The sequence below is a fragment of the Elaeis guineensis genome, chromosome 5, assembly GCF_000442705.2.
Source record: "Elaeis guineensis isolate ETL-2024a chromosome 5, EG11, whole genome shotgun sequence".
In the NCBI taxonomy this organism is placed as follows: Eukaryota; Viridiplantae; Streptophyta; class Magnoliopsida; order Arecales; family Arecaceae; genus Elaeis; species Elaeis guineensis.
The window spans coordinates 7,130,725-7,273,459 of record NC_025997.2 but is presented as its reverse complement, the minus strand read 5'-3'; the positions used below and the strand labels follow the sequence as shown (position 1 = coordinate 7,273,459).

The following is a 142,735-nucleotide window of genomic DNA, read 5'->3' as shown; positions in this document are numbered from 1 at the left end:
TTATGACGATTGTAAGGATGAAAAAGAAAAAGCATAGACACCCAAAAATTCGTAGGAAGGCATAGGATGGTGGTTTATTGTAAACGAGTTCGAAGGGGACATACCACTAGAGACTTTAGATGGCATCCTATTAATGAGAAATACAGCCGTTTCAAAGCATAGTGCAGTACAACATGGGTACAGATGCATGAGTAAGAAGAGACAGATCGATTTTCTTAATATGACAGTGACGACGTTCAATAGCCCTTGCTGCTCATGGGTGTGGGGAGCTGCGATATGATGGGTAATGCCAATTTTACTAAAAAATTGAAGAGAGCGAAACTCTCCTCTCCAGTCAATTTGGATTGATTTAATAGTACGAGAGAAATATCATTCAACCAAAGCTTGAAATTATAAGAAAATATAGAACACATCAGATTTGCGTATTAATGGATAGAACCAAATATATTTACTGTAGTCATCAACAAAAATTACATAGTAGCATGTCCTAACAAAGATGGAGTAGGAGAAGGATCCCAAACATCACTATAAATGAGGTCTAATGAAAATTGACTACGACGATGGGAAAGAGATAAGTGTAACTTACTGGACTTGCCTAACTCACACGAGAGACAAAGAGAAAAAAGATATGTAGACTTGCAGGGAGATTATTGATCTTCACCATGGAGCGAAGTAAGTGATAATGAGGATGGCCCAAATGGTTGTGCCAGCCATCAAGAGTGGTGCTCTTGCCATATAAACAGATGCGGATAAAGAAGAAGGACTGAAATGGAGAGTGTATAATCCTCCTTCACTCGGATCGGATAATACTGTGGTCTTGGTGGTTCGATCCTTCACAAAAAAATGATATGGGTGAAATTCAAAAAAGATATTATTATCTTTTGCAAACTGTTGCACGAAAAGTAAATTTTTAGAAATAGAGGGAACGTGTAAGATGTTAGATAATTGAAAAGAAAGAGAAGAGTGAGGAGGAAAAAAGAGCCATGATCAATATGTGATATATGTAATCCCTTACCATTGCCTATATGCACCTGATCAGGACCAGTGTACTCAGCATAGGAGGACATAGAATGAATGTCAGGAGTAACATGGTGAGATGCTCCTGTATCAGGGTACCAGATGAGGGCGGTGGGTGGGTGAGGGGTAGGGAGAAGTGGTGGATTAGGATAATGGTGAGATGGATTTGGATTGCATACGATGAATATGAAAATTTACATTGGGTTGTGGTGAATATGGATAGGACTGCTGAGGATGATAGAAGTAGTATTAGAGTGGTTGTTACGATTGCAAAAGGAGCACCATTGAGAACCATGACCATCAGGTGAACCAAAATGACCACGATCTCGACCAAACCTGCCACGCCCCCACGACCTCGATTAAAGCTACGGCCAATAGAGGGCCTAAGATCACTAGAAGAATGGGGGGACAGTTGAGCGGTATTGGCGATAGGATTGGTAGGAGTAGTATTAGCAATAGTTAATTTTTTGAATGCCCGTATGCTTTCATGGCTAAGTAATAGCCCATGAAGTTCAGTATATGTCGGAGGAGTATGTCGATTGAGAATACCAAGGACCGCATCTTGTAGATCATCACATAGAGCACGCAGCACATGTAGATTAAATTCAATAGGCTTGAGGGCATTACTAGATGCAACAAGTTCATCAGCCACAGCTTTTGCACGTCGGAGCAGAGAGGTGACGGTCTCATCTAATTTTTGATGAAGATTCTGCAACTCCAGATGCAGAGATATGAGTCGGGTAGGAGATGCTAAACCAAAAGCTGAAGAGTGCTCCAGCACTCAAAACTGATCTCTTTTTCAAGAAGAAGGAGAACCAAATCTTCAGATAATGAAGCAATGAGAAGGCTTATGAGTTGGGCTCTTGTTGTTGCCAGACAGCAACAACAATAGGATCGATGGGCTGTGGGTGAGAACCATCGAGGAACCCAAATAAATCTTGACCTTTCAAGAAGGAAGTAAATTGTTTTCTTCAGATCAAAAAATTAGAGGTATTCAACTTGATGGATAAAAAATGCTATGCAGATGGAAAGGTGAGAGGGGTCGTTATGATTGATGGAGGAGGAAAAGAGAGATTGGAGAAGGTGGAGATAGATGAACTGATAGCCATGAGAGAGCACTGAAGGAGGAGGAAGAAAGAATGCTCGTTGGAGCTTCAGGGCTCTGATACCATGACAATGGTAATTTTTTATTGAGGATAATTTCTAATTTTCATACCTTGATTTCATTGATCTCCAATAGGAGTATTTATAGATTACAAGGCCAGCTATTACAGCAATTACAAGAAAAAGGAATATCTTGATTACATACTCAGTAAGGCCAAAGAATCAAAAGTAGAATTGCTAAATAAAGAGAAATTAAAAATAGATGTACAGGCTAAATATGAATATATATTGACTTACTAAACATAGAGAGAAAATAAATAAGAGTATATGCCAAAAGTAGAGCGATGAGGTGGAATGAATATGTGCTGATACGATAGAGCCATACAATGGTTGGGAAGAGTTTAGGTTGATCACACAGATGGAATCCGGCTTTATACAAGTAGAAATAATCCTATCCCTTTCAATTCTTTTCCTATATAAACCCTCCATCTCTTGGTCGATTTCCCATCATCAAATCCCCCATCACCTCCTCCTTCTCCATCTCCGGTGGCCACCATGCTACCTTGCCGAGCACCGCCACCTCCCTAAAAAATCTTATTTCTCTTTCCTAAAACTAGCAACCCTTGTTCCAAAAATCTTCGAGGGAGATACTATCAGAATCTATCCTACCGGTTGCTGTCATCGTCGCTGCCATCATCTCCAATAAGTTTCCCTCCCTCTTCTTCCTTTTCGGCTCTAAGAATCTTCATCATGGCTTTGAGGCAATGCCCTTTCTTCCTTTATTTTTGGGATCTCTATCATCGTCGGCTGAACCATCGCCTCTGGCCATTGTCGTGCTACCACCGCAGGCCACTTTGGTTGCCTCATCATCGAAACCCCATCCCCGATCGACCCTTATGAAACCCCAAGGGGTCCTGGGTTCAGTTAAAGAAGAAAGAAACAAGAGAGAGAGAGAGAAACTCAATTACCTTTAGTAAACTAACTTATTAAATAGACCCAATCTAATCGAGTTTAGGTCAATCCGATAGATCTAATTTGAAAATTAATCCAAACCTCGACTTAGATCTGGACCAGATTAAGAGTTTCTTTCTATTCATCTCAATTTTTTTGAAATTAAGGGCTAATAAAATTTGTTATCTATTTGTACTAAGGCCTTTTTCATCGGAAGAACACTGGATCTAGAGATTAGGCTAGGAAGATTATAGAATTTTAGATCTGATCCACTATAAATTTTTTCTTATCTCTGAATTTATTATTATATATATTCATGTATTTAAAAATTAAATTTTATATATTAAATATTTAAAAATTGTTAAAGTTTGAAAATATGTATTTATGTATGAAAAATAATTTAAAAATATTGGATCAAGAATAGTGTCTGCATATACAAAATTTAGAAAGAGATGATTTTCTTCTTTTAATATTGCATGATTTCTAAAAAAAATTATACATATTCATCTTTGCATAAATTTTTGAATAAAAAAATATTTTGTTACCCTTTTAGAGAATATAAAAATTTAAGTTGATACTATTATGAAATTAAGTATGACTATTTATCAGAAATTGATTATGGTAAAATTATAAAAAAATTATCTAGTTAGACTATGATTTGAGTCTAGCCAACGGGATTGATCGTTGGCCACACATCAAAAATATGTTTTTTCTGGACCTAGCCAATTAGGACTGATCGCTGATAGAATTAGTCTTGCTGGACCTAACCAGTTGGGACTGATCACTGATATACATTGATGCATTCACGTGTTTATTTTCAGGACTAATCTCTTTGTCTTGTCACGGGATAAATCGTGGCTATATGAACTAGAGCTAGTTTTTCTTCTGGACCTAACTGTGAGATTGATCATTGATATACGTCGATGGATCGGATGTTTTATATTTAGCTCTTAGAGACTTTATTATAGGGTTGATATTGACCGTAGTCATCAAAGATGAGAGAGGATTTTAAATTTTATTGTTACATATGGCATATTTTAAAAATTAAAATTATATTGATTTATATATTTATTAGTATTATATTTGAAAAAAAAATTAATTATGCTTGATCCTTAAGAGATATTGGTAACTTACTGAGCTCATAAAGCTCATTCTCTTTTTTATTTTTTCAGATCCAAAAGATCCTATGAGGCAGGGGACTGATTAGTGAGGAGCATAGAATTTAGAAAGTTATTTACTTAGCTATATTCAAATAGTTATATTTTAAAAATTATTTTAAAATTTTATTGATCTTTGTTTTATTTATTATCAGTCATGAAGTCTTTATCTTTCTATTAAATGAAGATATTAGAGAATTTGCTTTTACCACTGTCTGTATTGAATTGAGGTATTATGTTTTAATGAAAGACAGGCCTTGCATGTTCGAGGATTTAAACCCTAAAGATGTGCGCCATCTCTCGCATGCCCGATTTGGATCATCAGGTTGGGGCATGATAGTTTGGGTCCAACTTTAGGACCTAACCAAAAACAATATCAAGTTGAGGTCACTCATGATCTAGCCTGATCTAACTCATTTGCACCTAGATATATTGATTGTTTGGAATAAGATGGCACTTGTTTTGAAATTCAGTAAGAAATATCATATGAAACTATATTTATTTAATAAGGATAAAATTGAATGGCTTGATGATTATGCAAAGAGCATTTGAACTCTTACCCAAAAAAAAAAAGTGGATTGGAACTAGCCACGTCATGGATTGCCGGTCACGGACTAGATCATGACACTTTAGATCTTTAGTCATGAGCTGAATCATGATACCTTAGTTTGACAACACCGATCGAACATAGATATTTTGATTTGTCACTACGAGCCAAAGCTCGAATATTTTGGTTTGCCATCACAAACTAAAGTATGATATTTTGATTTATCACTACGGGTTGAAGCACAAATATTCTGGTTTGGTATCACAGGATGAAGCATAGATTATGGTTCCTAGTCATGGGCCGAAGCACAACTATAATTAGTTTAAAATCTAAAGATAATTGCTGATTGATCTAAACTTTATTAGTGAGATATAGATGATAAGTCATATGAAAACACTGATAATATTTATGATGGATTTGTGATAAATCATATTAAACCTAAGGATTTCATGATTTATGATTTTACTTTGATATTATTTATTTATTATTTTTAAATTATATTATTATATTGATATGAGTGTGAGATTTTTATCGGGCTGTAAAGCTCGCACTGTCTCTTTTTTTTTTTTGGGGGGGGGCTTAGAGTTTGATGAACGGAATCGTTAGTTAGATGATTTTCTAATACTAGATGTACATTTGAATTTTATAGATTTTATTATTTCATAATGATGGATTTATTTAGTTAGATCAATAGTTAAATTTTATAGTTATATGATTATTGTGGTTTTATTGGAGATTTTGCTTATCTTAAAGGTTTAGGATATCCTTTTATAGTTCATGGGATTGTATTACATAGTTGATTAATATTCAGATGACAGATTGAGAGCAAGACAAATATATCCGATAATAATCATCACATGCCATAGAAATATATTACATAACAAAAGCTAGTATTCCACAATAGTACAGATGGAGCGCTACATTGATGAGCCAAGAGAGAATGGTGCAACTCCCTGCTATTTCGTATTCACGTGTGGAATCACGTGGATCTATGGCTATCAATAAACTTAGCTTAGGGAACAAAGCATTAACAAAAAAAAAAAGGGTAGGATAGAGGTTCTTAGCTATATAAACCTTTCATTAATGAGCATTATCCATACTCAATAACATGCTCATAATTCTTTTAAGATCGATGGACTAAATAATAATAAACAGAAAGTAATGCACAGTTATAGCTGTGATATACAGCTAGAGGAAAATATATCCCTTTTTTTTTTGATGAAAATATGTCTATTATTGCCATACAAAGATGAAAGAATATCAGGATATTTGGAAAATAAATAAGGGTCAGCAACTCGTACCATCTATGCAACCATAATGACCATCTCATGCTATAATAATAAATTCCATAGTACTGTTGTAGCGCAATAGGTTGCATGTCAACGTAAGGTAGCGTTGGAGTGAATTTAGCTGATATGCCACGAGAGAATATAGATTCCAAGGCACGTGCGCGGCGGAGCCGCGACGCCGCTTGCGTCGTGAGATGGTGGTGAGCGGAACGGATTACTTTTCTGGAGCCAGGTTGGAGCGCGCCTGAGGGCCAAGCATTGTGGCCAACGAGCGCACCAGTTTTTTATTTTATTTTATTTTATTTTGAATGTACGGAGGCCACAAAAATTATCCCACCACTGGTGGTAGGCCTTCTGACCTCCGAAAGCTGCAAGATTGGCGGAGAAGCACACCAGGTGAAAACCGAAAGCAGCAAAATTGACGGTCAAATATATTAGGTCTCATAAATTTGAGGTCTCATAAATTATAAACTTAACGTCAAGATGAAAAATTTTTATTTACAGTTTTTTTTAAAAGTGGATTTCCAACTTTCTGCCACTAAATCCTCTTCTCCTGCCCAATCTTGCCTTCAGTCTTATCACTTCCACACAACCACATCAACTCCACGGACTTCCTCGGTCATCCCTCTGTTTCATATCAAACTGTCCCTCTTCTCTGACGACATCCCCATTTCCTTTTTCTTTGGCTCTTCCTTGATTGTCTCTCTGCCAGACGTCGAACTCTAATCATATCACCAGCTTCATCTCCCCTCTCTCTTTCTTATTGCCGACCCTCATTATAAGAAAGAAAAATGCAAACGAATTATGTTTTTTGTTATCAAAATTCTTAAAACAAAGAAATAAAATTTTATTTTTTGGATATTTTAAGATATTTTTTTAAACATGATAATGACATCAATCAGGAATAGATTTTTTTTTTTTTTTTTAAAATGAAAACGATGCCAAATATAGCCTAAGTCATCTAACCATTAACAAAAAAAAAAAAAAAAAAAAAGGGGCCGGTCTGAGATCTCTTATGTTAGAAAAATCCCAGGAGTAGAAGAGCGTCTTTCCTGAACTATTGTTGGTCACACAGTCAACTCCCGCGGGAACAACAATTGCAAACAAACAGAAAGACCTGGTAAATTTTGGAACAATGATAATTTTTTTTCTAATTTCTCAAGAAGTTAATTAATCTTCTGTAAATATTAGAACGGTAAAATTTGAGGGCCTGATGCTTAACTTCAGCCAATGGCGCCTACATTTTCGCAGGAGAGCGTGGGTTCGGTCTCTCGTGAAGACTAATAGCCGATTTCAAACAGTTTGGGCCCATTTATATTTGGAGAGGTCACGACATCTTTTCCACTATTTGTCAAAAAGATGGAATAAAATTTGAGAGCTAAATATGGTGGCACATGCAGGATGCTTGCGTTTTAGATCTATGCTACAACATCAAACTGTATCAAATATAATCAAAAGCACGACTTTTGACTTCAAGAGTTGCACTTCTTTTGAGAGGCAGAGTTGCTTGATGCCCGTGCCATCCGGTTTGCCAGATCTTGCCTCGTATCTTGGGGACGACTTGCCCTTTAAAGCACTCAGTCTAACCATCCAAAGGGCATGGAACCTCTATAATATTTTTCTATGTAACGGGCGGAAGCATGGATTTTTTATCCTATAGGTCAGACTTTATTTGAAGTCAAGACAAGCTCTTATCTGTCTTTGATGCTCATGTAGAGATGAAAGTGGATCGGAAAGATCTCCATGAATCCTTGTGTTTCCTTCGTACACACCAACAGGCCTGGAGGCAAGGATCAGAGGATACTTTATTAGATGACAGGGGGGTTAATGGGCCAATAAACTTGATTCCTGAAAGAATATCTAAACAGACCTTGACCGTTATATATGACTAATAACATTTTTGTGGGAGTCAGATAATGCCAAGGCACGGTACTACTACCGTTTGGTCATTGGCCAACATATTCTTTTATACTGCAACAAAAGCACCATTGATTATTCGGAAATGCCTAATAAGTTTTATACATGCTACCTCCTCCCAACCGATAAGCTGGTCGAAAGCATAGGTCATGGTCTAAATAAGACTACAGTCAAAGAGGTTCAGTCTTCTAACCATAGTCGTTTGTATAATGTGTGATGGTTGTGGTTTGATGAGCCTTGTCATGCTATTAATTTCTGTAAGCCAGTTAGCTGCCATTTGAAGAATGGACGTATCAAACTCATGCCTGAAGTTGAGAGGACCCAACTCATCACTAAGATAGGCTTCAATTGAATCTTGGCGCTCCATGGAATTAGCTACAGTTCCATCCAAACCAGTAGATCAGTGGGCCTTGAATGAGTAAACAATAGACCCATCAAAAGTTCTAACTGTAATTTGAAATTACCTAATGGGAAATTCTTTGTGCACAGATGCGATGTAGAAAATTTCATATGGAGTGCACCGTCTTATCCGATTCATTCACGTAGTCACCGCTTTCATATCTACAGCTTTACTTTTTCTTTTAAAATTTTGAATGATAAAAATATCCTTGTTCTTTAAAAAAATTATAACATTCTGTGTTTACGATATCTTGCATCCAAAAATTATAATTTTTATCCATAAGATGTCATAATATAATACAGAATATTATAATATATACAGGATGTTATAATTTTTTTTAAAGAACATAGATATTTTCGTCATTCAAAATTTTCAAACGAAAAAGTAAAATTACATGTATTAAATACGCATGTTATGACATCGTATTTATGATATCCTGAACTATATTATGACATCGTAGGTCATATTATGATATCTTGCATGTAGAAAATCATAAAGTGACATATGATGTCACAATATATACAGGATGTCATAATTTTCTGTGCCATATTATTACATCCTGCATATAGAAAATCATAATATGTCACAAGATGTCATAATTTTTTTCAAAAGACAGAGATATTTTTGTCATATAAAATTTTTAAATAAAAAAGATAAAATTACAGGTATTAAATATATGTTAAAAAGCGATGGCTATGTGAATCAATTACATAAAGTGACGTGCTCCATGTCAGATTTTATACTCCACCCATGGTACACAAAAAAATTCTCATTATCTCACTAGCAAACTCTTTTGAGGGTACGAAAAATGTTGGGTTCTAATCAAATATCTACCACAAAAGCCGGGCCCGACCGAATCCATCATCAGGTGGACTTTAGGTTACAATTCGAGTCAAAACTCCTTAAGCCTCCAAGAGAGTTGGAAAAGATCCAATTAAAGATTCAAGCAGGCTTAACCCCTTTTAAAAAAGAGAAATGCTTCCAAGCCCCAAATTTGGTATGAAAAAATTTCTTCAATATCCCTAGCATGCTGCATGACATGGGCGGACTATTGCCACATTCACAAATTACAACATTAGAAAATGCAGAATAACATGTCAAAGGAAGGGATATAAAACCAAAATCTTGTAGATTACAGGAAATAAATCTAAAAAATGATCGAGGATGACTACAAGTATAAAACATTCTAATGAGGAGAATGGTTTGCTATCATTTTAAATAAATCCAAGCATGTTGCTGAGGAAAGAAGAGCTCGGTATAGAAGAGCTCGTTCCAAGTATCTTGAACACCAGGCAAACACCAATGGTTGCAGTCAGCGTAGCTTATAGGGTTTGCCTGTTGCTCTTGTGTTAAATTATATGGCTGCTTCTTATAGATCGAGGTGTGTGCATCCTTCCGATATGCTGAGAGCTGGGTGATGTTGAGAATAGTGATGGGTACCTTCGAACTGCCAAATACTTCTCTAACCACCTGCATTATTCTTTTGCTAGACGCGGAGCTCCAATATGTTGGATCAAATATTGGAGTTGTTTCACCATAGCAACTACCACCCAGCTTACCTCCCCACTCGGTACTCCTGCCATCATCCGGGATCAGATATTGAACGGAACATTGTAGCTAGTTTTGTTCTCAAAATTTAACAGACGAGATTAATAATTTGGTCTAACTAAAAGATAATGATTTTTTTTCTTTTGTTTTTTTTTTTTTTGTTTTTTTTATTGCAAGGGAGGTAAAGATACTGAAATTTTACCATATGCAAACATCGCAATAGTTACAGAAAAAAAATGTAGAAAATTAAAAGCCTGTCAGTATGGTCATTCGTCGTAAGATTATGAAACAAATGTGTAATAGTTATATTGAAAAGGCTGTTCCAATGCATGAGGCTCTTGCCGCCCTGCATGCGGGGAGATTTTTCTTTACATCCATATCATATTGGAACAACCTTATATCATTGGGCTAATTAAGAACACTGGTTTCTAGTAGCTACATTATGCTAAAATTTTCAACATCAATCAAAAAAAAAAAAAAAAAAAAAAAAAAAAAATATATATATATATATATATATATATATATATATATATATATTCTGAAAATACCAGTTTTTCTTAAAAAATGACTTTCTTTGTAACGATAAATTAACTAGAAAAATCTTGAAATATCAAAACAGAAGTTATCAGTTTCAGTATTGCTGACTAGAAACTGCAATGCAACCCAGACAAAAAATATAGGACCAAATTCACTGGACCAGAGTGAGTTGAACCCTAATGTGTCTTTATATTGGACCGTACCCTAGGTTCGGCCTATAAAACTAATGGTCCACTCTTCTCCTAACTAAAATCCTAAAAACTAATCGAGGATGGAGCAATGTCTTTACCTATAATGAGCAGATGACATGGTTGTGAAGAAGATCCTGGTCTTGTTGGGATCCATGTTCTTCTCCAACCAGCTCACCATCCTCTTCAACACCAGCTGGTATGCGTCCTCTGTTTCCATCAACTCCGTGTACGTCTTATCCTGATTCCCTCGTCTGTAAATCACCACCATTGATATTGAAAGCAAGTAAAAGCAAATTGCTACGAAGAGATGATAAAAGAGAGTTACACAATTTTCATCTTTTCCCCCGGTTTCCACCACGCATATGTGTTGAAGACCATAACATCAACGTTCTTCCAACGCTCAGCATGCTTCTCAATGGTTCCAGGATACTCGTGAATTATTCTATCCGGCATCCGGTGTAGCCTGGGATGGTCGCAGTTTGAGGTGACGAGAAACGGAGCCCAGTGGAACCTAATGGTGAGGTTGTAATCCTGTGAATATAGATTGGTGATTAGATTTGACAGAGGTCTAGTTATGAATCTGTACTAGGGGACGTTAAACGTTAATTACCGGAACAGTGAAGCGTTTCTTGGATTTGGTGTTTGAGGGAATGAAATCACGTAGGAGACATTTCATGGAGTGGAATTGACCTCTAGTCAATGAATCTCCTACAAAGAGCATTCTTTTCCCTCGAAGTCTTTCGAGCAAAAATGTGGCATTGAAGCTGTAATTTGAGAAGAGATCGAATCAGGATCTGTTTGGCCAAACTATGAAAACCAGCTTGTTTTGAAATGATTTTTTTTCAAATGAAGTTTCAAAAAAAATACTGTCAAAAAAAGTAATTTGTATTGGATAAAATTATTTGATAAGCACTTTTATCAGTATTTGAGAGGCAGTTTATGTTTGACAAATTTTTCAAAAAAAATATTTTTGACTGTCGAATTACGAAAAAGGACATGTATAGATTTACTTTATAATTAATATTATTTAAATAGATAAATAATTTTAAATATTTATTATGATTAATTTTAATTAATTTTTTTATTTTTATTTAATTAAAATATAAAAAATAAAATAACGAAAAATATATTAAAAATTTTAATCAATATAAATACAATTGAATCAAAAATAACAAATATTGAACAAAATAATAGGAGATTATGTGAAAATAAATAGAAATAATTATGGTAAATAATGATTTTGAGTAAGGATATTTTTTTCTTGAAAAAATTAATTTTCTGCTTCTGCTTCTAAAGAGAAGATCTAATTTTCTGCTTCCTTCCTGCAACAGAAAAACTATTTCTACTATCACTCAGAAGTAGATTATTTTTTAAAATAAGCTTGGCCAGACATCTTATTTTTTTAAAATAAATACTTTTTCAAAAAATAAGCAGCTTCTTTCTTCTTTGGCCATGACAGGCCATTTCTCATAAGAGGGAGTGGATGGTGTCACAAGAGCTACTATATTCAAAGTGTGACGGTGGCATTAATTAAAATTGGGATGTTCTTTTGATATGTTGAGCCTCATTATTTAATCATTCTTCAGGTCTATCTGTTAAAAATAATTTACAGATAAGGATAAAGGTTTCATTATCATAATTGGCCAATGACTTGAAATTGAAGTAGTCAATTCAAATGGGAATTTTCAGCTACAAAATATATATAATAAAAAAATGAATTTGATTCAAATGATTTATATATGTAAGAACCAGGATGCTGGTCTTATCTTTTCCCAGTGGAAGGTTGAACGTTTATAAGTGAACGAGATGCCCAGATATCTCAGCCAACAAAAATCCTATTCTAAATCTGAGATTAAGTTTTTGTGTCTAAACGCATTCCTCTTATTCTTCAAAAAACCATAATAAAAGAAAGAAAAGAATAAAATAAATATCAGTCCACATTTTGATACCATACCTCGGCAGGGAACACCCATGAGGCTGCCATCTCCAATGCAAATATGCGGTGTCAGGCCTTCCATAAGCTTGGCAGTTGGTCATGGGGTCGATGGAATGGCATTGTCTCTCGGTGTAGAGAGGCCTCGACGCCTCGTCGTAGACCCATCTGCCGCTGAACACGTCGCACCCCTCCATCCTTCCAACAGCAAACGGGATGCCAGCAGTATTCTTCTCACCTGCCAATTCTTCCCGGTCTCCTTCTTGGGGAATTTTGGCTTGTTCCCTGGTGATGGGGCCGATCACTAGGTATTTTATAAATGAAAGCTTGAGGATGGTGGTGAAGAAGATGAAGGATAGGGCAGCGAGGCAGAGGGAGGAGGAGGGCCGCCTATTGGAGATGGAGGAGAGGAGCTTCATCTGAACTTTTTGGGGGAGGGAAAGACTCTTGGTTTGGGTCTGCTTGTCTGATGGAAATTTGAACCATCGTAGGAGGAAAGTGTATCAAATTGGTATTTAGAATCAGTGTATATATAATTAGCAACAGTTTTGTTTGGTTAGTAAATAGATTTCCAAATTAAGGGAAAAAAATAAATGGTAGGTCTGCATCAGGATGGCAGATTAATGCGCTGTCCCGATTCAAATAAAATTGGCCCATTTTAAAGAAATTCGGATTTCATATACATAGATTTAGACCATAAATGGGTTAACCTATCTAAATCTATTTGGATCATAAATAGGTTAACCTATCTAAATCTATTTATTAGATGGGTTAGGTTCAAGTCTAAATCTACCATCTATTTAATTTATTTTGACTTTTTAATAATTAGGTAGGTCATGATCAGATTCGTTTAATCAGTTTAAGAACTGTTTAATTCTATCTATTTCTATCTTGTGTAACCGACCTATTTTATCTATTTAAATTTATTTAATCTATTTAAATTTTATTTAATTTAATTGAATATATTTAATAGATATATTATGCAGATCAGATTGGATTATTTGTTCAATAAATAAGTCTGTCTGTATTCAAAAAATAAATAAATAAAATTTAAATTGATGAATTTTTGACATAATCAGTATTCAATCGGATATGTATTGGATCCAATCCAATCAGATTATGCCGCGTAAGTTTGCAGGCCAAGGTGCATTTGAGTATTGATATCATCATAAAATTCTTTATGCATCGCGGATAGTACATCATCCATAAAGATTGATTATCGTGCGGAATAAAAAAAAAAATTATATATCATATTTTAATTTCCCGCGTGATTCTGCACCACCCCGGTGCATAGAGAATTTCTCTTGATACCGTTGGTCGGGCCCACCTTTTACGCTTTCTTAGGAAGGGAACGAGGGCAATGCTATCTCGCCTTTTGGGTTGGCCAGGATTGGCTGCCTCCCGTCTGGGCTGATTAAGACGAGAGGGATGTGGTTGTTGGGTCATTAAAGCTAGGCCAGAGGACGTGGTCCGCTTCCCTTGGTGCGTAACATCCAGGTTTGCGTGGAACAATTGAAGCCTCAATCAAATATTTGTTAGCTTTATGATGAAGTTAATTCATTTCTTTTTTTTTTTTTTCTTTTGTTAGCATTTCCCCAAAGCATCTTTCTTTCCAATACGCACTAATAAATTAGGATGCACTTGTGTGGCACATGGAACGATGTGTTTCATGTGCTAAAATGAGATTGATACAATCATGGCCATCAAATATGAATAATTATGATGATAAGATTAGATCTCTTTATTTTAATCCTGGATTAAATAGATATTTTTAAACTAAATAGGATGCTTATTTAAGATCTTTTACGTTAATTCTAAATTCCAATGGTGTTGGAGAGATGCTAGACCGCCCCATCATACTCATGCCTCTAGTGCCCATTGGCCCACCTATTTCGGACTTGCCCCCTACAAATCGCTCAAATCCTTCCATGCACATATAGAGACTAGAGCAGGGAATATTATGGTGCAATGCAACTTTATAATACACACCGGTTCTAATCCCAGGACTCCTGGTATAACGATTTATAAGTGATGCTTTAAATAAATTGACATGAAGAAAATGCAAATATGCAGAACATAGATCTTATTGAAATTTCAAATTCAAAGAGATAAACTAAATGCAACTGAACTACAAACACAAAAGTAAATCAAGGATCATGGAGGAATGGTCTACAAAAAAAATTATAACAGAATAGTTCTCACAGAAAGAAGAGTTTAGTATACAAGAGTTCATTCCAAGTATCCTGAAGGCCAGGCAAGCACCAATGGTTGCAATCAGCATAGCTTCTAGGGTTCGCCACTTGTGCAGGTGTCAAATTGTACCGCAACTCCTTATAAATCGAGGTATGCGCATCCTTGCGATACAACGAGAGCTGAGTGATGTTGACAATAGTAATTGGAACCTTCGACTCCCCTAAAACTTCTCCAACTACTTGCATTATGCTTTTGCTGGCCCCGGAGCCCCAGTATGTTGGATCAAAGATTGGTGTGGTTTCACCATAGCAGGTCCCATGAAGGTCACCTCCCCAATCCATGCCCCTGCAATCCACCCAAAAATTAGATACTGGTCCAGCAGTGGCAGTGGACCCCAAGTCCCAAGCTTTTAGAAATCACTCAAGGGACAGTAAAAAAAAAAAAAAAAAAAAAACCTATATTCATCATATGATATTCCTAATTAACCATCAAAAAAAAATAATAATCTTTTAAGTTGCCACTGATTAGATGTAGCTATCTAGGCCAGGGCCACTAATTAAACAAACTGTTGGGACTATTAAGCAAGGGATTGTCCTGCTCAGGCTTTGTCCACTGTACTGGATTAGCAAGTCCCCTTTGCGTTCTAACCATAGCAATGAAGTCTGAATCCAAAAATAATGAGAACCAAGTAGAAATGGCTTGCCTAAAATGAGTAGGTGACATGGTCATGAAGAAGATCCTGGTTTTATGGGGATCCATGTTCTTCTCCAGCCAGCTCACCATGCTCTTCAACACCATCCGGTACCCATCCTCCGTAGTCATCAATCTGATGTACTTCCTACCCCGATACCTTCGCCTGTAATCCAAAATTATCGCTATTGAAATCTGAATCCGAAGAAATTGCAACAAAGAGATGACATGAAGGTGATGGATCTACTGTGAAAAAGCTAACAAAATCATTACATAATCTTGATCTTGGTTCCTGTAATCCACCATGCATACGTGTTGAAGACCAAAATATCAACTCCCTTCCAATACTGAGCATGCCTTTCGAGGGATCCCATGTATTCATGAACTACTCTATCTGTCACTCGGTGCACCGAGGCATTATCACAATTCGATTCAACAAGAAAGGGGGCCCAAAAGAACTCGAAGCTCGCATTGTATTCCTGCGTGCAAACAGGGATGGTCAGTTCTAGTCATAAGAAATTAATGAATACTCATTTGTTCTCCAAGGAAACGCATAGTTTAGAGTACTGGAAGTTAATAACCGGAGCTCTGAACACGGTATGGGATGCATGGTGGCTGTGAGAGTTGGAAAACTGGGGGATGGCATGCTGTAGGAGACATAGCATCGAGGAGTACTGACCCCGATTCAAGGAGTCTCCAACGAACAGCATTCGCTTCCCTCGGAGCCTTTCAAGCATAAATGTGGCATTGAAGCTGTAATTGGAGAAGAAGCAAAACAGGTCATAAAAGACACTTCTGATTTCTTATGAACCAGAGTTATAATACAATTCCAATTGTAGCAGAATGTTGTCTTATGTTAAGCCATTACGAATTTTAGTAACACAATGAACACTTTTCTGAGAACTACAACAATAATTAGTCCCTTAATTTGATATTAAAAAGCCTCAGTAAGGATGGAAAGAGAGAGAAGACCTTGGAAGAGAACAGCCGTGAGGCTGCCATCTCCAGTGCTGGTACAACATGTCGGGCCTCCCATGAGCTTGGCAAGTAAATTGAGAGCTAATAAAACGGCAGTCTTGCTCACGGTAGTGAGGCCTCGCCTCGTCATAGACCCACTCGCCACGGAACAAATCACACCCCTCCTCCATCTTCCCCACGGCGAACGGCACGCCAAGATCCTTCTCTTCAGCCGGTTCTACTGTATCTCCTTCGTCGGAATTTTTCTTTTCTAAAGAGACTTCATCGGAAGTTTTCTTTTCTGAAGAGACTTCGCCGGAATTTTTCGCTTCCTCAACTTGAGTTCTTGCTTGTTTTATTTCATCTCCTCTTTGCAAACTCTTACCTTCTGTTGCTGTTGGTTCTGCTATAACTTGGTTGAAAATTTTGGCTTCCTCATCTTGTGCTAATATTGTTGGTTCCACTATAATTTGATCAAAAAGTTTAGTTTCCTCGCCATGTATTGGTGTGGGACGGGGTCCTTCTTCTCTTGCAATGAGTGCTTTGGATTCTTTCTGTGTTGAGTACTCTAACTGCTGGTATTTCGAGCATCCTTGCTGGAGAATTGATGTGAAGTCTGCAGCATAGAGGACGGCTACGAAGATGAGGAAAGAGAAGGGGATGAAATAGTAAGGAACGGCGTTCTTCCTATTGCTGATGAAGAAGACGAGCTTCATCTGAGGTTTGGTGAAGGAAAAAAAAAATCCTTTGGTTTGCTTTGAGCACCTGTGCGATGAGAAATTGAGAGAGATAAGGCTATTAGTTGTTAGAGAGCATTATAGCCACTCGACTTTATGCCTCCTCTCTTCCCTTAAAAAAAGAAAAAACTTTGTGCCTCCTCTCTCCCACAAGATACAAGTCCCACATGCTCAAGTGAAACGATTTCTGTCCAAATGAAGCATTTGCCCATTCTAAGATTCCAAAAGCCGAAGGTTTTTTTTTTCTTTGTTGGTGTGGGGGGTTGTTGTGTGTTGGAGAGAGAAGAGTTACTCTGTAGCCTTTGCAGTTTAGGTTCGTTTTGCAGTAGGAATTACATTGACTTCCTGTGTGTGTGTGTGTGAAGTCTATACCCTTTAGCACGCTTAACTTCGGGTTGCGTCGGAGATAAAACCCGCCATGGTGCAAGCTACTACACGTTTCACAAATGAGGGAAAGAGGGACCCATCATTCTTTGTCTCTTATGACTAAAATAGAGAATGGACAGTTAACTGCCTCATTAAGGCAGGTGATTTGCCTCGGTTCTCTCTTTATTTATCAATAGCTTCAATCGCCAGCACATGGACAGGGTTGAAGTTGGTAGATTGACCTAAAGTTGTTCAATAGAGTAATGCTGTGTCTGAAGGACTCAGTCCAAAAAAACCTTAACCTGTTGAATGATTAATCAGATTAATAAATCTTCTAGCATCTCTTAATAAGCCGGTAACAATCTTTCGCATCCAATCTAATGATGCCCTCATCATAAATTACCTCCTGCTCGAGACCTTGATGTCTTCATTGATCCACAAGATCGATAAGTTTGTGACGCACACTAAGCTCGATCTGATACCATTGTTATGGACTCATAATCCAAAAGACTAAAGTTCTTGAGCGGCTATTTAACTTATATGGAATCCGATGTGGAAATATAACATAAGGGAGTCGACCGAATGTTGTGACTTCCCAAAAAAAAACAGTGGGCCATGTCTGTGTAATTGAATGCCAAATAAGGTAGCAGTGGGTGTGCCAAATTTTATTGTGGATTTACAGACTTCCTATGTCTTGTTATATTAAACCTATCCATTTTTTCCGAAGCAATTGTTTGTATGTGAACCGTAAACGCAACAAGTTCTGAAATATTGGCCAAAAGAGCAGACAAGACTGCCGGAGTTTTTGGCCAGGCAAGATGTTGGGGCCATTGCCTAATTAGTTATAACTTATTTAATTCTAGAAGTTGCAATTATGTGGACAAAAAATAGCTTGAATTGTGTCCATTTCGGATAGAATAGTCTCAGTTTCATCCGTTTCGTCAGATAATATCACAAATTGCCATGACATTCTACCTTCCGTTGTTTTTTTTTTAATTTTCTTTTATAAATATTATACGTGTACTACTCAGTTAATATTACACTAAGAATAAAACATAGGTTAGGGACCACATAAAGAATGCGACGTCACAAACGTTGCCAAAGACTTACATGGCTTGGCTCAGATCTTCAAGAATCAATGATGCATGATGGCATATGGCCAACCTCAGACAAGGCCGCTCTCAGATGAGAATGAAGGACAAATATTTGTTATAGAAATAATAAATCGACAGCTTTAAAAGTTTCTCAACATTCATGTATGAAATTTGTGTTTTGCAGTTGTCAGTGTATAGAAAGGACACTGCTTGGTGCTGCAAATTTTTGTTCCATGAGGTCATCCGATTCCCAAGTGATCAATGGCTAGCTGACAAATTTTTTTTCTAAAAAAAAAAAAGAAGTAATCATGACTTCATCCCAGCAACCAGAGGCATAAGTTCATCATTTGAGAATTATAAACAACTCGGCCAGAGGTAAACGTTTGGATTTTGTGAGGAAGCAAAAGCAGGAAATGTAGTAGAACTTCATTAATGATTTGAGTACTTAAAAGTGAAAAATTAAAAAGCCAAGAAACAGTGAACATACAAAACTTAAGTAAGAAAAATCAAGAAACTTTAGCTTTCCAACAAGCACTACTCTTGCTATCGTACGGGTGCTACATCGATGTTGTCTTGTTCAATTGGTGAAGTTTAGATTTGGTGTTCTTTCTTTGTCAACAGTTCAATATATGTATCTAAAATTTTGTGGCTAATGACAAATGTTGTTTCTATCTCCCCGTAATTTTCTGAGATGAGTCTTAATTTCCACTTTTCTCATGAGTCCTTTTTTTGGCATCAAACGTCTGCCAAGCGATTTAGATTGAAGTAGAATGGGTACTAGCAAAAGCATATAGCTGTTGTTGCTATAGAGATGTGATTTGACCTATGGACTGACGGTGTGATCCAATTTTGAAAAATTTGTAATTCACATCAAGATATCTTCATGATAGCATTCCATCACAAAAAGTGCGTGACTCAATATCGATCGACCAATTGATACCTTCATGGTTGATGAATCATCTTTGCATATATAGCTCGAAATTTAAAAGCACATTCATTTTAACTTGATGGATATCTTAATTATTCTACTCATATAAAAGGTGCTCATAAGAGAAGGAGTCTTTGAAAAAACCTAAAAGATGAGGAAGAGAAAAAATATTTAGAAAATGAATTATAATCCCTTTACATAAAGTTAATCTCTTAGGGAAAGAAGAGCTTGGTGTACAAGAGTTCATTCCAAGTATCTTGAAGGCCTGGCAAGCACCAATGTACACAGTCAGCATAGCTTTTAGGGTTCTTCAGTTGTGTGTGGGTCAACTGGTATGGCAGCTGCTTATAAATTGAAGTATGTGCATCTTTGCGATATGCTGATAGTGGGTAATGTTCAGGATGGTGATGGGAACGGTGGCGTTGCTTAAAACTTGTTCCATAACCTTCATCATGCTCTTGCTAGCACCAGATCCCCAATAACTTGGATCATCGATTGGAGTTGTTTGATTGTAACAAGTACCATCTCGTTCGCCTCGCCACTCTATGCTCCTGCCATCTCATCAGGTTAGTTAATTAACTGATTTATTAACATAAGATCAAATCTCTTCTTAAGGTTTTAGAGGGGAATTTTTTTTTTTTAGATTTATATACAGTGATGTATTATTACCAAATCATGCTAGAATGTAGTAACATCAATGAGACAATCATATATTTTAGTGACTGTTCTTACTCCAATCGTTGCTTAGCAAAATCTTGAAAGAGTGTAAGAAGGATTTTTTTTTTTTTTTTTTTGAGTAAAATGTCTGGAAAGACTAAATAGTTTTTACAGTACTGCTAAGTGTTGACTACACATTGCAGTGTAGGACAGACCCAATAGCTTGACAAACTGTCTGGTTTTTGAGTATCCATAACTTAGCCCTTTTTGCCAGCTTGGGTTCTTCTAGGCCCCACACTGTCCAATGAGAACAAAGTTTGCACCCTAATTGCATGGATGGAAAACCGGCTTACCTCCAATGACTAGGTGAAATTCCTGTGAAGAAGACCCTGGTCTTCTGTGGATCCATGTTCTTCTCCAACCACCTCACCATTCTCTTCAGCACCAACCCATACGCATCCTCTGCTTCCATCAACTTGATGAACTCCATTCCCCCTTTGCGAGACCTTCGCCTGTTAGCCAATGAAAGCTTGTGAAAAATAAAAATCATCAAAAGGATATGATGTTGAAGTCATTGTTTAGGGATGATTGTTACAAAATCTTCATTGGCGCCCCTGTTATCCACCACATATATGTATTGAATATCAAAACATCAACTCCCTTCCAATGTTGAGCATGTCTATTAATCGATCCGGAATACGCATGAACTATTCTATCCATCACCCGGTGCACGGTGGCGTTATCACAATTTGATTCAACAAGAAAGGGAGCCCAATAGAACTCGATCGTAACCCTGTATTTCTATGTATACATAAAATGCTGATTAGTTTTTGTATGATAAGTTCTATTAATTTGAAACATTCAGCAAAAGTGTTCATTAGAGTATGGAATGTTAACTACCGGAGCACTGAAGATGGTATGTGATTCATAATGTCTGTGGTATTTGGCATACTTGGGTATTGCACGCTGTAGGAGACATATCATCGACATGAACTGGCTCTTAGTCAAGGAGTCTCCAACAAAAAGTATTCGCTTCCCTCGGAGCCTTCGAAGCATAAATGTGGCATTGAAGCTGCAATTTGAGACTAACCAAGATTATTATAAGGTGTGAATGGTTTCTAAAGGGCTAAGATTTAGCTAATCTAAGTCCTTGTCAGCGAAAGAGTCACTGTACTAAAATGTTCAAATATCATTAGAATAATTAGTGTTAGAAATTCTGTTGATGAAATGAGAAATATGGTGAGAATGACACAATCCATATACAGAGTAAAAAGCTCTCCACAAAGCATCTGCTGACAGGGGTAACCAGCAGCACAAGCCGAGTCTTATTGGCATATAATGATGTTCCTCAATTAAGTAAAAGTAATTGTAGTTATGTAAACTAACCAAATGGAAGGAAAGGTTTCATACCATAATCAATCATTGTATAAATCATAAATAACTAGCATGTAAAAACTTGTTAACATTAATAGTTAATTCTCTAGAGTAATTAAGCATTTTTTTTTTTTTGTGAGGACAATAATTAAGAGTGCTTTATCAATTATCATCCTATTTTTCCTCCTGTAGTGTCTTTGCTGATTGAGCTAATTTTTTTCTCTCTCTCCAGGGAAGAAAAAAAAAAAAAACCTCTGTATCATCCTTACCTAAATATCGATGGTTCAGCGGAAGAAGATCGCTATGGGTTATATCTAGTAACATCTCAATTGAAAGACCAAGGAGTTTTATAAGCTAAAATTTCTATCTTGGATAAGTTGTTTCCCTTGAATGCAAAATTCTCATCTAATAAAATGATAGACACACAACAAACACATTAGGTTCCTCCTCTCAAAAGATCACAGATATATGTTTCTTAGCTCAATCTTGTGAAAGACCTGGTGTACCTTGGCAGAGAGCAGCCATGCGGTTGCCATCTCCAATGCTGGTATGCCTTGTCTGGCCTCCCGAAAGCTTGGCACTTCATCTGAGCGCTGATGAAACGGCACTGCTTCTCAGTGTAATGAGGTCTTGAGACCTCATCGTAGACCCATTTGCCACTGAACACATCGCAACCCTCCTCTGTCCTTCCAACAGCAAATGGCACGCCACCATGGTTCTCTCCTTCCAATTCTTCTGCACCTTCTTCTTCGTCGTCGTCGAAAATAACCCCTTCCTCAACTTGCTTTGACACGGCTTCAAAGTTCACTATAACTTCTTCATCAAGAATTTTGGCTTCATCAGCTTGCGTGAAAGTGGATGATTCTGTGCGTTCTCCCTGGTTTCTGATAAAGGCTGTGGGTTTTTGCCGTTGTGATGAGTATTCAAGCTGCTGGTACCTCAGACATGGATGCTTAAGGATGGAGTTGAAGTCCACAGTATATAGAATGGCTGCAAAGATGATGAAAGATAAGGTAACGAGATAGAAATAGTAAGATCTCTTCCTATTGGATGAGGTAAGGAGCCTCATCTGAGCTTTCGGTGAGGGAGGAAAACCTTTGGTTTGGGCTTCTTACTTCAGTTTTTGATTATCATAGCAAGCTTAATTTTTGTTAAATGGATAGTTATGAAAAGAAAATTGTCGTTTTCTTTTGGTAGAAAAAGATAACTGGCGTTACAGTGTATCAAAGTTGCATCACTAAATAGAAAAAGAATTTGCATGATTAAGTGCTATTTTTTGCATGATAAGCTTTTGTAGAAAGTTAATTATTTGCTGCGACTTCGGATCCTATGATGGGAGAAAATATTCGTGGCAATGGTGATACCACCTTAAACTTATAACAACTCAATCAAAAAACAAAAATTGATAAAAGGTATAAAGTATCATCATAAAAATTAATAAAATACATAACAATCGATAAAATATAAGTATTCTCGTTGGATTGTGATAATTCCGGCATGATATCACCGTTGTAATAAAATTTTTTCCTATCAAGCAAAATTTGGAGGGCTCCACCTGAAAGGCCCATGTTGAAAAAGCGTTGGTGGAGAGCAATAGACTATGATAGAAATCGGAGCAGCTTGATGTCCCCCTCTACGGCGCTCCTAATCCATCAATAAATCCAATCTCCGTCACTTTTGTAATCTGTGAAGACTGATATTTGATTTTTCAAGGTAGTTGGCACAAAACAAAAAAAGTTACCTTTGGAAAATTTACGCTCGACCCTGACACTTTCTTTTTAATGCCTGCGTTGACAAGACATACAAACTCTAGTAGGTCGTGGATGTGAGCGTCTGATTTTGAATCAAAACGTATACTTACTTTTTTGTTTTTTTGGTAGAACGTACGCTTACTTTGTAAACCAAATTTAAATTTACCAAAATCACGATCTGCTGATGCCAAATTCCATCCCTTCTACAAGATTGCTAGCGGTTGATGTACGCATTAACATACGTACCAAAAGGTTAATAGTACAAGATAATGTTTTATATAGCAAATTCTTCGACGAATCTTTCTGTTCAATTGCCAGATATTTTATTTTAACATATCTAAATTTTAGTAGCTTAATTCATCCATTTAAAACTTTAATTCAAAAAAAAATCCTTTTACCAGCTCTCCTCCGAAGGATGCTCCTCCACCACAATATCATCAGGTATCTCCTCTCCACCTGACATAACCTTCTTCTTTTAACGGGAACGCAGTCCCTCAGCACAATCATAGCCTCTGCCTTGGGACTTACGGCCATGTGACAGCGGGGGTGGTTGGTGATGGGTCACATTTCGGTTATGGAAAAGTAAAAGGCATGGATCCCTGTGGTCGGAAACTTCACTTGGTGGTGATCCTAACACGTGGCCCAGCTGTGGTCCGCCTCCATCAGTTTGGGTGACTCCGTGCCATGTATGTCGCAGCGTTGGAGTCCAGGGGACCGCCTTGTCCTTGCCAATAAAAGACTAGAGAAAAAAAAAAAAAAAAAGGACAAGAGAAAAGTTTAATATATTTTATGATTGCCACTCCAATGGCAAGATAGTCGCAAGGTCAACTTTAGGTGAAACAGAGAAAGCAGCATCTTGCTTTTAAAGCAGCATCAACTCCAGTTACCATACACACCTCTTAAATTTTTCAGAGGGACAAGTACCATAATCTTTTGCTTTGATCATGATAGACAGGCCTGTAATTAATATTCCATATAAGTAGTTATGATGTAGAAAATAGTGAAGTTGTTAACGATTAGGTTTACAGCCTGTAGCCTGTTGGCCCTGTACCTTTGTTTGGATTACAATTGTAGTTCATTAATCCAAAAAATGCTATGTACATGCGTCTGCTTGAGCTGCCAGCTTACCACTATTACGGGCCCACTGATCTGCCATGCCATGTTAGTGTGTGATTGATGAATGAAGTATACCTACTTTGCTTGTCGTTTTTAATGGCTGCTGCTGACTTTCTGGTTAGTGGGCAACCACTGAATCACTAGTTTGATGCCATCATAATGCTGCTAACCAACGTCCATTGTGAACTTATGGTAGCAATCATCAGTAGCTGATGGTAGAAGATACCGGTGGCCACCCACCAGAGTTGCCGCTGGCTGTCTAAAGTATGAAGTGAACAAGAGATCTATTTTTGGGTGTCCCGTGCTCTGATGCTTGGCAGATCATAATCCAAAATGGTTCTTATGAGTCCAAAAAAACCTTCTTTAATTACATTTTTTTGACGAAGAAAATCTATCATACATTATGAAACTAATTCCTCCTTGCCTCTCAATCATCGAGATTTAGTGTTTAGAGAATGAGAGAGATGCAACGGACGAGGTTTTCCGTCATCTGTTAAGATGTTCTTTAATTAAAGAGGTATCATGTTTCGATGACAGTTGGCAAGATAGAGAATGCTAGCGGCAAGATAGTGATTTTTTTCCACCAGCAACGCGACAGCAACGACGGGGAAACGTCGTACAGGAGGGAGGAAGGAAAAGAACCAGGGAAAACAGAGGGGGAAGGCCAGGGAACAAAAGAGGAGAGAAAATCTGAGTCAGCGATTGATTAGCTTTTTTTTTTTTTTTTTTTTTTTTGGACCTTGCAGTGCCAAATATTATATATATATATATACACCGAGGTTTTGCCCATCCAGATTTTCTTAGAGGGTAAATATTCACAGAGGCACGGGTGAAAGTGGGACATGTTTTCAGCCAGCGAGGTGGCTGACTACTAACCACGTAAAGAGGAAAAACTAATTACAGCAACAGGTTGTGCATGCGTCCTTGTCGTTTAAGGGAACACGACTCTCTTAGCCTCTGATTTTTGACTCTCTTAGCATATGTTTGATTGGGTACATCAAATAACGAAACAATTTGATAATTTTTAAAAATTATTTATCTAAAAATATGATTGCAGAAGAAAATAATTTTTATTATGTTTGATTAATGAAAAATTTACTTAAAAAAATTATATTGAGAAAAAATTATTATATTAATTAGAGATAAATCTGTATAAAAATATGATCAAATTTATAAATATATTCTTCAATATAATATAAATTTTTTAATAATAAAATAGTATTATCACTTTCAATTAGTTTTTATATAATGACTAAAATCACATAACTTTTTACATAATATCATCTTCATCTTAATTTTTTTACAAAATTTTTTTATTGAATAAATTTGGAAAGATATCAATACAAATTCAATAATTATATTTATAGCTTTATTAAAGATATTTTTGTTAAGTATAAATTACTGTCATTTGAAAATTTATTAAATATCAATCTCTCAGAATATTTATTTAACTTTCTCTCACGAAAAATAAGTATGGAGTCTATCATTTTTTTTATCAATTTTTTTATATCTAATATGATAATTTAATATAAAAATTATTTTTTTATATCATATTATCTCCAATCAAATAGCTCCTTTGCTTCCATTGCTTCTTTACTGTTCTTTCTTCCGGATGCCTTCTTCCCGTTTCTGCGTCTTTTCTTATTCATTCCACGTGCCAATCGCGCTCAGCATTAATTTCAGCCTTTTGAGTAGTGTTTAGCCTCAGCATTTTACGATCAGGTTTCAAGCAACCAAATGCATTTATGAAGCAGTCGAATGTGCGGTTATTCCATATAGCAACGCCAAATATCGTTAAACAAAAAAAACGTGGCAGCACCAAGTTGATATTCCATATATCAATAAGTAAAAAAAAATGCTATCAAAACTCTCTGATTTTAAATATATTTATGGTATATATATATATATAACATAAAAATATTTGTATATTTTATGAGACATGCTAATACTAGCTTTACTTAATTATTGTGATAGAAGATAGGAAAATTACATTACCTTCTTATTCTGATAACCTATATACCGCAAATAGAGATTATAATTGCAAAAAAAAAAAGGACTCCCAAAGAACAATTAACCGATGATGGTTGGGATTCATCAAACAAAAGATACATTTTGTAAGTTTACATTTACCTCAAAAATATTTTAAATCACAGCCACTCGTTTGTGATCCACAGAGAGGGCGAATAGGGATATGATCAAGAAGACGACAACATTGCAGATCGATCGCTATGGGCGATTATTGTGTTCTTCTTCATCTTTTTTTTTTTTTTTTTTTTTTCTCTCTCTCTTTATGCAATATGCAATCTGGCAGTTATCGTGACCGCTTGTGCCTGTGCCAGCAACTTGTTATGGACTACTAAAAATATTTGGCATCTCCTACTCCTCTCAGCCACTCATTTGTGTTTGTTCGAGCTAATAGGACAAGATCTGAGTATATGTACTGCCCTCAGGCTGCCCCGTGAGAGCTTTTGTTGGCACGTTTGCAGCTGTAACTGAACTGCATGTATGGTACAAGGAAATTAAGTGATCCAGAGCAATAAGTTGGGCTATGGTTGTCAAGTAACTGGCTCTTTTGGCCGTTCAATCTAATGGGACATCCTTTCAATACCGTGCAATGGACTCCAATAATAATTTATCAGGTGCTTTGTATTTATCATAGCTGTGTAGTCCTCCAAATTGCCAAGGCACTATTGGAGCACTCTACGTCTGGTATCATGAAAGATTACTCGCCCAAAGGGAAAAAGGAAACCTCGTTACTAAATTAATTACACGAAAGTAGAAGTAGCAGTACAAGTCTTCATGGATCACGTTGTTGTATTTGGTGTCGCATGCTGCTAGAAAAGGGGTTGGATGCAGGCACGTACTGCTGCTCATGACAAAATTATAAGTTTTGGAAGGTAGGGCCCAGATGTGACTCTACACGCAATGCTGTTGAATGAGTGATGAAATATGTCTGCCAACTTGTTAAGGGGTCGTATGTCATGCCATCAATGCAAGATTGGTGTCTTCGATGTTATCCATGTGTTCAAGCCAAATTAGCAAACCCCTTCCGGCAAGCAAGTTTTTGGCTCCGTTTAGCCTATGTAAAAGGGGAGAGATTTTTATCCATATTTTTGATTTTTTTTGTGACTGTTCTAATGGTGTAGTAATTTATACCAAGAAGTTTAAAAATTAGATGCAGGACAAAAAAATTGCTCGCATAAAATGAGCTGAAATGATATTAGAATGATGGTCTGCTATGGAGTGGGAACTCGATTTGAGTTATGGAGAACCCGGCCAATGACACTATAATTCATCTTGCAGTGTTATTTTTTTCAGAAAAAAAAAAAAAAAAAAGAATCATTTTGCCTTATGGGGTGGAGAAATTGACGTGACTCATGAAATTTAATGCAATGCAACCGCATCTTAAACCAAAAAGGTTTTTATAAGCATGATTTCCTTAACATACGTGCTGAGCATGGCAAAGTAGGATACAATTATGGGTGATTGCCATCAAAAAATAGACAGTCATCAAATAAAGAATCTAAGCACAGACTGTGCCATTCACAGCACACATTATTTGATTGGTATCCATTCTCTAATAATGACCCTCCATGCTTATATCTGACTCTACAGAACTTTACATGTACACTATGGACGATCCTGATTGATTTTTTGCATGATTGATCAGCACCATATCCATTTTTCAAGCATAAAATGTAGCATAATTTGAGCATATAAAATTTAGGGAATTTCAAAAGCATCCATCAACCCAAAAAAAAAAGTTTGCACTTAGATTGCCATAGAAATGAGAGGGACATAATTAATTGAATAAAAGAATTCTAACAAAAATAAAAAGAAGAAAAGAAAAGGAGAGCCTTGGCCAAGTTTACCAAGGCTGCTTGTTTTTGTTGCTGGGAGATCCAGGGATTTGCCTGGCAGGCTTTCTACCTCGCTTGTTTGCAACCAAATCCAAGACCCAAGATTGCACCCACCATTGACCACCGTCACTGGGCCACGATGCCATGGACAATATTTTGTTCCAAAATCTTTTTTTCTTTTTTTGCCTCCCTTTATGATAAGGGCGGTAGAAACCACCCGGATATTATTGAAAAGAGTAAAGCAAAGTACAGGAGGATCAGTTACAATCCACCAATTTTCCTTGGTTTCCTGCACTAGTGCAGCGCTGGCAATTTCACTAAAAATTACGGGCATAAAGTGAAAAAACAAGGTAAAGTGAGAGGCTTTTGTTCCCTCTCTGCAAAGTGAAAGCTGAAGGTCTCTGCACCCGCTTTGATGAAGGGGTGGAAAGTAAAGAGTTAACAGGGATCCAGGAAATGGAGGTCTGACTTCAAAAAAAAAGCTCTTTCCACTATCAGTTTGCCATTAAAAAATAAAATAGTAGTAATAATAATAATATTATTATTATTAGTATTTATACTATTTGTTCTTCGAATGTTACCCACCAAGTAAATATTGGTCAGCGTTCTAAGGATGCAGTTTCCTTGCAGATGGTTTCATTAGGCCCGCACTTGTCCATGCAGTGACTGCACGTGATAGCATGCTTGGGCCAGCAAACAACCTCCACAGGCTAATTGGATGGCAGCGAGTTGAAGGTCACCAAACTCTAGCCCATCTTCTCTGTGAATGCCCGACTCCACCCACGAAGAGAAAAGGCCAGATCTATTTAGAACCCATCTAATAGGCCATGCTAACAAGGTTTTTTATATATATATATATTATTCTGGATTCTATGTTCAAGATAAGTCTCCAATAATAATAGCAGTAGGATTTGAATACTGTTATATTGACAAATAAATTCCCCTTCTTATCTTATCCTAACTAAAAATGAGATAGTAAGTATCTTGATGAAATATCTTACAGACTTGGTCCCCAACTCATGATTAGTGAGTGCTCATGAAGGTTTTTTTTTTGTTGCCACTTGTGGAAACATGGAGCGCATCCAATGATCCTGTGTTGAAGCAAGTTTTTGGCATGAGGCATGAAGTAATAATGGCTCTATCTTCCTGTGAGTCAGCTCATTGCTCAATGAGATTCAGCACAAAAGGAACTGGCTGCAAAAGACCTGGAATTGTAAAAATGTAGAAATATTAGCATTTAGACTGCGTGGGAGAAATCCCAGGTGGTGGTGTTTGGTTGGTATTATTTTAGTAGTGAGATGGACAAATTCTGTGCCAGGGCCTTGCTGGAGAAGGAAGAACGGTGGGGATGAAGTTACAGTTACTGCGATTGGTCCAATTTGTATCTATATCCTAATGCTATGGCGTGTGGACCTTCTTGGCTTAGCTCAGGGTTTTGCTAGCCGAGTTCATGACACCTGAAATCAAGAAAATGCTGAAACCATGGATTTGATATACTCATGCATAAGAGTGAAGATACATCAATGCTTTTAATCTCGAAGGAGATCCGACTTGCAGATACTATGCAGTATGTTTCAATGGTGCAAATTGAGAGGTCTAATCCAAAGCCACAAAAACTTTTAGAAGGCCCAAGTAAAGTTCTGCCAGACCTTCCATATAGAGGCCTCGGATCATACAAGATCTAGCTCATCTTTTTTCCTTTTTATTTTTTCTTTTTTGGTAAACATCCGGCTCATCTTGGTTATCAAGCTATCTACTGTTAAACTGAAACTCCCAAATCGCCCTACCCTGCACCTCAATCTCCCTCCCTAGCAGAGTTATATGAGAGAGAGAAGCACAATTTTAGGGCATATTTGATTAAGAGGAGTTATATTCTCAAATAAGAATAGAGATGAGTAACTTTTATTCCAATTATTTAGTAGAGGAGAGTTTCATTCCGATTCTAAGAGGTAATGGGATGCCTAATCCCTCTTCTCCTCTAAGGTTCATATTCCATTCCAATTTCATCGCACTCAAATATATTGGTGAATATGACCATTCTAATTCCTATTTCAATCTATTTAAATTCTAATTCTAGTCATGAACCAGAAACATCTATAACTTTGATATATTAAGAATCTCTTTATGTATAACTATTTATATAGATTCTCTATTTCCTATGGAAAATTCTTCCTCACTACCAAAACCTCCAATATTCAATTCAAAATTTTTTCTTAGGAGATAATTTGACATCTCACAAACCACCTAACTGCCTTATTTGGCACCATTTTTTTTTTTTTGTAAAGTGCCTTATTTGGCACCATTGCTATGCCTCTTCAACTAAATTTAAAACTAATCTATTAATTAAGGCCATGTTTCCAATGCTGAGTAAAAGATGGATAACATAAAGCTATCCTGTTAACCGGTCAATTATCACTCAAAAAACAGCGAAAAACTTATTTTGCCAAATAGAGAAAAAGGTACATAATCTAGATAAATTTAATTCAAGGGAAGATTGAGATTATTTTAACTACCTTGAGCTCTCTTTCTTTGTATACTTTTTCATTTTTTTTATAACTTTATCCCATTAACCATGAGAGCACCAACCTAACTAGGACTAGAGTTCTTCACTGCTTAGTTATAGTTGGTCTGAGGATGAATATGAATAGTTAAAAATTTATTTTTTATTGAATAAATATTATAAAAAAATTGATCAATTTTTTCATCCATATTCTTATATTTCTCTAGATAAATAAAATATTTTTTCATAGATAGCATTTTTCTATGAAATAAAAGAAAATTCTAATCTACTTAGATGGTATGTAAGTCATTTCTCGTAAACTAGAAAATTTATTTTATTCCTAAAATATTTAATCCTATAATAATAATATAATAATATAATAATATGATAACTATGATATGTATATAATAATAGTGAAGCAATACATGGGTATTAGGGGTGGAATTCCGTGTTGATACGTAATATTATAGGATAATCTCCCGCAACACCATATGTCAAGTTTTATTTTTTTTATTTTTAAATAAAAAATAAAAAATTAATAATATGATAAAAAAATAATACTAAATGCAGCAATCTTCAATGGTTCGGGAGACTATTTTTGAAAAGAAGAACTCTCAAAGGTCATTTTGATCTCACCATAAGATTAATTAGTGAAAGTAATATTTAATTTAAAATATTATCATTATTATCAATTAAATTCCTGCAACGCAGAAGTTGAGCACAAGTCATATTGTATTATTATAATATATTATATTTTTTATATTATATTATATTATATTATTATAATAAAAAATAGCATGGAAAATATGAATGGATCTTAACAATTTATTTTAAAAAATAGTAATACAAAAGAATATGGATAATATATTTTAAAACTATTTTTTATATATAAATAAATATAATTAAATTATTTTTTTGTCTAAATATTGTTTAGTAAATATATTTTTAAAAAATTATAAATTTTTAGATAAATTTTTAAATTTTAAAAAATAGATCTTAAAATATATTCAAGAGGCAGTTAGCTATTTGGCATTCAAGTACGGTCTAAATGCTCCACAAATTTTCACCAAGACCTATCTATGAATCAAGATATCCAAGCCAAACTGTATTTAAAGCAATGTGAGTGTATTGGTCTGTTATCTCGAATTAACTTGCCTAACAGCAATGATGAAATTCATCGGGCTACTTGATATAAATACTTGATGATGCATCAATATGAATTTATACTACCACATCAGCAGTTTTAATTGCTGCTGCTTTTTTTTTTTTTTTTCATACAGCTGCTTTTTTTTTTTTTTTCCCGATACAGAAATACTGCTGCTTATTTTTAATTTTTGTCTTCAGGACACCTGTTGGCTCCATTTTGCTAGCACGTCTTTTAAATTTTTTTTTCACAACAATAACAACAATAGTTATTTAAGGGACACATCCCATAATTTTCCTCGCGATAAAATAAAATTAAAAAAAAAAAAAAAAAAAAAAAAAAAAAAAAAAAACTCCAAAAAACTCGGCCACCTGGAGGTGATTTCGAAGACCGTAGGGACCTCTCTCTACTTAGCAACTGTCTAAAAACAACAATGGGGGCGCTTCGTGCACTCCGCCGCCCCTCACCGTCGAGATATGATATAAACGCACATGGGACCGCCCTCGATCTCACCGCGCGCTGCCCTCGCCTCTCGCTCTCCCTCTCCTCTCTCTCCCGTCTATCTAGCCGCCCGCCGTCTCTGCGATCGCGCCCCGATGGCATCCGCTTCTGTCGCTCTCATCCCCTCCGCCCGCCTCCCCAGGATCTCCGTCCATGGCGGCCTGAGGTCGCTCCCCAGGAACCTCTCGAGATCGAGGGTTTCCATGAGCATCTCGGTCGGATCTCGCGTGTCTGCCGCCGAGGATACCCTCTTTCAGGACTACAAGCCTTCCTGCGCCTTTCTTTTCCCCGGTCAGGTATTCCGATTCCAAATCATTGATGTTGATCATTTCTTTGATTTCTTAGCATTCCGATGCTTTTTCGCTTCTCCTTTCTTTTCTTTATGTTTGTTTTTTAATTCTTTTGAGAGAATGAGTGCTGGATTTTGGATTAATTGATGAATATTTCGATTTCTGTTTGACTTTTTTTGTTAGAAATTCTTGAATTGGCCCGAGTGGAATTTATCTTTGAATGTTAGTGTTTCTGGGTCTTTGGGTAAGGAACTAAGGATTGCTGTAAATTTTAGATGATTGTTCTGGAATGTACTATTTATTGGATCGAAGGCAATAGGATTATTTGTCCGGACAACTGGAGAAGGTTTAAAGTTTGATGGAGAGGGGTGAGAAGAGTTTTCTTTCTCCGTTTTCTTTTCTTTTTTCAATATTCTTTAAGCTGAGACAAGTTGCGAATGTGACATTGAACTAGCGAGAAATAGCAAGGATGGAAATGCAATAACGCTCACCAAATTCTGCAAGCGTGTTCAAAGTAAATTTTCATATACTGTTTCATTTATGGGATTGGATTTCTTTTTTCTCGCTTGCTTGCTTTCTCCCCATCCCGTTCATGATAGGGGAAATGTTAATGAGGAGTAATACGTTCAAAATTTTATGCAAGTTTCAATGTCAAACTGATGCTTTAATCCTCATTATGCTTTTCAAATTCCAGATTTTGGTGTGGTGTTGCTTAGTAATTCCTCCACTTTATCTCAGGGTGCACAAACTGTGGGAATGGGGGTGGAAGCTCAGAGTGTGCCAGCAGCTGCTGATTTATTCAAGAAGGCGAATGATTTACTTGGGTATGTCAATTATTCAGCTAGATCTCTTATTCTATACATGTTACATCTTAATGGTCATCCCAATATGCTCAAGTTGATCTTTCTCCTTTGGCTTAGTTTCGACCTCTTGGATGTTTGCACCAATGGACCAAAAGAAAAGCTTGATTCAACAGTTATAAGCCAGGTAACCTGATGCATAATTTTTGATACATGTCCATACTGTTATGGTTCTCAACTTCTAGCATCTGTTAATTGGTGCTTTCTTATGAATGTCAATCTTAGATATGTTGCCATTAGCACATGTTTCTTTAACATTTGTGTCACATAATATCAAGATTATTTTCTGATATTGCAAGTAGTTTCTCTAAAGATATAATGAAAAATTATGACTATTCAAATTAGAGTAGGCAGCTAAAGATGATTTTTAGTGCTAATATTGTCTGGAGGTATGCTTCCATTATGAGTAGACTCTCCATTTACCACTAATTGCCAATTAGATTCTGCCAATTTCATATAGTCTGGCATCTAACATGTCATAAGAAATATAATTTATCTGTAGATCTGGCAGTAAATCCAGTTCTCCTTATCCCATTTTTCTAATGATCATGTTGTATTTTGATATTATTGGAGATAGAAATATACTGAAAATTATATTCATAATAGCAAAATGGTTACAAATTATTTGCAGCCAGCTATCTATGTCACTAGTCTAGCTGCTGTGGAAGTGCTACGTACACGTGATGGGGGGCAGGATATAATTGATTCTGTAGATGTCACTTGTGGTTTGAGTTTGGGTGAATATACATCCCTTGCATTTGCTGGTGCTTTCAGGTATTCAATCCTATCAATATGTTTGAACAAAGCTCAACTGGTTAATCTGCAGTGTCTGCAACAAATCTAAATCTTTCCAGTGGCATATTTTTTACTAAATTAAAAATCTCAGAACTGAAAAATATATCGGAAGATTATGCGCATTTTCTTCTTCTTTTAATATTTCTATCTTACTATTTGCATATTATACTGTTATAACACATTTGCTGGTGTCTGGATCCAACAACTAAGCTTTGAGGATGGTCTCAAGCTTGTCAAGCTAAGAGGAGAGGCCATGCAGGTTAGCAAATAGTCTTATGAGAAGAAGGATGATGAGTAGTTCATTTTTAGATGTCTTATTTGTCAACTTTTAAGCCATAGCTTTTCCTTTTCAGGATGCTGCAGATGCTGCTAGTAGTGCCATGGTTAGTGTAATAGGACTGGATTCAGAAAAGGTACAATTGTTATGTGATGCTGCTAATGAGGAAGTAGACGACAAGGAGAAAGTTCAGATAGCAAATTTCTTATGTCCAGTAAGATTTTCTTGCTTAAACTTTTCCCAGTTTTAATGGGTGCTTAGATACTGATCTTTTGACCTTGAAATGAATCCTTTAATTCAGGGTAATTATGCTGTTTCTGGTGGTGTGAAAGGAGTGGAAGCTGTTGAAGCAAAGGCAAAGTCATTTAAGGCGCGAATGACGGTTAGTGCTTTTTTGCATTTTACCATATTATATTCTGAAATTGTCTTTTTCATTAAATGTTCAAGAAGTGCTTGTTCCATATAATAGTTTTCAATCTTGCTAATTGCTATTGTAATTCTTCTCTTCATATTTGTAGCCGAATTCTAGTCCCAACAGATTTAGTGTCATCTGATTCATAAAATATACAGTTTATACTATTCTCATGTAAGTTCTTATCATGAATTACCTATGTAAACCGTGCGGTTGTCTTTGTGACAGATATGCTCAGAGAGGAGTTTCTGGAAATCGATGACATTCTACTAGCTGCTATATAGTTATCACTTTTTTCATAATTACCTCTTAAGTAATATTGTTCTATATGCAAATTGCCCAACTTAATCTTTTAAGGTAGTCACAATAAATTTAACCAATGATATATGGTTAAGGCCTATGCAGCTTTCTTTCACAAAGAGGAAAAAAATAAAAAATAAGAGTTAGTAGACTGCTTATTTGTTCACTGCACATATATCAGGAGAATGTTTAGATTATTATTATTATTATATATATATATATATATATATTAAACATTTAGGCCTCTTTGGATCTTTACTGGTCCTACCATGGTACCATTGTCAAACAAAAGAAGTTGGCAATTTACTTATGGTTTCTGTTGCCCCCTTAAGTGACTATCTTCCTCTGGCCTTCTGGACATTGAGCTATTTCATGGACCATTCAGAAGAACTTAATGATAGTGAGCTTGTTTTTGTGTGTGTGTGCATGAGTGAGAGAGAGGAAAGATAATGGTATTTTAGGCAAAATAAGAAAGAACACAGGCTTTACCTCATCCTCTCTGGGTTGAGTCACAGTAGATATGTTTCTTCATCACTTCATTACATTCTTTCCTCCTCTTTTCTACTTTTCTGTCTTAATTAACCTTCTGATCCTTCATCTTTACTTTCTTTTTTCCATTCTTTTTATCTTGAGTAAGAGAGGATGCCTTGACAGTTTGCTTCCCATTTTCATCTACTATAGACAAGTTATGATTCATAATTTTGTCAGCTGAATGCTTTTATTTTTGTTGACTTCAGTGATGCCATGTTTTAGATTGAGCAAAAATTTCTTCATTGTTGGTGTATAGGCTAATTATTTAATGCTTCATTATTTAGTTGATAGAATATTGAACTGATATCTTCTTTACATTCATTTTACTTTGAGAACAAGGAATACAGTAGCATGTCAAGTCATAACTGAGATCTAACGAAAATTTTTGATAGTAAAAAATCAACCTGGAAACAAGTCACTTTCTGTAATAAGCAGGACCAAGACACATCTTTCAGACGCTAGAGGTTATTTTGCCTTATGCATAGTTTCCACCAAGATGGAGTAAGAAATCCTTAATTAACAAATTCAAGGAAGAAAATTGAAAGAAACACACAAAACAAACAAACAAACAAACAGGATGCATGATGCAAGAAGATGGCTTTTTTTTTTTTTTTTTCTTTTTCTTTTTTCCTCCTCTTTTGGATAAATCGGATAAATTAAACCATTCGAATATAGATACATCTATGGGAATCAAAAAACAATATGTTCAAATATTAAGTAGGAAGATTTATTGTGGAGTCCCATAATGTAGTCCCAGTATAGTTGGCCACATAAGTAACCATCCAAACAGGTGCACTATTAGCTTCGTTATAGATATGTGATACCTCAAGAGAGAGAAATGTGTACATCATTCACTAGCAATCTTGTAAAAAGAGGTGAGGTCTAGCATTAGAATATAGTGAATTTGTGGGCTATCTGATAACTGTCAAAGAGTCCCTCTCTAAACAAATGTGTGAGGTCCTCAATGCCTATGTAGCATAAGTCAATCCCTTCCATGTAGCATGCAGTTCTGCCATTGGAACTGTAGTATCAAAGATCCTGACACCATCTGTAGCTAATAGAGCACCATTAGCACTCTTGATAACAAAGCCCGCTCCACTATACAACCTCTCTTCTGTACACCACCATCAAAGTTGACTTTGAAAAAGCAAGTGGGCTCCTTATGTTTACTTGTGGATATGCAGAAATTGCATGGGAAGCGCCACAAGTTACCCCTATTGTCAATGGTTTTTCTGGAGTAGTCATGGGTAAACTTTTGAGCCTAGGTGGATGCTCTTAGAAGAATCACTCATCTACTTTGCCTCATACCTTGAAAAATATAGTTGTTCCTGGGTAGTTAGATATGATAAGTAATATAACACATCAAAATTGCTCCAATTCTTCCATCATTACCAGAAGATCTTTTTCTAACAGCCTGAAGGAAGTCATCAAGGGAGAATGAAGGGATGGTAGATGAATTTCGGAGTGGGGTTTGCCTCCATTCGTAGGATGCCAATCTGCATTGTAGTATGATATGAATTGTAAACTCCTTTATATTTGGGCATAAATCACAATATCTTGGTATGTGAAAACCATGCTAGTGTAAAATATTTTGATATGGGAGCTAGTGCCAAGTAACCTTCCACATAAGTGGAGCAATTCTAGGATGCACACATAACCCCCACACCCAGTCAATACCATGAATAAAGGTCTATAAAAGTTCGATACCTTAATTGCCAAACTAAAAGATGGACCCCATCCCAACCTATCAACACTGTCGCCCTTTGGAATAGGAATAGAGCACTTTATCTGCCAACTCCTTTGCAAAGAGCTGGGAAACAAGTGGCTAATAACATTTCCTTTCTCTGACGGCTGAAAGATCCTCTACCATAAGACCTTGTAATGAATTAGTATTAATAGGAGCGGGCCATTAGGCTAGAGAAGTGGATGTTAACCATGGATCATGAATCAAATTAATTGATGCACCATTACCAATACACCATTTAGCGTTAGAATAACTAACTGGAGCATAAGAGCAAATCTTCCTCCACACTAGGGAGCTACTTGGAGGACAAACCGAGGAAGATAGAAGAGACCAAGTAATATATTTCGCCCTAATAAATGAGCTCCAGAAACCATCCTGAACCAAAAGGAATCTCGCTATATGTTTGGCCATTAAGGCTTCATTTCTAGCAACCAAAGAAGGAATTCCTAGACCTCCATCCTGGATAGGCTGACATACACGATCCTAGAAGATCAAATGCACCCTTTTTGAATTATTAAATTGAACCCCATAGAAAATTTCTGATAATGTTCTCCAACTTCAAAAGCACACCCTTGGGGATCCTTGAATTGGTCATCAAATATATAGGGAGCACCAATAGTACAGACTTTATAGGTGTGACTAAGGATGTGCATGGTTTGGATTGGATCGGTTTAGGGGTATTTTTCAAATTGAACTGACTTAAATTGGTTTCTTAAAACTGAAAATGAAACCAAATCGACCTCATGAAAAATTGGTTCAAATCAATCCAAAAATTCGGTTCGAATTATCTGATTGAACACTAGGCCAGCTGCAGCTTCTGTTCTATTAGGAATTCTTACAAACACTTAGAGAGCAGTTGAAAGAAATAGTACATAGAGGAAGAGAGTTTATTGGCTATTTTGAAAGGAATGTGGATCTGTGTCACCCTGAGGAAAATAGAAGAAAAACATCAATGAAATCATCAGGAGAGAAAGGTGGAGGCAGAGGGTTGGAGGTTGTGAGTGGTGAGGGCAATGGCAAAATTGAGGTTTTGGACCTCAAGCACAAAGAAAAACTAGACTTGGGGCCTTGGGAAGGATGAGGGCACGAATGCGTTTGTAACAGCTCCTGTTCTCACCTTCCATGCCTTCTCTCTCTCTCTCTCTCTTCTCTCTCTCACACAGCAGGGGTAAGCATGGGGCTTGGATTGGAAGCAGCAGCAATGTCATCATATGCTGTAACTAAGAGAGGGAGAGTGGAGGAGAATTGGAGACAAGGACGGGCAGAAGCGAGAATCATGAATGAAGGGTGAGAGGCAAGAATCCAAGCATGGTGGGGGAGAGGCGTGAGAATTCAGGCGCAATGTGGGAGAAGAGCATGGATGAGATGAAGGGGGCGGCTAGGGTTGAGATGGTTCAATGCCTCTTATATATACAAGAGGTTGATGATTAATGGCCATTAATCTTGGATTTGAGGGATAGGATGTAAAAGGGCTAAAATGCGATGGTTCCATTAAGTCCCACATTGATTATATATATGAGACTTGGTCACTTTAAAAGAAAATTCCTTCATTAGGTGGAGCAAGCTGAGTGGGCACATGTGACTGACTTGTTCTAGTTGGGTCTATTCATGGGTTCAGTGCAATTGGTGCACGAGCTGGTTCATGCTACTAGGCTGGGTAGTATATATGCAAGTTAGTTCGGATTAAGTTGGGCTAATTTTTTCGGTATCAAAAAATTTCAAACCAAAATCAGATCGAATGTGGAAAAACTCGATCCAAACCAAATCGAAGTGACTGTTCGAGTTGGGTCGTAGTTTGGTCTGTTTTTTGCACACACCTAAGGGTGATTCTATCCATCATAGATGGTGCTTTCTACTTCCATCCCTCCAACCTATCCAAAAACTGAGGTACTAGACCAGTACATCCAGCTGAAGACAGCCTCTGACCAAAGATGGAACCTCTAGGTACTGCCATGTGTTATCAAATTTCTTAATATGTAGGTAATTCTTAATAACATTGCTTGATGAGGTTACTAGCTTTTGGGCTGAATTTTTCTACGGATTTTTCTAAATTCTCTCTGGCCAAATATTCTACAATAATTACTTATGATGGCTGTCAAACCTATTGCATTAGACAAAGTAATCTGGGCAAACAACATACAATCATCAGCAAAGGGAAGGTGGGAAATAGTGATGCCTATTCTGATTGGCTGATACATAGATAAAAAATTAGTCTTCATGGCAGCTTTTAATATCGTCGAGAGCATATCTACACAAATATAAATAAATAGGGCGATAAAGGACAACCTTGTCTTAGACTAATGGAAGAATGAAAAGTCTCATAGTGAGTGCCATTAATTAAAATAGCAAAGGAAGAGGACATAATGCAACCCCAAATCTAATCAATCTAGGCATACCAAAAGTCCAACTGCTGAAGAGAGATGAAAAGAAAATTTCATCGAACTATATCATATGCTCATTCCATGTCCACTTTAATCACCGTACAATTGCATTTGATAGAAGCTTTCTGTAAATCATACATAATTTTCTAGGCCATAAAAAGATTATCATAAATACTCCTATCCTTAATGAAGGCACTCAACTTCGAGTTAATTAGAAAACTACACATGGAGTGTGAAGTGTCTTCAATCTCAACATACGTGATTACGAGTAGAGAAGGTGATAGGAGAAGAGATGGTGGTGGATCTTAGCTAGAGAACCCTAAGCTCTAATACTATGAAACAGAAAATGGGGGAGAATTAATATATCATATTTCATGATTTTGTACTCCTATATATCGGAGTGTATAGAAATAAGATTTCTCTAAAGAGGAAAAGTCTTATAAGAAAAAATGCAATAAGGGAAAGTCTAATTAGGAAAAGATAGAAATGGAAGAACTATAAACATAAAGAAATAATAGAGAATAACATATGTCAAATGATACATGTTAAATATACTCTCTAACAGACCTTAGTAGCTTCTCATTGTCAAAATCAGATAAAGTGATATTAGGTGGTGTAGTGACTAGATCATCCTCCACCATCCATCTGGAACTGAAAAATATGAATAATTCATCTATAATGGAAGCCTCATCTTCTAAATTGTTCCCACTGTTATCTTTAAAGAATTGTAGCTTGTTAGAAAATTTTGGTATTACCATCCTCCTCCCTAAGCCATTTGACTCTTGATTTCTGTCTCCATACAGCCTCATGGCCACAAAAGAGAATGGTGTTGAGCAAGATTGGATCATAGAATGGACAAATCACCATCAGAAAGGCCTCTCTCATCACACTCCATCTACAACTCCATGATGGATGTCTCAATCTCCTCTAACCTTCTGAAAATATTGCCCACCATTGTTTTGTTCCTGAATTTCAACCTCCTTTTGGTAAGCTTCAGTTGTCAGGTCTTGCAGTACATAGCATCACACCTAACTGGAATATTCCAAGCACCACGAACAATATCCCAAGATTGGAGGTAACACAACCAAAACTTTTCAAAACCAAAAGGAGGTTTGCATGTAATTTCTAGTGTAGTCTAAATGAATGTAGGGTAATGATCGTATGCAATACGATGAAGATGACACACTTGGGAATCTAGAAAGCTCTGAATTTGGTCACCAGTTGCAAAAGCTCGATCAATTCTCTCCCATGCCCTTGCTTGGCAACTTCAATTATTACACCAAGTAGGTACTCGAGTAACCTAGGTTGGATAATCCATTGGAAGAGATAAAGGGGTGAAATTCTCTAATACCAATATTTTCAATGGACTTACCACCCATCTCTTCAGAAGGCCCATCAATGCAATTAAAGTCTCCTATGATTAATGTTGGTAATATCTGATCAGTGAGTGTAGATGCTTCGGACCAAGGAATGCATCTCTGTCCATATTCGGTGTCTAGATAAACTGCCATCAAAACCCATGGGCATTTTCCTGATTTTGTAATAGCAAAAATAATTTGCTGTGAGCTATTATTAAAAGCATCAATTTTCACATTGCCCTGTTTCCAGATAGCAATGACATTACCCTTTTATTCCTATGATTCCACAGTGTAGATGCACCAACGAGGCAGGAGATGGAGTCATGCCTGAGATAAACTTCAACCAGACAATCTTTTTTCCTGCTTTTGTGTGTGTGTTTGGAAGGTGTTCTATGTTTCATAGGCGGTAGATGCTATTCAAAGCAAGATAGGCTAAACCAATTTACACCTACAAGGATACTTATAGCAACGAAAAAAGTGTCAGATCATGTGGATATGATAGAACCTATACAAATCATCAAACAGGTTGAGCAACATAGCTGGTACAAATTGCTTTTATATTTTAGAAAGTGATCGAGTACTACTACGTAATTTTATCCAGCCTCAAAGAGCTCATTGACTCCTAGTTAGAAATAGCTGATAAAATTTTGCAGCATGATTAAGGCACAAGAAATACATGAATGCCCCACCCCTGATACATGATAATGTTTGCTGAGATATATGAGTATGAAATATTTAGATTCTTCACTCAGAATTTCCTTTCTCATATGGCCAGTTAAGAATATCATGTCAGTGGTTGGCCTTTTTATATGAAGTCAAATTGGCTTTCTTGTTGCTGGTTTATACCTTTGCTGTACAATTCCTTGCACTGATATATGGTATGACACTTTTTGATTTCAGAATAAGTAATGCAATATTGCAGAGTCTTGAATTCTTGATTCCTCAACCCTTCGCGGATATTCTCCATTAACTGCATCTAACTCTCCGTATCTAACAACTTTAGAAATACCCTCTCAATTTGACATAACCTCATTGTCATTCACCAGTATTCTATGATAGTCATTCTTTAGCGCATGAATAGGCTAGATCCTGCCTTCTCTTGTATTTTCGCTATCCTGCATGGTTCATTTCCATTTCTTTTGAGTTTAACCTAGGACAGTCATCTAATGCATCATATTTCACCAGTTCTTTTGGCTTATCTTTAACTTTCAGACCATGGATTATCCTTTGGATCTTCGAACTGATATCCTCATCTCTCTGTCACATCCAATTCCATGTAAAAATGCATCATAGATTAACAGTGAGTTGTCTTTGCTGCAATTTGTAGTGCAAATGTTATGTCAATTGTTCCGTTCCCAAAGATTAACCACCAAATTAATGGATTTCTAGATTTGAAACAATGTTACATATAAATAGTTAAAACCACACTGGTCATCATTCTGTCCTCTTACATCTCCACGCTAAGATCTTGGCAACTTAACTTATTAATGAACTCCTGATGATTTAAACTGGTTTTAGCCATAAATAATCAATTAGTAAGATGGAATAAAATTATTTCTCAAATGCTTGGAATACTATTATCTTTGAATGAAGCATTGTTGGTAATAGTTGAAATATCACCATGATTTAGATGGTAGTTGTTCACGAACTTTTATTTTTATAATTCAAGATTGTATATCAGAAGAAGGGGCCATGGATGTTGAAACAAGGAATCTGGGTATTTTCTGTCATCAGGTACGTCTTGCTGTTGCTGGTGCTTTTCATACTAGATTCATGGAGCCAGCTGTCTCAAGATTGGAAGCAGCATTGGCAACAACAGAAATTAGAACTCCTAAAATACCAGTTATTTCCAATGTGGATGCACAACCGCACTCAGATCCTGATATGATCAAAAAGATTCTAGCACGTCAGGTGATTATCATGCGATTACAAATATCTTATATTACCTAAAATTGATAATTATTAGCTTCTACCCAACTGGTATCTTTGAATAACAGGTGACTTCACCAGTTCAGTGGGAGTTGACGGTGAAGACTCTCTTGAGCAAAGGGCTGAAGAAAAGCTATGAACTGGGGCCTGGAAAGGTAATTTGCAACTAGTTGAGGAAACCTTTCCTTTTTTTGTTTTTCCAGTAAAATAAATTGAATAAATTGGACCATAAATAAGGATTGTCAAGAGCAACCATCTACCTTAAATTCTTGGAAGCAGAGCTTTTAGCTCTACAATATCAGCTAACGGATAATGTTCACTTTTTTATGGTTCTAACGTCTTCCATAGCATCCATATTTATGCTAAGTATTTGGTGTCGTATCAGGTTATTGCAGGAATCGTGAAGAGAATGAATAAGGGTGCTGACATTGAAAATGTTGGTGCTTGAGAGCTTCCTTAAAATAATGCCTTTCTAGACAATCTTTCTGTAACTGCCTTTCTTTGTCGTTGGTGATGCTCGGACTGCTGCCCAAATTGCTGCTTCAAGTCCAGAGGCCGGCTTGCTGTGCAAAACCCACAAGGCATGCAGGAGCGTAGATCATGAGTTGAGCTGCACCTTTTTAAATTATTAATTTTTAGGCACCGTGATGCTTAGCTTTGGAGCCTACGAAATAGCCCAAGAAGACAGTATGTTTTGTAATAGTGTCTTTTACATTGCAGCTTGACAGCAGCACTTCTTTTAGTTCCAAGCCATCACGTGAGAACGTGTGGTCGGTCCATTCTAATTTTCAAGTCAGTTGGAATAATCAAGATCATGATTAGTGGGCGGCTCCTTGTTGAGGTTTCCATGTTATACTCAGGTCTTTCTCGCCAGTTGTCTAACCATATTCTTTTATCTATATTTGTTGGTCTTGTTGCAATCAAAATATATGCAGATCCGTTTGTTTTTTTGATTATGATGATCTTGGAGATCTATTTCAGATAATGTACTTTTTGGATGAATTCCATCATCATCAATTTGTCCACTTCTTCGTCGGTAGTTTGTTATCGTTTGGGGATAAAGCTTTTCTTTTTTTGTCATACCAATCGATTTTTAGGGATCACATTTTGTTTGGGGATAAAGCTTTTTTTTTTTTGTCATACCAATCGATTTTTAGGGATCGCATTTTATTTATAAACGATAACGATAGAAAGAATACTTGACATATCTAATGCTGATCAGGTGAACATATTCTTGTTAGCCTATAACAATATCAGCAGTTTTGCGGTCAGTCGTCGGTTGAGAATCCATCCAACTTGTTCGGGTTGGATCGTTTTTGAAGGGGATGGTGATAAGCTCTTTTGACCAACTCTCCTAGAGATTTTTTTGACTCTTCTTGATGATCTTCGATTAGCAAGGTCTCCATCGGTTTTTTCCTCTTTATTATGGTGAGGAAGCAATGTCGAGCAAGCATTTGATCTTTTCGGATCTCATCCACTTCACTTTGAGTCGAGAATCAGATGAATAAGTGGTATGTGAATATCATGATTGCTTGGAATACATTGAGTTCATATCGTCCGAGGATTGTATTATAAGCAGAAGTTACACGGATGATGAGGAAGGTCAGCTACATGGTTTGTTGCCAAGGTGTCTTTCTAGCAGTCATCAGTAAAGTAATTTTTTTTTCTACTGTTACAGTCTTCTAAAAATCTAATAAAAGGAGTTTTCACTCATTTTAGTCGATCAGCAAGTGGTTTCATTTGTTGGAAAACATCACAAAACAAAATGTCCGCAGAGTTTTCATTATCAACAAAGATTTTTTTTACATCATAATTTGCTATCGTCATAAAAAAGACAATAAAGAGTTTGAACTCGGACATCATCATCGAAAAAAGAAATAGCGCCATGAGTCCTCTATCTTTTCAGACTTTCGACGTGGTCTTCTACCCTTCTGCTACCTTCGAGGCTCGAAATCATGCTGATAATATCAGTCATTGGTAAATTGTTGTCCTCATCGGACTAATGCTGAAGCAGTTTTTTGAGTGCTCGACCATGCTGTCTCCAGACATATTTGCTAAGATTGTCACGCCCCAAATCCGGGACATAACACGGCCATGCTACCAAGGGATGGACCCACGATAACACGAAGCCAAAATTCATCTTCTTAAATATAATAACAGGTGTATCACAAATAAATGTAATAATAAAGTTCAATTCAAATATTTAATTAAACCAAAACTGGTTCAGAGCATCTAAATCCAAAGATGAAATAATCCAAGTCTTAAAATTCATAATGACTACAATCCATAAACATAAACTGAATTCCTAGTACAAAATTTTCAAGCTTACTTTGCTGATCTCCAAGTCTGGATTCCCTTTCCATCAGTCCTAGCCTTATTTCTCTGTACATGAAAAAGAAAAGAAAAAGAATATGAGCTACACCAGCTCAGTAAGTAGACTTCCGCTTCCCTACCGGATCAAGCATAAGTTTTTTATGATAATGCATCATTTAGCAAATAACAATTATTGTAAAAATAAATATTTCATAGAGCATATAATAAAACAAGTTATAAGCTCATCATGCATGCATAAATCATGTATATTTCACAATTATGAATCGTAAATCATTTTCATCATGTATTCATGTCATGTTTCAAAACATTGCTCACAGACATTCGTGCTAAGGTCACTATTATACCCGTGACAGGGCCATGTTTCTTAATCGACAGAGTTCTTAATTCATGTGCCAACTTTATACCCGCTGGCAGGGTCATGTTTCATGTGGATGCTAGCTCCAGATGTCGATCTTTCCGAAGAAATTCATTCATAGCCATCTGAGAGCCTTTGAAATCATTTTATCTTTTCTTAAAGCATACATATACATAGATGGAAAAATAATGAAATTCATGCTTCATAATCATGCTATTTTCATAAGACATATTCATGAAATCAATGCTCATAATAAAACATGCTTTTTCATATCACATATGTCGATCCTTATTTTATGAAAAATTATGATTTCATCAATAGCAATTTTTTGCATAAAAATATGATCATTTAAAAATAATAAGGAGCATAAGATCTACTTACCTCGTTCATCTTAGATCTTCAGACTTCGTTAAAAGAATCAGCTAATCCTATTTAAAATATCAAATCATCATCAATTTCTATTCTATAAATATAATAAGATTAAATCATAAGGAAAGAGGACTGTTGTCCAGATGTGTCGGTCCATCCAGATACTAGGACAATTCAGGATCTCTGATCTGAGGGTCAGATTCAAGTGACTTGATCAAAAAATCGTGAAGCACAGATTAGATCAAGATCAATCAATAGAGTTCATTAATAATGAATTTGAAAGATCTTTGATACGATCAAATGAGATTGACATACAGCACGGATATCAAAGCAACTTCGGATCATCTTGTTAGAGTCAATATGAGCCTCTAAAATATGAAGGCATGACTCGATACAGGATTCATAGACCTTCTTAGAGAGAGAAAGTCAATCATGAGAGAGAAAATAGAGAGAGAAAGTGGAGAGAGAATCTTCGTATCCTTCAAAAGTGACAATCATGATTGAGATAATTAGAGGTTATATCAGGATGACTTAATATGGATTAACCATAATTAATTTTATCAATTTCGAAGAAAGATCGGATCAGGATCCGATCTACTGCACGAATTTTAGAGCAGTCTCAGATTATCATATTTTCATCTTAAGTTTATCCTAAGGTCTGTGATACAATCAGAGAGAGAGAATGACCCTAGAGAGATAAAATCCATAAAAAGAGATAAAAGATCTAGAGAGAGAAAATAAGAAGAAAATTTAGAGAGAGAAAATGGAGAGAGAAAGTTCAATTCTAGAGAGAGAAAAACTTAAGAGAGAGATGAGAGAAACTTTCTCTCACATGTATTTATTATTATTTTTCTTTTCTTTTCTTTTTCTTTTTCCTTTTTCTTTTCTTTTTCTTTTTCCTTTTTCTTTTCTTTTCACAGGAGCAGAGGACCTGTGTGGTTCTCATCTTCACGGAACAGGGGAGGTCCTTCCTCCCCTTTGTTCCCGAACTAAGGGCCTCCCCCCCAACTGACCACCACTCCGACCGGTGGAGCAGTCCCCAACGATGTCGAGAGATCGGGTCTGGTGACCGACGACGGCAAACAGTGACGGAAAGAAAAAAAACAAAGTAACATGGAGAAAACAGGAGATCTTCTTTGGAATTTATTTTCAGCAAAATCGATGGCCGGCGGTGAGGTCTGGGGTTGTGAGAAGATGAGCAAGAGAGAGAAAAGAAAGGATTAGGACCTTACCTTGGTTCCGGTGGCATCTCCGGTCTTGATTTTCGGTGGGCACGGTGAAGGCAATCAACGACTCCATCGAAAGAAAAGAGGGAGAAAGAAGAGAGAGGAAGCCTGATATTTTCATGGCTTGCTTAAGATAAAGAAGAGGGAATTTATAGATGGGATCTAGGGCTTCTAGAGTCCCAATCCCATTCTTATTCAAAGAGGGAAGACAGACTCTATCAGGAGTCCTCTTCCGTTCACTTCTTTCTTATTATTATTATTTTTTTAAATCTATGTTATTACATTCTCCTCTCCTTAAAATAATTTCGTCTTCGAAATTTAACATACCTTCATTTTCTAATAAGTGTGGATATCTCGTCTTCATATCATCTTCAAGCTCTCATGTAGCTTCTCTCTCTTCATGATTACTCCAATGAATCTTCACATACAGAATGATGCACCATCTTAGAACTTGCTCTTTTCGATCAATAATTCGGAGGAAAAATTTTTCATAGGTTAAATCTTCATGAACTTGCAATGGCTCATACTTTATCGCACTGTTTGGATCAGGTACAAACTTTTTCAGTAGTGAAACATGAAAGACATTGTGCACTTTGGATAGATCTGGTGGTAAGGCTAGTTCGTAAGCAACATCTCTTACTCGATTTAAAATTTCAAAAGGTCCAATATATCACGGACTCAGCTTGCCATGTCTCCCAAACCTCATGACACCCTTAGTAGATGATACTTTTAGAAAAACATGATCACCGACCTGAAATTCTAATTCTCTTCTTTTTTTATCTGCCCAACTCTTCTGTCTATTCTGTACTGCTTTGAGTCTTTCTTTGATCAGATAGATTTTTTTTTTTAGCATCCATTTATTATCAGTAAAATCCTTCCTTATTTACAACTAACGTATTTCATAATATCTTTTGATTTGAAGGATTAATATTTCTAATCAATTCAGACCATCACGCTTTTGCTGCGCACTCTGATCTCAACTTACCAAATTATTTAAGTCTATCAAAAATAAAAATATCTTTGTATATTAAATCAATCAAAGATAGATCCAACTTTCATATTTCATATACAATTTAGGGTAAAATTTAAGATTTCCTTGTTATTACTATCTCTTAGGCATAGCACATCAAAATTAAATCTTCATCCACCTTCTATGTTTGAACTTATTACATAAGCTTCATCACTCCTCAAGAATCCAATATGTCTAGAATTAATTTGAGTTAACCTTTGACTTATCTTACAATCATTTAGACAACTTCCAAACCAACTTTTTTTTGCAAAGAAATTAACATCAAAATCAGCAAAGTTATCATATCCTTTATCCATATAGGTTTAGCATTCCAATGTCATCAAATATATCTAACATAATATATCAATACCTCCCACTTCATTCTAGGGTCAACACTTTTCGTACTCAGATCAACCTTGCTAATTGAAATTTAAGATATAACTCGTCAATTCTATTATAGACATTATATGCCACTTATGCATAAATTTCATCATAATACCTATTGATTCGAAATCAAATTATTGAATCTTTTCTTTTATATCTATCATGTTCCTCATAATCTTAACCTCAAGTTCAAATATCACTAAAGTCACGATCCCGAATAATGATAACCTTAAGTTCAAATACCACTTAAGTCATATTCTCTAGTGATCATAACCTAACTTTATATTATTTTTATCATATCCTTAATGATCATAATCTTGAACTCTGATATTATCCATTATACTCCACTCGGTCACATCCTATTGATCATACATAAAGTTTTGATATTACTTTATAATCTCAATGATCTTAAACCTAAGCTCTGATATTATTCTTTCATATCCTAATCATTTATATCATTTATATCTTAATTCCCAATGATTATAACCTAAGCTCTGATACCATAAAATGTCACGCCCCAAATCCGAGACATAACACGGCCATGCTACCAAGGGATGGACCCACGATAACACGAAGCCAAAATTTATCTTCTTAAATATAATAACAGGTGTATCACAAATAAATATAATAATAAAGTTCAATTCAAATATTTAATTAAACCAAAACTGGTTCAGAGCATCTAAATCCAAAGATGAAATAATCCAAGTCTTAAAATTCATAATGACTACAATCCATAAATATAAACTGAATTTCTAGTGCAAAATTTTCAAGCTTGCTTTGCTGATCCCCAAGCTTGAATTCTCTTTCCATCAGTCCTAGCCTTATTTCTCTGTACATGAAAAAGAAAACAAAAAGAATATGAGCTACACCAACTCAGTAAGTAGATTTCCGCTTCCCTACCGGATCAAGCATAAGTTTTCTATGATAATGCATCATTTAGCAAATAACAATTATTGTAAAAATAAACATTTCATAGAGCATATAATAAAATAAGTTATAAGCTCATCATGCATGCATAAAACATGTATATTTCATAATTATGAATCGTAAATCATTTTTATCATGTATTCATATCATGTTTCAAAACATTGCTCACAGACATTCGTGCTAAGGTCACTATTATACCCGTGACAGGGTCATATTTCTTAATCGACAGAGTTCTTAATTCATGTGCCAACTTTATACCCGCTGGCAGGGCCATGTTTCATGTGGATGCTAGCTCCGGATGTCGACCTTTCTGAAGAAATTCATTCATAGCCATCTGAGAGCCTTTGAAATCATTTTATCTTTTCTTAAAGCATACATATACATAGATGGTAAAACAATGAAATTCATGCTTCATAATCATGCTATTTTCATAAGACATATTCATGAAATCAATGCTCATAATAAAATATGTTTTTTCATATCACATATGTCGATCCTTTTTTATGAAAAATTATGATTTCATCAATAGCAATTCTTTGCATAAAAATATGATCATTTAAAAATAAATAAAGAGCATAAGATCTACTTACCTCGTTCATCTTAGATCTTCAGACTTCGTTAAAAGAATCAGCTAATCCTATTTAAAATATCAAATCATCATCAATTTCTATTCTATAAATATAATAAGATTAAATCATAAGAAAAGAGGACTGTTGTCCAGATGTGTCGGTCCATCCAGATACTAGGGCAATTCAGGCTCTCTGATCTGAGGGTCAGATTTAAGTGACTTGATCAAGAAATCATGAAGCACAGATTAGATCAAGATCAATCAATAGAGTTCATTAATAATGAATTTAAAAAATCTTTGATACGATTAAATGAGATTGACATACAGCACGGATATCAAAGCAACTTCGGATCATCTTGTTAGAGTCAATATGAGTCTCTAAAAGATGAAGGCATGACTCGATACAGGATTCATAGACCTTCTTAGAGAGAGAAAGTCAATCATGAGAGAGAAAATAGAGAGAGAAAGTGGAGAGAGAATCTTCGTATCCTTCAAAAGTGGCAATCATGATTGAGATCATTAGAGGTTATATCAGGGTGACTTAATATGGATTAACCATGATTGATGTTATCAATTTCGAAGAAAAATCGGATCGGGATCCGATCTACTGCACGAATTTCGGAGCAGTCTCAGATTATCATATTTTCATCTTAAGTTTATCCTAAGGTCTGTGATACAATTAGAGAGAGAGAATGACCCTAGAGAGATAAAATCCATAAAAAGAGATAAAAGATCTAGAGAGAGAAAATAAGAAGAAAATTTAGAGAGAGAAAATGGAGAGAGGAAGTCCAATTTTAGAGAGAGAAAAACTTAAGAGAGAGATGAGAGAAACTTTCTCTCATATATATTTATTATTATTATTATTATTATTTTCTTTTCTTTTTTTTTCTTTTTCTTTTTCCTTTTTCTTTTCTTTTTCTTTTTCCTTTTTCTTTTCTTTTCACGGGAGCAGAGGACCTGTGTGGTTCTCTTCTTCACGGAACAGGGGAGGTCCTTCCTCCCCTTTGTTCCCGAACTAAGGGCCTCCCCCCCCAACTGACCACCACTCCGATCGGTGGAGCAGTCTCCGACGACGTCGAGAGATCGGGTCTGGTGACCGACGACGGCAAACAGTGACGGAAAAAAAAAAATAAGGTAACATGGAGAAAATAGAGGATCTTCTTTGAAATTTATTTTCAGCAAAATCGATGGCCGGCGGTGAGGTCTGGGGTTGTGAGAAGATGAGCAAGAGAGAGAAAAGAAAGGATTGGGACCTTACCTTGATTCCGGTGGCATCTCCGGTCTTGATTTTCGGTGGGCACGGTGAAGGCAATCAACGACTCCATCGAAAGAAAAGAGGAAGAAAGAAGAGAGAGGAAGCCTGATATTTTCATGGCTTGCTTAAGATAAAGAAGAGAGAATTTATAGATGGGATCTAGGGCTCCTAGAGTCCCAATCCCATTCTTATTCAAAGAGGGAAGACAGACTCTATCAGGAGTCCTCTTCCGTTCTCTTCTTTCTTATTGTTTTTTTTTTTAAATCTGAGTTATTACAAAGATAGCCTCGTCGAATGAGAACCATGATCTCATTCTTCAGTTGGAGGAACTCCTCAGTATCATGATCATGGTCATGATGGAAGGGACGATACTTCTGCTTGTTCCATCGGATTGATGAAGATTTCATCAGCAGAGGTATCCTTGACCTTCGATCTCTATAAGGATTTGAGGTCGAGGGACGGTCAAGAGGGTGTAATTGTTATAACATCGAGATGGACTCCTCAATCGAAGGACTTTTGCTGGTTGAGAGGGATCTGCTTCAAACTGGTTCAAGCACATGTTCTCTTGTACACGTTTTTTCTTGTTGAGCCCGACTTTTCTCTTGCCAACGTACGATCCGGTCCTCTTTAGCTTGCATATACTTATGGGCTCAGAAGAGAAGATTGACATAATTCTTTGGATGTCTTATCGAGGGAATAGATGAGGCACTCATTATAGAGGCCTCACTTTAAAGCCAATATAACGACGACTTCGTCCAAGTTATGTACCTCCAATGTGGCCGCATTGAAATATGCCACATAATTGTCAAAGATTCACCCTTCTGGTTATGGGTGCAATCAAGCCAAGTTGAGCTGAGTAGTTAAAAGCTAAAAGCTTGAGCTTGACTTAGCTTAAAATATTTGAACTTGAAACTCGACTCAAGATCGATCAAGTTTTAATATTTCAAGCTCGAGCTTGACTCGATGAAAAATAGGCAAAGCTCAAGATCAACTCGACTCAACTCGAATATTAGCCGAGCTATACTCGAGTTCAAGTTCGAGCTCGAAATCGAGTCTTAGTCTACAAATAATATATATATTAATATATATATATTATAATAAAAATATTATTATTAAAAATTATATAAATTTGAGTAGACTCACGAGCTTTCAAGTCAAGTATTTTGCTACTTAAGCTCGAGTAGCAAAATATTCGATTTGAAAAATTATTCGAGCTATTCGAGCTTGATAATAATCGAGTCGAGTCGAGCTTGGACTCAAAGTCGAGTTTGAGTAGCTCATAAGCAGCTCGATTTATTTGCATCTCCACTCATTGTAGACGGAGAAAAGATCATTTGAGTTCCTGGCCTGAAATCAGTTGTTGCTAAAATGAGTAATGAACAAGCATCCAAGTTGCTTAAAGGAAGATATTGACTTTGACTAAAGGTCGAAGCACCAAACTCTTGCTGCCCTCTTTAAAATCGTGGGAAAAAGGAGATAGAAGAGGGTGTTCGAGGCATTTTGGAGCATCATGAATACCTTATAGCTCTCAAAGTGATTAAGTGGGTCGATAAAGCCATCATACGACTCTACATGTAGCATCTTGAATCGATTCAGAATTGATTCCTAGAGGATGGTGTGGGAGAAGGACGGTCGGGAACTGAAGCTAACAGCTTCATCATTCCCTCAGCTGCCCACTTGGATCTCGGCCATATGATACTCGATCTTCTGGACCTTCTACTCAAGGTCCTCCTAATGAGACTTTTTGGGACATGGAGAATAGCCCGGATAGAATCTTCACCAGAAGAGATTGAAGAGTGGCGGTATCGATCTTCATGCCTGGACCCCCATCTGGACAGCGATCGCCAGTTGGGTGGGGGAGGCCAGTGCACACCCTGAAGGGGGTTCTCAAGAATTAGGGAATGGTTCTAATGACTGTGCCAGGAGGGCACAACTTGGGGAGTAGGTTGCTGTGGCTGCTGCCGCTCCGTCATCCATTGTAGGTAGTTTATGGCATTGGTCGATTCCTGGATTTGTTAGACTAGATCGTTGAGTCGTTACGGATCCACTGTCACAGGTGGCTATGTAGGTTGTGCAGTCTCGTGGGGAGTAGACAACTGTGCATGTTTCATTGGTTTGACTGTTGGCAGGAAGTGATGGACTTGTATCTTGCCATTATTCTTTTTCTTTGATGGGCTGTTGTACCCTTCTTTTCATACCAAACTGTTGATGCAATGCTTTGGACCGAGGTGGAATAAGTTGGTCGATGGGGGTCCGAGGAGAAAGCTTTGTGGTCAACGGTGATTCGAGGACAAAATGTTGCTCCTGGGATTTATAAAAAAAATCTAGTCATCAAAGATTCTCTGATGGAGGATCCTCCGATGCTTAAGTTAGTCAGAGCTTGAGGAATAGTGAGAAAAAATCTATGATAAAAGAGTAGATTCTAAGCCCAAAAAAGCTTACCAAAGGATCCTCTATACTTTCCTTTTATAGAGGGGAGGAAATATACATTATTTTAATTACTAGTAATTGCTGTGGTGAATCGGAGCCCATGATGAGTCGTAAGTAATGGACGATTAATAGAATTAAATGGTCCATCACATTTCATCATAACCATCAAGAGCTTTGTAGAAATCATCTGACATTTAAGGGATGTGGGGCAGGCCTATCTTCTCTTTGTAATGGCTCAACAACTGAATGTTTTTGGAAGTCGTCAGGACGAATCCGACCAGGAGGTCGGAAGTAGATCAATATAGTCATCGGTGGTTGGTTGAAGATTTTGTTCGGAGACTAAGTCTAATGGGGTTGTCGGCTTTTCTGTGACTCCAATTGTTCCAAATCAGGAGTACAGCAATCCGAGCTCTCTCGTAGGAGGTGGACATCCAGATAATGCTTGCTATCGAGGTCTATCTTGGGACCTCGATCAAAAGTTGACGATTGTATCCGAGGATGAGATCCAAAGACAATGACCGAGGTGGTATCTGCAACAGCCAACTTCCTCAACGAAGTTAGGTATTGATTTTTGTGTAATTTGAATACTTATATCATATTTTTATACAATAAATGTTATCGAAAATGTATCAACTATTCATATTTTTTTTTCTTTAATTTGATAACTTATGAACTTGGACAGCAACCAGACAAATGTGTTCCTGACAATTCTACTGAAACCAGTTTATGCAAACTAACTCTGTATTTTGTATGACCTATTTTAGTAAAACTACGTATCCACACAGCTCCTGGTTATATTGTGGTTCTTGGTTGCGAAGGAGCATCTCTATGGAAATTTCAAGCATAAAGATGGCTTGTCCAGACGATGCTATTCCGGGACGCAGCTTGGATTGTGGTGAAAACTCATTTAGTATAGGGGTAATGCTGTAAGAATATAAAGCTGAAAGCTGTATGTACCTTGATTCTTGATGCATTGAACTCTATTCGTTCTGACATGTTGGCAAGATCCATTAGCGGGAAGTAGATTCCTATATATCTCATTCCATCAAGATGTTTTGTTCTTTGATCTATGAGGATGTATATATATTCATGTAATTTGATATCATCCATTCTTTAGAGGGGGAAAGGCATAGGCCCTAGTCAAGAAGTAGCACTCAACACTATGAAATATCTATAATCAAGTTTTCATTTTATGAGTTTATTTTTTCCGCCTGGAGTGAGAGGATAAGGAATTTGGCGAGGATATTTCTAATATTCTTTTCTTTAGCCAATGTAGGTTGTGACCCAAAAGACCAAAAGCACAGTCCCATGATGTATGTGATAAGAAAAATGCTGATTATTTGACATAACCCTTTTTTTCCCGTTTTGAGAAAAAGGACCCACCCTGCAATCTGGGATTATTAAACAGGACATTGAGTAGCCCAACCCAAGAATACATTGGCAAAGAGAAATTCTTTGTGCACCGCGTGGTGCGGTGTGCACGAACGCGCACCGTGCTCGGTGGTTGGCTGAGCCGGTGGAAAAAAAAAAAAATTTTTTTCCACACACTGTCCGACCCCATGCACCATGAGCCAATCATCATGAGCCAATCACCATGCGCGCATTCCGCACCACGCACGGTGCGCATTCTCCATTGGCAAATCCGGATTCCATCCATCCAATCTCATTCATAGATCATGCCCAAGGCCTGCGACTGCATGGACTTCGAACATGCAATCAAAAATGATCCGGAGACATTCCAAGTTGCAAGACTGAAGGCTCCAATTCCATATCGGATTGAAGAGAGTGTTACAGCACAGGGGCCATACAATCTGAAGCCATCATATGATCCATGGACATCCTGGACTGCGTCCTAAAAGGTGCGACTTTTAAAGAATTTAATCAGAAGCCAACCTCGCCACCGTCGGACCTCTATCTACAAGCTGATTTGATACGACAATGCGAAACAAATCAACATCACCGCCGTCAACGCCAATCTCTGGCACTGCTTTCCGCTAGCCGCGTCGTCTGGCCTTTTTCCTTGTCATCTTCGACGGTCTGGCATCATCATCCATTTAGAGAAAATCATCAACCAAATAGCCACGAAGTGTTTGTTAGGAAAGGTTTAAACCAAAGTTTAATAGGAGAAAGGAAGTAAGGAGTTTAAACGGTTTCCCCGCTGTAGGAAATCTCCTACCAAGCACCACAATCTCAAAATGAACATGACAAATCTGCACAGACCCAAAAGCATATGTTTCACTGCCTTTCATTGATGAGAAACATCGTCTATGACTAAAAACTCAAACATGGCTCGAATATCAAGCAAACCACAACTCAAACTTATATTTGAACCTTAATTTACTTATAATATATATTATAAATAAATAAATAATATTATTAAAAAATATATATAAATTTGAGTAGATTTGAAAATTTTCAAATCAAATATTTTACCATTCGAAATAGACTTAAAAAATTATTCAAACCATTTAAGCTTGATTCGAGCTCAATAATAACCAAACCGAATCCAATTCGAATAGCTCGCACCTCAACTCCTTTACACCCTTAGTAAAAACCACCTCCCAAAGATACCATGATAATTCAAAGTCTTAAACAAAGAATGTCTTCAGGCCCTTATAAAAGGAAGTAGAATCCATGATGATTCTGAAGTCTTAAAACCTTTACATGGGAAGGCAGTAAAGGCAAAATATTGGAATTAACGATCATGCAGTCACCAAAAACATTCAATTCTCATAATAAACGAAATAACCAAACCAAGTGCCTCTCAGCAAAAATGTGTCCTGATTTGAAGACCTAAGCACTCTCACTATACCACCCATAATAACATCTTCATGCACTCTCGGTCACAGGATATTCAAACACCACATCTTTCCCACAAAGCTTGCGGTAGACTCCACTAAATGTCTCCAGCTTATATTCAGTGTTGTTGCGTTCCTTTGGGTCCAGAAAAATCTGTCACAAGAAAACGCATTATCAATTTTGTGCGGAAGATTACATCAAGCTGCAACTAAGTTGTAAAATGGCACCTAAGTTACACATCATACACGATGCTTCATGGATTCATATTTATATGATTTTCAAAAGAACAGAGAGCTAGACCAAATGGGAAGACAATTAATAACTTATGCAGGCAAATAACGAGGCAACTAAACTGAATTGTCACATCAAATGTAGCATCGTATCGGAACCTCCAAGTAGACCAAATTAGACTTTTATCTGGCAAGCTGTCATGTCCAGGATGCAGAAAACATCTTTGGAAATGTTTTTTTTATGCTTTCTTTATCAAGGTGTCTAACAAATCTTATCAACAGTGTTCATTATGATAGGCAGGTCTCGCCATTGGCAAGCACCCAATCAAAGAAACAGTTTATCCATTTGGCTAGTTTTACATAAAAGATATAAAACCATCGGACTTACATTCTTTCAATGACATTAAGAAGTATTATCTTAACCAGAAGAATAGACTCAGTTAACCGCAGCTAGAATGTCTAATAATAAGAAAAATTGGTCACAAAATGACTTCTCACCTTGATGATCTTGGATCCATCCAAATGATATCTTACACGCTTGCCAACAATTTCTGCTGGGTACACAACATCTTCCAAAGTGGCATCATGAACAGCAGTGAGGGTGCGACTGCGAGGTCGCACAACAGCTGAACCTTTTTTGGGTGGCCTCAATATCCTTCGCGTTGCAATAAGAATGACATCCTACGAGAGAAGCAAGGTTATAACATGACAAAAAACTCACTTCTGAGTTTAAAAATCAAAAAAAAAAAAGAACAAGAAACATACAAATCTATTCTATTTGAAGGCCTTGTAGGAATCTGAAATATGTAGAAATTGAAGATAGAGAGCTAAGATAGACAAATTATCTAACCATCCTATACAATAAATTTGCAACAATTTTTTTTTTTTTTTTGTGAGGCAGCATAATACTTAGTCTAACGAAGCAAAACACAATTTTTTCCATCACCAAGGATGGTTGACAAGTTTTATTTGTCTTATTTTGATTATTAGAAGAAAACATTGCAATTGAAATTATGACCAGAGAGCAATCCGTAAATCCATGCATTGGCCACTCATAAGATAGCAGAAGTATTTTAGCAGCAAACTGCAAGAAGCTGTGCTATTTCACCCATCTGTTACAAAGTGAAATCCTTATAAATATCTCAACCAAGCTTGTCACAAGTGGAATGCTTAAAAACTAATACTTTCAGAAGAGATGACTAATGAAGTTGCCTAACTATTCCATTCTCTCCATTCCACTTATATTTACAGAGAAGGCCATATTTTGAATAAGTAACAAAACCATTCCAATTATTATTCAATTTATAAAACCAAGTCTACCAGGTTGAACCTCTATTGCTGAAGGTGAAGAATAATCAAATAATGAAAAATGTTGTGACGCCACATCAGCATACAAAATAAATGGATCTAAGAAACAAACATAGATACAAACAGAAAAACACTTGTCGTTCATAAAACATGTTCAAATATCCTGTTTCTTTACTTGCAACAATAAGCAACTTCATTTCAAGGGTCAAGAAAAATTACAAACTGAAAAAGGCAGCCTCACCTTGCCACTGAACTTCTTTTCCAACTCTCTTACAAGCCTCACATGAATCTTCCTATATGCTTTCCGAAGCCTATAGGGTATGTGCACAACAACAGCTTTCCGGTTGCCAGCTACATCCATTTGACTGCAAAAGTGACCAAATACAGTCACAAACAAGTTCTCTAAGCATTTGTCCAAAGAACCCATGCAATACAAAAAACCACACTTACACGGCCGAATTGATATAAAGGTCTTTCAAGTCACTCTTCAGCTCCTGGTTATTGTTCTCTAAATCAAAGAATGCCTGCAATATTAATAACAGACTTTTAGAATCTAAAAGCAGAAGCTTAAAAATTTATACTTAAATTTGTGCATAACTAACCTGCGCAACAGTCTCCTCAAACTCAGTCGGCTCTAGGCCCTTATCCTTCTGAATTTTCTTCCTTGCAGTAAACATGTTGATCGGCCTTAACACTTACACCTACAAAATGGAATACCAGAAAATCAAAGTCAAGAACTAAAACATAAATACTATAATCAAAAACAAACATTCTTAAAAAGATTTTAACCCTTCAAACGAAAATGACTGCTTTATTAGAATCTGTTGCAAATCATCTCTGCAATATGCAATCAATAGCCATGACATCACCTATAAGTAATGTCCATTAAGTACACCATAATCCAACAGTAATGGACAATGCCCTCAAATATGTTTTTTAATGAATTAATGAATTAATGCATATCAATTCCATGTATCTTGGGCAAAAGAATCATACCATCAACATGATTTTTTACAAACATAACCAGTATATTCATAGCCAAACCATGCCAGTGTTACGCATGAATATAGAGCTAAATATATATAAATGTCGCTAGAATACAAGATGATATAGACTAATGATATGCGCTGAACCTTTACCACTAAAAACCAAATAGCATGTACTTTTCAAATCGGAGATAACACCATATACGATTGAAATTTCATAAAAGAACCTTAACACTTAAACGGAATTATAGTTTACGATGCACAACAACATAATTTGATTCTACGAGCATGAACAAATCCAAAGGTTGATGGTGTGATAAAAAGGATATGTCGATAAAATATACATTTTATTCCACATCTAAGCACGCACCACATTGACAACATGTTTAAAGAACAAGATTTTTGTGATTTATTCTTAATTTCTTCGAGCTCACGGTCTTCTACTGTGTTGAGATCCAGAATAAAAAAAGGATTGCATGAAGAAAACAAAAGCACATCAAATTTTTACATCAATAGGTTGCCAACGGACACAAAAAACTTATTGAAATCGATTCGCATTTCGCCTAGATAAAGGAAAGAAAACACAAGCAAGGAGAACCCTAGCTTGTGGGGAGAGAGGAGTACCTTGGGGTTCGAAGAGGGCAAGGAGCCGAGAGATAGCGAGGGAGAGAGATCGCAGCGGCGCCTAGGGTTTCTTCTCGAACCAAGTCCTTTATGACGGACCCCCGGGTTGGTTATATGTAATTCCATTTTCACCCTTGCGCTTTACAGGAGAGAGCGTGTGCTTGATCGGTTGAATCGAGGCCGTCCAACAGCCTTGCCGGTGGTCTATTGCACCGCTCTAAACAAGATCGAAAGGCTGTGAACGGGCAACTAAAATGTTGATTTCACATTTCATTTGGACGGCTGAGATTGAAGGTGTGATGACCAGCGGGAGGGTGGAGTTTGCTTGTGGGAATTTTAACCGCATTATAATCAATTTCTACTGAATTTTTTTAATATTACCGGATAATATGATCATATTTTATTGGATGATCCAAATTTCATATGGTAGAACAATCCTAATCAATAATTTCATAAATTCAAAATTTCTATGAAAAATAGCATTTGTTATAGATCATTGCCGCTTCTATATATCAATCCAAGCCACCTTTTGTTGTGGCATTCCAACTCTGTTCAAAGATTATTACCTTTCTGAGCAACATATGGAACCTTTCCTTCTCATATAGGAGCTAATAATATTTTCAAATTTTCTAGAAGGTTATCACACAGAATCTGGATCACCCTCTTTCTTATACCATGTTAAATATGCATGTCTATTGCACGACGACTGCTACATCTCTCCTTGGCATTTGACAAGGTTGGTGTTCATATGATCCGCATCATCAACAGAGATGGTGAGGAGAAATTGAAGCAGCAATTGTGGGCTGACGACAGATATGTGTCCCTCTCAGGATGTGCATCTTTCGTAAAAATGCAGGTGCCATAATATCCTAGGGAGCTGAGTTGAGAGCCACTCTTTCTAGTAGACCTTTGTCTGTCTATCTTGGATTGACAGTGCTAATTGTTAGAATAAATATGGAGGACTGTACCATCAAAGATGACAATTTAGTATAAAAATAGGGTCGTACATTACAAAGAAGTTGAGAAAAATGGATAGGGAATACAAGGAACACACACGAAGGAAAAAAAAAAAAAAATAGAAGGCATTTGTGAATGGTTCACAGTAATTCGTAAGCTTTTGCTACATTTTGAAAGATTTCTGAACATGTGCTGATTCACGATCCAGATAAAGTGGGAGATTTAGAAGTACAGAAGGAAACAAACTTCACAAAATGCTGGCACAGGAGAGGCATCCCCTGTAAGGCACAGTGACTCCAGAGTAGGCACACATTGGTATTAGTCTTGGACCTTTCGTACCGGTTATCTTCCATCGCTTACTGCGCATTTTTCTTTTAGAAAAAAAAATCTGGTTCAAGCAAACAAGATTCTTTTGCCATCGGAGATCATGCGAATAAAAGAAAAGGAAGCATATATAATTGTGACAATTTACTTTTGCTGGAGCATGGCCATGGCCGGTTGCTAAACAACCGGAAACTTCTTGCGAATTATAGGTAAATATAAGGACTACATTATTGAAATCCACAGAAAACCTCATCCTTCCCTTGAATGGAAATGCACAAAAGTAAACGAATCATATAAAGAAACAATGCATTTACTTTTGCAAGTGAGAAAGTAGAGATTAATCACAGCTCTTCTGTAAGTGCATATAACAAATTATTGGAAATAACAACCCAAAATATCAAGAACAAGGATCGAAGTAGACCATTGAATTTTCCATTGTGGGGGACATCACCCCATACAATTTATTGAACGAAACAGGAATTTCTTCTCAAGCCTTCTTCCCAATACCAAGAGCCATGTTATAGCAACCTCTCAGCTGCTCACCAAACAGGAACACAGCATGAAAACTCGTAAAACCAGTAAGATAAAAATGAGAGTTATTGCAGATTACTTACAATGAGAAATCCAGTGGAGATGGTCAGTGCAAGGGGTATAGCTACTGAGGTGATCTTGTCATAACGTCCTTTCAAGTATGTATGTCTATGAATACTCTGGAAATATTGCTGCTGTTTAAAAAGCCTCTCTCTGGGAACAAAGGGTGCCTCTGTCATCCTGCACAAGGAAAGCAAGATGCAGTGCTTAGATATACCGGCAGAAGGTGCACATCCTGAAAGGCGAATTGCCTCATTCAAGATGCAGTCTCTATAAAAATACAAGACAGAACCTACTTTATTCTCTAGAGTGTCCAGAAAATACAAGCATATTTTGTACTCATGATCTAGACTCAGAAAACAGAGGGACGTATAGTTTTACTCAAAGCTTCTTCAAACAATCTAGAACTGATCATCTTTTCTATTCTTACTTTCTCATAAAATCGCTAACATTTTCTCCAGTTAGATGTCAGATTCAGATATATATCGTCATTATCAAACTATTACAAGTCTATGACATCATATTTGGTCTATATGTGCTATTACTGCATATGGGTATAACAAGTCACTGGAGAATTATCATTGCTTCCACAAAGAGTAACAGAAAAATCACACCAATTCACTACATACAGCCAACAGAAAGCAAAATATGATTTTGCTTGATTTGGATGATTGTCTTTTTTTTTTTTTCTGCTCATGGTCAGAACTCAGAACCACGCGATGCAGACCTTCAACTCACACAATAGACATTAATAATGAGATTGATCAACAAAGGAAAAGCAACATTTGTAGCCAGAATTAGAGTTTCCAAATTCAAGTCACCATATAGATGAGGATACTGGATCAATACTATTTGGGGGAAATGATGGGATTTTTGATAAGCAAGAGCAACAGTCTACAATGAACATTCCATATAACATCAAGACATAACAAAAAAATTTATGTGGCTCTAGTTTTTTAGCATGCCACATAACATGTATGGCAAGGCGAGCCTGAAGTCCTTATGTCACATCCACAGTACATAAAAAGAGCTGCTCACTCAGCAACCATAATCAGACGGCCAATGATAAACCAATGATAAACCAATGGAAAACAATATGTTTTATGAACGAGAGAAGAGGAAGGGAACAACAAACCACACACAGCCCAGATAATTACAAGGAGCAGATATTCATCAGTATAACTGCAAGCACCGCATATTAGATTGTCTCCAAAGACCAATCTATATCTCTTCAAAATAAACATCCATCATAATCTCATATCTGGTGGTGTGCTGGTTTGAAGGGCTAAAATATGGGATAAGTGTTAAAGAGACTACAGTCTTCAGAGAACTGATACACCACCCATGATACCACAACAAAAGGTCTGCGAGTCCAAAGTACAGAGATCATGTGGAGAAACCAAATTATATAGATACCACAATCATTTTGTAGGTGTGGTAGCTTACAATCATTTTGTAGCCGTGTTGTTAGTGATGATCGTGGCACCAATCCACTGCCTAATCCCCAGGAAAGACTTCCCTGACTCCATGTCCATGGAAACCGTAAAGGCACCAGTATTTTTATCAAAGTAAAAAAAAAAGAGAGAAAGGGAATCGCATAACCGACAAGGGAAACAAAACAAGAAAATAGAATTTCTGCACAGATGTTCTATTGGATTTTCAGTCATATACTGTTCCTGAGATAAATTGCCATTTTCAAATTAATTTAAATGCTACTAAAATTATCAAATATTGTTTCTATCTTGCTTTTTTATTAAAAAAAAAGAAAAAAAGAGAATGTTATGATTTGTCCGGGAAAAGTAAGGCACGATCTGTGCCCAGGAGCAGCTGAACCCCAAAATTAAGTGCTTTTTTATCCTTTTTCTTAATAATTTCAGCAAAATGAGTTCAGAGGGGAAAAAACAGATAAGGAGCTCTGACACGATTCGAAATAGCAATCTAGATTCGTAGAAACATTTCCAACAATCCGAAGATGAAACAAGATCAGGAAATCAAAAAGGAATCGGAAACCTTGCCTACATTGTAGCTGGAGACTATCATCGATCTTTAAAAACAAGACATCCAAAGAAAACTAGCATGAATCTTGAAAAGGTCGTCAAAGAAAAGAGATCGATCTCGTTACCTGACTCTGTTAAGGTTGGAGCAAGGCTAAGTCGAAACTGGCGGCTCGGCGTCTACGGTCGCCTCGACAGAGTTCTCGGTCCCTACCCCCGTTGGGTTCTTAAAGTCTGAAAAAACATTAAATTAGGGGCGTTTGGTTAGTCATTAAAAAAATATTTTTTTTATTTTTAAATTTTTAAAAATTAAAAATTTAAAAATAATATTTAATAATATTATAAAAATAAAAAAATAAAAATAAAAATTTTATATATAAAATAAAAATTTTTTACTTTTCAAAAATTATTTTTTTACTTTTTTTTACTTCCACACGTTTAAAACGTCATATCAAAAAGTAAAGAGTCTGAATCCTTCTCTCTCGTCGAGCTCTTTACCTTCCCACCTTTTTTTTCCCTCTATTTTTGAACCATTCTTCTTCATCGAGCTCTTCATTTACCGTCTCTAAATATTATTTTTTGTTTTATAGCAACATAGTTACCAAACATATTTTTTATTTTTTTACTTTTACTCAATAGCAAAAATTAAAAAAATAAAAAAAAATTTAAAAATTAAAAATCAAAAATCAAAAAGTATAACCAAATGCACCCTCAGGATTTACCAAAGAAATATTAATTTTGAAAAACATATCGGACGGGGGTTGAACCAGGTTCGACTCGAACCGGGGACCAAACCATACGAAAAATCCAGTTTGATCAATTTGGTAAAATAATACCTCATGGTACCATGACTCAAAAATAATAATTAAATTATACAAACATCCCATCAAGTTTAGATCAGTTGCACTTGCATCTTCTGTACTTTAAAAAGTGTCAAATAGATCCATGAAGTTTTCAAAATATTCTAATGTAGTCCTGCCGTCTATCTCCGTTAATGAAATCTTATCACATGACCATCACATGATGTTATTATTTTATAAAATAATAAAAATATCCTTATGTCCACCTCCTCCCTCCTTCTTTTTGGATTGATCTCCTCCTCCTCCACCGACGATCCTCTTTCTCTTTTATCCTTCCTCCTCGTTCCTTCTTCCCTTCTTCTTCATCCATTTCTCCTCCTTCATAGTGGTTTCCTTAACCTTCGCCCATTCTTCCACCGCCTCTTCTTCCTCATCCTCCTCCTTCTCTCTCCTCTCCAATTGATCTCTTCCTTCTTCTCCGCTGCTGGTATTCTTCTTCTCAGAAATCACATAATAATGGAACAGCCTAATCACTGCATATAATACCCATCCATAGCATATTTGATAGCTAAATACCTTGAAAATTGCATATTTGATATCAGAAATTACTACACACGTAACTTTTAAACAAACTGAAAACTACTTCGGAGGACATCTTGACTCATGGTTGCCTGATATCTTTCGATGTTTCAAGAAAATCTTTAGTTAAAATGCTGTGCTTTTAGTTTTTTCTGAAAATTAGGCAATGAATGGACAAGTTAGACTCCAAATGCAAAAATAAATATCTTAAAAATTTCAGCAAGAAATGGAACAATTGCAGCTTGTCGACATTCAATTTTTTTTCATCCGACAATTTGCAAATAGGTTGCTTACCTTTTCCTTCATCCATTGCTTTGATCTGATGATACTCTAAATAATGCTTTATAGTTTCCAATGGAGTCATCTCAATCAGCTAGCTATGATCCCCTTCAGCTGTCCCCCTAAATTCAAATCCTTTAACATTAGTTTTAGCATTTCCTGTCTTTCTTTGTACATATGAACCAACACTATTTTCAATTCCATATTGTGAGGAATGTGAAATAAGATAAAGTTGTATATCCTTCATGTTTTGCTCATGCTTCACTTTGGTGATTTGATCATCTCAGGTTCTCTTTGATTTTAAGCATTCAATTTTTTTCATTGCAACTTCTAGATTAGCATTTGAATCAAACCTTTCTTTCCTTAAATGATTTCCAGTATCCATGATGACTTTCTGAAGTGCTTCAACTTTGGCATGCAATTGTTGTAACTTCTGAACTCTTGGAAGAAAAGATATAATATTTTTTCTTTAGAAATCGTCACTTTGATTAGCTCGATTCTATGAATATTTTCTTTATATAGTGATACTTCAAAATGCTTTTTCAAACATAGTCAAGCCAAGCTAAAACCTTCTGAATTCTTCTCTTGCCAACTTACCCTCATCAATGTGCAACTTAAGGCCCTCGATACTTTGACATAATTCTATTGTCACATATTCTCTTTCTTGGATCTTTTGATTTGCTTATAACAGCTCCATGTCTTTCTTTGTTAAAGGATTCCTTTTTGAATCAATTCATTCGTTCAGTTGTTCACGGACACTTCTACATGCACCAAGATCGTTCTCAAGTATTGCCAAATGCCTTTTGTAGTCTTCCAAATCAACTACCGAGGCCTTGAGATGTGTGTTTTCAAGTTCTAGTCTATTCACCTGGGCAAGCTCTTTTCTAACTCCAGAAAGATAGTCCATATCATTTTTTAACAATTGTAACTTTAATACATTTTCAGCACTGAAATTTTTGAAGATCAGGCAAAGATATTCTAGAGCCATGGCCTCTTCAAAGATAATGCTGTTTTCTTCTTTTAATGTATTTTGTTCACCTTCATATCATCAAGTCTCTTCGTAAAAAGTAATTTTTTTTAGCAGCCTACCAATCTCTTTTCGCAATAAGCAACGAGCCTCCAATAAATTTGATAGCTATCCATAAAGTAATTTTTTTTTCTCTTTTCGTTCTGATTTCTGGTGGAATAAGCTTGCTTTGGCTGCCAAAAAATATGATTAAAGCCCGTCAAAAGCCAGGTAATCTCCTCACTCCTCCTCCTTTGTTCTTCTATGGGATTCTAAGCCAAAAATTCTGTTGATTAATTACTGAAAAATTTTTAAAAAATAACTATTAAATTTTTTTCTATTTTTTCTTTTTGTTTTGGATTTTTTCTTTACCATTTTGGCCATCGCCGGTCACCGGACCTTATCGGTCGGCATCGTTGAGGCCTGCTCCTCCGGCTAGGGTGGTGGACGGCTAGGGGGAGGGCCTCCTCACTGGGAATACGGGGAGTAAGAGCTCCCCTATTCTATAAAGAAAACAAAAGAGGAAGAAAAGGATGTGCAAGTCCTCTCTTCCGTGAAGAAGGAAAAAAAAATCTTAAAATTGGGAGGGGCGTGGTCGAAACCCATTTTAAACAATCTCCGTGATAGAGGGACATTTTTATCCATTGTAATGGCAAACGGATGCCATCAATAGTTAAGTGATCGTCAGGATCTTGTCGGAATATTTTGAAAACTTCAAAAGTTTATTTGATATTTTTTAAAGTATAGAGGGTATAAATACAACTGGTCTAAATTTGAAGAAGTATTTGTGTAATTTATCTTAAAAAAAAATCAAGTTGCATTTGCACTCTAAAAATATAAATATATAATCATGAGGCAGTATGTGATTGCAAGTGATTTTTGGTGCATGAAAATGGCTCTCCCTTGACTTTTTTTTAAAAAAAAGTATAAATTACTAATACTGATAAATATCCATTTTAATTGTGTTGAATCATGCTGTTTTTAAGTTTATTAATGATACTCTTCTTATAATGAAAAGTATACCTAACCCACTACTTTATTTAATTGGATAAATATAATTTTTAGATTTCTCTTTTTTCTTATTCTTCTAACCATTCACAAATGATATTTTTTCTTATTAATTTTTTTTGAGCTGGGTTGGAAATATTTTGATTGAATCATTGAAATTTAATTTAATAAAACTAAATTTTGTAGCCGTCCAAGAAGATGCATGGATAATCAAAGATATATATTTTGATATTCTCATGATCCATCAATGTAAAAATTATAAATTCAATATAATATATTATATAAAGCATCCTATGAAATGATGCTATGCAATATATGTTGGTATATTTATTTATCATTGAATCATTAAACTATATAAAAATATCTAAATTTTTTGATTCTTCAAATTCAAAATTTACCATAGTCATATTATAAAAATTTTAATATTTAATTAAATAAATATTACTCGACTCTGTAGTGAAAAAAATTTATAATATCTACAATTCTATCGTAATAAGAATCTGACATTTTTTGAGTTCAAATTTATGATAACTTACTGGCAGTAGCAAAACCTAAAATTTATTTAGATTAAAATTTAATGTAGCAAATAAACTTTACATTATTTTATAAAAAAAATAAGACCGTAAAATTTGTATTAAAATAATAATGATGAAAATTATATTTAAATCTTTCCATCACTTATTTTATATTTAAAACTTTTAAGGGCCGCGTTTGCACGGGAATTATAGCTGGTGTGTTGCACACGTGGGTGGTATGGGGTAGGCGATAGCGCAATTACCCACTGTCCAACCGCTAGATTTTGATTAGGTTTCGGGATTGATCCACAGTCCTTTTCTGCGCTCTCCCTTGTGAAACTTTCTTTGCATCGAAGCAAAGAAAGGGACGGGGGGTGCTTGGAACTCGAGATCTCCGCTCCAGAATAGAGGGAGAGAGAGAGAGAGAGAGAGATGGATCAGATACTGAACAAGGTGGGGAGCTACTGGTTCAGCAAGAGGGCCAACAAGGAGATCTCTTCCGTCGGCGACGACATCAATGTAAGATCTGACCCTCGTCCGCCTATCCCTCGTAGAATTAGGTTTGCAATCCACTTGGTCTTCTCGTTGCTTTTTTCTGTTGTTTTTTTCCGCACCCGATCCGGGTAATGATTGGAACTAATCATCGGAGAAAAGGGGGAGATGCAATTTCGATAGATTTGGGGACTTGGGTATCTGAGTTGTGAATTCTTAAAACATTTGAGATGTCTAATTTCGAATTAAAACTTATTTTTTTTGGCAATTTTGTGGTCTAATTTGCGTAGAGATCTCGGTTTTTTGTCTTAACTAGGAATTGTTTATCATAATTTTTTTTTTTGACTAGATAAATTTGTTCCGCTCAACATGATATGCTCGTAATGCTCAAGTTTCGGATGGATGAGTTCAGATGTCAGTGCTGCCCTCAAGGATCTTTCAATTTATGAAGTAGATTTGGCCAATTAAATTGGTAATGCAGGTAATTTAAGCAGAAAGTTGTTGTACAAAGGTCCCATCGACTAATGACGGATCAATATGGAAAATTAACTAATATTGTTGGTGCAAGAAGGAATGCTAAAGTGAATATGATGCTCAACAAATTCTAAGTTAATGCCTCCTGTGAAGACTGATTTTGGACAAAAAGACATCCATAGATCATATTTCTAAGTTAATATGGGAGGACAAGGAATCCATTCAACTCAAGAAAACTAACGTGCTGGATATCTTTAGTGGTTCTAGGGACACCCTTTACTTGTCAGAGTTTGTGATACTTAACATAGAACCCAAAAGTATTGATAGGATATAAGAAAAAGGCATTAGTAGAGTTTGTTGCTAAACAAGAAGAGAGGCTTATCATTTGTAAATTTTGTCTGGGAAAGGCTAATGAGGTATGCCAATATCCAAAGTGGCAAGAAACATGCTGATAATTTATGTTTCTTGTGTCAATATAGAAGTTCACCAGCAGGAAGGAAAGAACTAAGGGTTATAAGAATCAAAGGGGAGAAGTGTTTATCAATGGACATGACTCATTGTAGAATTCCTCTTTCTGTTATAAGCACCTGACTTCGTTTTCAGGCCTTGGGCACCATCCTGCTAATGGTGTTTTCAAATTTTCTAGAAGATTGTCATACAGAATCTGAATCTCCCTCTTTCTTATGGCACGTTAAATAGGTATGCCTATTGCAAGATGACTGTTACATCCCTCCTTGCCATTTGACAAGGTTGGTGTTCATATGATTTGCATCATTGACACAGTTGCTGGGGAGAGATTTAAAGTAGCTATTGTCGGCCGACAGCAGTTAGATGTATCTTTAAGGAGATGTATTTCTTCTATGAAAATGCAGGTGCCATGAATTCCTGGGGAGCTGAGATGAGAGCTACTCTTTAAAATTGTGGATCTTTGTGAGTATGTCTTGGATTGGCACTACTAATTGTTACAATAAGTATGGAGGATGATACCATCAAAGGTGAAAACTGAGTATAAAATAGGGTTAGATGAGAGAATAAGAGGAGATAGAGGGGATTGCTAGATTTTGGGGAGCGGTAAGGAGGGGAAAGAAGGAAGATAGGCTGATTGGGAGGTGGCTAAAAATAGGGTTAAAATTGCAGTAATTCATAATGTTTTGCTAAATTTGAAAAATTTCTGGCCAGGAACTGATTCATGATTCACATAAAGAGAGATGATTTAAGATGCAAAGTTGCAAGTAGCTCAAGAATTTCTTTACAGAAGAACATACACCTTTGTGGATAATGATAAAACACTAGTTCATGGTTGCCAACTGATTTATTTGGGCAGACTAAATGACAATAATTGGATTCAGCAGGTAATACATTTCTGCACAAGTTTGTGAGGCAACTCTCTTTAATGTGTCTTGACTCTAGTACCTTGTAAGCTTGTGGATAATGACGTCAGAGTCACTTCTCTTCCATGGTCCTTGGCTGTTGTTGCCCATTTTTGTGATTAATATTAATCAAATATTTTGTCAAAAGATATCAAATAGTCTCCTGAGCTGCAAAGGAAAATCTTTCATATTAATTGCTGGAGTCCACTGTTGTTAATTGTATTATACATGATGGTTACACCTATCAAATACTTGCACCGAGAAGGTTTCTTTTCTCCAACACCCCCTAAGAATATTACAGAAGCAATCAGTCTTGCATACTTCACCATTAAAGCCATTTATTTTCCTCAATTAGAGGTCATAATTTCTGGATAATGCATAAAGTTTGGCTGTGAAAATTTTGTCATGTTATGTTCATCACTGGATTCATGCTATCTATTCTAATGCAAATTTGAAGTGTCCATGTAACTATTGTCTTGTATTGACATTAACTTTTGAAAATGGTGAAATCAGTCACTTTCTAGCAGCATTGAAGGAGGGGCAAAATGGTTGGTCAATAAAATCAAAGGTGCAGTATCCTTCTTCATCATTTATCTTTTCAATTTGCTGTCCTCAATTGCATTTGCATTCTTAATGTTTCCACATGTTAAGTAGTGCATTCTCTTCGGTATCATAAAGACATATTCTCTTATAGTATATATTATATGAGATGAAATCCAGTGTTCAAGCAAGAGTTTTTATTTTAGATTTTCATTGGTGATGATTGCATTTATCTTTATTTTGATGTAAATTGAAATTCATTATATAACCCCTTGCTATCCACTGCACTTTCTTGAGTCTCCAAAGATGTACCTAAATTATCTAGTCTGGGGAAGATGGTTGCATCATAGGGTTTGTGATTACTTTGTTCCTTTAATGTATCTGATGGCATCTCTCTTGTATATGACAATTTTCAACATATGACCATTCATGAGCGCAATTTAAATCTGTAAATCATTTTTCTGCCATTTCTGGTTACAATGAAGGTTGTTTCCAAAGTTAAAAGCTAGCTTTCTTTCCAACGTTAAAAGCTAGCTTTTCTTTCTCAGATTAATAAAACCTGGAACTTCTTTGTACTGTATTATCCAAGACTTAGATCACCAAACTGCTGCCTCATCATGGTGCCTCCATTTGTTATATGCGACAGCCTATCTGTGGTGTGATGCGGGACAATCCTAAAAAGAAAATCAATCCTAATAATCAAGCTCTCTTCTGTTCATCAACAACAAATCACGTCCGGCCAGGGGCTCATTATTCCCAGGACAGACAGTATAGTTGCCTATACTCTGCTCAGGAGGCGTGATTGATTGATACGAGACTAAAGCGAGATCAATCTAAATGATACAGACGAATGCCATTCGAGAGATCAGTAAACAATTAGTAATAGAAAATTTCATAAACAGATAGCAGAAATTAAACATGCTCACGAGTAGATGCAAAAAAAAGAAATAAGAATGGAACGAGAGAAAATAAAACATTAAACCCGTGAGAAAAATCCAAGAAGATGATAAGAATCCGGATCGTAGTAGTTAAGAAACTACTCTGATTAGGGCTCTTAATCTTTTAACCAAACAGATCCATCGATAAAGAACTAGGTCTTTACCAACATCGGATTAAAAACAAAAAATCAAAGATCAACTGTTAAGGAACGAAGGTCCTTGACAGCATATGATCTGTAGAATAAGAAATCACTCCTTCTCTCAGCACGACAGATGAAAATTCTGGAGGAGACAGATCTTCTCTTGACGGAATAGGCTTGCGTGGGTAGATGGTGGAGTCGATCAGAGTCGCAGGAACACTGAATCTTAAGTAGAAGGAATAGGATAGAAAGTGGGCCTCACACCCTCCCCTTGTGGGGCGATTTTGGGTCTCACACCCTCTCCCTCTCGGAGCGATTGACACAAGTATTTGTGGAGTTTGTAAAATCATTCATTGTTTTTTTCATGAAAGATACAAGGATTTATATAGGACTCTAAGGGTCCTATTTGTTTAGGAATCTCTTATTTTTACAAGGAAGAAATCAACCCTCCACAAAAAAGTAAAGCATTATAATCTACCATAGGAAAGAAATCAGCCTTCAACAAAATAAGTAAGTAGCCAAGAACTCTTAAGGAATTCTAAGGAAGAAATGGAATTTCATGTGGGTGCTTGATGCTTGACACAACTTGGCATGAGCACGGCATATGCTGGCATGCATATTCTTCTCTTGGCATGTGGAGAGTGGTGGCTCCAAAGTTGACGTGGACAAATCCAAGTATGGTCCTATGGACCCAAAGCCAAATGCATTAAAATTTATTGACTGAAAATAAATAACTGAAGTAGAATCAATTTAATGAGGCTTCTTCAATCCAAATCGAACTTAAATCATGTTGCCGATTTTTGATGGCTCTGGTGTCCGCACCAATTCTCCCGGGGTGGGAAAAACTCGACCCTGTCGAGTGTGGGTCGATTCCGTTCTGGTGACGCTCAAGTAGATCGGGATCAATGCATTGCAGCTCTTCTCGAGTGATCCAGGTATCTTCAGACTCCGATCGACCTCGCCATCTGACCAGATACCGCTGATAGCCTCGACTCCGGGTGGAAAGGATCTGCTCATCCAAAATTTTCTCAATCTGATCGTGTTTTGCTGACATTTTGGCTGGTGGACACTCAGGGATAGGTTCGCTCTCAAAGGTTGGTTCAGGCTCAAATGGCTCACTAGGTATCCGAGTTGGTTTTTTTTTATAGGCGACAAGAGCTGTAATGTTAAAAGTAGAGCTAATTCCAAAATCAGAAGGTAGGTCCACAACATACGTATTTGATCCGATTTTCTTTATGATCTTAAATGGACCTGCTCCTCGGGCATGTAACTTCTTCACGGTTCCGAGGGAAAACCGTTCAGGCCTCAATCGAACCATTACATAGTCTCCCTCTGCAAACTCTTGAACACGTCGATGAGAATCTGCATTCTGTTTATAAACTTTATTACTCATACTAATTTTTTTACTGATCTCTTTATGCAGACTCTTGACATGCTGTGCAAATGACTCTGCAGATTCGGAAATCCTAGTATGCATGGGTAGTGGGATGAGGTCTATTGATTTTCTAGGTTGATATCCATGAACTACTTCAAAAGAACTCAAACTCTCCCTCACAAATCTTTTTTTTATCAGCTCTCCAACTTGTCTTTGTAGCTCAGCATGCTCATTAGGGTTCAATCTATAGTGGGGCAAGTTGGGTAGGGTAGATTCAGGAACTAAATCAATGGCATGTTGAATGTTTCTCATAGGCGGTAAGTAATCTGGAAGATCCTCAGGAAAGACACCATGAAGCTCAGTAAGAAGGCTAGCTACTTTCTTAGGATAATCCACCTTAGAATCCTCACGAACAAGCATCCAAACTGGTGATCCTTCACTCATGATCGTCTCTAATTCTTTAGCACCTATCAGATTGAGGCTTTTCTTCTTAAGATTTTCTTTTGGTCCATCGCCTATCTTTCTATTAGTAGCCTTAGGTGGGGAAGGATTAATCGTGATCTTCTTACCCTGATGAGTAAAGCTACAGGAGTTGGTACGGCCATAAATCGTAACATCATTGTCGAATAGCCAAGGCCGACCTAATATGATACTTCCGACTTTCATGGGTAAGACATCGCACCACACATGATCCTGATAGGAATGAAGCTGGATGGGCACACGGCATCTAAATTTGATGGGAATAGAGGAGGAATCAATCCAAGACACACGGTATGGACTAGGATGATCTACAGGAGTTAATCCTAATCGCTTAACCGTGTCGGTGGAAATGGCGTTGATACAGCTACCGCTATCAATGATCACCTTACAAATTTTATCGTCAAATTTTATGAAGGTATGGAAAATAGAGGTCCTACGCCAGTCTTCACTTTCCTTAGTTTGGGCTAGGACATACCTAACGACTCCAAGCCTAAGGTCTGACTCAGGTGTGGCATAACCTATGATGTCCTCAGTACTCTCAAATTGCTCGGCTAAATCTGGATCAGCTTCATAAACTTCCTCCTCAATATTTTTTAGAGTTTCTCCTTCTAATTCTTCTACGAATAATGATCGGTTGGGGCATTGTGCAGCAAAGTGACCGTAACCATGGCACTTGAAGCAATGAGATCGAGAACTACTTCCTTTTGATAACTCTCCTATAGCTCCTTTTCCTTTATCTTCTTTTCTCCCAATAGTATTTGTAAGTGGAGGTCCGTTACTAGGAGTTTGATTAATATTAGGTCTCGATCCAGAAGGGATTACTCGGTTGGGTTCAGGACGATGGGGAGTCGAATATCTAGAAAATCTTTCAAAATCTAAGGCAAGTTGATAAGCTTGTTCCAACGTGGTTACCTCTCGCAGAAAGAGCTCACGCTGAATATCCTCTCGTAATCCAGCTCTAAATCTAGATAAGGTAACAACTCTATCTTCAGCTACTCCACATCTCATGAGGTATTCATCAAATCTTGTGATATACTCGGTGACTGATCTATTCCCTTGAGTAAGCCTCTGCCATTGATCTAAAAGTCTTTGTTGGTAAGAGGTGGGGAGGTACTTCTCTCTGAGTTTTTCTTTCATCTCATCCCAAGTTTCTATCGGATCTTGTCTTCTCTGATTGAGAAGACGCTCTACACTTTCCCAATAAAGTCGGGCTTGCCTCATCAATTTCATCCTAGCAAATCTAACTCTCCTTGCTTCAGACATTTCATACCATCCAAAATAGTGGTCCATATCTGATTCCCAATCTAGGTACTCTCTCGGATCTAGACAACCATCAAAACTTGGGGCTTCGACTTTCACATTCCTAAGAATATGCTCATCTTGATCGAACTGGTTATGGTGCGGACGTGCCCCTATAGGTCGATCAAGTTCTAGATTCCTACCTCTTTGTCCTATAGGTAGTCGGAGAGACTCAGGTTCAGATTGTTTCTGCCTAGCTTCTTCTAATACCACTATTCTCTCATCCATGGCTTTCATAAAATTTTTCATGTCATCAAACTTTTCAGTCAGAGCATTAATGATGGCTGCTATATTGGGATCCATATTGGTGTTGGGTGGGGAAGTAGGATGTTGGTACCAGGTACCTGATCTAGTGGTCATGCAACTCTAAGATGCAGAAATAAGGTGCAATAAAATTAAAATGCTTGAAAGTAAAGTACGAAATTTAGAGTACAAAAATTTAACTTGCGAAAATTTAAATTGCTGAATTTAAACTAAAGCCCTAATCAACCTGCTCTGATACCAAATTGATGCGGGACAATCCTAAAAAGAAAATCAATCCTAATAATCAAGCTCTCTTCTGTTCATCAACAACAAATCACGTCCGGCCAGGGGCTCATTATTCCCAGGACAGACAGTATAGTTGCCTATACTCTGCTCAGGAGGCGTGATTGATTGATACGAGACTAAAGCGAGATCAATCTAAATGATACAGACGAATGCCATTCGAGAGATCAGTAAACAATTAGTAATAGAAAATTTCATAAACAGATAGCAGAAATTAAACATGCTCACGAGTAGATGCAAAAAAAAGAAATAAGAATGGAACGAGAGAAAATAAAACATTAAACCCGTGAGAAAAATCCAAGAAGATGATAAGAATCCGGATCGTAGTAGTTAAGAAACTACTCTGATTAGGGCTCTTAATCTTTTAACCAAACAGATCCATCGATAAAGAACTAGGTCTTTACCAACATCGGATTAAAAAAAAAAAATCAAAGATCAACTGTTAAGGAACGAAGGTCCTTGACAGCATATGATCTGTAGAATAAGAAATCACTCCTTCTCTCAGCACGACAGATGAAAATTCTGGAGGAGACAGATCTTCTCTTGACGGAATAGGCTTGCGTGGGTAGATGGTGGAGTCGATCAGAGTCGCAGGAACACTGAATCTTAAGTAGAAGGAATAGGATAGAAAGTGGGCCTCACATCCTCCCCTTGTGGGGCGATTTTGGGTCTCACACCCTCTCCCTCTCGGAGCGATTGACACAAGTATTTGTGGAGTTTGTAAAATCATTCATTGTTTTTTTCATGAAAGATACAAGGATTTATATAGGACTCTAAGGGTCCTATTTGTTTAGGAATCTCTTATTTTTACAAGGAAGAAATCAACCCTCCACAAAAAAGTAAAGCATTATAATCTACCATAGGAAAGAAATCAGCCTTCAACAAAATAAGTAAGTAGCCAAGAACTCTTAAGGAATTCTAAGGAAGAAATGGAATTTCATGTGGGTGCTTGATGCTTGACACAACTTGGCATGAGCACGGCATATGCTGGCATGCATATTCTTCTCTTGGCATGTGGAGAGTGGTGGCTCCAAAGTTGACGTGGACAAATCCAAGTATGGTCCTATGGACCCAAAGCCAAATGCATTAAAATTTATTGACTGAAAATAAATAACTGAAGTAGAATCAATTTAATGAGGCTTCTTCAATCCAAATCGAACTTAAATCATGTTGCCGATTTTTGATGGCTCTGGTGTCCGCACCATGGTGGTTTTAGTATTTCCTTCAATAAACTTCTCTTCATGCAACTGATGCTTCTCTCATACTCTGGTGGGACTGAAGGTGGCACCATTCAGGATGTTAAATTTTGCAATTGCTTAATGATTTCACTACTGCATGATTACCATGAGCTAGGTCATTGATAAATGATGACTGCCTGAGCGAAAACCTGAGTGAAAACTTGATTCGGGACGTCAGAAAATTGTTTGATGAATTGTGGCTAACTTGATTTTTGCTCCAAATTTTGGCTTAGACCACTGCAAACTAATAAAGTGCTGTAACTGTCAAAGGAAAACATCATTTTTTCTTGTTACTCTGTGGATTTTTGGGAATGGTAGTGCTGATGACTTGCCTCTCTTCTTCTTTGTCCTGGCTTATACTTTTATGAATATGTCAATTTTTTCAAAAAAAGAAAAAAACTTTCTTTGTTTGTCAGGCCCTTTTTTCCGGGAGAAATTCAATATGCATAATGCTTGACATATCCTCCCTTTGATGCTTTATTTTGCATTTTGTCTTTTCCTTTTTGCTGTAACTTATGTTTGACTTGCCTCGCTGAATAACAAATACTTCTAGGAAAGATGCAGAAACCCTTGCCTGATCTGCTGCGAGAGTATGATTTGCCAGCGGGCCTCTTCCCTCGGGATGCCACCAACTATGAGTTCAACGAAGAGACAGGGAAGCTTACTGTGTTCATACCTTCCGTATGTGAGGTTGGTTACAAGGACTCCTCTGTCTTGCGTTTTTTCACCAGTGTGACTGGATATCTAGAGAAGGGGAAGCTGGCGGACATCGAGGGGATGAAGACCAAAATTTTGGTTTGGGCAAAAGTGACTGGCGTCACAACTGAAGGATCAAAGGTCAATTTTACCTCCAGCGTGAAGAAAACCAGGAGCCGAGATGCTTATGAGGTCCTCAGAGATGGTATCAGTGTAGACAAGTTTTAAGTTGCTATTGAAATGGCTCTTTGTGGTGAACTACCCATGTGAGCTAGGATTTGTGGCTGGGTTATCTATGAAAAGTGAAGCTTTTTAACTCACAAATGTATGAAACTTATGATATTCACCCTTGCAACCACCTCCATGTTTCATAAACTTTGTTGGTTTCTGATGCTGCCTATCGTCAGCAGTGGGGATGAGATTTGTTGTTGCCTGACTCCATTTTCCTGCTATTATTCTTTTACCAAGGTTCGGTTCTGCACTTCTGCTCCTGTATTAAAGCAGGGAAGCTATGCAGACCTATTGCTCGCTATCTTTGTCAATCTTTTCATTGCTGTCGGGTTTTAAACCTTAGGGACCATTCTAAGTGCTTAATTGCTCTCTGTATCTAAACTGTTTTAGGACCTGTTTAAAATTTCGGCATCCTACTCTTGTGATATCTACAGCATGAGCATAAGTGAAGCAAGAGACTTGTGCACTGTAAGAAGTCAGCAGTGCCAGTTTCTCTCTTTTGATCCCAAGTTTCAGGAATATCGTGCGTTGGGGCTGCGCAGTGTTGCAACTGGCAAAAACTGAGACACAGTAACGCCATGAAGGATGGATGGTGGAATAATGAGTTACCACCAAAGCTTCACATAGGCAGAGAAACTTCGTATAAATGATCAACATCACAGCATTTTCCTCAAGATTTCTTCTTTCTTCCTCCTAGTTTGTTCATTACCATCTACTTCTACTTGGAGGAGCTTGCGCTACCAACACATGATTCCATTCGATTCTCTCGAGCCAACAGAGACGTGCTTGCCGTTAGAACTGCTCACAGTTATTCAGAGAAGGCTAGTTTCATGAGAATCCCCCCACCGGCCTGAGCAATCTCTCAAGAACACTGTTACCAAACACTGATCCATTACTAGTTCTCTGTCGTATCTGGCAATTGGGGACTGGCAGAGCAAGAACAAAGTGCTGCTCCATAGCCAGTTCCTTGTGTGTAAAGGATTAGAAGGTCCAATCTAACTCACCAGATGGTAAATCATGTGTGCTATGCGAATTAATGTCATGGGATAACTTATAGAATACCAGTAATTTCCTAATTCAAAAAACAGTTATCAATCTCGATCTTTCTCCTTGTATCCGCAGCCTAATTCAATCAATTTTAACATAGAGACATGCTGCCTTTTCACTTCAGCATTATCATGAAGTTGTTAACGATGGTGGCAGACTTTCCAGGGGCAAGGATTTTCCTACATCCCTGCAATCATATACCACCTAGTTTTTTTTTTTTTTTTTTTCCACCTAGCCTGGCCTTACGGAGTGCCTTTGTGCATGTGGATGGATACCAGACCTACAAACTGACCGAAGAGATGACCCTCTAAACCACCAGGTGGCAATTTTAATCCGGAAAGTTTGACCCTGTGTGTATTCATTGGTGCTTTCATGCCCACACCAAGAAAATTAGCAGAAAGAACAGCATTCCGTGTGACTCGTTATCCAGAATGAAGTTTCATCACAAACATGGATTAAATTGGAAGGAACAAAAAAGATGGTTCGAGATCAGTAGGCTAGCCCCGACGGACCTCGCCAGGGCGCCTTGGAGCCTAGCTTCGAAATTAACTAAGAAAAACTAAAAATTGCACCAGCCGGGAATCGAACCCGGGTCTGTACCGTGGCAGGGTACTATTCTACCACTAGACCACTGGTGCCGGGTGATAAGCACGTCAGACTAATTTACTTCTAGATATGATTAGACATGTCTGATGGCCGGATGAGATTGAAGGTTGTGGCACAAGAGAATTGATATAGCTCGCTTCATTAACCTAATCTATAAGAGCGTTTGAATGCTAAATTACCAACCCAGCACCTGGTGGGTACGTGGAAAAATTTATATGCATTAATAAGCATCCATTTTTTTTTTCCCCCTTTTTTATGATGATCCTGACATGGGACAAGCATTGCAATATTTTATAATTGTTGCAAACGTGGAATCTTTGGACAAATTCCGGTGTCAAGTGAAGGAATAACATTCTTTCATGCAACTACAAAGAATTGCAAAAAATAAATTACTTATACAACATCTAATTATCAATTGTCATGCAGACGTGACATTGATGATTGGAGCAGTGATACAACTTGTATTTGATCCGTTAGCCTCATGGAGCAGCCGTTGTCATTTTTAAAGCAAACATCAGGTAGCATCTCCTGATATTTGTTATTCAATTTGATGAGCAAGTGTTTGTTCCAAGGGACTAGAAACATTCTATCATTTTTAGCGAACACAATCTAGTTGGATTGCAAGTAATGATATTCTACAATGCAGCTGCTATCGTCTGATCAATTATTCCCACCACGTATACTTGACTGAAAAAAACATGGTAGCAGCTTCTAGGCAGGAGTTGACAATCCTTTATCCTTATACGTTAATAATCTGGCCATGGTGAATTGTTCTGTCTTGTTTTTCAGCTGATTATGGTTGACTGCTATGTGCGATACTTGCTCAAATCTCAACAATTTTATCCAGATTGGTAGAATAATTTTGTACTTGGCATGAATACTGTCTATAAGAAATTTATATTCTAAAAAATTTAAACTGCTGGATATAAATATAGAATTTTTTTTTAACAATCCAAGATTTTATTCAAAAAAAATTAATTATAAAATATTATTTAAATTTTTTAATCTTATATAAATATATAAAATCTGTCCGGTATATAATTAGTACAGGAGTGAACATGTATCTGCATGGATTCTGATATACTTCTTCCATTTAAATTCTGATATGCAATTTGTTGTCGTCTAAATTGAATCCGTGTTACAATATTTTATAGCTCATGTAAATCATAAATGGGATCAGTTTTGATATTATTTTATAATAATTCAAAATCTCATTCATTGATTAGAAGATATTATTTAATTTTTTTTTTTTTATCGTAGACAAACATGTCTATCAAGTTTATAATCCATACGGAACTAAGTATTAGTTCGTATGAGTCCTCACACAACTAGAGTCTCCATAATAAGTCTAGGTATGCGCAGAAATGCGAGTGATAGAGGGGTGACGCGATGGTTCCGATCTCAGCGGCTCATTCCCCCTTATCACCCCTGTCGGCCAAGGAGGAGGGAATCGCCAATCCGCCTTATATTAGACGTGGCCTTCTTTCCACTCCAAACACGGACGGAGAGAGGACTAGAGAGAGAGGACTTGGAAGCTTGTTAGAATGGCGAATCCTACTTCCAGGCTCTCGATCCCTCACTCGCACCGATGCTTCCTCTCTTCTCCTCCCCGCTACCGACTGAAACCCTCTTCCTCTCCAAAGAAGTGGCCATGGCTTTCCTCGGCGCTTCGTCAGGTCAGGTATAATCTCATTCCAATTCTACGGTCTCACTGCTTTCCTTATAGTTTGCCATCAAGAATTTGAGATCCAGAGCTCAAAACATAGATTATATGTGGAGTAAGTCGGTCTTATTCCTTTGATTCGAGATGCGGTATCTTAGTTTTCAGGCAATCGACTTCGTAGTGGAGTCGGTGCCATTTTCATTATATATTTCCCGCGAACAATCTTGAATTAGTTCAGTTAGTTGAAAGTTATACCTTTTCTTTTCCTCAATTAGCGTTAATGGGAGGCAGGGTGTAGGAAAAATTTGATCTTTTTGCATCGGCATGTAACATATGTTGTCTACTCCATTCAGGTTTATTGACAAAATAAGAATTGTATAAACTGCAGCACATCAGTGTGGAAAAAGAGGTACCTTTGACGCTGATAGGTTGCATACGAGATCTTCTTTTTAATTTACTTTACCCGTCAGTGTGGCAAAAGAGGTCCTTTTTGGGTTCATTGTTTGTGATTCAAAAGTTGGCAATCTTACATTGAAAAAAGGAGAGTTCTTAGGAATCTGGGACAGATGGAGGCTAGTCTGATAGACTGTTAGGAACAAAGTCAAGTTGTTTAGATTTTTATTTCAAACCAATGACCGAATAGTAAATATCAATATGTAAATCTATATGATTCAAACATTGTAAACATATATTTAGAAACTTCTTGCATACTCTAATACTTACAATTGCTTTGGCACTCTAATGGCCTTATGCATCTCAGTAGAGATTTGAAAATGTTAGCTGTCACTACTGCCAGAGCAAGGAATACTTTATGCTTTAACGGTTTTGAAATTTCTGAAATGATGGATCAATAAATCAATTGAGTTCGTCATGGTTGTAGGTCGGAGATGTCTTTCTCTGTTGGAACTTGTCTCATTCCACACCCAGAAAAGGTAGCACAGAACCTCGAAGCAATATTGAACTATCAATGTTTTAGTTTTTGGTTTGGTCATGAAACCCTGTTGCTAATGGTCAGACTTCTCACTACTTGCCGAACGTGAGTTCTAATTTATTTCTTAGTATGGATTGTTCCAAGGCTGACAGGGGTGGTGAGGATGCTTTCTTTGTTAGCAGTTACAATGGGGGAGTTCTTGCCATTGCTGATGGTGTTTCAGGGTAGGAGATTTGGCCCTGAAGTTGCTCCCGTTTAACACTCTTGTTCCATGGTTACTGTTAACTAAAAGTTTTATCCTTCTAGACTTTCTTTTATTGATTGACAGATGGGCAGAACAGAATGTCAATCCTGCACTCTTTTCTCAAGAGTTGATGTCAAATGCTTCAGGGCTAGTTATGGATGAGGAGGTGCTTATAATTAAACTCAAGATCTATGTGAATTGCAATTTATTACAAATGCATAAAGTTGAATATGTCTACAATTTTAGGACCGACAAGTATCTAGTTATTGTGTATGATCGCAAGTAGCATGACACCATTGATTTTGCAAGTTGAGGATCTTCCCATGCCTATGGGAAGAACTGCAGGAGGACCTGCTGCTTCCATATAAGTGCTCCATTAGTTGTGTTTTTTAGGAGCTTCCATCACTTCTAGACATGTATATTTATGATCTGGGAGATATATAACTGCTAATTGGTTTATCAACATTGTTATGGCCAGTTTAGAAATCTGCATTACAAATGAGCCTGTGGTTTTCACTAACATATCAGACATATTATCTGTTTAACAGGTCAACTATGATCCTCAAATTCTCATGAGGAAGGCCCATGCTGCAACCTCCTCTGTAGGATCAGCTACGGTGTAAGTATGAAATATTTCTCTCTGTTCATCTTCTGACAGAGTTCTCAAAACATCTAATTTTGGCTTTCTCATCTGCTTTCCACAGTCGCATGAACTCACTGTGGGATTTCATTACTGCTATAGTATAAACTTTGCAAGATATATAAACTTGTAAGCATCACCATATTTCTAATCAGGAAATGTAAGAATTACCAGAAAGTGGCATATGGTGTAATAGATATCATCTTAACAAGGAATCCCTTTGTTCTGCCTTGGTGCCCTTGTAGGTGTTGTATGTTTAACTTTTTTCCATAATTTTTTTTTTAATATATGTAAGAAGATCATAATCATCACATCAGAAAAAGCTGTTGAATTTTAATTTGTTGGGGTGCTAACAATATCTTCAGCTACATGCCTAACATAAGTATTTTCAGCAATATGGCATGTTCTTAAGCAATGATATGGCTGATGCTTGTCTTGTTTTTTTGTTTTTTGGTTTTTGTCTTTTGTTTTTGTGTGCATCTCCCCATACTCGTGGGAGCTCAAGAATGACCTATTGCTGCAATATGACAGCTATCTGAAGCTCTTTCATTTGATATGAAACTATAACCAAATCACTGCCACTGAACTTTCCTGACTGATGCCCTTTTTGTTGCTGCATGTACAATTCAGCAATATCTACTGTAGGTATTTATTTTTTATGACATGTCTGATCTAAATAGGATTATTGCCATGTTGGAAAAGAATGGAACTTTGAAAATAGCAAATGTTGGAGATTGTGGTTTGCGAGTTCTTCGGAAAGGTGACATTATAGCCACTTCTTTTTTTCTTCCTTTTTTTGGAAAAAGATGTTTTAGTAGTTAAATAATCACATTCACTTCTTATAGTAGTCATATAAGCGCATTCACTTCTTTTAGTAGTTATATAATCACATTCACTTCTTTTTCTTTTTTCCTGTCGTATATTCAACAGGTCAAGTGATTTTCTCTACGCCACCACAAGAACATTATTTCGACTGTCCTTACCAATTAAGCTCTGAGATAATTGGTCAAACTTATCTTGATGCCATGGTACATACTTCTCCATCATGCACAAGCTTATCAGTATGTTTCTTTTAGATCTAGCTCTTTATGATCACAGATTACTGTTGTACAACTAAACTTGTGGTGAGGAAGTTGGCTTATATATAAGGTGCTTGCACAGAAAATGAGCACCAAAAGATGATAATGCCAATATGATTCAGTGATTTACAGAAATACATAAAATCTCTAGTATGCTATATGTCACAATTGGTGCAAGCGCCTTAGCAAAAACATGCTATTTGGCTCCTAACATAATTTTCACATGGTTATCATTCAACTTGAATGTAGATTGTAAACCTTCTGGATTTGGTATCCTGTTGCATAAGGTTAGCCTTTACCACAAGTTCTGAATGAAGCAATAGAGAGGATGGAATATACGATATATGATCAAGGTTCCTTGTTGATGATCAGACAGATCTTGGCAATAAGAGGTCTTTAATCCTGGAAGATGCATCTGAAATATAATTCCAAGATTCCTGATATGGCAAGCTGTTTCTTTGTATGGGATTTTCAAATAACTGTCCAAGGATGCTTTTTAGATTTTTATGATACCATAATAATCCTTGGCATTATTCTTGGTGAACTGCTTTTACAGGATTTCTAATTTTTCTTGAAGGGTAACTACATTTCGTGATTATAAATTCTTATGTATCCAAACAAGAAATTTTATGAAGTTCTCTATTTTCTGTGAATCCAAACAAGAAATTTTATGAAGTTCAATTTCCCCTAAGTTTTTGTGTAATTGGTATCACGGCTTGAGCATTCAGAATTCTTTCTAATAATATCTCTCCTTATATTGAGTTCTTTTGGAAGTTGTAGTAATACTATCTTCAGGATGTTAATACTTTAATGATCATTGAATTTTGTCTGTTTGAGTTATTGGAAATTTGAGTTATCTTTCAAATGTTTAATGGGCATGAAAGGAAGAAAAGAAGGATCTTTCCTTTGCCTATGAATGGTCATCCAAAAAGTCTTGAGAAGCATGCTTAAGTGTAGCTGCTTCACAGTTCTGACACAAGAAGTAAAAATTCTACATGCTTAAAGAAATGACATGCAGAAAAAAGAAATGCTACTTCTCCTAGCTAGAAAAAATATAAAAACTTTTTAGATTGAAATGTACTTCTGTAACAGAAAAGGCTATACACAGCTAAGTAAATGTTCACTCTTGTGAATCAAACAGAATCTTTTAGGAGCATCATTGAACTTAGACATTTTTGTATACTTCAAAAGCTGCTCAAAATTGATGATACGAGGCTTGCTTACAATTGTGTATAAGTTTTCAATCTTATATGCTGTTAAGAGTGCTCTGAGATTGGATTTGAACTTTGAAAAAGTTGATGATATGGTTCTCTCATAACTTTATTTCTATTAGGTTGTCTTTCAAATGTTTGCTTAACTAACAAGAAAAGGTAGATGAGGTTAGTTATATGAAATGACATCTCATTTTCATAGATCTTCTTTTCACAATCAAGATAGAGAATCAAGTTCCTAAGCCTTAGAAGGCAATACCGGATGCCTCCTCCTGCCAGCCAACTGCACTTAGGCAGGGAGGTAGCACAGTTTATAAGGGAGGCCCTCCCAAGCCATGAAGCCACCAATTGGTTGCAACAAGGACTCAGGCACCAAGCTTTTGACGGTTAATTTTGGCCTAAAATCCAGTCATAGAAATTGTACTGAATTACTACTGAAGTACATTGTTCAAATATGAGCTACTTAACATGAGTTAGATTATGTGGCTGAAAAATTGTACTAATTTCTACTTTATGAGCATCATTTTATAATCAAACACTTCTCCCAGCATCCGCATTTGGCATGCTTCTAAAGTTAGCTAGCTGAAAAAATGCTTTGAACTTGATTTCTGAAGGATTAATCACTTTGTTGATATATTGTTCTAGATTTCTTTATGCAGGTCTGTACTATAGAATTAATGGAAGGAGACACAATTGTCATGGGTTCAGATGGCCTTTTTGACAATGTCTTTGATCATGAGATTGTTTCTACAACCTCCAGATTTAAAGATGCAGTAGAGGCTGGTATTATCCCATTACTTTTGTTATCAACAAAGTTACTTGTCCTGGCTCTAATCAAAATTGGTTTTCCACCATAGCAAAGGCATTGGCTGATTTAGCAAGAGATAATTCAATGGATGTCAGTTTTGATTCACCCTACTCCATAGAAGCCAGAAGTAGGGTATGGCCTATGAACTTTTCACCTTTCCTTTCCAGTTCTCTGATTAAAATTGATTCCTAAGTAAGAGATGATGTAAAGATGAATTTGTGTTAAATTGTATACTAAGAGAATTAGAGGAATAAATGATCTGTAATGGTTGAATTTAGCTCAGAAGACAACAGTAAATTTATCTCCATCGAATAGAATATTATTTTTGTTGCTGCTGGATTCCACCATATGTGTTTTTAACGTCTTCCAGTTGTATAGGCAAGGTGTGACCTGATAAATATAAATACTTTGAAGGTGTACTCCAAGCCTCGAAAGACTTGATCCTTTTTTTTTTTGTTTGGAGAACTATATAAATGTATAAAGTTTGGGGAGATGAATCTTTGAACTAGACAAGATATAAAAATTGGATATGATTTATCAAATTCTAATGCAGGGTTTTGATGTTCCATTGTGGAAGAAAATTCTGGGTAGAAAACTAACAGGTATGGCATTTCTCAATTTCTATACCAATCTTTATGACTTACATTAGTGCTTGATATATGGCCATCATGTCATTGACATCTCAGTCCAAGGTCATTTTGGCACTTGCTGTAGGTGGTAAGCCAGATGATATTACTGTGATCGTGGGGCAGGTGATAAGTTCGTTAAATGATAAAAAAACAGAAGAAGCATTGCTAAAGCAAAAGGATTTATCTTGATTTAGTTTATATAATATACCAAACTTTGAGCAGTAAAGATAAATATTTTTTATTACATTTAACGTGTATTTGAGCACAGTGCACGCCCCTATCTGAATGTCTTCTGTTAATTGCATGTTTTTCTTTTTTTTTTTTCCCTTTATTTTTCTGTTTTTGTTTTGCACCGAAGCTATCTACGGCTATATCATGAATACGTGCTAATGGAACCTAAAGACGTTTAACAGGGAATTCTAGGATTCACGGATTTGAGATGCTGCAGATATATGGATTAAGACGAGTATGCTCAACCAAAAGGATATCTCAAGATTTTGATGCCAATGTTTCTAGGCATCAGTAGTTATCTACTTGCTCGGGCGTGCATCGTAAAATAATCAAAATATCCTGGAAAGTTTATTTTGGTAAATTTTCAGTGGAGGCACTATATTTAACCTTTGAAATCTTGAAGCAAGTCTTATAAGAATAGAAGTTACTTATTACGGTACACATTACAAGCTACTAGCTTTCTAGAAATTGAATACACTCGAACAAATTATGGATCAACACGAGCATGCTTCACCCAAAGTATCTCTTAAGATCTATAACTTATCTCATGCTCAGGCATGCATTGCAGGAGAATCAAATATGCTGAAAATATTATTTTTTATTAATTTATCATTGTAAGACATTAGATTTTGCCTTCAAGTTTGCGACAATGCAATCTCCTCGTGGTACATGTTACATGCACGAAAAGTTATGCAAATGAACGTATATGCAACTTCTCATGAATTACCTGCAATTCTGTAACACGGATGAGGCTGATCTTCTACGACCCCAACCGAGATCGCCATCACCGCTACCAATGTCTTCCACGAGGACAACCATCTTCCTGATGAACATGCCAGCCTTGCTTGTTCCGTCGACCACTATTGTTTGGGCAAAGCCCACCAACTTTCGGCTTAAAGCACATGCCGGGCCATGATATGGTGTACGAAAGACTGCGGCAGAGAGTTGTTTGAAAGTCTATAGCCTTGAAGTTTCTTTCCCCTTCCATCATATTTTTTTCTGAAAAAAAAGGCTATTAAAATTTTATGATATTCCTGTATTCTTCACTTGCATTTCTCTTCTTCTATTTCATCACTGCGATGTGTTCTGGAAAGGAGGATTTAAAACTGATGGTTATCGATGGATATCAGGGAAGAGATAATCTTGATCTTTTACCTCTTCTTTTATCTTTTATTTAAATCTTTCTGCCAGTATTCCAGACCAAATTTGTGTTTGGTAAACTCTCCGTTCTTTGGAAGATAGCCTCTGTTAGTTTCGGGCTTTCTGCTGTGGATTCCAGAAAATAAATCATTTCTTTCTATTGTCAGCCATTGGTGACAGGCTTGCTAGTTGCTAGCAAGGAACAACGTCCGCGCACAAGAGTACTCCACAAACCACAGCCTACTTGCATCTCCATAATAACCTTATCATCAACAATATTATTTGAACAAGAAATTATTATCTCTAAAAAGACGAGGATAAAAGCCCACAACGACGGAGCTTGGCACAAAAATAGCACCTATAGAAGATGCTTATTTCCACCGGCCAAGGAAGCATATCGCTGTATAATATTTAGACAGCCATCTGCAGGGAGAAAGGGCTGGCAGGAAAAATAATATTTTCCCTGCGAGGTTTCAGGAAGGCCTCCTTCGCTCGTTGAACCCTTGAAAAAAGGACTTGGATGCTTCATATGTGGACCAACAGATAGCAGCCGCTGGTGCATGGAAAAGCATCCTGGGCTTCCATCCCCTCATGAGCCCGGCATACCCATCACGCCTTGTTATGGTTCGGATAACCTCCCGTGTAGAGCTGCTAGAAAATCTGTCACAACCACAAATACCCTGCCCAACAGCAATGGAGAATTACCGTCAAATCTTCCACCAAAAGGGCTGAAAAAGGTGATGGTAGAACATTTACGATATTTATGATGGTCTGATTCTTGAGAAACCCGATGGAAAAAAAAAAGTCATGTAAAAACAGTTAACAAGCTGATGATCAATACACTTCCAAAGCGACTCGATAACAAGGTCAGGGCAATATAACACACCAATGTCCAGAAAACTGCTGACATTTTACCTTTTCTTTAGGAATGGAAGTAGATAGCAAGTCAGAAGATTGTTTGATCAAGTTCTATTTTATACTAGATCAAAATAAAGGAAAAAAAGAAAAACCAAATCCAGAATTATAAAGAAATTAGTTGCTTGCTTCATACCAAGAAAAGGGTAGCATCACCATTCCCACCTATCGAACAGTATCTTAGCACTAATGTTCACCCTTTAGACAGAAAACTTCAATGAGGCTCTCTCTTTTTGACCGAGGCTACAACCAGGAAAGTTGGGCCCATTTTGGGGCTGATCATGGGTTTCACCTGGACTCTAGATCTTCGACAGACGTTGGTTTGGACAGACTGACTGGTCGGAGTCCAGCTGTGACACATGGGTAAACAAGATAGAGAACCCTCTGAGGAATCATGTGGTCAACTAGGAAAATTTGTCACCAACCATGCAGAATTAACAGCAATAGGCTGGTATAACTAGGAAAATTTTTCACCAACCATGCATAATTAACAGGAATAGACTGGTATGACTGACATTTTCAGCAATTTCACTCTAGCTAACAGGTAACCCTAAAGAAAATCTTCTCAAAAGGCACATCCACTGTTTCAAGTTGGCAAGGGAAAATGGCCTATCCATTACTACAGTATCCCATGTGCCCTCCTAAAGCTTGTCACTCAATCAGTGAAGCTGGGCTATTACAACTCATGGGATTTAAGTTGATCAGGCTCTCTTGCAAGAACATATCACCAACGGTATATAATCAATGGCATGTACTGAGTGATCAATAGCTAATCTATGCAATGCAAATTTTTACTAGGCGGTGAAAAAATCAGTTTAAAAGGGAAGTTTTAAAGGTAAAGAACGTACGCCAAAAAGAGAGGGAGGGTGGGGGGAGCTCCTCCCCCCTATGTACTGTTTCATGGCATACCCCATGTATTTGCCCCTTCCATTCATGCACCTACAATACTACCCTCCATTTTTATCCTAGAGTAGTTTCCATCTAGCCTGAAGTTCTTAGCACACTATGCTGGAATCTATGAACAGGTATTGCCAAAGATTTAGAAGAAAAAAAATTCATCAAAATAACAATTACATCTAGAACTTAGGAGCTGACTGGTTTTCCAGCTTCGCTAAAACATACTCAAACAAAGCCTAAAACAAATGGATTTATGAAAGCGCACGTTTGATTGCTTTCCATAACGCATTTTTCCGAATTAATTGTCTTACTTAATAAAGCTACAGACATTCGAACAGCTCCTCACAACTGTAGAACATGCAGCGTTCAAGACTACAGTCACATACCATATTATGTATATTTAAACTTATGGTTCATTTTCCAGCCAATTGTTTTAAAGTTTTAGATGTCCTTAAAAAACCATAGAAGTCATATGAATCCATCGACTTAGTTTTTCAATAAGGTAACTATGTCCTATTTTTCAGTCTTGAGTTGGAGCATGTCAGAAGTTTTAACAATTGAAAGGACACAATATTAGCAATCAGAAAATATAGGATTCGAGGAATGGAAAAAAATCAATCAGTATCTTGTATGGTATAACTAGCTTGCATTCCTAAGCACTATAATTTGATTAGGAACTCGAATCAGTCCAAGGCTAGCTCATAAGTAAAATCCATCAAGGCAAGTAGAACCCAATGTTTAAGATCCACTTCGATATACAGTAGATCAATTAAACTGGGTCATTCTAGCATGCTGACATAAACAAGATATCTTTTTTTTGAACACTTGCATTTTGATAAAATCATAAGAAAGTAGAACAATCACAAAATAAAGGAGAACAAAGGGAATGAGGTAAAAGAGGAGCAAACATAAAAACTGAAAATGAGATATTCACTTGATTCATAAGCAACTGCATTCATTTTCTATTGTAAGAAAAGAGCATATGCTAAATAATTGATTCATAGCTCTCCAATACTTATTATGCTGCTCATATGTAGGAATATTATGTGTCTGACTGGAGCTCAATTTACACATTATTTGAGGTTCAGTTATCTTTTCATATGTTGAAAAAGCATTTTCCTAACCCCAATTACCCCTCTCCCCCTTCTCTCTCTCTCTCCCCCCTCTCTCCAAATCACCGAAAGATGAAGAAGAAGGAGGAGAAGCATCTCTCTCTCTCTCTCTCCTTTTTTTTTTTTTTGGTTGGTTGGGGTGGGGGGGTTAGGGAGGGATGTTGATGGGGTACTTTAAGGAAACAAGGAAATTTCTGTCCCTCACATCCCGCATCCATATGATTGACTATTGTCATTTACATGAATGCATGCATTTTTATGTTATGAAATCATGGATCATACATTTTTATTTGATGAAATCATGGATCTCTAATTTCCATAGTCTGAATTCCAGGAACCTTAGTGCAAGATCCAATCAAGTTCCTCCAATAGGTCAGGTATCATGACAGGCATCATCTTAAAGGAGATTTCAAAATTTCATCCATCAAGGACTATCCATTTTCTTTTCTTCTTATATATGCAAACTAAGTTTTCGTTTGCTACTAGATGGTACTGTCATAATCTTATTAAGCATGCTGTATCTAACTAGAAACCAATATATGAACCTCGAGTTTTACTTTCCAAACCAAATATATGAAGAAGACAATGCCATGATGACTTGATGCAGGAATAAGACACTGACGATCAACCCACCTGTCACAGAAATGAGATTTTACCCTTTTAGTCATACTAAAAGATATATTTGCCATTGTTTTTAGTGTTTATGCATTCAAGTAATTTATAGAAGTGAAATCACAGCCTATCTGCTGCAGTATGCGATTCCTATAGTTCACCTTTGGCAAGCCATTTATACACATTCATCTTCCTCATCCTTTTTCTATTCAATTCTTTATCCCTTGAACTTGTCACATGTCACTTATGGTTTGGCTTCTAACATTGTGCCGATATCCAAAACTTTGTTTAACGACTTCATTATCACATATCAATGCCTCATGGATGATTCTGCCAGAGGAAAACTGTCTTGAGGTCTAAGTATGAGCACAGCATTCCTTATTTGGATCTGACAATATCTCCATAAGTTATGGATAAACTAACAAGGAATTTATTGAGCAGTTGTTTGCAATAACGAGAAGCTAGCAAACATCTTGGCAAGCCTCTTCGCTTCTCCATTGGTTAGAAGTCATATCATCCCACTATGTAGAAAATTTTCCTTTATAAGTCATAATTATTAGAAAAATTACCATTTGTAAGGATTCCTACAAACTTATTTAGAATAAAGTTCTCCGATGTTGTGATCATGTGAAGATTCTGTCCTTGAAAAGAACAGAATAATCATTCTATGCTCTTTATGTTATTCGTAATCCATTATGAACGTCCACCAAGCGATGTTCCCTGTAAAGGTGGATTTGTCCAATATTGTACATGCTATGATGCATGGTCAACCCTTTTTAACTTTCTCGAAGAGCATCATCAGCAACGGCCTTTCCATGTTCTACAACTTTACTACAGAACAGAGACAACCATCTCACACAGTAATGTATGCATACCTCCAAAAATCAAACTACAATTTCATACAATATAAGACCCAAACCAGGTGCAAAAAGACACAAAGAAAAATTCAATTTTTAGATTAAAGGCTTTGGTAAATTTGACTTAAAATCTTTACCTGGCACTGCAGCTGGGTCTTGACCACATCGAGTGGCGTGGTAACTGCCGCCGCCAAGGCTCCCGCAGCAGCCCCAGCCGTGGCATGCACGACAAGCCGCTCATCATTCGCGTTATCTGGGGAGACCTCCATCAGCCCCCTCTTCGCGGCCTCATAGGTCGCGAAGTGGACCGCCGTGAAGGGGGCGTTCATCACCACCGTTGTCCGATACGAAGCATAGAACGCCCTGATCCCCTCCTCCCTCAGCACCCTCCCGACGCAGTCGGCCACCCCTTTGTACGGACTGCTCTTGAGCTGCAGCCTCTGCTTCACCGTGTCCATGGGCGTGAACACCGCATCACTGGCCACAGTAGCGAGCACGCCCGACGAGGCATGGGCGACGGGGTTGTTGGGGTTCCCCTGAGAAAGGAGCTCCTTCGAGATCTCGTAGACCGAGAAGTAGACGGCGTGGGCAGGGCCGGCGCCAAGGCCCATGGCGGCAAGGCCGCGGTAAAGGCCGAGGGGACCTTCGAGGCGGAGGACGGAGCGGAGGGCTTGGCGGAGGCCGACGGAGCCTTGGCAGGGCGAGGAGCCGGCCTGCATCCGTGTCTTGAGGGTGTCGACAGGGAACATCGCGGTGTGCTCGACGACACCAGCAATGGAGCCGGCGACCATGAACTGCCAGAAGTTGAGTCCGTCATGGGAGACCATGAGCTCGCCAGCGGGCGCCGCCGCGGGGAGGAGGTCTGGCGTCCTGAATTTTGGCGATGCGTCGGCCATGAAGAAGAAGAAGAGCAGCGAGGGTTAGGGTTTGGAGATCGGAATAAGGGTCAGGGTTAGAAACAAAAAGGATCGGGGGAGGGAGCGAATAAAAGGAGACGGAATTGGAGATGAGATCGCTATCGGGTTAATTTGTCGCGATAGACTGTGATAATAATTTAGGGGAGGGGAGGGGAGGGAAGGGATGGGAGAAGTCACATCGGACCAAAAGGAGGCGGAGACTGATCGCAAGAAGCATGGATGGGATTGGAGCGTAGCGGAGAAAGAAGGGCGGTGGTGGTGGCGATGGATGGAGCTTTCTTTCTTTCGTATTTATACTTCAGTCTCTCCCCTTTGCCTTTTTTTTTTTTTTTTCCGGGTCAAAGAAGGACAGAGAGCCTTACCAAAAAAAACCCAAAAAAAAAAAAAAGGGGGGAAGGATAGAGAGAAGTTGGGAGCTACCGCCTTTGAGGGTGGGAGTTTGGGTGCGGTTTTTCAAACATGTACTCGGTTTTCTTATCAAATTAAAACGCTCAAACAGGTGACATGCTTCCCTGCCTACCATCCTATGTTTCCGTGTTTGTGATGAAGAGGAGCATCAAGAGGTGCATATTTATGCACTAGAGTATGATTATAATAAGCAATTTACAGGGTTAGGTCATTTACAAAAATAGATGTACTTTTTAGCAGAAAAAACACAAATGTACAAGTGCATGACGTCATAGAGTGCCTACTACTAACTGTTCTTCAATGGTTTTTTTATGATTCCCATGGTTTTCTCACATTTTGCAATTTGAAAGTTAAAAAAAAAAAACATGATATAAACTATAGGGGTGCTAATTATGCACCCATGCGGAGATGGCTTTAAAATAGAAGATATATATTTTATAACCTTGATTTCTTGAGTTTTATTAGGTTCGACTGAAAATCCATACAAATATTAGAGGGACGTGATGTTGAGATTTACGGTTAAATCTAATTCGAATTAAATTTTTTTTTAATTGATCATTAATTTTAATAATTTTAAAATTTTATTTAATTATTCATCATATGTCCTATTTAAATAGGACTCTTTCTAATATTTTTTTATCTATTTTTTTAATATTTTTTTATTTTTTATATTTATTTTTAATTTTATAGATATATACAAATAAACTATTTTATCCCACTTACATTTGCATGCATTCGCATATGCATGTATAAATATAAATTTAGCCTGCTTTTCAAACTATTTTAGAGGATTCTTACAAAGTTTTCCATATGCAAGCAGTTAATTTCACCTACAAATTACACCAAGTAATTATAAACAAGCAGATAGTTGATTGGAACGGGATCCTCTGTCGTATTCAGAAAGTACGGTATGGTGCAGTACATATATTGGGACATCCATCAAAATAATGACGGTTATGTGAGATTGCATGAGATGAAATTGAATAAAGAGAGGTTTATTTCATAACTACCAACATATTTTTCTTAGGATCCAACATAAAATCTCGGAAGCATCCTGTTGCATTTGTAACATAGCCAAGATCAGCATTCCAATACATTTGTCTTGGTAGATGGAAGGACCATTTCCATTTCTCATGCACATCTTTGTCAGTGTTCCGAAAATGACAGGGCCTTTATGATGGCAACATTTCAGTAATGAGATCCCTTCCCTTCTCAGAATGGCCAATTATTCCTTCCCACTTGAAACGTGGCAACCATTAAAAATAAGAAAGCTGGATCCCCTTTCTCTTGTCCATTTTCTCTTCCAGTCCAAATCCCTCTACATTTCTGCAGCCACTCTAACGGTCCCTCTCTCTGGCACCATGTTATCTCCCCAAAAGTGAGTGGAGATAAAATCTTGGCCCAAGGATGTGGTTGCGCGCCCCAAAGCCCGTGCTCTCCACACGTTCCGAAAACGGAAGTTATCGGAGGAGGTCACGATCCCGCCGGTCGCTACCTTTCTTCTGTGTGCACGATCCACTGGAACCCAACGCCTCGCATTGGATTGCTGAACGATTTATGACTACTCCTTCCGGGTAGAAGAAGAATAGACTCGCACGCCACTCTCCTCTGTTACTCTATCTCTCCTCTCCACAACTTTTCGCTCTTGATATTATTCCCTTATCCGTCTCTCCATCCACTCAAGAAGCGGGGCAGCATCGGAGGGTGTCGACATTATTTCAGCAGTCTTGTTTTATATGTTGCTGTAGTTGAGTTCTCTCTCTTGTCAAAATCAACCAAAAAAGCTGTCAAGCACAAGTAGTGTTCTACTGTTTTATAAGTCACTAGAACTTGCCAAAAAAAAAATGAAGATCGAGTGATAAGAATAGACACAGTATTCTAATTAGTGTTCTGGATTGTTTCAGTTATCAGAGAACAATTCAGAGATTCATTCAGGTTAATGAAAAACCAAACTTTGAGAGTATTGTCAGTGTTGTGCCTTCTACCAGGCAAAGCACCTTCTAAAAGAATATCCCAGAATCAAGTCTAAATATCTTCGCTTAAAATGATGAAGAATAAGTAAGGATATAGAGCTGGCTAGTAGTCAGTGTCAAAGCCATGTTAGTGACTGAAATAGTAATGGAAAGTGGGAGAAGAACTTGTTGGGGAGTCCCTCATGAGTACGAAATATGGATTCTCATCCAAAAACGCAATATCGATGATGATGTTGATACCACAAAAAGAAGAATGAAGAAAAAAGTACAAAACACAATCAAATAACATGGATTGGCTCAAAACCTACCTTCACGGAGTATGCAAAGTTTACTGTAAGAGAAATCCACAAATATAAAAGGAGATCACAAACTCTCAACTTTCATATACCAATCTTTCAACAAGAAGCACATATCCCTCACAAAAATTATCAAAATCCTCAAAGAAGTACTCCAGCCATCGCAAACTCTACCACCAAATCATAGAGCTCGTCGTAAGCTTTTTATAGAGCCTAAGAACATTTAAAATGGATAAGAAACCATCAAATTATGCTCATTTAAATCGGAACAACTCTCAGCAGTCTGATCACCATTCTGATGCACAGATACTGTTAATCGCCATATTTTTTTTCACTGGCCCTATCATGAATCATCATATCATCTGTCAAGTACAAACGGATTGTGCTCACCACCTACATCTGGAGCCACTACCAATCCTTTTCCTCCATGATAGCCGGCTTCTTCTCGCACAAGAGAGTATCAATCAATCCTTATTGGATAAGCACATCCTTCATCCTCGCTTGCCATAGAAAAAAATTGCTCTTCTTGTCAAATCAATTAATCTCTACTTTGATTGATCATGTTTTCTCAATTTTCTTCAATCTTGATCAACACTGCCACAATCCAGACAATCCCATGCTCTGATACCACTTATTGAAAAATCTCTCATGAATGCGGAATATGGATTTCTACCCAAGAATGCAACGCTGATGGCGATGTCGATACCACAAAAGAAAGAATGAAGAAAGAAGTACAAAATACAACCAAATAATGTAGATTGACTCAAGATCTACTTCCATGGGGCATGCAAACTTTAATATGAGAAAAATCCATAAATACAAGAGAAGATTACAAACTCTCAATTCTAATATACTAATTTCTCAATAAGAAATATACATCCCTCATAAAAACTCTCAAAACCTTCAAAGAGAGACTCCAACCGCCGCAAACTCTATCACCAAGTCGTAGAGCTCATTGTAAGCTTTTTATTAATTAAGCCCAAGAACACCTAAAACAGATAAGAAACTATCAAATTATGCTTATTTGAATCAGAACAACTCTCAACTGTCTAATCACTGTTCTGATGCACAAATATTATTGATCGTCATTTTTTTTTTTGCTGGCCCACACACCGGATCCGCATCTCCATAGTAGCCCGAGCGTGCTCCAATCGCCAGCTATCTGATCGCGTCGATTGGATAGTCCAAAAATCTCCCGTCACAAATGTTGGTCCAACGGCCGATTTAGCATCAATTCGGACTAGTTCAGTCCGATCCAAGATTCAATTAGTTTTCAGCTAATTTTCTACTGATTCAATCGATTTACTACTGATTCTTCACTGGTTCAACTTCAAATTAGCCGGTTCACCTTCAGCCTGGTTCAAGATTCAGTTAGTTTTCAGCTAATTTTCTACTGATTCAATCGATTTACTACTGATTCTTCACCGGTTCAACTTCAAATTAGCCGGTTCACCTCCGATTCGAACTTAATTGAGCTCAATCTTATAATTTCTCTATCAATCCTTGAATTTTGGGTTTCTATTAACCAATCAAGATTGAATTTGAGGCATCAAACTCAACAAAACTAAGCACCACTGATGCACATCAATTTAGAGTTTTAAGATATACATGTTCACTTATAAAAAGTGATTAAGATTGAGCATGAAACTTTGATACAACTATAAAAGAACTAAAGAACCAACAGCCACTAAAAGTATACATCACATATGAGACAATCTTTTAGTGCAAGCAGACAAGGAGAATAATAGATTAATTCAATGTATAAATTAACAGAGAATCAGGCAAAAATGCAATTAACATATTTTGAGGTGAGGTTGAAATTTTTTAGGTGTTTAAAAAATCTCCACTCAACTTTGCAGTATAACAATCGTCGGAGACAGCGATAAGACGTGTTAGCTTTATGGATTAGTACGTCGGACAAAGCATGCAAAAATATATAATTTAAGAAGTCCCGTCAACAAAAGAGTCAGAGATTCTTTACCATGGAGAAAAAGAAGAGTGTTTCAAATTTTTTTTGTAAAACGAAAGGCATTAAAAATTTAAAAACACAGATAGAGAAGAAATTTGTCAAATCCACAATTTAAAAATTTTAAGATTGTTTGCTTTCAAGTTGCACGGGATCGATAAAGATTGCCTAATTAATTTGGATAAAGCATTGTAATGCATCACTATAATTTGTTAGTCAACAAGAGCATCAGAGTGGACCCGACCTTTGCGAATCATTTAAAAATGGAAGTGAGAGATATATATCCCACAAGAGCTGTCTTGGCCCTCACGTCTCCAGATCAACTTTATCACCAATTAAAAAATCATTATGCTTGAAACTTCTTGAGACTTGTCACCATCCACCCAACTATGAAGGTGGATCTCATACAAAGTAGCAAAATCAAGTCATGATTAATGTAAGACAAGGTATTCCACTTGCGGGTGCAAATTTAAATTCCAAAGAAAAGAACAAACGCAGAACCATGGCCATGAAGCAATAGACAAATCAGCAATATTTAACTGCACTTGCAACCAAAAAAAAAAAAATCAGCCATCACCTCTGATAACGCTACATCAGATGAGGGTAGAAAAATACTATAAATGCTCTAATCAAGAAAATGACAATAAAAAACAAAAATATCCACTATCAATGAGAACCTCTGTGGCACACCTCAATATAGCAAGTGAGCCTGATAATAAATACCATGCAATGTTTCCTTCTAATTGCAGACACTGCTGATCTCTCAAATTGTTTGCCTAGATGAGTAAATCCACCAAGAGAGAACTCCATGAGAAAGTTGGCCAAATGTGTTTTTCAGTAGTTCATAGGAGCATAAGAACCTCGACCATCTCTAGTGTGTCCTCGGAATCTTCTTCCCAAGGAATCAAGCATACCCTGGAGAACAGGATGAAGTATATTAGATCATTAAAATCAATTAGACATTGGTCGGTTGCATCACATTTCAACCAGATAAATGCCTGCGCACTTGCAACTGCAAAGTAGTCAGTGGCGCTTGCAATGTACAACACCAACCATCAGATCATGTTAATGAGACATGAACCTCCCGGATACACCACCCAAGTATGGCTATTATGAGAAAATAAAAACGTTAATTTTTGGTGCTCATAATGTCGGCCCAGCAATTCCCATTGTGACTTGCTACTGTAGATGTACCAAGAGGAAAACTACAGATAGCCTGTCCAAGAACATCTTGACAGAATGACAACCACAAACAATTGAACAGCTTCTAGCCTTTTTAAAGTTATATGCCATACTCTCGATGCAATATACCGCTCTGGACGAGTACCTTAAATTACAAAAATAAGATTATGTTAAGAACTCACCCTTGCTCTTTGTGGCAAACTGAGCCAAAATTCGACGTTTGGTATAGCCTGAAGTAAAGGGAAAACAAACATTGTAAACCAACTGTACAACTATCAAATCTTGCATTGCTATGTGCACAAATCTATAGGAAATGATAGTACAAGAGAAAAATAGTATCCCTATTATATCCTGCTATAGAAAATCAAATTTGGTTTTGATATACAGTTTCATCCAGCTATTAATTGCATAAAGATGGATCACAGAGTTAGCATTAAGATAGAATGCTAGATTTGATTAGACTAACTTTAAACCAGCATAATATTAAGGAGTCCAACATGCAAAGGTCACTGCTTGGGTTGAAGTCATCTGCAGCATTCATTGCATTGCAGGCAATGCGCGCCCCCCTACCCCCGCGGCTCCCCACCAAGGTTTCATATTGGGGATCTCCTCTACTTGGAGGGGCTTTGAAACTTCCCGTTTAAATTTTATGATGTTTTTCCTTCCCATCATTCATAGCTTTTCAATTTGGAACTCCCTTTTCAGAAACTCTGCCCTTATTTTTATCATTTTTCATCAAGGAAAAAAAAAAAAAAGACAAGGTCATGGTTTTAGAAATTCAACCCCCCCCCCCAAAGTTAGAAGGCAAAGTTAATCATGGAAAATGAAACCTGAACTGCAGCATGAAGAATATTTCTATATGCAATTCATGGAAGACAGGAAGATGCAATGGTATAATGATTCTATGACAGTAACTGTCCTGTTTGTCTGTGTTTGCACAAATTTTTGAGTATGCAGTTTAACAACCTGCAGAATAGCAGCAGGGTGGATTAGCAAGATTAAGGGAGTGAAGTCACAAGGTCCTCATCTCCTCAAACAGAGCTAACATACGTCTATTAGTTACAATGTGGCAATATGCCCACATTGTATTCAGACTAAAATTCTAACCTTCAGCATGTGACATTCTTGCTATACATCCTTATTCAAACTTTAAAGTGGATGAAGGAAAACCAACATGAACTGCCTTTCAATTTCATGACAGCATATGCATCCATCTACAATAAGATCCAAACATGACTGGAATCATTTGTGCCAGAATCTCAACTAAAAGAAAAAATTTATCTTGTTCACAGTGAACATCAATACCTAACTTTACAAATGAATGTCATCAATGTCTATAAGAATTAGAAGGTCTTGTATTCTTTTTTTCCCTTCAACCAAATGGAAAAATTTGCTCTCTTGTCTAATCATCGTAAAACTAGTACATTTGCAACAATGATATAGATATATACATGCCCGAATAACCATGTCACTATCCAGCAAAGTTTTAAATCCCATGGGACAAAGGTGCCCTGATTTCTCTATGGAAAAGGATGCCCCATTGCCCCGTTCCGTCCCGATAGCAGTTATGGTAATGCATCTCAATGGATATCTCCATCTTTCTCTTCTTCTTCCTTCTTTTTTTTCTCTTTTTTTCTTTCTTTTTTTCCCTTTTTCCTTTTCTTCATTATTTTCTTTCTTTTTCTCTACTTTCTTTTCTTTTTTTTCCTTTTTCTTTCTTTTTCTTCTCCCTTCCTCTATTTTTTTCGTTTTTCTTCTTCTTTCCTTTCATTTTTCCCTTTTCTTCATCTTTCCTTTATTTCCTTCTTTCCGCTTTTTTCTTCTTTTGCTACAAAGATGGGTTTCAGAGTCTCGAGCCCGTCCCAATCCCATTTTCTCACAAGAACGGGACGAGAGGCCGGGATGCCCCCCATCCCACTAGGACGTAAAACCTTGCTATCTGGCACTTGACTTCAAACCAATGGAGCAAATTGACAAGTTGCACAGATAAATCAAATTTGAAAGCATTTGCATCGGCAAGTTATCTTAGCAAAAGACATGCTTAGAGTCTACTTTTCTACAGCAGTTTCTATGCATAAATAGTCTGAGTAAAATTTTAATCTGTGGTAAGTAAAGCACACTGTTTGCAGTGAGAGAAAAAATCATACTTCTGCACCATGAATTCCGAGGAAGAAAAACCTGTAAATGGTGCCAACCAGAATGTAACCTCCTAGAAGGCATAAGATTCTGGAAAAGCAAAGCAATTTAGTCAACAAGGATTTACAAAAGCAACTATAAGAGGAAGCTAGGTGAGTAATTCTATTGCTTATGAAATATAAAGCTTAGTGAATGTGGATAATGCTCAAAAGACCTACATGATTATTAAGGTACCAAACCAGCCCAGCCCTTTTCCATTGACAGAACTTACTTTAGCACAACCGGATGGATGCCTAAGCATTGTAGCCTGTAAAGAAAATTAGTTATGACCATTTCCAACATCTTTTTCTTTCTTGCATTTGATGATTTGTTTAACCAATCACACGGTTGATTATATTAAGCAGAAGGAAAACTTAGGAAAATAAAAAAAACATATGAATATATGCTATGAAATTGGATCTAGCCTCTATCCTACTGTTGCTTGTGAATAAAACCTCAAAAATGCCTAAACCTCATGCAAACTTCTTTTTTGTTGGTAATATTGTCATTACAAAAGAAAAAGATAAAGGGTGCAGATTCTTTTCAAAACGTAAGGATGGGCTCCAGATCTGAGCCTTCTCACTAAGAAAAAGCTGCTCAGCTTAGTATTAATATCAAAAGAACAAGCATTCTAGATAGTATATATATATGTAGGAACTATCCTTAAAGTTATTTAGAATGTTTGTACTGATCTTCCTAAAGAATTTATGTTCTACGGGGACAATGGCTACTCACTAGCCAGCAGAAGAATAAGGACCTTTAAATGGGCAAAGGGGTTTTTACTCACTATATCTCACAACGAGCACATAAGGAAGTGGATATTCTACCCACTTCACTTTATTACTTTTACCACAATACACTTGTGATATATTTTCATGATCTTCTTTTTGAATATCCGCTTCAATGCAAATCATAAAGGGTAAAAATAACTTTGTTCTTTCTCTCACACTAGTCACCTTTTGAGAAATAGGCCAAGACTCAATATGCCCATTTTATTTTCTTAACAATCATGAACAATAGAAAAAATTACATGGATAGATAACCTTTATCCCCAACAAACATTACTTAGACACAAAAGATAAATAAATAAGTTACACTTACATAGTCACAGCTTCCTGATATGTTCAATGAATTTGGTACCTGGAATGGGAACATGGAGGTGTAAAGAATAAGATATGAATATTTGCAGAAGCCTGCCAAAGAAGGGAGAACAACTCACTTGTGTTTTAACTGAATCACAGAAAACTGAAACAGAAAGTGAACAAAATTTTTCCTGGCCACTTGCTGACATCCTAATGATGACACCCCTTTCTGGATCATTTTCATCTGTCAATTCAATTAAAAAAAAAGCATTACGGTGGGGGTCGGGGAATGGAGAGGGGGCATATAGTGACTGATGAGTTAAAAACTTGCTCAAATTTAGCCATTCTCACAGACAGAGAGAGGGAGGGAGGGGGCGAGAGAGAGAGAGGGAGGGAGGGAGGGGGAGAGAGAGAGAGAGAGGGAGGGAGGGATCTCAAAAGTAGAATCAGACAAGTGAATTTATTAATAGCAACAAGTTGATAAGTTTGGCTAAATTAAAAGAAAGGGAAACTTTTTGTGATATCAGTTACACGTGGATATTAGTGAATCCTTAATCACTAGAATATAGCAATACCAAACATGATGATCTTAAATCACCGGGGATCGGATTACCTGGGGATCACAATCACCAATGATCTAAGATCACCTTGGTGATCCCATTTGGGTCACCAAGCACCACCGAAAGGTAATGACACTAGCAACCATCTGACTGATAGAAAACTCAACAACTCAAGTGATATGATAAATATTTGTGTGACTTATGGAAACAAAAATATGCATGTATATATGTATATACATGCAACAAGAGTACAATATTACCAATGAGAGCAATATGTTGATTTGGTAACCCCCCAATAGTTGTGCAAACTGGATAACCTGCATAAGCCACCATGATCAGTTAAGCCCAGTTAGACCAGTTTGCTGATGAAAGCAATCATAAAGCTATCTGAAACATCATCTTAAAAGAAAGAAAAAAGAGAAACAGTAACTTCAAGTGCAGCATTTTGAAAATAAACAGTGTGAATATTGAGGAGCTTATATTGAAATGTGAATATAATAAAGGGCAAACGAGGACGTGATAATCAGGAACAAATAACTTAGGCTCAACGATCATGCCACCCTTATTTATTCTTCATTGACCATTAGTTGTTTCTTGGCCATCATAAACTTATTTGATCGATTTATTGCAAGAAAATGCTCATTCTGCCAGATGTAGAAAACATCTAATATGTTCACATTACCGACCCTCACCATTGTACACAGACCAACAGCATTTCTTACATAACTGGTACATGCCCATGAAAGCTAGAGAACGGTGAACTGCTTTGACAGAACACTGATGGATGACCCTTGAAGAATGAATGAGTAGAACTTGCTTGCTGGGGTACTCAGCACCTCTCTCTCTATCTCCCCCCCCCCCTCTCTCTCTCTCTCTGTGCATGCGTTCATGTGCATGTGAACAAATAGAGTCCACCATTATAGACATTGACACAAAATCCCATAATGCTACAGCAATTAGTTCCAAGATACCCAACAAAAAATAAGCCTACCTCCTATGTTGTTTGCCACAAGTGCACTGCACTTCATGCCACAATGAGAAGGACCTCCACAGTCCTATTACAGGAAATAAAGAAAAAATCAGCAATGTTGGTCATAAGAAGATAACAGTATTAAGTAAAGCAATTAGACAAAAAGAAAAATAACAAATAGCACAATGGATAACACAGAATTATAAATAGCAGCATTGCACGCACTGTCATCTTAAAACTTTCCAAGATAGCAATATCCAGTTGCTCTACTTGAAATAAGAAATTAAAGCCAAGCAAAGAAAACTAACTTGAAGAAGATGGTGAGAACACCCTCAGAAGCAATTACCTGGCAACTAAAACATCTAGGTGGATCATGGTTGAATATCATCTGATCGCATAGCTGTTCACATACAAATTGATGAGCTGAATATCAATGACCTGAATAACATCAAACTTAAGAAGTTCAATTTGAAGCAATGTGGTTTATCTAATACACCATCCCAGAGATATACATGAGCTATTCTCCTTGAAAGTTAATATCATGGTCAAGTAATCTAAACTCTAAAGTGGACAGAAAGTTTCAAACATTCACTTGTTACTTTTAACAGAAAGGTACACAATGCAGTAGTCATGAAAGTCCGGAAGCTCATACTAAGAAGGTAACCTGACAAGGCCAACCTGAAACCAGAGCAACGTCTCATTTACTGCTACCTTGTAAAACCTACAAAACACAATGTCAACGTTATATAACTGCATTATATTTGTTGTGGAACAATGAAATATTCTGGAAATTTAAAAGAATTAGACAGCTATTCCATTCTTGAGGACAAAACTGTGGTGCTGAACCAGAAAAATATAGATCAAACTATGCTGTGCTTTAAAATTGAGAAGCTAAAGATCATACACTCAAAAGTAGAGACGGCGTTATTCCTTTTCTTTGGTACACGATGATATAATTCTTTGAATTAGCAGAACTCCCACATTAAAAGTAAGTATTCCAAAGTATAAGCCCACTGGTTATGCTAAGCAGAAGGAGAAAAGTGGAAAAAACAAGGTTTCACATTCTAGATGCTATCGATTGTAGACTGGAAAATAAACACAGACAAAGTATAAGAGGAATAAACTAAAAAGGTGTGACATTTTTTAGTAGCAAGGTGATAAATAATGACAGTTTACCGCTTTGAAGTTGATTTTGATGCAAGTATCTTCTGCATATAAATTAAAAACTAGAATTTGAAAAACAAAAATCAAGGTATTGATTTCCTCAAAAGGTGTCGTAGTTCAGAATGCTAATCCGACGTCCCATCTTCTTTGGAAACCAGTCAGCATTGAATCTTTTGTTCCAAGAAAAGCCAACAGAATTCGAAGCATACTGAAAAGCTTCTCAATCCCGTGTTTCAAGAAGTAGTGAGAGCGCAAGGTACACTGAAGCTCAATTATTTCAATGGCCTCATAATTGACTCCCAAAAAGCAATATCAACTCAAGATTCAGTAACTTTTTAGCTTAATTTTTTTATCTTTTACTTAATATGGAAAATCATCCTTTTCCAAATTTCCCCAGTGGATTTCGAATGTCTACTAATTCCAAGGTCAAATTTTTAAGGCTTTATTCCTCTATTTTACACATCTAGTCCCACTAAATACTGATTAGAAAAAGGAAAATTAAACTTAAATTAAAAAAAAATCCAGTTGAAGAGAAGGAATCCAATGTAGATGCGGTCCAAATTCCATCTAAGAAAACAAAAAAATCTGCAAGAAAAGAAATAGTCAGACGAAGAAACGGGGCGAGGAGAAGTACCCATCTTCGCTGAGAACGCCGTGGGGGTGATTAGAGGTGGGCGACGCCAAGCTATAGTTATAAATAGCATCGCGCCATCGAACGCTAAGCTCGCAAGCTCCTCTCGCGAGGGAGAGGACCGGCTCGAAGCACAGAAGCGAGGCAACGAGAGCCCAGAAAGCGATACGGCGTCGCGCCGGCATCTCGGAGGCGGTTCTCTGTGGCGGCCACCGAGAGCATCCGAGCGGAGCTGAGAGAGTGTTATCGGTATGCGGTTGGGATTAGTCGACACGATCACCGATCCTACGGTGCCGAACTTACGGGAGACTGGAGACTCGACCATCAGGATCGAAACTCCAACCGTCTGATTCATGTGCGTGGATTTTCTAGGTTTTGATCAGTTGTCAGCGTCTTTGCGTCAATTTGGGCGGTGTAGATATTTTTATATAAATATATTATTTTATGGGAATTTTTATGAAAAATTCTCAGGTCTGGCCACCGTTGTAGGAATTGATATGTCATATTCATATGAAATTGATTAAATTGACAAATTTGCTGCTGACTTTCTTCACGCGAAATCCTTTGTGCACGGCAGATGGAGTAGAAAATTCGGTATGAATTGTATCATTTTATAAGATTAATCTATATAGTTATTATTTTTTAATATATATTTAATATTTATAATTTTATTTTTTAATTTAAAAATTTTGAATGACGAAAATATTTTTATCCTTCTAAAAAATTATGACATCTTATTTTCATATTATGATATTCTACATACAAAAAATCATAATTTTGATGCAAGATGTCATAATTTTTTTCAAAGAGCAGAAATATTTTCGTTATTCAAAATTTTTAAATGAAAAAGCAGAACTGCAAATATTAATTAGCGTTGAAAAATGATTGAACAAAAATATCCCTTCCATATTATGACATCCTATATAATATTATGATATCTTGGACTATATTATAACATCTAATTTGCAAGAAGTCATAATTTGACGCAGGATGTCATAATATGCCATCGGATATCATAATTTTTTTAAAAAATTAGAATATTTTTGTTATACAAAATTTTTAAATGAAAAAATGGAACTGTAGGTATTATATGTGTGTTAGAAAGTGGTGGCTACGTGAACCAATCATATAAATCCTTCCTTCACATATGAACATGTGATATTAATATATTTCTGGACTTTTCCGTAAAATTAAAAGGTTTGTAGATGTTTGTTGCTCATCTTTCCGGAGGATATATTACACGTATGTAGAAGCTCTATTACAATAAGAAGGATGCAAATTACCAACTTGCTCAGCATCTAACTATATTCTTCTTGTTCTTATTCACAAATTCTTTTCTACGAGTGCAATCACACCATTAATTACGAATTTGAAAATTTAAGCATCTTTATTAAATCAAACTGCTCCTCCAAGATTGCCGTATAGATGAAGAGAATCAATTGTAACAGCTAAGATCTGCTGCAAAACATGACCATGATGTCATGGAGAAGGAGCTTAAAGCATTTGTGTCATACATCCATGCATATAAAGAGCACCACTGCTCGTCCATCTTCAGGTTTCCATTATCCCTACTTTCTTGATCATCCAGAATGTTTTTCTTTTAGTGTCTGGTGGAAAGAACAAAAAAAACTGGGCAATTACCATGGAGTATGGCTCACTGCAGATCCCTTCAATGTTGGAGGCGAAACATCAATATCTCTTAGTTGATGGTTTTTCCCCTGAGAATGAATGATATGTTTTTTTTTTTGATGGAACTATTGAGGACGATATCAATCTTAGTCAGATTAAATACAAGCAAGCAATCATTTTATAGGCAATATTAGCTCTCTGCTCTATAATTCTTCTTATTTTCCACTCAGCACCATGTTTGTGGTTGATCTTTGGTTGGCATGCCTCTTCCACTATTTGTGACCAAATCAGAGACAGGCATGCCTTACATACACAAGGCTAGTGCCGGAATGACTCAAATTCTTTCCTTTGTTCAATCCTCATTTTTTTTATTTACAAACAAATCTTTGAATTTGGAGAGGCAAGGCTTAGGAGAAACAATGGCAAAAGACGTTGCAAAGGAAGGAAGCAGAACCCAGCAAGAGCAAAATCAAGAAGAGTGAAGCAGATCCCAGATGGTTCTATTATTGTTACAAGGAAGATAACAAGTAGGCAATGCCAAGCAACTCAGATCAAAAAGGAGGACGAAGAGTTAGAGGAGGACTATCACTTAGTGAGAAAGCTAGAGCAAGGTGAGATTAAGAAAACGAGTATAAAAAGTTTATTGGCTCTGGAATTTCTAGCAGGTTTTATAACTAAAAATCACATAAGGATAAAGTGATAAGGAAGAATTTGATATCTCAACATCTTTCAGAAATGGTGGTCCTAAATCGAGTGGAACAGCGGAAAAGGACTCATGTCGCTGACCCAACTATTTTGAAATTAAAACATAGTTGAGATGAGTTAAAGAACAGATTTCATCAGATTTCAGCACAAATGACCTTTGAAAACCTATACTATATACAAAAAGAGAATCAAAGCTAAATCAAAATGGAAATGCAAAAAGATTTGAACGAAAATGTGGGATCATAGAGGCACCGATCATTTGAAGATGATGCCGCAAAACAAGATCAATAAAAGGAGCAACAAGTTATAATATTCCGTCATGCTTTATGGCGGTTTATTGGTGATCCAGGTTGAGGTTGGATATCTTGCAATATGCAAGCCAAAGAGGGTTGTTTGAACTCTAGTCAAGTCTGGCTATTATGAGAATAGCTAGTGGTGCCTACTGACTTACCTTTGCAATAGACCAATAGCACATCCACACATTCATTGTGCATGTTAATGGCTCTAGGCTTGTTGGATGGTATGGCTTTGTTCTGGGGCTTCTCTAAAACAATTCTTTGACTAATGGCTCTAGAGAGGGCTATGTATTCATCTGGAAGACCTGTAACATTTTAACATGCAAGAATGGTGACAAACATTATATTTGCTTCTCTTGAAGAGTCCATGAATCAATTGAATCGAGTCACTTTTATCAGTAGTAATCAGGTGGTTAAAGTTGAATGGTAGCATCTGCGGTTGTTAACATCCCTAGATGTAGCATTCGTCTTAACGAATCACTCGCAAGAATTGGCCATTTGCCAGCATCCATTGCCATAGGGAGCCATTAAGTAATCACTTGTCCACTCTGGCAATTGGAGAAAATCTTACCAAAATTTTCCAAGAAAATAACATAGCAGAAAAGCTAACATTGGTTAGTTCAGGTCGTGCAACCTTCCTTAAGGCAATGAAGGCCGAACTATTTCACCTTGCCCGCACCTTTCATTCCCTATATTTGCTTGTGATCTACAAAGCTTTGAAGTGGCCTCAGTAGGATCATTGCCAGAACCGTTTGTATGGAGACAGCTTTGAGAATTGGGTGTCTTGCTCCAAATATGATAATTTCCCTGTGCCATCTTACATTCTTATCTTCCTGAGGCATAACTCAGAAAATGTTGATTTTATCAAATAAGGTGGGAAAACAACAGAGATTTTGCAGCTGAACATGAATTACTCCTGTTGGATACAAAATATCCACGGCCGAAGTTTTCAGCGGGATTAGCCCTTGCGAGCTCAGCCCGGACCCCTACAGGAGCCGGGCTACGTCGCCAACTTCAACTGAAGAAGGACTCCGCCCGAACTCCCACGGGAGATGGGCTCTGTCCCCAGCTCCAACCTCAAGAGGGACTCCGTCCGGACTCCTACGGGAGCCGGGCTTCGTCCTTAACATCAACTGCCGGTAAGCCTTGACCAGACTCCTACGGGAGCCGGACTTCGCCTTTGACTTTAATTGCAGGAAGACTCCGCTCGGACTCCTACGGGAGCCGGGCTTCGTCCTCGACTCCAACGGCTGCAGACAGACTTCGTCCGGACTCCTACGGGAGCCGGACTCCGCCGACAACTTCAACCGCAAGTAGACTCCGCCCGAACTCCTATGGGAGCCGGGCTCCGTCCTCAACATCAACTGCCGGTAAGCCTTGTCCGGACTCCTACGGGAGCCGGACTTCGCCTTTGACTTTAATTGCAGGAAGACTCCGCCCGGACTCCTACGGGAGCCGGGCTTCGTCCTCGACTCCAACGGCTGCAGACAGACTTCGTCCGGACTCCTACGGGAGCCGGACTCCGCCGACAACTTCAACCGCAAGTAGACTCCGCCCGGACTCCTACGGGAGCCGGGCTCCGTCCTCAACATCAACTGCCGGTAAGCCTTGACCAGACTCCTACGGGAGCCGGACTTCGTCTTTGACTTTAATTGCAGGAAGACTCCGCCCGGACTCCTACGGGAGCCGGGCTTCGTCCTCGACACCAACGGCTGCAGACAGACTTCGTCCGGACTCCTACGGGAGCCGGACTCCGCCGACAACTTCAACCGCAAGTAGACTCCGCCCGAACTCCTACGGGAGCCGGGCTCCGTCCTCAACATCAACCGCCGGTAAGATCCGTCCGGACTCCCACGGGAGCCGGACTTCGCACCTAACTTCAATTGCAGGAGGACTCCGCCCGGACTCCTACGGGAGCCGGGCTCCATCGCCAACTTCAACTGCAGAAGGACTCCGCCCGAACTCCTACGGGAGCCGGGCTCCGCCCGCGACTTCAACTCCGAGAGGACTCCGCCCGGACTCCCACGGGAGCCGGGCTCCGCCCACAACTCCAACCGCAAGGAGGACTCCGCCCGGACTCCTACGGGAGCCAGACTCCATCATCAGCTCCGACCGCTGCCGAACTTCAGCCGACGGATCTGCACTCCCAGGCAGGCCACGATAACGGACAACACTGCTCCACTCCCTGCGGCGGACCCTACGCGACCCCATTACTCCCTGACAGGCTGTATTAACGGTCATGATTCTACTCCACTCCCTGCGGCAGACCCTACGCGACCCCATTACTCCCTGACAGGCTGTATTAACGGCCATGATTCTGCTCCACTCCCTGCGGCGGATCCTGTGCGATTCCACCACCCCCAGATGAGTCACGACAGCGGATACCGCTCCACTTCCCGCGGCAGGCCCCACGTGGCACACCCCGATGATTGCCACGGGTCCACCCCACTACTCTCTGCAACAAACTCCGCCTGACCCTGGGCAGCCCGCTGCCAAACGGTTACAGATGTCGCTATCAGGCTACCGCCCCCTCCGCCTATAAAAGGAGGCTCCAGATACGTTATTCAATAAGCTCTCATCTTTCATCTAAAAATTCTGCTAAATTCTCCGTTCGAGCACTCCATTCTTGTTGAGGCAGAAAACTGACTTGAGCGTCGGAGGATCTTGTCGGAGCAACCCCACCTCCGGTTTAGACTTCCTTTGCAGGTCCCGGTGGCGACCGCGACTTCCTCGACTCCAGCTTCTCCGGCGCAAGCAGATTTTTGCACCAACAGGATTGGCGCTAGAGGAAGGACTGTGTCTTCGCAGTACCCTTGTTCTTGAAGGAGCGTTCAACGGAGCCGCCCCCGATCGTCTCCTCCGACACCCACTCCTTGTTCCCCCACAGGATCCATACTTGATGCCTCCTCGCAAGGCGTCCACGCGACGGTCCACGGCCTTCGCGGTCAGATCTCAGGCTCCGGCCTCCCCTCCTGTTTCTCAACCTCCTCCTCCTCCGGCGGCGGCGGTCGGCGCGGAGCAGTTTAACCTGCTGGCGCAGCAGGTCAGAGGCCTCACCGAAGCTGTGCAAGCTATGCAGCAGCAGCAGCCGCAGGTATCGGTACGCCCGGAAAGGGCATCCCCGGAACACCAGGATCCGACGGCGGGGCGGGCCACCTGGGCCAGCCGCCCCGTCCTTCCTGAGAAAACGAACCCGAGGGTAGAGAGCCCTCAATCGGACCACGACTCCACCCCTGAAAGATCCCTGCCCCCGTTCTGTCAGAGGACCTTCGAGACTCGAAGTCAAGAGGATTTCCTGGACCGGAGGCTCCAGGAGATGAACCGGCGGATCGAAGAACTCCGCCATGCGCCCCCCGCTTATGGTGAGGATATTTGTACTGACCCTCCCTTCTCCCAAATGATCATGCAGGAACCGATCCCGCCAAACTTCAAGCTTCCCCAGTTCGAAAGCTACGACGGGACTTCGGACCCGGTTGATCATCTGGAGGCCTTCCGGACGATGATGCTGCTTCACGGTGCTCCTGATGCCATTTTATGCCGGACCTTCCCGTCCACCTTGAAGGGAGTGGTGAGGAATTGGTACTCGACTTTGAAACCGGGTACCATCTTTTCCTTCGATCAAATGAGCCACCAGTTTGTGGCCCATTTTGTCAGCAGCCGGCGCCCCCGGAAGGGTTCGGAGTCCCTCATCAACATCAAGCAAAGGGAAGGGGAGTCCATTCGGGCCTACATCAACCGCTTCAACATCGCGGCGCTGGAGGTCCGAAACTTGGACCAATCAGTCGCAATGGCCGCCTTGAAGGGTGGCCTTCAGAAGAATGATCTTTTGTTCTCCCTGGAGAAGAAGTATCCCAGAGATTTTGCTGATTTGCTGGCCCGGGCCGAAGGATACGCCCGAGCGGAAGAAGCCTTCAAAATGAAGGATGAAGAGACGGCGAGGGAGCGGCAAGCGGGAGACTCGAGTAAGCCCGCAATTGAAAAAAGGCCAAAGAAAGCCCGACTGCGTTCTCGATCCCCTCCTGGGCATAAGCGCGCCCATACTCCACCCCGGGCGCACAGGAAGAGAAGCCCGGATCGCGGGGTTCGGCGGGGTTTCCCACCAAGGAGATTCCGCAACTACGCCCCCCTCAACGCCTCGAAGGTCCAGGTATTGATGGAGGTCATGGAGCAGCTCCCTAGGCCGGAGAGGATGCGCACACACTCCGGGAAGCGCAACCCCAACAAGTTCTGCCTCTACCACCGCGACCACGGCCACGACACAGAGGAATGCGTCCAGCTCCGGGACGAGATCGAGGAGCTCATTCGGCGAGGTCGACTCGACAGGTTCATCCGACGCAGGCCTGAGGGTAGAAGAGATCGGCCAAGGGCCCTTCCGCAGCCTGAACCGCCAAGAAGGGAGGAGCAACCCGGGGACCGGCCTCCCATCGGGACCATCGACTCCATCACCGGAGGGCCTCAAGGAGGAGCGGACCACCCGCGACCGTGAAGCTCGGGGAATCTGTAAATGTATCACTTACGATTTCACCTTGAATCTAAATTTCTTTCTACTTGACGTACTCTTCCCATCTGGCGTGGATTTATTACGACTGGATATGACCCCTCCAAACGCTTGAAACAAAGTCATGTTAGGAACGAGGGAGAACCCCGTCCTAACGTACCTAAAATGAAAATCCGACTATCTCAAAATCGGATGGGGGGAGAGGCCTTACAGCGCCCTAATGTGCCCCCACAGCCATGTCAGGAACAGGAGGAGAACCTCGTCCTGACATGAGCAAAGTCGAAGGCCCGGTTCTTTTAGACCGGATGGGGGGAGAGGCCTTACAGCGCCCTAATGTGCCCCCACAGCCATGTCAGGAACAGGAGGAGAACCTCGTCCTGACATGAGCAAAGTCGAAGGCCCGGTTCTTTTAGACCGGATGGGAGGAGAGGCCTTACAGCGCCCTAATGTGCCCCCACAGCCATATCAGAAACAGGAGGAGAACCTCGTCCTGACATGAGCAAAGTCAAAGGCCCGGTTCTTTTAGACCGGATGGGGGGAGAGGCCTTACAGCGCCCTAATATGCCCCCACAGCCATGTCAGGAACAGGAGGAGAACCTCGTCCTGACATGAGCAAAGTCAAAGGCCCGGTTCTTTTAGACCGGATGGGGGGAGAGGTCTTACAGCGCCCTAGTATGCCCCCACAGCCATGTCAGGAACAGGAGGAGAACCTCGTCCTGACATGAGCAAAGTCAAAGGCCCGGTTCTTTCAGACCGGATGGGGGGAGAGGCCTTACAGCGTCCTGACGCGCCCCCACAGCCAAGCCGGAAACGGGAGGAGAACCTCGCCCTGGCTCGAGCAAAGTGGAAGGCCCAGACTCCTACGGGAGCCGGGCCCCGTCCACGACGCCAAGGAAGACTCCACCCGGACTCCTACGGGAGCCGGGCTCCGTCCACGACGCCAAGAAAGACTCCACCCGGACTCCTACGGGAGCCGGGATCCGTCCGCGACGTCAAGGAAGACTCCACCCGGACTCCTACGGGAGCCGGGCTCCGTCCGCGACGTCAAGGAAGACTCCACCCGGACTCTTACGGGAGCCGGGCTCCGTCCGCGACGCCAAGGAAGACTCCACCCAGACTCCTACGGGAGCCGGGCTCCGTCCGCGACGCCAAGGAAGACTCCACCCGGACTCCTACGGGAGCCGGACTCCGTCCACGACGCCAAGGAAGACTCCATCCGGACTCCTACAGGAGCCGGGCTCCGTCCACGACGCCAAGGAAGACTCCACCCGGACTCCTACGGGAGCCGGGCTCCACCCACGACTCCAATCACAGGAGGGTTCCGTCCGGACTCCCACGGGAGCCGAACTTCGCCTTGACTTCAGCAGAGAAAAATTCCGAGCGAGAAGGAAAAAGGAAGGCAACGGACCATGACAGCTACGATTGGAAAACGGACAGCGGTCGAGGTACAGAAAACTCTGTCACCGCAAGGACTGGGGCTCCCATCGGGAGTCCCAGCTTTTGAGGAAGTTTTCGACACAAAATAGGACAACTTACTTAGGGTGACAGAAGCTCGGATCCCCGAATTTAAGCCCTAGGAGGGACCCCAGGCCCGAATGGCCCCAAGCGAACCTGCAGCCATTGACGGAAAAATGACAACCGGGTATCTTCGAACGGCGTAAAAGTCGAAAAGGAGCTCGGCAAATAACAATCCAACACGAATAAAAGAGGTCGTCGATGACCTTAGGACGACGTGAAAAAGAAAAGAAGAAAAGGAGGAAGAGAGAAGAAAGAAGAATAAAGAAGTTCGACAGACGACTATTCGATGCAAGATGCAGACGAGGTAACAAAATCTCCTTTTCATTTTTCAACCAACAAGGTGTACGTTACAAGACCCGATGGTTCAGAAAAAAAAATAATAATAAATACATCATCAACGACATCGAGAACACGATTTGGAAAGGATACACCGGAAGCCGCTTCAAGCTGCAAACTTCTCTTCCCATTTCGTGTCCAATGCGTGTGGCGGGCCTATCGGCTTTCGCCCCGCCTTGCTTCGCCCCACCTCCGAAGTCACAACTTCAGGGGGAAAAGGATGGGATAGATTCCCGGGGGCGGTAAGGGCAACGGCAGCGGCGACGAAGACCTGTTTCAAGAAGAACCGGAGTCACCCTGGGAGCAACGGTGGCGCCAGAGATATGCGTCATCACCGAATACTCCGTGGTAGCCACCGTCCAAAACGCTCCGGCAAGGTCGGCATGCGCTACTTCCACCGCCCCCGCAACAAATTTTACTGCCCCACCGTCGACGCCGACCGCTTCTGGTCCCTCGGCCCCGACGGCATCAAGGATCCCGCCACAGCTTGTGACGACAGCTCTGCCCTCTTGACCGGTATAACCCCGCCTTGCTACTCCGAAATTCTCGGACAGAATACCTTTACCGGCGGCCCCCGTTATTAAACCCCTGTTGTTGAAGGAATTCTTCCTTGAGCCCCCTTTGAAACGACGGAGATCCTCAGCGGCCACTTGATGACCGGAGAACTCACCGGTCGCTGTTCTCCTCCTCGCCTTCCTCCAAGCTCTAGACATCCCTTCGAGGATGGCCTCCGAGGTGGAGGACATGACGTGGGAACCCCTTAGAGAAGAATCGAGGGGCTGAAGACGGCAAGGACTGGTGCGGAGGAAGTGGCTGAGTAGCTAGGCTCTCAAACGAAAGAAAGGTGCCGTCCTCTCGGCAGGATGAAGCCCCGAAGGAAGAGTAGGGGGTTTAAATAGCCAACGGATCTTAGCGCAGTTATGACGGCGGGTGTCCCTAGGCCAACTGGTGCATGCCACGTGTCCCGCATATCCCACTCGCCGCTATCGAGAATTGACTGTTCGCAAATTTCTGTAGCGCGACGCTTGGGATCGCGTTTCGGTGGGAGTTCCGAAAAGACTCTTCAGGTCGCCTTAACCGGAAAAAGGGCTCTGACGTGCACACATTAAATGCCAACATATCCAAGGGCGGTTATGCGCAGGATTCGAGAGGACAACTTCGGCCATGCCCATCTCTCTGTACTTCCTTCATTCGTAATTCAAACTCGGAAGTAGGGAGACTAGTGTTGGGTACAAAATACCCACGGTCGAAGTTCTCAGTGGGATTAGCCCTTGCGAGCTCAGCCCGGACCCCTACAGGAGCCGGGCTACGTCGCCAACTTCAACTGAAGAAGGACTCCGCCCGAACTCCCACGGGAGATGGGCTCTGTCCACAGCTCCAACTTCAAGAGGGACTCCGCCCGGACTCCTACGGGAGCCGGGCTTCGTCCTCAACATCAACTGCCGGTGAGCCTTGACCAGACTCCTACGGGAGCCGGACTTCGCCTTTGACTTTAATTGCAGGAAGACTCCGCTCGGACTCCTACGGGAGCCGGGCTTCGTCCTCGACTCCAACGGCTGCAGACAGACTTCGTCCGGACTCCTACGGGAGCCGGACTCCGCCGACAACTTCAACCGCAAGTAGACTCCGCCCGAACTCCTATGGGAGCCGGGCTCCGTCCTCAACATTAACTGCCGGTAAGCCTTGTCCGGACTCCTACGGGAGCCGGACTTCGCCTTTGACTTTAATTGCAGAAAGACTCCGCCCGGACTCCTACAGGAGCCGGGCTTCGTCCTCGACTCCAACGGCTACAGACAGACTTCGTCCGGACTCCTACGGGAGCCGGACTACGCCGACAACTTCAATCGCAAGTAGACTCCGCCCGGACTCCTATGGGAGCCGGGCTCCGTCCTCAACATCAACTGCCAGTAAGCCTTGACCAAACTCCTACGGGAGCCGGACTTCGTCTTTGACTTTAATTGCAGGAAGACTCCGCCCGGACTCCTACGGGAGCCGGGCTTCGTCCTCGACACCAACGGCTGCAGACAGACTTCGTCCGGACTCCTACGGGAGCCGGACTCCGCCGACAACTTCAACCGCAAGTAGACTCCACCTGAACTCCTACGGGAGCCGGGCTCCGTCCTCAACATCAACCGCCGGTAAGATCCGTCCGGACTCCCACGGGAGCCGGACTTCGCACCTAACTTCAATTGCAGGAGGACTCCATCCGGACTCCTACGGGAGCCAGGCTCCATCGCCAACTTCAACTGCAGAAGGACTCCGCCCGAACTCCTACGGGAGCCGGGCTCCGCCCGCGACTTCAACTCCGAGAGGACTCCGCCCGGACTCCCACGGGAGCCGGGCTCCGCCCACGACTCCAACCGTAAGGAGGACTCCGCCCGGACTCCTACGGGAGCCAGACTCCGTCATCAGCTCCGACCGCTGCCGAACTTCAGCCGACGGATCTGCACTCCCAGGCAGGCCACGATAACGGACAACACTGCTCCACTCCCTGCGGCGGACCCTACGCGACCCCATTACTCCCTGACAGGCTGTATTAACGGCCATGATTCTGCTCCACTCCCTGCGGCGGACCCTACGCGACCCCATTACTCCCTGACAGGCTGTATTAACGGCCATGATTCTGCTCCACTCCCTGCGGCGGATCCTGTACGATTCTACCACCCCCAAATGAGTCACGACAGCGGACGCCGCTCCACTTCCCGCGGCAGGCCCCACGTGGCACACCCCGATGATTGCCACAGGTCCACCCCACTACTCTCTGCAACAAACTCCGCCTGATCCTGGGCAGCCCGCTGCCAGACGGTTACAGATGTCGCTATCAGGCTACCGCCCCCTCCGCCTATAAAAGGGGGCTCCAGATACGTTATTCAATAAGCTCTCATCTTTCGTCTAAAAACTCTGCTAAATTCTCCGTTCGAGCACTCCATTCTTGTTGAGGCAGAAAACTGACTTGAGCGTCGGAGGGTCTTGCCGGAGCAACCCTACCTCCGGTTTAGACTTCCTTTGCAGGTCCCGGCGGCGACCGCGACTTCCTCGACTCCAGCTTCTCCGACGCAAGCGGATTTTTGCACCAACAACTCCTGTTACCATATAAAAGAACAAAAGCTATGTTTTGTGGCCATTATTCACCCAACTGTCATCAGAAAAAGAGACATTTGAATCAATAGAGTTATTCTTTAGATTTCACCTGACATAGGTTGACTTTTCATCCAGGTCATGCCAATAAGAGAGGAAATCAACAACTTATTTCCATTCAGTTGAGCTGCCAGATGATTAAAAGCTACTTCAATATACGTCCACATAATTGAATGAACTTTTATGACTGTTAAAAATGATATCATATTCCTCCTCTTTCCAGTCGAATACTATCTTGGGGGAATCATGTGAATAATATTGTTTACTGCCCTTCAACAGCCAACACAAATGCTGGCGACTCGTGGAGTTCTTGGCAAGCCCCATCAAGCCCACACCCCTGAATGATAAACCTGAGACTTGTAACTCCACTAGGAACATCAAGATCTGACACATAGAACGTTTCAACTTTAGCAATCCCAAGATAACTGGGAACCTTGTAGATCCTGTCACTAGTAGCATCCTTGGCTATTTTCTCAACATAAATATTGTAATTCATAAATGATGTTGTATTCCCTGATTTCAGTATCCAAGCAATTTTGAGGCTGACGGCTTTAGTCTCTTGAGAGAGTGAGGTCCATGAAATGTGCTGACCTTCAGTGATCCATGAATCAGCTGGTGGGAATGCCATGCTCTGCTCAGAAGTGCGAATAGTGATGTGACCAAGTGATGCACAATAGGGTGAAAATCCATCTGTGCTTACTGTTTCATTTTCTAATTTTGTGCTATGCATGGTTGCTGATTCAGTCATGCCAGGCCTTCTCATATTAGAACCAACTACATGGATACCAGTTAATATGTAACCACTCATCTTGACACTAGCTTCACATACGATCCATGCTGCATCAGCCAAAACTTCCATCGTGGTCTTTTTAACTTGTGAATAAATGATTTCATCATATTTATTTCTCCAATGGTTCACAGTTGAGCGGCTTTGCACATCATTTATGATAAGAATGGATCTTCTCCCATTAATTTCAGAAGAAAAATCAAGGGATAGTCCCAGAATAGAATTCCCAACTAATATAACCTGCATCAGTACAGCAGGAAAAAAAATATACACATCAGATGGACTATATGATAAGGAAAAGAAAAATTGACAATGGCTTAATATATCAAAACACTTACTGAGATTAGATCAACCTGCAAAGTGGTCAAGGACAAAGTTTGAAAAACACATGCTAACTACAGAAAGGTATTTGGCATATCGACATATAGCTTTTTCTTGGTATATCTCAGCAATCATTTTATATAATTGTATCAAAACCATTCCCCATGTGTTTTGAAGACAATGAAATCAGAATAACTTAACAAGAGTTTCACAAAACAAAAGAAGACATTCAGATGGTCTAGGATTAAGGCAGAACCCAAAATTATCACAATTATTTAACACCTGATATTGAATTTCTACATTCACACAGGTTTTGAAAGGTTTCTTTTTTCAAAGAGTCCTGTGCATGGCTATGTTGATGTTTGAAAGATTGCGTTCAGAAGTTCTATGCAAATTTTTCATCGAAACAATCTATGTTTTGAAGGTCCGTAGAGAAATTTTAAAAATAAATAAATAAATAAATAAATAAGAAGATTGTGAATGACTATCAAATTACTTTGGGCCAAGACCTGTCAACAACAAATTTAACGAGTGAAATCTGATGTCTTATAAAAAGTCTAAAAATCTAGAAGCTCATGGAGCAAGAATAGAGTGGTTGCATCATGTCATATTAGAAAACAATACTGTTGCTTTCCTTCTACCATTCTGTTCACATGTAGCTTCTGATTGTTAACCGCTAACACTGTAGCCTTGAAGTACTCTTTTGAAAAAATACAGTGCCAATCTAGCTACTGGCAGAATAGCAATATAAAGCGATCAACCCACCATGAATGCACAAAAACCAAAACTACACAAAATGCTACGCACATGTCAATGAGACCATCTGATGATCCTAGGACATCGAATTTGATAAATGTTTCCAGTAATTACAACTATTGATACATAAAATTCATCTGCATTTATTTAGGAAGAATATGTCTCTCCAATCATTTACTTCCAACATATTGAATTAGTTTCAATATTCGATTCTTTCAACAAGAGGGGGTGGGGGGGCTTGAAAACTGGACCTTTCTATTTCCTCTTTTTTTCTTTTGCTTTTGCCTAAATTCTCGACTGACAATGGTTAAACTTGGCAAATCAGGGCATAGAAAATGTGCATTTGTACATGCATGCATGAGGAAATCTACAAGAAGAAGGTATGACAAGAACATGTTAATAAAAAGCAGTCCCAATCCATAGCACTTTCTTTAAGTAAGCATTAAAAAAAAGGCACACAATCGAAAAGTTTAAATTGAACTCTAGTGGTTGGTGTAGAAGTACTAACAAGTATGTTCTAATAAAATGGGAGGCTGCTTACAGAATATAAAATGTGCACAGGTAGGTCTTCCAAAGGAAGTTCTCCAAAAAAGAGCATTATTGAGAAAGAAGTATCGTCCTCGAGACTTCCTTTTGCTGTGATGTTTCCTCCACCACTGTAAGATGCATCCTTAAAACTACCAAGTGCAAGTACAACTAAATTAGAAGGGGGTTAAATCTGAAGCAGTAACCTGACAAATACTGTAAAACAAATATTATAAGTATTATTCATATATGATATGGGTAATATACAAACACATATATACTGACAAATACTGTATGCGTGCATGTCTATGTGCACATATGGTGTAATACACTCTTACTTAATATAACTATCACATAAATATGTAAAACAAACCAAATATGGGCAATAATGTTTGAGGTGATCACTTCTACACATGCCTGCCTGAAAAACAGGATGCAAAATCTGAAGATATAAAAAAGGACAAAAGAGGAAAAAAGATAATAGAAGTACGCAATATGCGGCTATATTAAAAGCTGAAGTGTAGAAAAATCTAAAGATAGAATATGAAGATCAAGAGTTTGAAGCATGAATTGAATTCTTGTAAGAGTTCCTCTTGCTGTAGTTTGAAAGCACATAAAAGTTTGCCAATTTTAGAATCTATGAGGAATTTGATACACAGCACTTCAAGTTTGAGGTGTAAAATCTGCACCAGTAGATAATGAAGTAGAACTTACTTGATGAAGGCTTGCACATTAGTTTGAGAAGGATTCGTAAAATTATGAATGAGGGGCTGCCACAAAAAATATAATGAGTTAATCACGCAACTAATCCACTAAGTTGCAAGATCTCAACTTCTTTAGAATAAAGAACAAATGGAGATCAGGTACCTCCTGTTTCGCTATAAACATTGCACGACTCACTAATTAAGAAAGAGAAACAATATGCACAATCCTTAATAAATTAGTTCTAAATTAGAGACATTATATCCCATCCCCCAAAAGAACTCAACCTGAATAAGCTGATTAGCAGAAAAGAAACATTCGAGTAAAGAAATCATATATAAAAATAGTATTTTAAGATAAATCATAAATCGCCCCCAAAAAAGTTGTTGAATGTCGAAATATAAATATTTCATTTTCGTCAAAAAATACAAATACTAAATATGCTCAAAGTATTCCTCAAATTGCCTAATCATGTTTACAATGACACTCAACAAGATAATACAGTGCAAAATATGATAGTAAGTCATCATTTGTTGGATACCTGAAAACCTTGGCAAGAAATGTTATTCCAAGGATCATCGGCTACCTGTAGGCCTTCAATAGAATAATGATAACCATGACCCTGGAGATATGGAAAATTCAAGATCAAGAAATCTGGAAACAGAATAATAACATAAAGCAGATTTAAGCTGCATTTAATAAGATTATGTTTTATAAGAAAAATCAAACAATCAAATTAAACAAAAGAGATTCAGGAGGACAACAAAGGAGAAATAAATATTCTAATACAGTATTGCTGTTACTACCTAGTAATTGGCAGCATACATCTCTGACAGCAAAAGAAAAAACATTATTGAAATAAACAAAATAAAACAAAATGCCAGAAAAATAAAACATTGGAAAATGTATGGAACATACAATTAAGTTGAAGACAAAGAAGGGACAATAAAAGAGATGCCAAACCTGTGGGCTTGGCAACAAAGAATGACATTAATCTCATGCTGATAAAGCAAGGTTTAAAAATTCGGTTTTAGTCCAGCTCACCAAGTTTTAATTTCAGATATTTTGGTACTTTCCACTTAAGTTTTGCAGTACCAACCAGAAAATCAGGGAAAAAAGGAATTAGAGAGATAGGGAGAAAACAGCAAAAGAAAACATACATGTTGTAGTGATAAGACATGCTGTATTTTTGGAATTTCTTGATGTATAATTTGGGTGTTTTTTCTGTGAGAAATGGAAATTGTTAAAATTATAAAAACAACTTTAAAAACAACTATACCAATTTAAAGTGTCTAACACTTAAAAACATAAATATTTAGAGAAGCAAAATATTCACATAAAAAAGTGCAAAAAAGGACCTAATATTTCAATTATGATCATATCAAGTACCAGAGATCCACACATTACTTATAATATATGAAGTGCAAAAAAAGACTGCAGTTAGACATGTCTCATCTACGTGCCTATAAGATGTACCATCAATTTTGAAAACCTGTGGTTAATCCTCAATTACTTGAGATTAAGATTAACTTCCAATGATTCCAATGTTCAGAGAAATTGCAAAAAAAGTGCTTAATTTAAGAAAATGATATCAGTGGTTTGAATTATCATTCACAAGTCAGTGCCCCTTTTATCACCAAAAATTTAAAAAAAAAAACCTAAAATTGGAACTATTTTATCCAAATATACATAAATAAATGAAGAAATGGTCCCAACTTAACACTAAGTAATAAAATATTAGCATATATGATCAGATTTGGTCAAAACCACTGAAAGCAGTTGATTCAACCAAACTGATTGAAATAAAACAATTCCCAGTTACCCAGTTCTGGCCCAATTCCAGCTGAAACCAATCAGTTTCTCCAGCCAAAACCTGAAACCTTGATAAAAAGGCTCGTGATCAACCAATAAAACCTACAAAAACATGTTTGATGGGAATTAATGTGGTTTGGCTTAATAACAGTAGAAAATACAGTTGATGCATGACCATTGATTGTGGCCCCACATAACGCCAGAAGCTGAAAGGCATCAAAAAAGTGTCAGTAATTTTATGTATTTTTTCTTCTTTTATTTATTTCTCCTTGATGTGTCATAGCTTTCCACTTTTATCTTGTTCCTCTTAAAAAATTGCAAGATACCACCTCTCTTACATATGCTGTCTAGACAGATTAACTGGCTCAGCCACTTATTTTCTTGTGAACTTTGGAAACACGTTCTCACAGATTACAAAAATCAGCTAATCTTATGTGCCTCCCTGAATAAAGCCTAGACCCTTTTTTAATGAAAAATATAAAAGAAAAAAAACAAACAATCCTAAAATTGTTTAAAAAATCCAATATCCTAAATTTCTGTATGACATTTCAAGAGAAAAAAGGACTCTCTAGTCAGTGGATAATGGCTCATATCAACAAATAACAGATTCAAAATTTTTTTAAAAAAAATTGCAACCTAGATCATATAAGTGCATACGTTATTCAGATAAAAAAAAATTATGGCACCAAGATATATCAGATTATAAGATGAATAGAAAAGTACCCACCTGATCAAAATTTGAGTAAAAGGGTAGGAGTTTTGGGTAGCTTTGAAGTCTACCCCATGATTGATCAACAAGGCCCCACCAACTGCAAATTCGGTTCAAGGACCTTAAAAGATGAAGGCATACTGAAGGAGTGAAGAAAGATATTCTAAACATAGATATGAAAAAGGATAAAGCAGTAGTTTGTAACCTATTTAGATTAAATAATATCCAAATTTTAGTAATGATAATTAAGAAACCAGATAGCTTGTATGACTCTACTGTGTATCAGCAAACACTGTTAAGAAAACAAATGTAATTCTTCCAATAACTCATCTAATCAAACTTCCTATTAGTTTATAATAAATCAATTTGTGTTATCTACAATAAATGTAATAAGATTAATTCCATGATTTAAGCCTTAGATATGGCTTGTTTGCTATTTGTTATCTTCAGTTAATTACATAAATTATAGCAAAAAATTTATGCTTCTTTATTAAACAGATACTTGGTTGAAACAATGAAATGTTTCAGACTGTCCATGGTGTCTTGTAAATGTCATTATCTACCATGTCAAACTAAACTAAGGCATCCATCATCACCCAAGCATACTAGGTTGACTGTAAGCCTGATGATGGAATTGATGATTATCTAAAAGTTCCTCTAACAGCTACACTGTCTCAATATTTCTTGGAGGGAACCTTGCTACTGAACTGTCAAGTTGTCTAAAGCATAAACTAGATTTATCTGACAGGTCTAAAGCATTTCAGGTCCACCAATGAACTATCAAACAATCCACAAAACTGCAAATTTCCCGCTTCCACAGCAACTCTCATATGATCCCTCTGGTACAATTTTCTCAAAGATCTGAGGAGCTTGATAATGTGTTATTATTATTTGATCCGGTTGTTTCTTTCCCACATGAGGGTCAGAGAGTCACTCCTCCAAGCAATGGTTCTACAAAACTAATATGTTTTAGCATGTAGACAAGTGGAATTCATTTTGTTTCACCTGGGACGGGTGCATTTCACCATCCCGTGTGACTTAGCAACTAACCATCAAGCCCCAATATTGTTATCCCATATATCAACTTTTTTGAGCCTCTGTGGAATTGATTCAAGCTGCATGTAACTGGTTGAGGACAATCCTAGAGTGTAGGCATCCCATAACATGAAAGAAAAGATGATCTTCACATGTAACTCCAAGAACTAGGGAGCTTATCCTTTTGATGTCAAGTATGATCCTAGGTGAAACTACTTGGGATTTCTTATAAGCAGCTGGGAGCACGAAACAGAATCAGACACAAAAAGTTAAAAAACAAGCTTATAATCTCTACAGGACTATCTCTTGTACAAGTGGTATGGTCACCAGGTACCTGGACAAACAATATTTACAACTTTACAAAATCAAATAATAATGTGTTACCGATTTTGTGCAGTTTGAAAGTCAGGTTGTTGGTCAGTTTCATATACCCATCCAGGAGCAAATATGGCAGCTGAAACGTCATCATTCTTCAGTAAGTCAAGCGCAATATTTGTCTGGTATGATTAGAAAAAGCAGAGTAGAAGTTAATACAGTAAACTATAGTTAAAAAAATTGCTGATTAGGAGGGAGAAAAAAGTAAATTTTTCAGTAGAATCTAGCACAGTACTTATAGCTATAAATCTGCTGCTTGTGATGCATGTCTTGGTCCTCCTAATGTACATGATTATGGCTTTGATTATAGGGTAAAGCTGGGCCTGTTTGCTAGCAAGCATAGCACAGGGTACTTTGCCAGCCAAGTAAAGTCACTGACCAAAGCCTATTTCATTCTCTGCCCGAGTCATGTCTAGTTACAGGATTAGATTGAGATGGTCAAACACTAGAAATGCACCATTCATCACAGGAAAAAGGTATTCAGGCATGAAGATGTTGTCATATGAAATTCAACAAAGATATGCAGCTAGTTTTTGCAACTTGAGTATTCCAACATCTTGTTACAACTTTGCATGCAGTTATTCAGGGAAATATATGAATAAGGGATATAAGTCTTTTTTTTTTTTCCCAGTTTTGAGGGCCAATTCTAGCCCATGAAGAGTATTGTGTGGTAGCAGCTTCTTAACTGAATGACAGATGCAGTAACAGCAGCATCATGTTCTTCCCTTTCCAACTCCATTAAAAGATTTCTTTATACTTCAACCAGTTTTTTCCTTTTTCTGTAAGTAAGAAAACTTAAAGCAATCCAGCAAGCACTGTCATAAGAAATAGGCAACATACATTCCACTGCCCACCACCATATGTATTTCTGCCAAAAACATCAATACCCATATATACGTCGAACCTTCGATTGCCAGCAACAGTAGCTGAAACTTCTGGGTACTTTTCCTGCAAGATTTAGAAAGATCTAAATGCAAGATTTATATAGAAAAGGAAAATCCAATTTCAGAGAATTGGGGGAAATACAAAAAAACAGAGAAAAGGCTACTAACATTCCAAGTATAATTGACAAAGATACCATCACATAAATCAAAAAAAGGTTTATTTTTTTCATTCAGCTGATTTTGCCAGTCAAGTTTACCATCTACGGTCACAGCATCATACCTACATAATCAAATAAATGATATGATAGTACAATTCTGGAAGAGAAGTAACAATTTTCTGATGTTAAAGAAGGAGAAAAAAAAAACTGCTTTATCACCATATGACCAAGGATCCTGGGACAGAGGAGTGCATAGTCAGAGATAGGTGATGGATAAACTCTTTCAAGTTATCAATTTGCTGCAAGTCCAAGTTAACTTCCATATTGACCTGAAAAACATTTTACAATGTCATCTCTCAAAAGATTCTAAAAAAGGGGCCTCCAAACAATAATCAAAAAAAAAAAAAAAACAAATCACCTATCAGGCAATCCCACAGTTCCATAGGACCAGATTATAGAAGACATACCAATACATCCCCCCAAGTTTATGATGTTTAACTAAATTCTAGTTAAGTGAAAAAGTTCAAGAAATCAGAATTAACACAGTGGAACAAATAACGCAACCAGATGCAAGAAAGTGAATAGAGTAGAAGTCAAAAGCCAAAAAATAAAGGATTAATGCGAATTACCAGCCAGCCATCGAAGCCCAAGGCCGTAGCTAGTTCTGTCAACCGTTCAGCATACATTTGAGCAGATGTTTTCGATGAAAGCAATGTGTTGCAAATCGCAGTGCCTTCATCCCATTCTGTGATGAACGTTCCCAACACCTTCATATCCATAATCGATGAAAACATGAAATTAATAAACATCAACATGCAAGCTTTCCTGTTCAATTATATAATCCATAGCCGTTTCTCTCATATGCACAGTTCATCTATGTAGGGACCCGGTAATCCTAGACTCTCCCATTGGCTCCACGCCTGACCAACCCAAGCATACAGCATTACACTCCCATTGACTTGACTTCATAATTTCTCAAAAAAGTAAGTATCCGATGACTCAGAAAACATCGTCAGTCACTGGTTACAGTTCTCAACAGACTCGAGCATAGTACACAAGAAAATCGCATAGACACATAATCAAATCCCATAATCCAAAAGATTCAAATAACCCCCTAGAAAAGAGAGCGACAAATCCATCAATCCAAGATCACTGAAGGAGAAGAGAACCCTATTTCAAAAGGAAACCACAGGAAAGATCGTACCTTTACGCCGTGGGTGTGGGCGGCGTTGATCCAGCACGGCGGCGGCAGCGTGACGAGGTAGTGGGAGAAGTAGACGAAGACGTCCATGAGGTACCAGTGCCAGATGGCGTAGGCGTCGGGGTTGGCCCCGCCCTGGACCCAGATGTCGTCCTGGTACCCGCCCTTGAAGTCGTGGCACACCAGAAGCCTCCGCCGCGCCGGCAAAACCCCGGCGGCGGAGGAGGGGAGAGGGACGGAGGCTTTGTTGAAAGGGAAGTGGAAGGAGTCGAAGTAAGACCTGGACTCGAGGGCGTCGAGGGTGGTGATTGGGTAGGAGATGGGGGTGGAGGGCTTCGAGGGGTCGAATGGCGGCTCCCACGGCCGGCGCTCTTCTTGGGGGGCCCCGGGGTCCGGCTTGTCGGCCATGGCAACGACTCGGTGGAGGAGGCGGAGGGGCGGGAGGAGGAGGCGCCGGAGGAAGCGGAGTGGAGGAAGGAGCAGCCCCCAGAGGGTGGTGAGAACTCCGCGACGACTTCGGACGCGACCGAGCAGCATCCAGGGGACGGTACATTTGACGTCGTAGTTCGATAAAATTCTCGTGCACGTGCTTTTTTTTTTTTTTAATACATATACATATAAATTATGTTTCCGTTTTTGGACTCGGTCAGATTTTTTTTAAATAATTTATAAATTATAAAAAAAATTAAAATTTAATTTTTAAATTATTTGAATCTATTTAATATTATCACGATTTCAAAAATTTTTTTTTACCGAAAATTTAATGTGGTAACTACTAATGCTTATATAAAGTAAACTTTACCTGATTCAAACCAACACTAATATGGCTTAAAATATTTTAAAAAATATTATTGATGTGCTCAAAATTTTTAATTTGATCTCTTTTTTCAGATCTCTTATCTTCTATATATTTTTTATCATCCTCAAAAATAAAAAAAAAATAAAAAATTAAAGTAGAAAAGCCCTCTTCTCTTCATAGTCCTTACCTCTTCCTCTCCACCGTAATCATTTTTTCTTTATTTTTTACCACTCTATCTCGCTGAACTCTCTCCATCTACCCCCTCTCTAAATCTCTCATCTCTCTTTTTTTCATCCTCAAAATCCTAATGAAAAAGAAAAAGAAGGAAGGGAAGCTCCTTCCCTCTATGGCCCCATTCTTTTCTTTCCTTTAAACCATTTCTTCTTTATTTCTCACCATTATATCTCATTGAACTCTCCCTACCTATCCTCTTCTCAGATTTTTATATCTTCCATTTCTCTTTTCTTCGTTACCAAACCCCAATGGAAAAAGAAGAGAAAGAAGGAAAGCCCATTTCCCTCTATAGTCCCATCCTCCTCCTTTCCTTAGTTCTCCTCCACTTATCTTCAATCGCCTCCTTTGAATGCCTCCTATCAAGCCGACTTGATTTTGCCATCATCTCCTCCCATTCTGACCCTCATATCTTCAAATAACAATTTCTCTCAGCAAAAAAGAAGAAAGAAGAGAAATCGAAAGATAATAAGAGAAGAAGAAAAAAAATTAAGATCGGAGAAGAAGACATGATCATTGTTTTTGCCATGTTAATGATTTTTTTAAATCTTAATGCCACATAAGCACTATATAAGTATTGATAATTGCTATATCAAACTTCTAGTAAAAGAAATCCACCGAAATCATATCCAAGGGCAGATAGTTCAAGGGCTAAACTTTAACTTTTTATAGTTTAAGAATCTTTTAAGAAAATCTGATTTAGTTCAAAAATCAGAAACATAATTTATCCTTTGCTTCTTTTTATCTAAAAATAGAAAAAATCCTAAAATATTTGATGTATTTAATTTTATTATGAACTTTAATTTCATGCAACTAGATCATCCAACAATTAAATTAGTTTAGTTCAAATCCTAACTATGAATTTTGTCCAAATGCCATTATAAATTATCACATGATGAGGAATAAAATTTTATTCACATCATCCCCTTCTGCCACATAAGCATATCATGTGATATTATATCATAATTCTGTTATGACAGCTAGATGGTATTTATAACTAGGATCCGAATTGAACTAATTTGAAAGTTAGATGATTTAATTGTACTAAATTCAAATTAAGGATGAAATTAAAAAATCTTAAATAGTATAGGATTTTTATGTGATTAAGTCTTTCTTTTTCAATTAATTTCGTTGGTGCCTTTCTTTCCGACTAGTTGCATCGACAGCATCATTTATATATATTGGACATGCCTGGTGTTGGGATATACCGACCGACCCTACTGCCGGCTCACCAGCGCCGACCCATCCTCAACACCAACTCTACTACGGGTCCGACCGACTTCACCCGACCGACGGTGGGCAACACCGACAGTGATTATCGATCGTACCCGACCGAGGTGGATCGGCCTAACGGGCCAACGTCGTCTCTGATCACCTGAGAACCGATCCCCCGTGACCGACTTCCTATCGGGTGGGACACCGCCGACTAACCATCGGATTGGATACCTGACGTCCCACCTCTACAGGTCCTTCTAGATGCTGAATGGGCGGCATGGGTTGCAGTCCTATCAAGCAAATGCCGTACGAACGTCAGGGGGCATTATCCTGCCAGAAAATCTGAGGCGCTGTCCTGCCAAGGACGCAAATTAATTCCTAAGACTTGTCAGCTCGTCAACGACGTGACCGCCTCCGATGATTTGACAACTCTCCAGTTGTCTACATCACCAGCGGCGAGGCCATACGACCTCCCACTATAAATCGAGAAAGGCAACAGTACTAAAGGGGATCTTCTTCGAAAACTCTGAGGCTCTCCCTTCCCCCCTCTCTCTCTCTCTCGTTGAGTTTCTTGTTTCTTTTTACTGTTGCCTAGTCTCCTCCCTGACTTGACCGTCGGAGGGTCTCCGTCGGAGCCACCTCCGGTCAGTGCGGACTTTCTTTTGCAGGCGCTTGTTCCCGGCGACCAGGCAACGAGGGGATTGGCCGCAATAAATTGGTGCGCCAGGAAGGGGGGCTTACGACCAACAGCACCAGGGACTATAACCCCCACGGAATCCAAGATGACAAAGACAAGAGCTCAGCGATCGAGGATCACTGGGTCGGCGAGGCGTTCTTCCCGTCGGGAAGAGGCCTCTCCTCTACCCTCTATGGCGGAACCCAGCTCCCCGCATCCCGCAGTGACCACGGAGGCACAGATCGTGGCAATCGTGCGGTAGATGACCATGCTGACAGACGCGGTCAAAAGCCTTCAACAGCAACCGGTCCGGCAGCCGCCTTCACCGACCGAACAACTGACGGCACGTCCGATGCCCTCCAGGAGCAGCCGTCGACGCCCACATCGATCTCCATCACCTCCGCAGGAGCACCTGCCACAGCGCTCCTATCGAGAGGAGGAGGGGCGATCGCGGTGCGACACCCATCGGTCTCGACGGCCTTCTCCCTCCCAGCTGGAACGAGCAAAGAAGGAGAAGCGACCGCGAACGCCGTCCACCTCTCTCGGACTCTTTCGGAGACTCCACTCCTGGGGTCTCCCAGCACCGACAGGTCGACGACTACGAACGCAGGTTCGAGAAAATCGACCGTCGGCTTGCCCAGCTGCAGGTGGACGGGCAGAAGTCTTCAAATGACGTTGACTTTCAGACCGTCCAACCTCTCTCCCGACTCATCCTCGATGAATCGATCCCCAGTCGGTTCAAGATGCCGCACGTGGAGCTTTACGATGGCTCCACCGACCCAATCGACCATCTGGAGAGCTACAAAGCTCTCATGACGATCCAAGGGGCAACCGACGCTCTCCTTTGCATCGATTTCTCCACCACGCTCTGCAAAGCTGCAGGGTTTGGTACTTCGATCTTTGATCGAAAAGTATCCACTCCTTCGGACAGCTCGAGTACTCCTTTGTGGCCCACTTCAGCACCAATCGGAAGCCGTCGCGAACGTCGGACAGCCTTTTCTACTTCAAACAAGGAGAAAATGAGACGCTCCGATACTTCGTGGCGCGATTCAACACGGCTATGCTTGAGGTTCGGGACCTCAATGAAGACATGGCCATCTCGGCCATGAAGCACGGGTTGAGGGCATCCCGATTCACCTACTCCCTGGACAAAACCCTCCCCCGAACGTATGCTGAATTGCTGGAGCGCGCATACAAGTACATGCGCACGGATGAAGGGACTTCCGACCGGCGTCTGGCCGAGCCCAAGGGCCCGAAGGAGAAGTGGAGGAAGGGTCAGGACCCTGCTGTGCCTAGCAGGCCCCCGACCGACAGTCGGGTCTCACCCCTACGACGGAACCAGAGGTCGCCCCGACGACGGAGCCCAAGGCCGACACACCCCAGGTATGACTCCTACACTCCTCTCTATGCTCCTCGTGCGCAGATTTTGATGAAGATCGAGGGCGAAGAGTACCTGCGACGGCCTCCGCCTCTGAAGGCAAAGGGCCTCGACCGACAGAAGTACTGTCGATTCCATCGGGGCCATGGCCATAATACCGAGCAATGCATCCAACTTAAGGATGAAATTGAGGCCCTCATACGCCGGGGATACCTCGGCAAGTTTCGGAGGAATCCGCCGACCTGGCCGTCGCCGATCAACGCCCCCAGCCGACTGAAGAAGCGACGAATAACCAACCTACGGCCGGGGTCATCAATATGATTTTCAAACGACTGGGCCCGAGGACGCCTGCTGGAGGGGAGCCGACGAAGAGGCCACACCCAGACGATGTAATTACTTTTATAGAAGAAGATGTTCGGGGCATCCAAACTCTCCATGATGACGCTATTATTGTCTCGGCAACAATAGCAAATTATGATGTAAAAAGAATCTTGGTAGATAATAGAAGTTCAACGAACGTTCTGTTTTACTCGACCTTCTCCCGGATGCGACTGTCGACCGACCGACTCAAGAGAGTCTCTACGCTCCTGATAGGCTTTGCTGGGGATGCTGTCGCGGTGGAAGGAGAAGCCACTCTGCCCGTGATGGTTGGCACCGAACCACGACAAAGCACAGTCCATTTGACTTTTGCGGTCGTCCAAATGTCTTCGGCTTACAACGCCATATTTGGAAGACACGGACTAAACGCCCTCAGGGCGATAGTTTCAACGTATCACCTCCTAGTTTGGTTTTCGATCAAAAATGGAGTCGGAGAGATGCGCGGAGACCAATAGCTCGCTCGTCGATGCTTTCAGATCTCCGCTCGAAGCGAGGAGTCGAAGGGCTCCCTGACGATCGACAAACTAGACCAACGGGAGGAGGAAGAACGAGGAAAACCGACCGAACAGCTCATCCCCGTCTCAATAGCGGAGAATCCCGACCGAACGGTATGGGTCGGGTCTCAACTACCCGACCCAGAACGACGACGGTTGGCGGAACTGCTGAAGACCAACGCCGACATATTCGCTTGGTCAGCAGTAGATATGTCGGGCATTCCCTCGGAGATGGTGACACACCGACTCAACATCGATCCAGCAACGAGGTCGGTAAGGCAGAAGAAAATATCTTTTACTTCAGAAAGACAGAAGGCCATTGACGAGGAGGTGGACAAGCTACTCGAGACAGGCTTCATCAGGAAAATTACATATCCCGATTGGCTTGCCAATGTTGTCATGGTGAAGAAAGCCAACGAAAAGTGAAGGATTTGTATCGACTACACCGACTTGAATCGGGTCTGTCCGAAGGACAGCTTTCCACTTTCGAAGGTCGACCAGTTGGTGGATGCGACGTCCGAATTTCGACTGCTCAGCTTCATGGACACTTTTGTTGGGTACAATCAAATTCGGATGGTGCCCGAAGACGAGGAGCACACTGCCTTCGTGACCCCCAAGGGCCTCTACTGCTACAGAGTAATGCCTTTCGGACTGAAGAATGCCGGCGCCACCTACCAACGACTTGTCAACAAGGTCTTTAAAGATCAGATCGGGCGCAACATGGAAGTATATGTCGACGACATGCTGGTGAAGAGTGCACAAATTCCAGATCATGTTCGGGATCTCGAAGAAATCTTCCGCACTCTACGACGACACCGGATGAAGCTGAACCCGACTAAGTGTGCCTTCGGAGTGACCTCGGGGAAGTTCCTCAGATTCCTCATCTCGCAACGGGGAATCGAGGCCAACCCCGAGAAGATCAAGGCCATCATTGATATGCGACATCCGGACACCAAGAAGGAGGTGCAGCAACTCAACGAAAGGATCATCGCGCTCAGCCGATTCATTTCTCGGTCGGCTGAGAGATGCCTCCCGTTCTTCAAAAACCTACGACAGGCCAAGCATTTCTCTTGGCCGGACGAGTGCCGACAAGCCTTCGAGGAACTGAAGAAATACCTGATTTCTCTGCCACTCCTTGTAAGATCGAAGGTCGAGGACATCCTATACCTTTACCTGGCTACCTCCCCGGAGGCAGTTAGCTCGATGCTCGTCTGAGAGAACGAGAACCGAGTTCACCAACCGATATATTATGTCAGCAAAGTGCTTCACGAAGTCGAGACTTGATACTCGAAGGTAGAGAAAATAATTTTCACTTTGGTCATTTCGTCGCAGCGGCTCCGTCCATACTTCTAGGCACATGCTATTGTGGTCCTCACCGACCAACCCCTGAGAGCAATCCTGCACCGTCCTGACACATCGGGACGGCTGGCGAAATGGGCTGTGAGACTGAGCGAATTCGATATCCAATACCGACCGCGGCCTGCTCTCAAAGCCCAATTTCTGATCGACTTTTTTGCTGAATGCCCGACGACCGACCGACCGTCGAAAAAAGGGGGCCCTGAGGAGGTCGGGACCTCCGAATGTGACCCCGATTCAACCTGGGTGTTGCACATCGACGAAGCCTCCAACGCTCGAGAAAGCGGGGCTGGTTTCCTACTCACCAACTCAGAGAGAGTGGTTACCGAACACGCCCTCCGATTCAACTTCAAGGCCTCCAACAATCAGGCCGAATATGAGGCGCTCGTCGCGGGCTTGAGGTTGGCACTGGAGCTCGAGGTCGACCGACTCAAAGTCTTCTCCGACTCTCAATTGATCGTTGGACAAATCCAAGGCGAGTTTGAGGTGCGGGATCCGACCATGGCCAAATACCACCAAAAAATAAAAGATCTCGTGACACCCTTCAAGTACTTCGAGATCTTCCACATCCCCAGGACGAAAAATACTCGGGCCGACGCGCTCTCCAGGCTCGCGACATCCGACTATGGCACCTTGGGCCGGACGTTCGTGGAAAGTCTTGAACGACCAAGCGTCGATAAGGTCGAAGAGGTGCTGCAATTGGCGGCGGAGCCGAGCTGGATGGACTCGATCGCTCAGTATCTGACCGACGGATCTACCCCTGAAGACCCCGCGGAAGCCAAACGACTCCGGTGGGTGGCTTCCCAATATGTGATGATCGATGGCCGATTGTATAAAAGGTCATTCTCCCTTCCCTTGCTGAAGTGTCTGGGGCCGACTGACGCAGACTATGCCCTCAGAGAAGTACATGAAGGAATCTGCGGCGATCACTTGGAGGGCAAGTCCTTGGCTTACAAAGTCCTGCGACAGAGCTACTACTGGCCCACTATGAAGAAGGACGCGGCAGAGTTGGTTCGGAGGTGCGAACCATGCCAAAAGTATGCCAACATACAACACCGACCCATCGGCCAGCTTGCTCCGATTGTCGCCCCGTGGCCCTTCACCCAGTGGAGAATCGACATACTCGGACCCTTTCCTCCGACATCTGGACAACGAAAGTTCATTGTCGTCGCGATCGACTACTTCACTAAGTGGGTGAAAGCCGAACCCTTAGCTCAAATCACTAAGCGTAAGATGGAGGACTTCGTGCAGAAGTCCATCATTTTCAGGTTCGGACTGTCAAACACCATCATTATTGACAACGGGCGATAATTCGACAACCAAAACTTTCAAGACATCTGTGCAAAGTTTCAAATCACACACCGACTAACCTCGGTCGGGCATCCACAGTCCAACGGTGAGGTCGAGGTGACCAATCGAACCATACTGCATGGGCTCAAAACCCGACTAAATAAAGCTAAGGGCCTCTGGGTCGAGGAGCTGAACTCCATCCTGTGGGCATACCGGACAACACCCCGGGTCCCAACCGAGGAATCACCTTTCAGCTTGGCCTATGAAATGGAAGCCATGATCCTGCTGGAGATCGGGCTGCCATCAACTAAGGTTGAGCAGTATCGTGAGCCGGACAACTCCGAGTGTCAGAGGGCCGACTTGGACCTCTTGCCCGAGCTCCGACGCGAAGCACAACTTCGTATGGCTTCCTACCGACAAAAGGTGGCCCGATATTACAATGCCAGGGTGAAACCGAAGCTCTTCCAACCTGGAGACCTGGTCTTGAGAAAGGCGGAGGTCTCGAAACCCCTAAATCGGGAAAAATTATCCCCGAACTGGGAGGGACCCTACAAGGTAGCCGACACCTACGGACCGAGAGCTTACCGGCTGGAGACCCTAGAAGGGACGGCCATCCCACGGACTTGGAACATCGACAATCTGAGGTTGTACCATCAGTGAACTCTGTATCTCTCCATTTGGAATACGAACTCAGTTTTAAACTTCGAAGTCTGGAATTTTGACTCTTCGACTGATTGTTCGGTGCTCGCCAAGGGATGCGAGTCCCTGACATCCCAACTCGGGCTTGAGGATCCACTACAAATCGATGGGTCAACCGCCAACGATGCATCGGATGCTTGGAGGACCGACGCATCTGCGACAATGGGAGTTACACTCCTTCTACATCTAAAAATCTCGGCCACAACGATCGAACAGAACGATCGGCCGACTTGCCGACCCGGCTCCGACCGGGAAAGGCAAAGCACCAATGCAACCGACGTCGCATTCGTGACTTACCGACCAGGTCGTGATCGGTCAAAGGGTATTCGACTTACCATCGTTTATCACACGACGCGACGTAAGCACCCGACCTAAGTCTGGGTAGTGGGAACTCGACTTACCATCGCTTTTTCGACCAAATATATCGACGCCGTACGATGATGTATCAGACGCCATCTGACTGATTATGTCGGACGACACTCGGGTCATCGAGGTGCGCCCAAAGGTCGATCGACCTTCATCCCCGTGAATGACCTTCGACACCACTAGCGCACCCAACTCAACGGACTCGTGCCTGGAAGTCGGTCGACCCCCGACTCATGCCAGGACGACGAACGTTCGACTCTGGCCTACGACCTATGACTTAGCGACGGACGTTCGGCTCAGGCCTTAGGACGGGCGGCTAGTGGTCGGAGTTCGTCTTGCCTACCCTATGGCGTGCTACCGACTATCTCGACTGACAACTTTGGATGTCATTAAGTGTCCTAATGTGGTACATCGGGACTGCGACTCTCCGACCCTATGACTCCACGACTCTAAGTCGCAACACATCCTGACAGGCAAGAGAGGAAAGATGAAAATGAAATTAAATTTTTTTTAAGTATATTCAGGTCTACAGAACTGGGCCGAAGCCCGATTACAAGTGTGCAAAGAAAAAACAAAAGAAGATAAGGCCGCGATCATCCTTCGGAGTCAATCTTTTCGATTGAGGAAGGCTCGGGGATGATCGGTGTATCCACCATGATCGGTGCTGGATCGGAAGCCGATGTTGAAACGGGGATCGGAGCCGGGTCAGGAGTCAGGACCGTCTCTCCTTCGGCGATCTACTCTGGGACAGTCTCTTCTGCCGCAGCGGCGTCTCCCGACGACGGGTCAGCCACCTCTTCTGTAGCTTGGTCCTCGGCTCCTGGTGGAATGATACCACTGAGGTCCAGCTCCGGGTATAAGGCCTGGACCGCATCCCGACCATCTTCGTACCCCATCCGATACGACGCAAAGCCGGTTTCCAGCAGTTCCTCCCAATATCTGTCGGAGCCGCAGAAGTCGTCCACCGCCCGACTCAGCGACTCCTTCACCGACCTCACCTCCGCTTCCATCCGATCGAAGGAGTCCTTCGCCGACTCCACCTCTGCCCTCGCTATGTCGGCATCGGCTTGGGCGATCGACAAGTCCTCCTTGGCCTTGGCGAGATTCTCCAGCCTGACCCGGAGATGCTCGCGTTCGGCCTCGAGCTCGGTGGCGACGCCATCCCGTTCGCACCGCAGTCGGTGCGCGGTCCGACCCTTGCGCTTGGCTTCCTTTCGGGCCGACTTAAGTTCGGACTCGAGTCAAGAAATCTCTTCTTCTAGCCTCGCTTCTCGATCGGTCGACTGCTTCAGATGTTCGACCAGCACCGCCTTGTCAGCTTCGACGATCGTCGCCCTATCCTTCCAGGCTGTCCGAATGTCCCCGAACCTCCGGTACCCGGCCTCCAGTTCGGACATACTATAAATCAGTTGCAAACATGGACTAACCGTCAGGAAGGCAAAATAATGAAGACAGTAAGAAGGAAAGGGATGGAGCGGAACTTACCCCGACCATGATCGGATAAAACGAAGACAACATCTCGGTCATCGCCGAGCCTTCAGAACCTCCACGTCGGCTGGGAAGAGGATCCCCTGACATAGCCTCCTGGCCAAGTTGTGGTCGGCCAGGGCTGACGCCCCTTCGGGGGCCTGAGCGCCAGGTGACGCAGCGTGACTTCCCGACCTTGGGTCGTCAGCGGGGGCCATCGGAGCTTTCCCCCAATCGATCCCCCAGGCCCGTAGATCGGGTAAGGAGGGGATGCTCGAGCTTGACTGAGCACCCCCGATCGCAGTAGCAGGCACCGACGGATGACGTTCGGGTTCCCAAACGGCGTCCGATGCCTCTTCAATCGATGAAATCATCGATGTTCCTTCGGTCGCTTCCTCCGCTGGCCGCTCCTCCGGTTGCACTGTCGGAGCCGAAAGTGCAGTTACCGGCTCCGACTGATCGACCGCCGATGCGACGATGGTCGGCGCTGCTGTTGAGGGTTTCTTCGACGGCCGTGAGGGCCCGGCCCCGGACGCCGGCCTCTTCCTCGCCGCGTACTGTCTGATTTCGACATCGGTCGGCCTCATCCTCGACGGCGTCCCTGTGATTTCGACAAGAGAATCAGTGTATGTTCGGGGACGAATGTGAAATAAAAAGACAACTGATGGATCGGGCGGTACCTAGACGGGGGACCAGGCTCAGGCCAGCATCATAGAGGGCTTGTTCGGTAACAAGCTCCCTCTGCTTCGGGACCGATATGTCCTTGAGTCGGTAGAAGTCCTCCCGATCGTCCGCCTCTACTCGGCTGTTCTCGTTTGCCTCGGTTCGAGGCACGCCCCAATGAAAAGGGAAGCCCTAGGGAGAAGAAGAGGAAACAAAAAAAAACTGATTTTTCCACCCATGAATGGATGATGGAAGGCCAGTGATGAAGGAAAGACCCTTCCGGGGGTTGAAGAGCCACCACCCTCGGGCCTTAGGGTGGGGTCGGAGGACAAAAAATATTCGAAAGAGAGAGATCCGAGGGTTGGTCGGCAGGAGCTGACACAACAGGACGAAGCTGATTATTAGCCGAACTGAGTTCGGTGCCAGTTGCGCCGGACAAAGTCCGTAATAATCTAGCAGATTTCGAACGAACTCCGAAATCGAAAGTCGAAGACCAGCCCGGAGGTCCTCGACGTCCAAAGCCACCTGACCCGCGGGCGGGTTGTTAACCCGACCCCCGGCCCCCGGGGCAGAAAGTTGGAACTACTCCGGAATGCGATACTGATCCCGAAGCCAATCGACATTCGGCTCCGAAAGCGAGGAAACCTCAACTTCCAGAGTCGATCGAAGGTCATCGATCGGGTTTTCCGATCGAGCCTCTTGAGGTGGAGTTCTGGCCATGACACCGGAACCAAGGAGAAGACAAGACCAAAGAAGAAGAAGAAGGAGAAGGAAAAGAAAAGGTTTCAAAGAAAGCGAGAGTAGAGCAGAAGGGGGCACGAACCCCGGATGAACCTTTGCGAGAATGGGGTGGGAGCAGCTACCGGCGACGATGGAGAAACCGTTTGGGCAGAGTCTCCGCAGCAAGACCGTCAGAAATGAAGCTTTGAGTACAAGTGGCCCCATATATATAGGGTTGACCGACGATCGGGATGTGGCCACGCCGATCGAGACCTCTCGGATGGTCGACATGTGGCGGCATCCGGGCCCTCTTTCGGCCCGGCAGTTCGGCGCACCCCTCCCAGATCGGGCCACGTCGCCTTCATTAATGTGAAGGACGCCGGCCCAACGACCTCCTGACGCGTGGCAGTAGGGCCGCACCTCAGAATTAAATCACCTACAGCGATTCGCGTCCACGATGGGACGCCTGACGTCGGCCCGCACTCCCAAAGCCGACGTCGGATGGCGGTTTGCATTCCCCAGAAGGCACCGGATACCCGATCGTCTGACACCAGATCATCCGGCACCCGATCGTCTAACACCAGATCGTCCGGCACCCGATCGTCTGACACCAGGTCGTCTGACACCAGATCGTCTGGCACTCGATCGTCTAACACCAAATCGTCCGGCACTCGATCGTCTGACACCCGATCATCTGACATCGGATCATCCGACACCTGATCGTCTGACATCGGATCGTCCGACACCCGATCATCTGACACCTGATCAACTGACACCAGATTGACTGACGTCAAGCCATCGAACGATGGGACACCTGACATCGATTTGTCCGGATCATCCACTGGTGAGATCAGCAAATTTAAGGCAGGACGCAATAAAGAATCCACTCCTTTCGCCCAACGCCCCACCCGCATAGAGATGCGAGCCAGTGTGACATCAGGCTTAGGAGTGGGGGGCAACTGTTGGGATATACCGACCGACCCTACTGCCGGCTCACCAGCGCCGACCCATCCTCAACACTGACTCTACTACGGATCTGACCGACTTCACCCAACCGACGGTGGGCAACACCGACAGTGATTATCGATCGTGCCCGATCGGGGTGGATCGGCCTAACGGGCCAACGTCGCCTCTGATCACCTGAGAGCCGATCCCCCGTGACCGACTTCCTATCGGGTGGGACACCGCCGACTAACCATCGGATTGGATACCTGACGTTCCACCTCTACATGTCCTTCTAGATGCCGAATGGGCGACATGGGCTGCAGTCCTATCAAGCAAACGCCGTACGAACGCCAGGGGGCATTGTCCTGCCAGAAAATCTGAGGCGCTGTCCTGCCAAGGACGCAAATTAATTTCTAGGACCTGTCAGCTCATCAACGACGTGACCGCCTCCAGCGATTTGACAACTCTCCAGTTGTCTACATCACCAGCGGCGAGACCATACGACCTCCCACTATAAATCGGGAAAGGCAACAATACTAAAGGGGGTCTTCTTCGAAAACTCTGAGGCTCTCCCTTCCTCTCTCTCTCTCTCATTGAGCTCCTTGTTTTTTTTTACTGTTGCCTAGTCTCCTCTCTGACTTGACCGTCGGAGGGTCCCCGTCGGAGCCACTTCCGGTCAGTGCGGACTTTCTTTTGCAGGCGCTCGTTCCCGACGACCTGGCGACGAGGGGATTGGCCGCAACACCTGGCATGTATATTGTTGAAGGGATCTAACAATGTTAGTGAATCTTGAGGATTGAGGTGTTGATCAATGAGGTTCATTTCTTTCATTTTCTGTGGTTAAAATTTATTTTTCAACCTTGAGCCATCTGGACGAACATTATCTATGTCAGATAGAAGCTACGGATAAAGAGAATCCTCATTAAGGAATATTCTACCGTCATTATCGACTGGATCTGAGACGATATGAAGCAATTGGAGGCCCATCCACTCCTTGTGACATTTGCACTTTCCTTCGTGACTCCATCATGATGTCTGTTTAGCATGTCTTTTGGAAGGTGCACAGGATCGTTGATTGGGTCGCTTCTTATATGGCTAAATGTACTGATGACTATATCTGGCGACAGAGACAGACGTGCTTGTGAGCCCTGTATAATATTTTGTTTTCTAATTTTATGGGATGTATTCACACTAAAGTGGTGTGTGAACTCTTGCTTGTATCAAAAAAAATATTTTTTCTTCGGACATGTTTGAATGTCTCGATCCAAAATTCCATATGATTTATGAGTTGAATCAAGACAACCAACTAAGTTAAGCTCATATTTATATGAATTTGGAGAACTCCTCGAGTGGACCAGCTCAAATCCTTTAGGGAGAAAAACAAATCCTAGAGCTCATTTGGTTGTCTAAACCTGAAATCCTATATGATTCATTAGATTGAGCCAACACAATAAAGAAAATCAACCCGAACTAAACTTGTTTAGACAAAAACCTAGGAGAAAACTAAGGGTCTTTGAAGTAGGCCGCCCCTAATCCCATAGAAAGATAAAAATGATATTTTGAGATCTTTTTTCTCCGTATGGAATTTAGGTCTGTCCTCTCTAGAGGCTTTTGGGTTTTTGTCTAAACAGATCTAGTCCAAATTAATTTTTTTAATTATGCAGCTCCAATCACATAAATTCTATAATATTTTGGGCCTAGACAATCAAACAGCCCTCAACAGCTTTTTTTTCCTATATGAGATCCAGATTGATCTACTCTAATGATTCTTTAGGTATTGATAAAGATATACTTAGTCTAATATGATTTTGCTAGTTATCTTCATCCAACTCATGAATTTCATAAAATTTTAAATTTAAATATCTAAATAAAATTTTTGCTATGATTATTATTTTTGGGGGTAAGAGAGGAATTTTTTTTTTTAAACGATAAGTACAAAACTTTTCCTAACGCTGAAAGCGATAAGGTCGTGACCCGCAAATTTCATAAAATTTTGGATCTAAATATCTAAATAGAATCTTTGCTATTATAATTTTTTTGGGGGGTAAGAGAGGAACTTTTCTTTTTAGACGATAACTACAAAACTTTTCCTAACGCTGAATGCGATAAGGCCATGACCCGAAGACTTTGTTTATGTGCTGCTGCCCAGAAGTCTAGAGAAAGATTCCGTATCGTAGTGTGGGAAGCGTAAAAAGTATTATTTAATAATCCCTTGTTGTGACCAACTTGACGGAATCCTCACATGCAGCTTTGGGAAGAAAAACAAGAAAAACTTTTCTGCTAATTAGTCCCCACCAAGTTTAGGATATCATTCTATGCCCTCCTTTTTCTCAACTAAAAAAAAAAAAAAAAAAAAAACTATGATATCTTAGTTGAAAACATAGTTTGGGTATGGTTGCACTTTAACAGAGCAGCTTCTTTCTTCCTTCCTTTAATTTTCCCCTTTGATATGGTGCTTCTTTTTAACCACAACAAAAGTTGTATAGAGAATCATATCAATTTAATGATTTCTGAGTTATTAAAATATTTCAAAAATGGCATTTGGTATTGTTTTGTTCATATTTCTCTATCAAGCTAGAATGAAATGATGTATTATATGCAAGATGATTGAAAATGATAGTAGCATGAGTTCAACCCACCCAAGGTACTCTAAACTATAGATGGAAAAATTCCCACCATATTAGCTCAGTATTGTAAGCTCCATTTATAATGCAA

At 39.5% G+C, this 142,735-nt stretch overlaps 10 protein-coding genes, 1 long non-coding RNA gene and 1 other non-coding gene across 21 annotated transcripts; 3 read left to right on the top strand and 9 right to left on the bottom strand.

Annotated features, from left to right (window-relative positions):
* Positions 1–9,086: 9,086 nt before the first annotated feature.
* Positions 9,087–13,125, bottom strand: LOC105044735 (probable xylan O-acetyltransferase 10). Its single transcript, XM_010922723.3, has 5 exons — positions 12,613–13,125; positions 11,269–11,422; positions 10,984–11,189; positions 10,757–10,909; positions 9,087–9,958 (listed from the first exon to the last, which is right to left on the bottom strand). Exons 1-5 carry the CDS (start codon positions 13,008–13,010, stop codon positions 9,592–9,594), a joined length of 1,278 nt encoding a protein of 425 aa, XP_010921025.1. The 5' UTR covers positions 13,011–13,125; the 3' UTR covers positions 9,087–9,591.
* A 1,532-nt stretch (positions 13,126–14,657) lies between these two features.
* On the bottom strand, positions 14,658–17,432 carry LOC105044734 (protein trichome birefringence-like 33). Its single transcript, XM_010922722.4, has 5 exons — positions 16,447–17,432; positions 16,056–16,227; positions 15,748–15,953; positions 15,488–15,640; positions 14,658–15,129 (listed from the first exon to the last, which is right to left on the bottom strand). The coding sequence occupies exons 1-5, from the start codon at positions 17,145–17,147 to the stop codon at positions 14,790–14,792; spliced, it is 1,572 nt and encodes a 523-aa protein (XP_010921024.1). The 5' UTR covers positions 17,148–17,432; the 3' UTR covers positions 14,658–14,789.
* Positions 17,433–19,706: 2,274 nt separating this feature from the next.
* Positions 19,707–22,707, bottom strand: LOC105044733 (protein trichome birefringence-like 33). The gene is given in 6 exon segments (XM_010922721.4): positions 19,707–19,944; positions 19,947–20,107; positions 20,567–20,725; positions 20,809–21,014; positions 21,114–21,285; positions 22,094–22,707. Coding segments are annotated over 6 exon segments (1,437 nt in total). The 5' UTR covers positions 22,657–22,707; the 3' UTR covers positions 19,707–19,768.
* A 9,658-nt stretch (positions 22,708–32,365) lies between these two features.
* LOC105044732 (uncharacterized) lies at positions 32,366–44,292 on the top strand. Of its 3 annotated transcripts, none has more exons than XR_012141349.1 (10): positions 32,366–32,755; positions 33,444–33,573; positions 33,670–33,736; positions 34,241–34,383; positions 34,615–34,663; positions 34,758–34,895; positions 34,983–35,063; positions 43,077–43,318; positions 43,405–43,491; positions 43,722–43,860. XR_012141349.1 is itself a non-coding variant. In XM_073257302.1 (10 exons), the coding sequence occupies exons 1-10, from the start codon at positions 32,392–32,394 to the stop codon at positions 43,782–43,784; spliced, it is 1,299 nt and encodes a 432-aa protein (XP_073113403.1). In that variant the 5' UTR covers positions 32,372–32,391; the 3' UTR covers positions 43,785–44,184. The 3 variants fall into 3 exon arrangements, 2 of the variants coding, with proteins under 2 accessions (XP_073113403.1, XP_010921022.1); XM_073257302.1 differs by having other exon boundaries at positions 32,372–32,755; positions 43,142–43,318; positions 43,722–44,184; XM_010922720.4 differs by having other exon boundaries at positions 32,375–32,755; positions 33,488–33,573; positions 43,142–43,318; positions 43,722–44,292.
* Positions 44,293–56,781: 12,489 nt separating this feature from the next.
* On the bottom strand, positions 56,782–60,276 carry LOC105044731 (small ribosomal subunit protein eS7). The gene is made up of 6 exons (XM_010922719.4): positions 60,141–60,276; positions 59,133–59,231; positions 58,981–59,054; positions 58,772–58,895; positions 57,721–57,903; positions 56,782–57,145 (listed from the first exon to the last, which is right to left on the bottom strand). The coding sequence occupies exons 2-6, from the start codon at positions 59,205–59,207 to the stop codon at positions 57,023–57,025; spliced, it is 579 nt and encodes a 192-aa protein (XP_010921021.1). The 5' UTR covers positions 59,208–59,231; positions 60,141–60,276; the 3' UTR covers positions 56,782–57,022.
* A 1,426-nt stretch (positions 60,277–61,702) lies between these two features.
* LOC105044730 (uncharacterized) lies at positions 61,703–64,227 on the bottom strand. Of its 2 annotated transcripts, none has more exons than XR_831944.4 (3): positions 64,135–64,227; positions 62,036–62,192; positions 61,703–61,956 (listed from the first exon to the last, which is right to left on the bottom strand). It is a non-coding gene; the product is annotated as an uncharacterized lncRNA (long non-coding RNA). The 2 variants fall into 2 exon arrangements; XR_002164781.3 differs by lacking the exon at positions 64,135–64,227 and adding an exon at positions 63,459–63,588.
* Positions 64,228–68,486: 4,259 nt separating this feature from the next.
* On the top strand, positions 68,487–78,156 carry LOC105044729 (uncharacterized protein At5g01610). The gene is made up of 3 exons (XM_010922718.4): positions 68,487–68,712; positions 71,043–71,097; positions 77,639–78,156. The coding sequence occupies exons 1-3, from the start codon at positions 68,626–68,628 to the stop codon at positions 78,007–78,009; spliced, it is 513 nt and encodes a 170-aa protein (XP_010921020.1). The 5' UTR covers positions 68,487–68,625; the 3' UTR covers positions 78,010–78,156.
* A 1,470-nt stretch (positions 78,157–79,626) lies between these two features.
* On the bottom strand, positions 79,627–79,697 carry TRNAG-GCC (transfer RNA glycine (anticodon GCC)). Its single transcript has one exon. It is a non-coding gene; the product is annotated as a tRNA-Gly (tRNA).
* Positions 79,698–81,055: 1,358 nt separating this feature from the next.
* Positions 81,056–87,116, top strand: LOC105044728 (probable protein phosphatase 2C 1). Of its 6 annotated transcripts, none has more exons than XM_073257300.1 (11): positions 81,056–81,341; positions 82,209–82,260; positions 82,388–82,483; positions 82,566–82,669; positions 83,052–83,122; positions 83,824–83,903; positions 84,074–84,171; positions 86,093–86,216; positions 86,291–86,373; positions 86,795–86,843; positions 86,956–87,116. In XM_073257300.1, exons 1-11 carry the CDS (start codon positions 81,210–81,212, stop codon positions 87,057–87,059), a joined length of 993 nt encoding a protein of 330 aa, XP_073113401.1. In that variant the 5' UTR covers positions 81,056–81,209; the 3' UTR covers positions 87,060–87,116. The 6 variants fall into 6 exon arrangements, with proteins under 6 accessions (XP_073113401.1, XP_073113400.1, XP_010921018.1 ...); XM_010922716.4 differs by having other exon boundaries at positions 81,068–81,346; positions 82,404–82,483; positions 82,588–82,669; XM_073257297.1 differs by having other exon boundaries at positions 81,068–81,346.
* A 1,376-nt stretch (positions 87,117–88,492) lies between these two features.
* On the bottom strand, positions 88,493–93,828 carry LOC105044727 (uncharacterized). Of its 2 annotated transcripts, none has more exons than XM_010922715.4 (2): positions 92,772–93,819; positions 88,493–88,921 (listed from the first exon to the last, which is right to left on the bottom strand). In XM_010922715.4, exons 1-2 carry the CDS (start codon positions 93,528–93,530, stop codon positions 88,715–88,717), a joined length of 966 nt encoding a protein of 321 aa, XP_010921017.1. In that variant the 5' UTR covers positions 93,531–93,819; the 3' UTR covers positions 88,493–88,714. The 2 variants fall into 2 exon arrangements, with proteins under 2 accessions (XP_010921017.1, XP_073113397.1); XM_073257296.1 differs by lacking the exon at positions 88,493–88,921 and adding an exon at positions 89,961–91,798 and having other exon boundaries at positions 92,772–93,828.
* Positions 93,829–98,792: 4,964 nt separating this feature from the next.
* Positions 98,793–106,283, bottom strand: LOC105044726 (uncharacterized). Its single transcript, XM_010922714.4, has 11 exons — positions 105,962–106,283; positions 104,842–104,884; positions 104,510–104,563; positions 104,185–104,248; positions 103,454–103,510; positions 102,771–102,877; positions 102,653–102,691; positions 101,731–101,819; positions 101,524–101,602; positions 99,559–99,606; positions 98,793–99,109 (listed from the first exon to the last, which is right to left on the bottom strand). The coding sequence occupies exons 1-11, from the start codon at positions 106,141–106,143 to the stop codon at positions 99,029–99,031; spliced, it is 843 nt and encodes a 280-aa protein (XP_010921016.1). The 5' UTR covers positions 106,144–106,283; the 3' UTR covers positions 98,793–99,028.
* Positions 106,284–118,097: 11,814 nt separating this feature from the next.
* On the bottom strand, positions 118,098–127,918 carry LOC105045078 (cytosolic endo-beta-N-acetylglucosaminidase 1). Its single transcript, XM_010923244.4, has 11 exons — positions 127,347–127,918; positions 126,772–126,909; positions 126,362–126,471; positions 126,153–126,264; positions 125,941–126,048; positions 125,110–125,222; positions 123,709–123,790; positions 121,711–121,791; positions 121,182–121,237; positions 120,484–120,619; positions 118,098–119,105 (listed from the first exon to the last, which is right to left on the bottom strand). Exons 1-11 carry the CDS (start codon positions 127,878–127,880, stop codon positions 118,341–118,343), a joined length of 2,235 nt encoding a protein of 744 aa, XP_010921546.1. The 5' UTR covers positions 127,881–127,918; the 3' UTR covers positions 118,098–118,340.
* Positions 127,919–142,735: the final 14,817 nt, after the last annotated feature.

Bases quoted from the DNA above. Each gene is read 5' to 3' on its own strand.
- LOC105044734 (XM_010922722.4), bottom strand. From the start codon at position 17,147: ATGAAGCTCGTCTTCTTCATCAGCAATAGGAAGAACGCCGTTCCTTAC. The intron at 15,954-16,055 runs GTTATTAACTTC...GTTTGCACGCAG, and splicing joins ATACCGTGTTCAGAGCTCCG to GAATACAATGCGAGCTTCGA. The intron at 15,130-15,487 runs GCAAGCCATTTC...GGTGGATTGCAG, and splicing joins ATGTCACCTACTCATTTTAG to GGGCATGGATTGGGGAGGTG.
- LOC105044727 (XM_010922715.4), bottom strand. From the start codon at position 93,530: ATGGCCGACGCATCGCCAAAATTCAGGACGCCAGACCTCCTCCCCGCG. The intron at 88,922-92,771 runs GTAAAGATTTTA...GCTGTTGGGCAG, and splicing joins AGACCCAGCTGCAGTGCCAG to GGTATTTGTGGTTGTGACAG.
- LOC105044726 (XM_010922714.4), bottom strand. From the start codon at position 106,143: ATGCCGGCGCGACGCCGTATCGCTTTCTGGGCTCTCGTTGCCTCGCTT. The intron at 103,511-104,184 runs GTAGGCTTATTT...TGGCTTATGCAG, and splicing joins TGTGGCAAACAACATAGGAG to GTTATCCAGTTTGCACAACT. The intron at 101,603-101,730 runs GTAGGTCTTTTG...TTGCTTTTCCAG, and splicing joins TTTGGTACCTTAATAATCAT to AATCTTATGCCTTCTAGGAG.
- LOC105044731 (XM_010922719.4), bottom strand. From the start codon at position 59,207: ATGTTTACTGCAAGGAAGAAAATTCAGAAGGATAAGGGCCTAGAGCCG. The intron at 59,055-59,132 runs GTTAGTTATGCA...TTAATATTGCAG, and splicing joins TTGAGGAGACTGTTGCGCAG to GCATTCTTTGATTTAGAGAA. The intron at 58,896-58,980 runs GTAAGTGTGGTT...TCACTTTTGCAG, and splicing joins CTTTATATCAATTCGGCCGT to TCAAATGGATGTAGCTGGCA.
- LOC105044732 (XM_073257302.1), top strand. From the start codon at position 32,392: ATGGGGGCGCTTCGTGCACTCCGCCGCCCCTCACCGTCGAGATATGAT. The intron at 32,756-33,443 runs GTATTCCGATTC...TTCAAATTCCAG, and splicing joins CCTTTCTTTTCCCCGGTCAG to ATTTTGGTGTGGTGTTGCTT. The intron at 33,574-33,669 runs GTATGTCAATTA...CCTTTGGCTTAG, and splicing joins AAGGCGAATGATTTACTTGG to TTTCGACCTCTTGGATGTTT.
- LOC105044728 (XM_073257300.1), top strand. From the start codon at position 81,210: ATGGCGAATCCTACTTCCAGGCTCTCGATCCCTCACTCGCACCGATGC. The intron at 83,904-84,073 runs GTGACATTATAG...TATATTCAACAG, and splicing joins TTTGCGAGTTCTTCGGAAAG to GTCAAGTGATTTTCTCTACG. The intron at 86,844-86,955 runs GTATGGCATTTC...CACTTGCTGTAG, and splicing joins TCTGGGTAGAAAACTAACAG to GTGGTAAGCCAGATGATATT.
- LOC105044729 (XM_010922718.4), top strand. From the start codon at position 68,626: ATGGATCAGATACTGAACAAGGTGGGGAGCTACTGGTTCAGCAAGAGG. The intron at 68,713-71,042 runs GTAAGATCTGAC...TGGTGAAATCAG, and splicing joins CCGTCGGCGACGACATCAAT to TCACTTTCTAGCAGCATTGA. The intron at 71,098-77,638 runs GTGCAGTATCCT...AAATACTTCTAG, and splicing joins GTTGGTCAATAAAATCAAAG to GAAAGATGCAGAAACCCTTG.
- LOC105044735 (XM_010922723.3), bottom strand. From the start codon at position 13,010: ATGAAGCTCCTCTCCTCCATCTCCAATAGGCGGCCCTCCTCCTCCCTC. The intron at 11,423-12,612 runs GTATGGTATCAA...CTCAAATTACAG, and splicing joins CATGGGTGTTCCCTGCCGAG to CTTCAATGCCACATTTTTGC. The intron at 10,910-10,983 runs GTAACTCTCTTT...GGTGATTTACAG, and splicing joins GGGGAAAAGATGAAAATTGT to ACGAGGGAATCAGGATAAGA.
- LOC105045078 (XM_010923244.4), bottom strand. From the start codon at position 127,880: ATGCTGCTCGGTCGCGTCCGAAGTCGTCGCGGAGTTCTCACCACCCTC. The intron at 126,472-126,771 runs GTAATTCGCATT...AATGTTTTTCAG, and splicing joins TGGGCTTCGATGGCTGGCTG to GTCAATATGGAAGTTAACTT. The intron at 126,049-126,152 runs GTTAGTAGCCTT...TAAATCTTGCAG, and splicing joins TTGTCAATTATACTTGGAAT to GAAAAGTACCCAGAAGTTTC.